We start from the raw sequence: 144179 nt of genomic DNA on the forward strand, positions 1-144179 counted from the left end.
AATTGGTGTGTTGACTCATTATAACGATTTCCTGCTGATAAGGGGCATTGCTAGGGGTCCAGGGAGTGGCACTTATTTACATACAGTTGAAAATATTCATGGGTTCTGGAGCTTACAGAAGCAATTCTTTGCAATATCATTGAACAAAGTGTTAGGATCTTCTGAGAGACATGATTTTGAAATCTTTTATATATAGTGCAGCACCAATATAATCCACAACAAAGGAGTATGCCTATTCCTGTAATCAAAGATAGAATTATTAGTAATTTTTTTCCACCAAGAGAGTATTGACTTGCAATAAGAAGATAACTATTGGTTTAGCAACATCAGGTTGGACATGGCATCAATTTGTTGCAAGTATCTTTAAAAATTTCTGTATTGTCTGGGATGTATGTAAGACCTTTGGTTTTGATTATGGCATAGGTTCCCCTTTGTGTAGCTGTGAGGACATTGAGGGTCATGCAGTTTTGCAAGACTGCCTTTCTAATCATGGTCATTTCAAAGGTCACTAAAGAGATGCCTCTGAAAGCATCCTTTAGCATATGTTGCATATATTTAGTTAGGGTCCTGGTATGCCAGATAACATTTTCTAAACTAACTTGGGAAACAGAAATGGATAGGAGATGGTAATAACAGTGGAAACCAACCTGGGCCATTGGTACAACGCATACTGGAAATCTGCAGGCTGTCTGTGTTTTCCAAATGAAACTGGACCCAGGGGAAACCCAAGGTGTGTCATTTTATCCATCCAATAAGGTAGTCAGGGCCAAAGATCAGTGTCACATAGCCATTTAGTTCCATTTGGGGCTAGTCATCGAATTCCTGGTTTATGTGTCCAATCAGTGGGGACCAGTCAGTTTGTTGTAGCACTAGATTATGCTGACATTGTTGTGGGGGCATCCAGCCTATATTCCTAGTAATATTTGGGCAATGATCATAAGAGTTATTTTTTCTTTTTCCTAACATAAGGTGTCAATTTGATTTAAGTAGCTGGTGGTGGGTGTCATCCAAAGGAAATCATTCCAAACTAAATAGAAACCGTCCTCAGTATAGTGACTGTTAATAGCCAAAACTTTGGAGGTAGCCAAGGGAATCTCATTCAGGACAGGAGCAGCATATTCAGAAGTTTGTCAAATAGTCTGATTTATAGTAAAAGGTTTCCTTTGACCTGGGTTTTGGAGGATTACATTAATGACAGGCCATAACCTTATATTTTCTTATGTTAGAACATCAGAGACCTCATTTTCTTGTAAATAGTTTTTCATTAAGCTTTGTAAATGTACTCAGTCATTTCCTTGTAGAGGTGAGACCCACCAAGGTAATCCAGAAATGCTAGATATGGGTAGCAGCCCACAAACCCCACAAGCTTCCTGTTGTAGGCTATCTGTATATGATGCTGCGCCCATTGTAGGAAAAGATTGGTTTCGGGAGACACTATAAGCCCATATTATTATTATGGGGATTAGCAAGAATCTTATAATCAAATAATAGAAGGCTTTACTTATTTGCAAAGTTTTTCTTAAATAGCAGCTTCAAGTTTTCAGTTGGTTCACAGGTCCATTTACGTTAATTGCCTCATAAATTGAGCTGGGGAGGGGCAATTTTTACCTGTGGGTGTAATGTACCCACAGTTTAACCCCAGCCAACTTGATAGACAAATGAGTGGCCAGTAGGACCTCATAGGGTCCTACCCATTGAGGAGCAGTTGATGATCCAGTCCAGTTGCCCTCCAAGTCTTGAGTAGGATTTGCTTTCTGTCCTGGAAAGGGTGAAGTGGCATGTCCATGGGGAAGGCCAACCTGTCAGAAGCTAATTCTTGAACAGAGGTTACTTTTTAATTTGGCAATTTAATTTCAAAAGAGCTCAATTGGAGCCTACTTTAGAGAGCAATCTGAATTCTCAGCAGGGCAGAGGGCAGTACCTTGTCCCAAGTTAGACTGGTTTCTTGGCACACCTTAGCAATTGTTCTTTTTATAGTATGATACATATTTTTTCAGTCTTTCCTGTGGATTGTGGCCGCCATGCTGTGTAAAGTTTCTATTCAATATCTAGAATCTGAGACACTTCCTGCACTACCTGAGAGATAATGTTGTGCTGTTGTCACTATGAATATCAAAGAGAGTCCATACCAGGGTATTATCTCTTTAAGAAAACTATAGGTCATTTCAGGTAGGGTATGCCTTCATCCATCCTGTAAATGTGTATACGAAAAATCAAAAAAATATCTATAGCCCTTGGGTACTCACAGCATTGTGGTGAAATCAACTTGCCAATCCTCATATGGAGAGTTTCCCCAAGAGTCCCCTCTTGAACAGGGTTAGGAGTCCAGTTTTAGGATGGTTTTGAGCACAGAGAACACACTAATGGATCATATTTTGGATTATCCATTGCATGTTGGGACTAATCAAGTACTAATGTAGCCATTAAAGGGTTGCATCTTTTCTGTAATGGGTGCTTTGATGAAACTTTATATATATATATATATATATATATATATATATATATATATATATATAAATGTATTATTTTTATTTGAGACAGAGTCTCATTCTGTCACCCAGGCTAGAGTGCAGTGGTGCAATCTCAGCTCACTGCAACCTCTGCCTCCCAGGTTCAAGTGATCCCACACCTGGCTTATCTTTTTTGTATTTTTTCAAGGGACAGAGTTTCACCATGATGGCCAGACTGGTCTTGAACTCCTGGCCTCAACTGATCCATCTGCATTGGCCTCCCAAAGTGCTGGGATTATAGGCGTGAGCCACTGCACCCAGCCAACTTACTATATCTTTAAGGAGGGCTCTAGGAACCAATACAATGCCTCCCAAATTACATATCCAGCCTGGATGGCCTGGGACTGGGGATGTAAATCTCCAATCCTTGGCCCACTTTAAATTTCCTTCAGTATAGCAAGGTTGGGACTTACTTGGCCTGCCACTGGGCCTTACTGGAAACTGAATACTTGACTGTGGGTCACCAAGTGACCATGTAACCTGAACTGCCTATCACGAACTGGGTGTTATCTGACCCACCAAGTTATAAAGTTGGGTGGGTACAGTAGCACTGCATCATAAATTGGAAGTGGTATATACGTAATCAAGTTGAAGGGACTCTGAAGGCATGTTACATGAAGAAGTGAACCAAATGCCCATGTTCCCTACTCCTGCTACACTGCCTTCTCGCTCCCAGCCTGCACCCATGGCCTCACAGTGAATTCCTCACAATTAGTTAACAGAGAAAAAGAAGACTAGGCTAGGTTTATAGATGATTCTGCACAATATGCAGGCACCACATCAAGCTGAACAGCTACAGATCTACAGCCCTTTCCTGGGATATTCCTGAAGGACATTCATGAAAAGAAATCCTCTTAGTCTGCAGAACTTCAAGCAATGCACCCATTTGTTCCCTTTGCTTAGAAGGAGAAATATCCAGATGTGATCATATACTGATTCATTCCCTGTGGCCAATGGTCTGCTTGGATGATCAGAGATGGAAAGGAACATGATTTGAAAATTGGTGACAAGAAAATATGGAAAAGAGGTTATATGGATAAGCCTCTCTGAATGGGCAAGAAATGTGAAGATATTTGTGTTACATGTGAATGTTCACCAATGATTATTCAGATCCTCAGCAGAGGATCTGAATAATCAAGCGGATAGGATGACCTTTTCTATGGATACCACTCAGCCTCTTCCCCTATCCGCCCCTGTCATTGCCCAGTGGGCTCATGAACAAAGTGGCCATAGTGGCAGAGATGCAAGTTATACATGAGCTCAGCAATGTGGACTTCCACTCATTAAGGCTGACCTGGCTATAGCCCCGACTGAGAGCCCAATCTCCCAGCAGCAAACACTGAGCCCCTGGTTTGAAGCCATTTGCCAAGGTGATCAGCCAGCTCCTTGGTGGCAGGTTGATTACACTGGACCACTTCCACCAAGGAAGGAACAACCTTTTGTTCTTACTGGAATAGCACTTACTTTAGATACAAATTTGCTTCCATCCGTGGACTTGCAGAATGCTTTACACACTGTCATGGTTCCACACAGCATTGCTTCTGCTTTAGAAATTCACTTTATAGCAAAAGAAGTGTGGCACTGGGCTAATCATGAAATTCACTCGTGTTACCATGTTCTCTACCATCCTAAAGCAGCTGATACAATGGTGAAATGGACTTTTGAAGACTTTCTTACAGTGTCAGCTAGTTGGCAATACCTTGCAGAGCTGAAGAAAGGTTTTCCAGAAGGCCTCTACTAAGTATCCAATAGATGCTGCTGTTTCTCTTATAGCCAAGATTCATGTCTCCATGAATCAAGTCATGGAAATGGGAGTGGCACCACTCACTATTGCCAATAGTGACCCACTAGCAACATTTTTGTTTCTCATTTCCACCAGCTTAACCTCTGCTGGCCTAGAGGTCTTAGTTCCAGAGGGAGAAATGCTTACATCTGGAGACACAACAATGATTTCATTGCACTGGAAATTACGACTGCCACCTGGCCACTTTGCACTACTCATTTTCTCTGAATCTACACACAAAGAAGGGAGTTACTGTGCTGGCTGAGGTGATTGATCTTGACTACCAAGGACAAATTGGACTACTACCCCACAATGGAAGTAAGGAAGAGTATGTCTGGAATACAGGAAATAAGGACAATAGCCCAATTCAAGCAGGACTCCTAATGGGCCAGACACTTCAGGAATGAAGATTTGGTTTACCTTAGCAGGCATAGTGTGGTAACCAGCAGTGGTGCTTGTTGAAGGCAAAGGGAAAACAGAATGGATAGTGGAAGAAGGTGATTATAAATATCATGCATGACCATGTGACCAGTTACAGGAATGATTCCAATTTTCATGAGTATTTCCTCCTTAGTTACAAATACATTTGTGTTTGTATTAATATCTTTGTTTTATTTCCTCTATTTCTTTATCGTGTAACATAAGATGTATTCACTTTTATCATAGTATTTAAGTATTGATAATTTTATATCTTAGTATTTAAATTATAGGATTATCAGGGAGAAGAATAAACATCATTCAAGGACTTTGCCTCCTCTTTTGGGGAGAGGTTTTATGCATTTTTGGTTGTACCCAGCAGAGGTGGATGTTAGATGGAATTATAACCTTGTTATTGTATAGAGATTAAATATGGTTTAAGGAGATGTTTATGAGTGACAAGCTGATAAGGGGTGAACTTGGTGATGATACAAATGATATAAACAAAGAATCATAACCATTAACATTCATGGTTCTCTCTTATATTTGCTTCCATCCATGGACTTAACAGAATGCTTTATACACATAATTATTATAGTGTGTGTTGGCAGCCAGTGTTCTGTGTTTGTGAGTTAGGAAGAACTGGATTAAAAAGAGTGTTTTGAACCCCAATCAGTATATTAGTGGAGGAGATTCTGAAGACTTTTTTGAAGTGGTTAAGATGAGGAACTATGAAATTGAATACCAATAGGAGATGTTATATTACAGTGGCTTTTCAATTATGTTCATCCAATTTTAAGGTTTGCAGAGACGACTTGGATTGATGAGAAAGGTCACAGGTGGTGGGATTCAAGCATCACACTTCTGTAGTCAACAACATTCCCATCTGTGTAATACATTAGAGTTCCATGAAAATAGTTTCAAAATTAGGTCTCATTGCTAAAGACTTATAAAAATCACAGCATAGACAAAGACGTAAGCACCATGAGACTTTAGGCAAGAAGAATCTCTGGGAACTTAAGGTTAAAGACCTGGTTAGAAGATACCAATTTCAGTTTGATTGAAAAATTTCCAGGGACAAAGGCTAATATAGACACTATTAATTTCTAATCTCCTCAGTGTTTCACACAAAGTCTCCATTTTATAAATATTTATCATCTGTACTATAGAAAGGAATAAGATTAGATAAACTCACGGGACCAAATTACAAAGAGTTTTGAAAGTTACAAGTTAACATAGAAGTAGATAAAGCTTTTTCCTTGTAAATCTGCTTCAGTTCTTTGTAGATTCTGTATATTAGTCCTTTGTCAGATGGGTAGATTGCAAAAATTTTTTCCCATTCTGTGGGTTGCTGGTTCACTCTGATGATTATTTCTTTTGCTGTGCAGAAACTCTTAAGTTTAATTAGATCCCATTTGTCTATTTTGGCTTTTGTTGCCATTGCTTTTGGTGTTTTAGTCATGAAGTCCTTGCCTACGCCTATGTCCTGAATTGTATTGCCTAGGTTTTCTTCTAGGCTTTTTATGGTGTTAGGTCTTAGGTTTAAATCTTTAATCCATCTGGAGTTAATTTTAGTGTAAGGTGTCAGGAAGGGGTCCAGTTTCTGCTTTCTGCACATGGCTAGCCAGTTTTCCCAACACCATTTATTAAACAGGGAATCCTTTCCCCATTGCTTGTTTTTGTCAGGTTTGTCAAAGATCAGATAGTTGTAGATGTGTGGCATTGCTTCTGAGGCCTCTGTTTTGTTCCACTGGTCTATATCTCTGTTTTGGTACCAGTACAATGCTGTTTTGGTTACTGTAGACTTGTAGTATAAGTCAGGTAGCGTGATGCTTCCAGCTTTGCTCTTTTTGCTTAGGATTGTCTTGGCTATGTGGGCTCTCTTTTGGTTCCATATGAACTTTAAAGTGGGCTTTTCCAGTTCTGTGAAGAAGGTCAATGGTAGCTTGATGTGAATAGCATTGAATCTATAAATTACTTTCGGCAGTATGGCCATTTTCACAGTATTGATTCTTCCTAACCATAAGCCAAGAAAACAACAACAACAACAACAAAAACAAAAAGCCATTCAAAAGTGGATGAAGGATATGAACAGAACACTTTTTCAAAGAAGACATTTATGAGGCCAACAAACATGAAACAATGCTTATCATCACTGGTCATTAGAGAAATGCAAATCAAAACCACATTGAGATACCATGTCACACCAGTTAGAATGGCGATCATTAAAAAATCTGGAGACAACAGATGCTGGAGAGGATGTGGAGAAAAAGGAACACTTTTACACTGTTGGTGGGAGTGTAAATTAGTTCAATCATTGTGGAAGACAGCATGGTAATGCCTCAAGGATCTAGAAATAGAAATGCCATTTGATCCAGGAATCCTGTTACTGGGTATATACCCAAAGGATTATAAATCATTCTATTATAAAAACGCATGCACACGTATGTTCGCTGCAACACTATTTACAATAGCAAAGACCTGGAACCAACCCAAATGCCTATCAAAGATAGACTGGACAAAGAAAATATGGCACATATACACTATGGAATATTATGCAGCCATAAAAAATGATGAGTTCATGTCCTTTGTAGGGACATGGATGAATCTGGAAACCATCTTTCTCAGCAAACTGACAAAAGAACAGAAAACCAAACACTGCATGTTCTCACTCATAGGTGGGTGCTGAACAATGAGAATACGTGGGCACAGGGAGGGGAGCATCACACACTGGGATCTTTTAGGGGATGGGGACTAGGGGAGGGGCAGCAGGGTGTGGGGAGGTTGGGGAGGCATAACACTGGGGAGAAATGCCTGATGTGGGTGATGGGGGGATGAAGACAGCAAACCACCATGGCATGTGTGTACCCATGCAACAATCCTGCAAGATCTGCACATGCATCTCAGAATTTAAAATACAATAAGAAAAAAAAGAAAGCCGGGCGCTGTGGTTCACACCTGTAATCCCAGCACTTTGGGAGGCCGAAGTGGGTGGATCACCTGTGGTTAGGAGTTCAAGACCAGCCTGACTAACAAGGGGAAATCCTTTCCCTACTAAAAAAATACAAAAAAATAGCCAGGCGTGGTGGTGGGCACCTATAATCCCAGCTACTTGGGAGGCTGAGGCAGCAGAATTGCTTGAACCCAGGAGGCAAAGGTTGCAGTGAGCCGAGATCATGCCATTGTACTCCCGCCTGGGCAACAAGACTGAAACTCCATCTCAAAAACAAAAAACAAACAAAAAATGGTAACTTTTTGTGCTTTGTGCTGTTGTTATTAGGGTTTAGGGAGCCTAAAAAAAAAAGTAGATAAAGTAAATAAAATTACTGAGAACAGAATGTACAACAGAATGATACAAAGTTTAAAGAAATGGCAGGTGATAAGAATTACAGCAGAAAGGCAAGCACTGAGGCCAGCCAGAAAGCTAATGGTGTTTTGGTCAACTCATAGCCAAAAAAACAGAAGACCCAAAACAGCCCTCACTTTTTGATGTATTTAGGGAAGGGAGTTAAAATGATTAAACACAGGTCTTGCCCTCAAAGAGCTTTAGGAATGTAGAAAAGTCTCAGAGAAAACAAGTAATTGAATTTAAGGAGGGCTTAGAGTGTGAAAGAGCAGCTTTGGATCCTCTAGCTTGAACTTTTCTGAAATATGTTAAAAGCATAAAAGAAAAAAGAAAAGTCACATCCATATGGCCACAGCCACGTATGAACTTTTAAAAAGTTTAAAAAGTTACCTATTATGACAGATGTTAGAATCATGGTATCTTTAAGGAAGGGGAATGAGGAAGTCTTCTGGAGTGCCAGGAATTTCTTGATCTAGGTTTTGGGTTTTATGATTGTAGTCATCAATGTGTAAGTTATATAACCTTTAGAAATTACTATACATTTTTAAAAGTACATTTTAAAGACTATTGGACAACTCTTTGGGGACTTATGCTTACAAAATGGACACTTAGACTTATAATTTATATTTAAAATTCATTCTTGAATATGGAGTAAATAATTTTAATTCTTTTTTAAATTTTTTATTGCATTTTAGGTTTTGGGGTACATGTGAAGAACATGCAAGATTGTTGCATAGGTACACACATGGCAGTGTGATTTGCTTTTTACCATATCAACTCATATTCACATGTACTTGGTTAGTGACATGACAAATCTGCTTTTAGTCTTTGAGGTAGCTCTACACATGAGAAAATGTCCTTTAGTCACAATGTTTTCATCTTGTGCATTCTTTTCAAATGAAAGCTGTTTTGCTAAGAAACAACCAGCTCCTTGGTGTCTATAGACAACACCACTCCCAGGACTGGACAAACTACACTATGCAGGGAGCTCAGTCTATTCCTTTGGAGCAATTGTTTCCATTTTGTATCATGCCAAAGTCTTTCAAAAGTAGTATAGAAAGTTCTTCCTCATGCTGAGAACACTCTCAGGTTTTGATCAGATGATTTCTGTTGTTTTTACTGAGCTATATTCCCTAAATTCACAAGAAAAAAAGAAACATAACCATTTTACCTTATTAAAAAGAACATAATTAATAAGAACATATGCAGCATATTTAACACCTAACCATAATATGATTAACATATGGCAGAAAAAAATCTCTTGGGTTTAAAAATAGCTTTATTTAGCATACCAAAAACACAGAAACATAAGAAAGACCCTACCTAGTATAAACATAAAAATAGTTAAATACCATAATTTAATGTAAACCAAGCATCTTAAACTGTGAAATATTATAATAAAATGCATACTATTTACACAGAGCCAAGTTAAAGCTACCTCCACAGTTACTGGATCAGATCATCAATCTTGAAGTCATGATGAGTAATGAAACAAAGACAACATCTTTATCTGTACTGGTCAATAGAAAAGAAGAAATCATTATATTTACTTTAAAGAAGTATAATTTATTATGACATTTAGAGCAGGGAGGCAGAAAGTGCCAGTTCTAGGATTCCAGACACAACTACTGCACATGGAGGCGTGTAAACCATTCCACAGGAAGATCATTGAGCCTGTTCTTTTATTTAAATGCAAACTGGTTGATTCAATTCAGTTACTCATTAAGAAAGGTACTAAATATATTCTGTAAAAATAAACTTTTTAAAAAACAATCAAAGGTGAATATAGTATCAATCAGGTAAGAAAGGCAAAAGCATAAAAAATATATGTTATTTCAAACAAACCCCTTAATTTTAATGAATGCTAAGAAACTCAGTTTATAAAACCAGATGGGGTAGCAAAAGGTATTTTAAAAAATATAAAAGCCAAATCAAACTCAAACAAAACAAACCCAAGTTAATGTTTCTTGAAGACAGTGGTATTTTGCTTATTATATCATTATCATGCAAAAGCCACCATCAGATCTGTGGCTGATAGAGCTATTACTGTGAAGTAGTATGTTATTTAACCAACAGTCTAAAATGCTATAGTCATTGGTCACTTTAAGCATTTGGCTTTTTAGCTTCAAACATCAACATTTATTCTGATACTGCAATTCAGGTGTCTCTAAAAGGCAGCATTAAATCCAATATCAGGAGTTTAAAGTATAAAATAAGGTTGCTAGAAATCATACTTAGTAACAAAATATCCTGCTCCAGTGTCTAATCTTGTACTTCTAAAACTTTTGGTCTCTGGACCCCTTTATACTCTCAAGATTTATTGAGGATCTCGATGCCAAAGTGCTTTTGTTCATGAGGTCTGTATCTATCAACATTTACCATACTAAAAAAATCCTGAAAAATTTTAAAGTATTAACTTATTTAAACATAATAAACCCATTACATGCTAACACAAATAACATTTTATGAAAAATAGCCATAGTTTCAAAAAGAGAAAGAGATTTGTGAGAAGATGGCATTGTTTTAGATTTGCAATACTCTTTTTGAGATAGAATGAAAAGACAACGTCTTCAACATTATTATAAAAATATTTTGATCTTACAGTCCCCCCGAAAGGCTCTCAAGGAACCCAGGGGTCCATGGGCCCATGGGCCATACTTTGAAAACTGCTGGTCTAATCTAAAGCCCGACATTAATGACAAAAAATGTCCACACAAAAGGTGTCTTAATTTTCATTTAAAAATAAACAAAAAACTCGCACATACATACACAATTCGCTTGATCAAACACTCCCTACTTTAGCTTTAAAGTAGGGAGTGTTTGATCTTTTAGAAGCCAAAGATTGATGTATACTCATGGCAAAACTAAAAATGTCATTTCTGAGACCAGGGTGAAGATATAATCAATCACTTTTAGTCCATGAAAGCTACTAAGCCTATTACCTAAGCACAAATGCCTTAGTTCCCTTTCCAACACTTGCTTAAACCTGTTTGTGCTGTGTGGGCTATCATCTTTCAGTTGGCACAGTTTCAGTATAGACCAGAGCATGGCAGGGGTTCTCTAACAGCTCATACACTCAGATTAGGAATATGTTACCCATTTATGGGGCAGCCTGCTCTGTTTCTCACTATGTGAAAGCTCTCATACAATTTAGGAAAACAGAGGGAAAAATTTTCCTTGAAGCACAATGACAACATTACGAATTTGATGTAGATAGCTCTTCACATTTTACAAACTTCTTATGTATACACCATCTCATTTGATCCTTGAAAAGCCCTTAGAGAAGTGCAGGACAAGTGATGTTATCTCCATTTTAGAGTTGAGGAGGTTGAGGGTCAGATATGGTTCTTGTTCAAGGTACAGTTGGTGGCAAGTATGTGATGGAGGGAGATCTGAATTCAGGTCATCTAACTCCTACTTCAGGATTTCCCTCAGTGTTCCTTCTTCCTTAGGTTCCAGGGCAGGATTGGGGGAGGGGTCCATAGGGATGGAGCTAGAAGCAGCAGGAAATGACACACCGGAAACCTGCATTCCTTCTGCCTGCCTCATCAATCATTTTATCCAACGCTGAGAAGGTTTGGAAGTGGTACAAATGTTTCCTTGAACTGACCTAATGAATTTGCCATCAGTGCATACAAAATGAAACTTTATGAAACAACTCTCTTGTTTTCTTTTATTTCTGAGCCAGCTTATGTTGGCAATCCATTTACAGCCTGTTCCCTCTGCTCCAAGAAAAGAGTAAGAACCCTGCAGTTAAAAAAATACCTGATGAAAATACAAAACGAAGTAGCAACAATGATGAGATCTGTGTGGGGCTATTACTAGATTTAGTGTGCACCTAGCATAACATGGACTTCATAATCTTCTAGCAATTGGAGGGCAATATAAAAATCACAGTCATCATCTAATGGAAAATTACCTCCTAACAATCTTGAGGCAAAGACATCAGCCTATATAAAAACATTAAGAAAATAATTTCAAAAATTTTATTTCAACGAAACTCATAGAAGGGCTTGAAAATTCTGTAGGAGAGAGTGTAGAATGTACAGTAAAAGGCAATAAAACAGTGAGAAGATTATTACCATCTATGAGTAAAGGAGTAATGGGTATCTATTCCCTGTCATTAATCCACACATATATCCATTTTAGAAGTTATTTCATTGCCAGGAAATCTGTCTCATCAAGATGTTAATATACACTGCAGGAGATATTCAACATGCTAAGAAAACACTGTTTAATTTTTGAAGTGAGAAGAATGGTCAAGCAAAAAATAAATCCCTATTACAAAACAAGCCGAATGGCACCAATGACCTTATTGCTATCTGCTGTAAGCAAGTTATTACTAGCTTATGCATTATTGCTCACACACACTCTTTCTCTTTCTGAGATATTTATAACATCGAGAATGACTATGTGTAATTTTTTTCTTTTTAAGGTAGATGGAGAAATGTCAAATTAACGAAAGCCAGGAACAATTAGAAAACATGCTAACTACATTCTGTTTGCAAAAATTTGCAGCATGTCACTGGCTATTACACAAATTCTTGGTACCCTTGTTTTGCAATTTTGGTGAGTAATGCTCTCTTTCCAGGTGATTTAGGTAGAAGTTAATGGATTTTTAAGACAGCTTTATATATTCTGTGTTGATACATACACATGTATATATGTTTATAAACATATACACTTCCATGTATGTCTCATCACATCACAGAAAGACCCCATTAGTATGTTTTCCCTATTCATATACTTCCCCTAGCAAAAATGAGTATGGATAATGATTCCATAACAAGAAGCAAAACTAAAGAAAATAAAACCAGAAAGTGTGAAGTGGTATGCTGTAAGAGTCCAATAAAATATGTCAATGAACATTTATGTAGTGGTAAAGTGCTAGAAATTTCTTTCATTAGTATTTTAAAAATGATTAGAGTAAAAAGAGGTTTGTAGCTTCATTTGACGGTGGTGACCACAGGCACCATAGGAATGGCACTGGCTGAGTTGGAGTTGACTATGTCCTCATACTCCGGGGGTGGGTCTAAATGAGGTTCTGTTTCACTCCTCCGCAGGTTCACCTGGCCAGTGGCTTCCTCATAGGTTGGTGGGGGATCACAATTGGACAGGCGAGTAGAGACGGAATCTGAGCGCCCAACTACGTATCCCAGAAAGCCTGGAGACAATCCACTGCTATCAAACACTTCATCTGGTGGGGGGCGTGGGGTGATATTAAGGTGCTGAGGGAAAGGAATGTGGCCTTCAGTCACTGTCTGTCTACGAGTTTTGTTTCTTAGGAAGCATCTCCAGATTAGGAAAATGACAAGGAGGATAATGAAGAGGCCAAAGATTAATGGAAAGGTAAGGTAAAATTGAAACCAGTCACTTCCTCGGTTACTCTCCCCTTGTTGCGCTTTTGTGTAGGTGCTCCAAAACTCCTTCTGAAAATACAATACAAAATAAATAGAAAATCAGTATGAATAAAAGATGGAAAATACCAGATGAATAAATGTCTGGGTTCAATGAACATAATGAACAAAACCCAAAACCAAATTTGTTGAATCAAAGGACCTACAGTCTATATTTTCCATGTGACAAGAAATTACAAATACACTATTGTGCTCATTCTGCATCCTCCCTAAAATGCTCAGTCACAATCCAAGAGTGTTTTTTACAACTTGGAGTTATTAATACTTTCAGCTATGACACTTTAGAGGGAAAAAATAATAAGGCTTTTCCCCTTTACTAATTATACCAACTAATTTACTGTTAAAATGTTAAATATCGTCAATTTGCATATTCAACTACAAGATTCTCATCACATGATCCCTATCATCATTAATAGTATGTACGAGTTTAGTCTGTTGTAGTCTTTCAGTGCTCAAACACTCCAGAAACACCTTGTTTTTCAATGGTTCTGTTTGGAGTTTCTTGCCACCAGACATTCCTCCTCAGCTCCCTCTCCACTCCCAAAGTTTAGCACACAGATGTTGACAAAAGGTCAAAATTACATATGGTTCCTAGGAGAGACCTCAGACTAGTGAGAAAACCGCACTAGGTTACTTCTAAACCTGGACCTTAATCCCAAATGAAAATTAGTCTAGTAGTTCAAGACTTTAATGAATGTAGGGGCAATTATTTAAAAGACAGAAAGGAAACCTGACCCAATTACTACTTATGAAACCTGGGCAAGTAACTCCTTAAGCCTCCATTTTCTCACATGTAAAATGGGATAATACAAACTACCTTATAGGCTGTCTGTGCATTAAGTGACATAACATTTTTAACATGTCTAATTAAGTCCCTGGCATATAAACACTCAATACACATTAGTGATTATAATTAATTGGATATATCATAATCAAATCTCTGCTTCAGAATGACTGATTACATATCCCTTACTTTGATACAAAGACCATCCTCAACTGCAATGCTACTGATTACATTTATCAAAGTGCTTTTCTCACAATCATATTTATTTGCAGGTATTACAGGTCACAGATAATATCTGAAATGCCTGCCATTTCATGTTATTCGATTATCTGGCATCAAGAGAGGGAACCCTTGGAATGCAAATTGGAAAAAGAAGAGTCAGGGAGAGGAGTTAGCTCACTGCACAAATGGACAAATAGAGGGAATTGGACTACATCTGGAATTCTGAACTCAGATGTCCTATGGGGGCATCGAATCTACATAAAACACCAAATCTGGTCCAAACTAATACTATGGGCACTAAAGCTTCTTGTTTTACAGTCATATATTTTACTTCACTTAATCATATAGCCTTTTAAAGTACCCTGTGGTCATAATAATGACTCCTGAAGGAGATCGCTGAGGTACATTATTGCTCTAACATTCGGTAATTCCAAGAGGAACTGGACATGTTGTAAGAAATATTATATGATTAAAGGCTGTACAGGTTTGCAATGAATTTCACCTAAAAATCCAGATGAAAATATGCAAGATTCAATACTAAAATAAGCCCAAAGTAGAAAAAGTAGAGTCTGGATACAGCATTCATCTCAGGATAATATCAAAAGCTGAAATTGTCAAAGGACTCATTTGCTTCACTAATATTGAAATATATTCACAGGTAAAAACTATTAAATATAGATGTATGAAGACTTTTTACACAATAAATTTGCTGCTAAAATTGCACATTATTAACTTTCTATATAACGGTCCCTTTTAGGATTGAAAAAACTTAATTATATAAAATTTTACTCATGTAAAAACAGCAAAAATGAAAATAAATCACTTGGAGTTCCATTATAAAGATATAAGCAGTATTCACATTTTGGTTTACATCATTTAAAAAATGTTTTACATCTCTTTCTCCCATACACTTGCCAATCACAGTTGTACTCCTAAAAAATAACAGTCTTACAAATTTGGAATCAAACTGCACTAAGTAGAATAAATGAGACTTATCAAGTATCTGATCCATAGTAAATTTTCCTTTATCTGCAGGTGAGACTTTACCCTCTCTCTGCAGTCTCTCAGATCACCACTTCCTCTTAATCTATTTCAATTATCCCAAAATACCAATAAATATATCTGAATTAAATAATTATATGATGCTAACCTTAAATAAATCCAATACAATGTGGCTCTTTTATATTGTTCACATTACTTTGGAATATCCAAACATTAATCTACATGAATCTTTTTTGCACGCCTACTTGGATAATCCAGTTTCTCCGTTTTTTTTGGAATTCTAGGAAGTAAAACATTTTTAGACTAATTTTTCCCCTTTGGTAAAAAGTTAAAGAAAAATAATTGCACATTTATTTTGAATGGATAAAAACACAGCTTAGGCAAAAACTGAATTAGTAAACCAGATTTTAATTATACACATAGTAACTTAATTAATCCTTAACACATCAAATACTATAGGCTCTGTTATCATCGCCACTTTGCAGATGAGGAAATGGAGGCTCAGAGAGGTTATATAATGATAAAGTCAAGGTCATCTAAACGTTGGAGCTGGGATTTCAACCCAAGAGGTCTGGCGCCAGTGCAAACCAACAAGCAATCTGCCCTGATGCAATTCGGAACCAGTTTGGCAACTTTCCTAAAATTCAATCTTCCATCATTTTCAATACGTAGTCAAAAGCGAGCTGCTTCATTTTATAGATTAAATACTTTCAATTAAGGAAACAATGATCTGAATAAAAACACAATGACAGATTTATTTATTTGGAAAAGAGACCGATATGTCCTTGAGGGTCAGAAGAAAATTCACTTGAAATCAGTTCTAATAATTATAATTTGAACAAATAACTTCAGATTATGTTTCTGTAAGCTATTTACGCAGTTCTTTTTATTTTGAAATCAGCAGTAAGGTATTTAGAATAAGCAAATGATTTCAAGACTTGGTAGAGCAGTGCTTTAGAAGCATTTAACATTAGTGGCTGGCAATAAAATGTGGCACAAACGTGTGTTCCTAAACAAGAATTACTATCATAATTGAATCATTTCATACTTTTATAGCACTCTTAAGCACAATGTAAAAGACTGAATGAAGAAAAGAGTCATTAAAGAAACTCCATAGTTTTCACTCAGGATAAAATTAAAGAAGTGATAAACACAATCTGGAGCTGCCACAGAGGTCTGACAACCATTTCAAAGGAAGAGCCTCAAGAGGTAGATGTTTCATCCTGTGAGCTGAGTGCTAGAACAAAATTAAGTAGGTGTAAGATTCTTACAAATAATATTTGTTTTACTTTTATTAAATATGCGCCTTTTTGTTTTGAATGTTCTCACTGCCATTTACAAACAGAATGTGAGTGACTTGAGGCCTTCATAATTGCAAAGACAAGTTTTACGATCTGATTAATCAGCTTAGAACCTACATAAGAAGTGAATTTGTATTGCTGAGGAGGGCCTAGCAGCATTTATATACACGCTGTCCTAGAGCTTCTCCCTATCCTTGAAGGAGAATGACATTAAAGGGAAGGAAGGACCTTAGGAGACGAGGGACTAAAAACAAATCCTAACTACAAAAGCTGCCTTGTTGAGAGTAGAAGGTAGAAATATCCCCCAAGTTGGGAGGGCCCCTTGAGCCCAAGAGTTAGAGAGAAGCCTGGGAAACAGGGAGACTCCAGCTCTTTAAAAAGTATCTTAAAAGATATATTTTGTATACTTTCTTCAAAAAGTAAGGTATTATCTTGAAAACTGTCAGTAGAAGATGGACAAGTTAACGGGAAACAACATAATGCTGAGCATGATAAGCATCAATTCAATTTACTACCAGTTGAAGATGATATGGCTGGGGGAAGACCAAAGGTTGGTGGCATGCTGTTTCATGCTGGGCACTATATTTTGCAAGGTGGCACACAAGTTACATAAAGGAAACTCATAATTTAGATGGAATTATTTAGAAACAGTTTTGGTTTGGATTCAGGACACTTGAATGGAACTGAGCAGAAGAATAGAGTCTGGAGACAGGGAGCTTTCACTTCAGCTTGTGATTGGTCACAGGCCAAGTCTTCATTTGCATAGGGTGTAACTCAACTTTAGCCTCCAGCTGGTTGCAGGCCAAGTCTTCATTTGCACAGGGTATAACTTCACTTCCTGGCCTCTGACTAGTTACAGGCCAGGTGTTCATTTACACAGGGTGTAACCAACAGGAAACCTCTATATGGTACTTAAACCCCAGAAGATTTTGTAACCAGGGCTCTTTAGTCACCTGCTTTTTCAGCTTTGTGGAGCATACTTTTGCTTCAATACATCTATGCTTTCATTGATTCGTTCTTTTGTTGCTTTGTTTGTGCATTTTGTCCAAATCTTTGCTCAGTATGTCAGGAACGTGGATGATTTGTCAAGACCCTTCACTGGTAACAGAACCAAAGTAGCTGGGGGATTGGTACCTGTCCTGATGTAATAACCAAAAGGAGGAATCCCAAGTTCCAGAATATCACTAGTGACCAGTATGTAAACTGACTGCTAAAAACTCATTCTTTCATATTATTAAGGAGAAAAACATAAGGTACAGGATCCTGTGGATTATGTTACTATTTGGTATATTTCCATGCATGCGTACTTCTCTATAAAACAAAAGTTTGTAAATGCTATGGTATGGATGAGGTTTCTTCTTGCTAAAACTCATGTTAGAAGTTAAATTACCAGTGTGGCAGTGTTGAGAGGTGGGCCGTAGTGGGAGGTGTTTGAATCTGGGGTGGCACATGAATGTCTTTGTGGCCTTCTCACTGTAGTCAGTGAATTTTTCCTCTGGAGAGACTAGCTTAGTTCTCACAGGTATGGATTAGTTTCCGAGAGAGTGGGTTGTTATAAAGGGAGGCTCTTCCTCAGGTTTGGTCCCTCTTCACATGTGCCTACTTCTATTTTGACCTTCTCTGCCATGTCACCACAGAGCACAAAAGCCCCCACCAGAATATGAGCTGATACCAGCCCCATGGCTCTTGAACTTCCCAGCCTGCAGAACTATGAGCTAAACAAATCTCTCTATAAATTAGTCTCAGGGAATCTGTTCTAGCAACATACAAAACAGAGGAAGAAAGAAAGGATATACAAAAAACTCCTAAGTAAGGTTACCTTTCAGGTTGACCTGGTATGGAAGACACTTGAGAGCCTGAAGACAGGGACATGAGGAAGGCTTCATCACGTATCATCTTATATGTTTTACTTCTGAACATTATGTAATGTATTACTTCTTCCAACACTTAAAGATATGTATTACTTCTGGGAAGTCAACAGGTACAGGTAACCCATTCTAGAATCCTGACTATGAATTACAGGTTGAGAAAGCAGCCAGTTAGAGATGCAGACGAAGTTTAGGGACCTGTGTAAATTTGATTTATTACTAGGAATAGGACACATTGTTATACACTGTCCCCCTCAAAAAAAAATTCAATGTTGCCTTAACAAGGATGAAGAAGTAAAATGGCTGTTGGCTAAGTAACCAAAAGTATTTTCTATACTTCTCTTACACGGATGTGCTATATTAAATCATTATCATCTTAGGTTAAATTAATACAGTACATTGCTTTTGTTTATGCTACATGTTGTATGTAAAAGGGAAATTATGCACCAAATTGCAATGAACATATTGGAGGTATAAAGACAATTGCACATTTAAAAATATTTGGTAGTATTAGGTAAAATCAGGGCTTGTGATAAGTTACTATACAATGGTATTGGTAAACATTTTTTCTGTTAAGAGCTCCAAAGTTTTTAGACTTTGTAGGACATACAGTCTTAGTCTTACATACTAACTGTACCTTTGCAGCATGAACCCAGCAACAGGCAATATGTAAATCAATGGCCATGCATCTGTTCTAATTAAACTTTATTTACAAGAACAGATGGTGGACTATATTTGGCTTCTAGGCCATATTTTTCCAACCTGTGTTTTGAAAAAACAAATGGATTGCCAATTTATAAAACAGAATGATTAAAAGTGTGCACATGCATTTATATGTATGTGGAACATAACGTGTATGTGTGTGGAACATAAACAGAAATGAGAAAAGGTTTCCAAGTCTTTTTGGATATTTGTCAGTTCAATAATTGTTGTTGAAGTTACAGTAAGTTTTTGGTGTTTTACGCAGTAAATACATGGGGGCATGATTGAGTAAGTTCATCAAGTTCAAGCATCAGTATTATTGTTCAGTATCCTAGGTTATCCTAAGGTACAGCTAGGATAGAAAACCAGGACGTTAAAGCAGTGTTTCAACAACTTCGGTGTGCGTACTCATCACCTGGGGTCCTTTTAAAATGCAGACTCTAATACTGTCGCTCTGGGGTGGAGCTTGAGATTTTGCATTGCTAACAAGCTCTCAGTTTACATTGTTGCTCTTGGTCCAGAGCAAACTTTGAGCAGCAAGATGCTAGTGCTGGTTTTCAATGTCTGGGATGACTAGGTCCTGCCCCAGAGACTTATGTATTTGATCTAGGCACTGAAATTTTTTAAAACCTCTGCAGGTGATTTGAATGAGCAGAAAAGTTTGAGAACCTCTATGCCAAGCATCATGATGATTTATTGATTTTAGTTATGATATCAGTGGCCCTAATGCGTTCCCTTTTTCTCATTTTCTTGCTAAGCCCCACCTAGCCATTTTTCTCCTTTTCAGCTCCAAATATCCACATGAAGGTGTGGATCTGGGTTAGGACTTCATCCTGTTGCTCTTATCCATATCTGAGGAGTAGGAGGAAGCTCTGAATGGAACTAGGAGGCTCAGGCAACCTGGGATTGGGAAGAACAAGCACAGTGTACTAGGGGTGAATTCAAGGGAAAGCTGGTTGAGACAGAATTGAGGGGGATTGCCACAAAAAGCTATCACAACAGAACCTGTCCCCAGTCTTCAGCCTGAATGTGGGACAGCAAAAACAGCCATGTACCCTCCTGAGTCCTGGTGGAACCTGACAACCAAACCATTTTCTAAGGGTTTTCCCATCTCTGTATGCAGTGTGACATGATGGGTAGAAATATAAGACAGACCCCCAGTGCTAACGTATACAACTGAAGCCTTTCCCCCAAAGGATACATAATACAAATGATCTTTGAAGTGAGTGGAGGATGACGGTGATGATGGTGAAAACTCACAGCTACCACATAATGTACTTAACACCATGCCAGGTATTGCTGTAAGTGATTTACATAGATTATTTAATCTCAGCAACGTAATGAGGTTGATGGTTTTATTATCTCTATTTTATATATGAAGAAACTGAGGCACAAAAATGTTTAATGACTTGTCCAAGTCGAGTGGCTAAGTTGGGATTTGAACCCAGGCAATCTGAAGTTAAGAAACCACTGTAGCAAACTCTCTCTCCAAAATATGAAAGCAAGAAGCATCCTCACTGACCAGATGGTTTTAAAAAGGTAAGCACTCACAAAGAGATGGTCCCCTTGTTCGTCCTCATATCTAGTAGAGAAAATGTATGTATGATCTGAGACAAAGTCACAGACAAAGTCATTTTGTCCAAGAGAGGAGAGAGATCCTCAAATCAGGCAGATAAAGAAATACAGTGAGAAGACCAAATTAGACTTAGAATAGTAAAGGGGCAAGAACAACTTCTGGAAGCTTAAATGATCATAATCCTCATTTTTAAGAAAGTGTTAAAATACAGTTATCAAATAAAGTAATGATCGTATAGCTAAACTTCTTCATATTTTACTACTGTTCAAACCAATCAGTGTTAGAAAAATCGAGCTACAGATGTAACTTTGAATACTGCATATAAAACCTGTAATTTTTATTTTTTATATAATAATCTACATGTAGCACTAAAGGAACATAACGTTTCAAGTAGTTTTTCAGAAACATGCAATCTAAGGTTTATATACAAATTTCATCTGTTTAGGTAGAGAACAGACTGAAAGATGTGGCAGGAGTTGTCAAAGGAGAAAGAAAAAAAAACGTAGGCTTACATCACTACCTGTTGTCTAAGGAATCTCTCTTACTGGGAAATAATTACATTCTATCCATAGTCATAAGACAAGATGAAAGAACTCTTCTCCACATCTAGAAAGGAGAAGCTAGAGGTCACACTGACATCAGCACAAGCTGATTTGAAAATACACTGGGAGCCATGGTCTGAACAAGGTAATGGGCAGGTGGGTCCAGAAACTCTCCGGGTGTTCACACATCTCAACTATCCCCTAAATGTTAGCTGCCCTGAGCTTGGGGATGGATTTGTCACACTCTCTTACACTCTTTTTCTGATGAGCTCATCCAATCACATGACCTCAGTATCATCTATACAATGTCTCCCATAGATACATTTCCAAATCTGACATTCATTTTTCCATCTACTTGACTGATGTTTCCACCTGGGTATCTAATAAGGATCCAATACTTAACATGACATATATTCCGTAGCCCTCTACCCTGGGTGTCCCCACTGCAAATGTCCTGAGGTTAGTAATAGCAACATCAACACAGATCCTCAAGATCAAACACCAGAACTTAGATTATTTTCCCTATCTCCCAGTCCTCGCCTCCTGTCCATGAGAAAAACTTGTCACTTTATCCAAAATCCATCTGGAACCAGTGAATCTCTCTTCATATCCTCAGCCACTAGCACAGTTCAAGCCACACTAGACCCTCACCTGGATCAGCTACAATTGCTCTACCTGGTCTGCACCTTCAACTCTCCCTCACCCCTCTACATTCTTCAAAACAGCCAGTCACTGGCTTAACAGTTGGGAGTATTTATTCTACTTTCTATTCTGAATCACAAATTGGACCTCCAACTTTGACCTGTTATTTTTCAGTACTTTTACTGAGGTATATTTTTTCCATATTAGTTTATTGGAAGAAATGGCACAATTGAAAGTTAAAAAAAAAAAAAAAACAGGAGTAGAGGATTTATAAGGGCAATATGCAAGAAATCACCCCCATATCTATGGGGAAGCCAACCTAAGGCTCAGTCCCATTATCTGTCACTCCGGGTGAGCTTGGCAAAGACATATTCTGCCTTGCTGTCACCCAGAGCCCCCATCATGCTGTCTAGAAACAAGAAAAGTTATCCTTTGCTTACTCAAACAAAAAAGTTTTCATGAAAAATTGATGACCCCCTTTATTTTAATCCCTGCCCAATCCCATTGCCTTCCCTTCTCCCCCAGAGGCAGCCACTAGTATGAATTCCATACCATGTTTTACACTGTATCATGCACATGCACCCACAGATACCATGGCCCAAGACTGCTCACCCCACCCAATCGCACCCACCTCACCCATCTCACCCCACCCTACCCCACCTCACCCAACCCTATCCCACATGCTCTCAAAGTTTCTAAGGGGAAGACAAATGTGTTTTCCAGGGGCGCATAGAATACTTTTCCCTCCACTCGCACAGATCCTGAGCTGCATGCAGATGGAGTGGAGCAGAGCTGGGTGGAGAGACTGCTGGATACCTACTTTAAACCTGTATGGAGATGTGCCCCGATTCCTAAAAGGTGAGAGTGTTGCAGGCACGCATCAACTGGACCCTTTCATTGCTTTGAGAACCAGTTAACTTTATTGCCAGCCATGGTAAAACTGAAAGGAAAAAACTGAAGAGAACGTTGTGAAAGGGTAACATGCATGCCCCTCCTGGTGGCCCGACCTGTGTAAGGCACACTATGGCTATAGGGCCCATCTGGGCTCAGGTCTCTTTCTTGCTGCTGGCCAGGGTAAGCTTGTCAAACAGGTACTCTGCCAGGCCAGGTTCCAGGGACCACATCTTACACAGGATGCTCAGGTAGCCACCTAGCTCTTTCATGGTCTTGGCCTGCTGGTTGAGGAAATGGCTCTCCATAAAGTCGCACAGCTGGGGGTCACCCTTCACAAGGGCCAGCTGGTGCAGTTCCGTGAGGCTCTGGTTGACGTTCTCTTCCAGGTGAAAGGTGCACTCCATGGCCTGGAGCCTGCTCTCCAGTCTTCACGCTCTGGCTTCCTAATGTTGTAAAGGCAGATGTGACCACTGTGCTGGTTTTGCAGCCTCATCAGCTCCTGGGCATGCTCCCTCTTCACGTGTGACTGGTGCAGGAAGTATCAGCCAAAGTGCTCCAGGGCTGCATCATCCTGGTCGAAGTAGAAGGCCATGGACAGGTACATGTAGGAGGCGTGGAGCTCCAGGTTGATGTGGATGTTAATGGTGGCCTCGCAGCTGGGGTGGTAGTTCTGGTATACCTGCAACACCGGGGTGGTGGCCATGACACGCAGCTTGGAGCATGGTAAGCAGGTGGTGGTAGTGGTTGGCTGAAAGTGGATGGCTAATGGTGGATAGGGGACCAGAAGTGGGTATCTGGGTCCCTTATTGGGGGAGGGGTACACTCCCTTTCAGGTAAGTGGGCTGGGAGTAGAGTGGGCACTATGTTTCATGTGCAACCCACTGAACTCTGCATTGTCTGACCTCTGTTCAATGTTTAGTTTTGCAGTAACATTTCTAATGTCCACGGACTTTCTCTTATCCTCTAATTGTTCCCCTCTGTAACAGCTTCATCTCATTTTATAAACCTACTGTTTCCTTAAATTCTGAGAATATCAATGTGATATTTTTGGTAATATTCTCTTCTGTTTCCCATATTATATCTTCTTCCAGAATTAGTTCTGTTTTGTCTAGAGCTTGCCTTGAGTTTAAATATTTTTAAATAGATGGCTGGGCATGGTGTCTCACACCTATAAATCCCAGTACTTTAGGAGGCCAAAGTAGGATGATCAAACTTGAGTCTAGGAGTTCGAGACCAGCCTGGGAAACATGATGGGAACTTGTCTGTACACACAATTTTTTTTTTAAATTAGTCAGGAATCATGGCATGCAACTGTGATCCTCAGCTACTCAGGAGGCTGAGATGGTAGGATCATTTGAGCACAGGAGGTTGAAGCTACAATGAGCCATGTTAACAGATGCACTCCAGCCTTGGTAACAGAGCAAGACCCTGTCTCAATTTTAAAACACTAATAAAATAAAATAGAAAACAGCAAAGTGTAACGCAACAGTTTTAATGAAAAACTAATATAAAACCTAGGTTAGCCGGGCGCGGTGGCTCAAGCCTGTAATCCCAGCACTTTGGGAGGCCGAGGCGGGTGGATCACAAGGTCGAGAGATCGAGACCAACCTGGTCAACATGGTGAAACCCCGTCTCTACTAAAAATACAAAAAATTAGCTGGGCATGGTGGCGCGTGCCTATAATCCCAGCTACTCAGGAGGCTGAGGCAGGAGAATTGCCTGAACCCAGGAGGCGGAGGTTGCGGTGAGCCGAGATCGTGCCATTGCACTCCAGCCTGGGTAACAAGAGCGAAACTCCGTCTCAAAAACAAAACAAAACAAAACAAAAAAAACCAAAACCAAAAACAAAAACAAAAACAACCTAGGTTAATAGGGAATTATAATTTTTTAAAATTTATCCCATTTTACTTATTAATATGCTCCTGTGTCTTTATAATCGGTCTTTCCAAGTAATAAAAATGAATCCCTGTAGCACTGAAAATTTTCAATACCTTTAGATAGAACTACTTCTTTGTTATCTCCTCTACCTTTTTAAACATTACTCTAGACTCATCAGTTTCTTTAACTTAAAGGTAGCTGCCCTGAACTTGATCTCAGTATCAAACCAAAAAGTTCAAAATTATCTGTCTAAAAGTTCAGATTGCCACTTCTCAGATAACAGGAAATCAGCCTACTCCTATACTCTTCCCAAACTGTCCCAATTATATTGTAGGTTCTATTAGGTTTCCTTCTCTTCAAGACATTATGCCTTAGGCTGCAAGTGTATCAGCTACATGGTATGATGCTGATGAGTACTGGCTTAAGATTCAAAAGCCACAAGTTCCAATTCCATTCAGAAGTCGGAAGTATTACCGGTTTTTTGGACACTTAAAATACTGCTCTAAAGATGGTAAGAATATTACCTGCTTTGTCTATCCCAAAGGACGTTGTTCTAAAGAATTTTAAATTAGTAGAGGTTGGGCACAGTGGCTCCCACCTGTAACCCCAGCATTTTGGGAAGTGGAGGTGGTTGGATCACTCTAGGTCAGGAGTTTGAGACCAGCCTGGCCAACATGGTGAAACCCCACCTCTACTAAGAATACAAAAATTAGCCGGGTGTGTGGTGGCAGGTGCCTACAGTCCCAGCTACTCAGGAGGCTGAGGCAGGAGAATGACTTAAATTCAGGAGGCACAGGCTGCAGTGAGCCAACATTGCACCACTGTACTCCAGCCTGGGTGACGGAGTGAGTGAGACTCCCTCTCAAAAAAAAAAAAAAAATTTTAACAGTAGAAATTAAGACAAAGGCTAAGGCTAAGAATAGGTATCAGCCACCACTTTTTCTGTTTCTATCATATCTGAGCTTACATAAGTATGATGTCATTTGTCTTTACTACTGGCCCAATAAGAACTGGCATAAGAAGCCTGAAGGTAAATTGTTTCATTGTAAAACCCCAGCATAACTGTCACTAATTAAATTAGGAGAGCATTGTGTTCAGTGAGGAGGAGAGGATGAAAGGAATGAGGAAGACAGAAACAGAAGACCTGGGACCTGGCTCCTATTTTGGGCTTCATCAGTATCTTGTAATGAGGAAATGGGCAAATCGACAGCCCTGGGGCTATTTCCTCATTTGTGAAATGAAGAGCTTGACTTATTTGGTTTTTGTGGGTGCTATGAAAAGATGATTAGAACCAATTCCATGAATCATTCTTCAACAATGAGCCATTAGCCTATTCATGATGATCACTGATTGGTATCAAATATTAGCTTTTGGAATTAAATATTATCTTAATATTGAAATAATAATGCCATTTTAAGTTATAGCATTAGTGTGACCCTCTAAAATATATAGTTCAAGGAAAACAAGAGCCTTCTTTGGATCTACTGGTTGTTGTAGTTCACTAGGGGACAGATTTCCTGTTTCAGCTTGATAGTACCCAAGACTTGGGCTAACAACATAGGGCTATGGCAAAGTTAGAAATTCTTTTGCAATTCCTTTTATTATACTTCGGAAATAGATAAACTGAATCTTATTTCTATAGTTACTGATATACCAACCATGAGAGCCATGGTAAAATGTCCTGCCCTAGGGGCTACTGTACCCTAACACTAAAAGAAAGAACTAGTGAAATGCCCATTATTAAGGAAATCAGCAGATACCCACTATAATAATAACTAAATTACAGTAGTCACCTCATCTAGATCAGTACCTCTGAGGAGTGGGTAGCAGTAGTGATTGATTGCTGCACTTTGTCAAATGTAACATAGTATGAATTGAAGAATATATCATTTTTGTTTATTAAACAAGAAAATAGGGCTGGGAATGGTGGCTCACATCTGTAATCCCAGCACTTTGAAAGGCCAAGGTGGGTGGATCACCTGAGGTCAGGAGTTTGAGACCAGGCTGGCCAACATGGTGAAACCCTGTCTCTACTAAAAATACAAAAATTAGCTCAGTGTAGCGGTGGGCACCTGTAATCCCAGCTACTCAGAAGGCTGAGGAAGGATAATCACTTGAATCTGGGAGGCGGAGGCTGCAGTGAGCCAAGATTGTGCCATAGCACCACAGCCTGGGCAGCAAGAGCAAAACGCTGTCTCAAAAAGAAAAAAAGAAAAGAAAAAGAAGAAAAATACTGCTTTCAACAAATCCATGACATGTCAAAGTATGTAAACTGCACCTCAATTTCAGAGAAGTTAAAATGTGAATAAATGATTGAAGACTCAATGAAATATGATGTTTAACTGGTGTGGTCATCTACTTACCTTGGATACATTTATCAAAGTAGCTGTATTTTTTCATTATCCATAATCATTTATACTTTTTAGTAATTTATTGATTTATTTTTTTGAGATGGAGTCTCGCTCTGTCACCCAGGCTGGAGTGCAGTGGCGCAATCTCAGCTCACTGCAGCCTCCGCCTCCTGGGTTCAAGTGATTCTACTGCTTCTCCCTCTTGAATCGCTGGGAATACAAGCACACACCACCATGCCTGGCTAATTTGTTTTTGTATTTTTAGTAGAGATGGGGTTTTGCCATGTTGGCCAGGCTGGTCTCGAACTCCTGACCTCAGGTGATCTGCCCAGAAACCAACAAAAAAGAAAAAAAAATGGCATTTTCTGCTGGCTATCATATCATTTCACAATACCTCAGTCTCATCATTGAGTGGTTTTTGCTTCTTTTTGTCCTTTTTGGAGGGAGAGGTTTAGTGTATTAGGCTAAAGAATACAATTCCTTAGGTAACAGCTAGCCCCTTAATCTCTGAATTCATAGCTAACTGCTTCCCAGTATGCTATGGGAGACATGTGACATCGTCTTTCAGATGGAATAATAGATGCCCTAGACATTTACCAAGCAAAGTTGCTGCCCTAGGGTTCTATTCAAATCCCAATTTGAATGTGAGTGTTTTATTGTCATCAATTCCATTGACTGGTTGCAGGTCTCTAATGGATAGATAAAACATTTTCTAACCATGACACTACCTATTAAGCAGTGAAGCAATCCAAAGCAGCAACATGAGAGGTGACAGGGCCACAAGTTATATTAAATCCATGAAGCAAATGATTCTACAAGTGACAACAAATAAATCTGTCAGGCTCACCGGTACCCAATCTCTGAGGATAGTTCTGAAAAAGGTTGGCACTAGCACTAGGAGAGGAAACTTGCCAAGGTAACTTTAGGTCAAGGTTAACATACTGCTGGCATGGGCAGGAGATCCCCCCACCAACTGAAGGAAGTCTACTACTTTATTAATAGCCTACAGGCTGAAATTCTCCTAATTCAGTTACTACCATAACTTGACATGAATAACTGACACTACACAGAATTTGTAATCTACAAATGGGCTCAACTGTCAGAGACTATAAAAACAATATCAACAATATAATCAATAAAAACTTACTTTAAATGAACCATATAAGGGACAACATGTTACTGACCTGCAACAGTTGGACCTTCCTCATCTTTTTAGAGGGTAGCTCAGAATACCAGTTGCAAAAAATGACATATTTTGGCCCTATTTAACTTATTTTTAAGAGGTTCCAAAAGTAGTGAGGAAGCCTTTGGGAGCTCCAGGAAACCATCTCCATGTGCCTAAAGGGAAACTTCATATTTGCTTCCCCAAGGAGGGTCTGGGATACATCTAGGGAAGGCAGGAGAAGGTTTGAATGGAAATACATTAGGTATGGCTAGAAGTCCACAGCAATGCCCCATGTTTGCCTCCTATATTTCTGTGCCCAGACTGGATTTCCACCTCCTTTCCTTCCTGAATTCCCTCCTCCCTCACAACTCTTTAGTCACTAGGGGTGGGGACAATATTCTGAATCTGGCTCTAGTGCCATCAGCAGATCATGAGAGGCTAATGAAATAAGAATTTCCTTAACAGTGCCAATGAATTGGACTTTCTGCCTGCGAGTACAATGACTGATCTGCAGGACCTAGTGATCAATTTTTAGATACCTCAGACACAGTACTTCTTGTAATCGCTAATCCCAACCCACAAATGTCTACATGCCACCTCCTGCCATGGGCTCTGAATTCAACAGTTTCTAATGTAGTTTTTGTAACATATCCTAGTATGTAGGCGGACTGTGTATCTCTTTCTTCACCAATAAGTTCTACATAAAACAAATTTAGCCGGGCGTGGTGGCTCACGCCTGTAATCCCAGTACTTTGGGAGGCCGAGGCGGGTGGATCACGAGGTCAAGAGATCGAGACTATCCTGGTCAACATGGTGAAACCCCGTCTCTACTAAAAATACAAAAAATTAGCTGGGCATGGTGGTGTGTGCCTGTAATCCCAGTTACTCAGGAGGCTGAGGCAGGAGAATTGCCTGAACCCAGGAGGTGGAGACTGCAGTGAGCCGAGATTGCGCCATTGCACTCCAGCCTGGGTAACAAGAGCGAAACTCCATCTCAAAAAAAAAAAAAATGTAAATGGTGACACTTTAGAATGAGAGGTATTATCTGAAAAGGGATTGCTGAACTTAGATCTCAGATCCTTGGATATTAATAACTCAGTTTCTAAAATGTAGCTGCAACTTGGGGATAGAATGGCATGGAGTGCACAAGAATGGGATAGAGTTGGGATGATGCACCCAGACACAAGAGTCATCCATACTCCTAGAAATACCACCCACTGCAGAGCTCCGAGTATTCGAAGTGGTTTTAGCTGAACTGCTTTCTTTAGAATCTAATGAAGTGTTACCAAATAAAGCAAGTTCTGTGGCCCCATGGAGACTTGTGAACCCTGGATTGTGCATTTTAAAAATGAACTTTCTTATTTTAAAATAATTTTAAATGTACCGAAAAGTTGCAAAGATAATACATAACATTCTCCTGTACTCCTCACCTAGTTTCCCTTAATGTGAGCTTCTTACATTAGGATGGTAAATTTGTTATAATTAATGAATCAATCCTAGTCCATTACTGTTAACTAAACACAAAACTTTATTTAGATTGTATTAGTTTTCTCATTAATGCCCTTTTGTTCCAGAATCGAATTGACATTTCATTTCATCATGTCTCTTTAGTTTCCGCTGGTCTGTGACTATTTCCCAGTCTTTTCTAATTTTTTTTTCCCATGAACTTGACAGTTTTGATAGTAGTCAGAAATTTTGGAGAATGTCTTTGGATTTGGATTTCTCTGTAACTTCCTCATAGTTAAGATTGGGGTTATGAGTTTGTGGGGATGGAAATAAATGAAGTCTCTCCTCAGTATATCATATGTGTGACTTAATAACTTTGATCTCACCAGTTCAAAGTAGTTTGACAGATTTCTCCACTGTAAAGTTACCCCACCTGCTCCCACCCCCTGACCCTTTCCATACTCTGTTCTTTGAAAACTGGTCTTTAAGTTCAAGCCAAACACAAGGGAAGAAGAAAATTAAGCTCCACCTTCTGAGGTGGAGTATTTACCTACATAATTTGAAATTCTATAGTGTAAATTTTTCTCTTTTCACCTATTCATTCATTCATTTATAACATTATATAATCATGTGTATTTTGTGCTTTGAGCTATAATTCAATACTACATTATTTTGTTGCTAAAATTATTCAGCTTTGGCCACTAAGAGCTTCTTTAGGTTAGTTCCTGTGTCCATTTAACATGCTCCCATTCTTTGGATTAGCGCTTCCTTACTTTCTGGCACTACAATGTGCTCCAGCTCATCTTGTATTCTTCATGCTACAGCCCAATAATGAGCCATGTCCCCCAAAATTCTATTTTATTTCATTGTGGAATGGAATTAGAAACCCAAATCTGGGTACTAGGTGGGACTACGCAGGTTTACAAAGCACCCAGCCTGTTCCTACACACTCTAAAGTTTGAAGACAAACACTGTGGAAAGTCAAGCAAAATAAACTAGAAATTATATATGATTAAAAGTTCTATAATAGTTGTTTTAAAGAATTACCACTGTTTTATCAATGTTAGTGCAAGATGAACAATTCCAAATGTAGAGAACCCTCATGGTCTCATAGAAAGAAGAGAGAAAAAGTGATAGTGGTTAAATAATGATTCCTAAATAAAGTGGCAAGAATTCAGCACCTAAAAACTAGAATAAAATATATTTATTGAAAGTTTTCTCTGTTCCAAGCACTATGCTAAGTGCACAGCCTCAAACCTAATGTTGTAGGTATAATATCCTCCTTTTAAAAGATATCAAAATTGAGGCCTAAAAGATGAAATGTTTGCTCAAAGCAATACAGTCAGTAGGTGGCAGAGCTCACACACCAAATCAAGGTCCATCTAATTCTCAAAGCAGAGGATTTTGGCATGACAACTCAGCTTTATTGAGGTATAAGCAACAAATAAAAATTGTGTATATTTAAGGTTTACAGCATGCTTATATAAGCCTTTGTGCATATGTCTGCTGCTTCTACCAGAGCAAATGCCATGAGGGAGGAGCAGCCTATTCATTGTTGTATATACTGTGTCTGTTACATAGTAAGCATTTAGCAGATAATGTCTGAATAAATCTGACCCATTTCCTACATGATGAAAATGAGAACTGTGAAATACAATATGTTTTCTCCCATTGTATAATTAGACATGTATTCCAAATTAGGTAAATAATTACACATAATAAACATTCTACTGAAAGCAGACATCTAAATTCACATACTTCGTCTCTGAACATGATGAAAACATATGAGTAAAAGTGTTCTGAGTGATACATTTTAGTAAATAAAAAGATAGTAAAGACAGTCTAAAAGTATAAAGCAAATCTCAAATCCAATCATTTTCTTCACTGCCAAGATGAAGATGAAAGTGTGCTGGCAATGCTAGATCCTCATTAACATATAACAAACATTATTCTGAAATACTTGTTCTGAAATAGATCAAGGATGAGAATGCCACTTCAATTACATTTGCTAGATCAAAAGCTGGCACACCTATCCTAAATGGGATTGTTTTAATGGCATCAACAAACTCAGATGACAGACTTTAAAGGATAAATACAGCCAACCTGGGAACAACTTTTAAATTGGTCCTTCCCATGAATTAAATGTACTTTGTGATTTGCCAATCCATTCCTTCATTCCTTCGTTCATTCATCAAATATTTATTTAGCCTCTATTATGTGTCAGCACTGCTTTATATGCTAGAGACCATAGCTATGAATAAAACAGATAAGAAATGTTGCTCTCATATAGCTAACAGTCCTGGAGAGGAGGGGAGAGTAACAGTTAACAAAATCAAATAGGTGTCAAATGATATCAAGGCTTGGAAAAAAAAAATCACAGAAGGGACAAGAGGTTGCAATTTAAGGTAGGATATTTCCTCACTGAAAAAGTGAACTTGAGCAAAGACTTGAGAGTAGCGAAGGAACTCAGACATATCCATCTAGAAGAGGAGAGAGCAAGTGCCAAAGCCATGAGGCAGGACATGTACTGTGTGTGTGTGTGTGTGTGAAGAGGCACAAGAAAGCCACAGCAAAGTGAATAAGGGGTGGAGTGTCATAGGAGATATGGTAAAGAAATAACTATATATGGAGTGAAGGTATGGGGTAGAGATACATGAGGACTGATTGTGTAGTACCTTTTGGGTGATTCTGAGCACTTTGGCCTTCACTGAGGGAGATGGGAAGCCCTTGCAAGTAAGAGACTTTAAAAGATCACTCCAACCTCCTGTTTTGAGAACTAACTATGGGGCAGGGGCCAAAAAATCATACAGATGAGAAGGTGATGGTGGCTTAGATGTAAAGTGGTAACAAGAAGAAAGGTGGCTAGATTCTGAGTATATTTTAATATTAGAACCAACCATTGCAGATGGGGGCATGCGATATGAAAAAGAGAGGAGTCAGAGATGGCAAAAAGCTTTGGAGATCAGCAAACATGATGAATGGAGTTACCACTTATTGATATCAGAGAGGCTGTATTGGTATTGTTACTATTGGGGGAAGGGGTGCAAATTTGTCTGTTTAGTTTGACAACCATATTTGATTCTAAGAGAACATGTTGAGCAGGCAGTTAGCCATACAAATCTGTAGTTCAGGGTTGCCCTCCATGAACTACAAATGTAAATTTGAAAGTTATTACTATTTGAAGTATGAGAAAAGGAAAGCTCACCAGGGGAGTAAATGTAGGCAGAACACAGAAGAGTTTCAAGTAATGAAGTGGTTGCTGGATGGGGATGTGTTAAGAGAGGGTTTTTTGTTTTTGTTTTTGTTTTTTTTTTTTGAGGTACATAGTCTAATGAGATGAGAATGATTCTATAGGAAGGAAAAGGTGATGCTGGAAGTACAGAAAATTTCTCAAGCAGTTCTCTCACAGTTAAAGGAATTTCTTCTACTTAGTTCAAAGATTGCTGACATGCAGCACCTTGTCTCGGTGAGTAGGAAAGGATATATAGAAGCACTGAGATGGATAAAAGACCAGAGAGGTAGGCAGTAAAAACATTGTTCACCCTGATGGCAAGGTACAGTGGCTCATGCCTGTAATCCTAGCATTTTGGGAGGCTGAGGTGGGTGGATTGCCTGAGCTCAGGATTTCAAGACCAGCCTAGGCAACATGGTGAGATCCCATCTCTTAAAAAAAAAAAAAAAAAAAATAGTTGGGCACGACGGCGTGTGCCTCTAGTCTAAGTTACTCGGGGGGCTGAGGCACAAGAATCGCTTGAACCTGGGAGGCAGAGGTTGCAGTGAGCTGAGATTGCACCACTTCACTCCAGCCTAGATGACAGGGTGAGAATCTGTCTCCAAAAACAAACAACAACAACAACAAAACATTTGTTCACTCTGAGAATCAATGATAAAACTTAAGCAATACAAGAGTAGTAGAATATACAATTCAATAGCCTACAAACCATATATCTGAAAACAGATCCAAACCTAGGACAAAAAAGAACTCTCAAAGCTCAACAGTAAAATAAAACAAAACATCCAATCAGAAAGTAAGCCAATGACATGAAGAGAGATTTCACCAAAGAAGATACATAAATAGAAAATAGGCACATAAAAAGATGTTCAATATCATGAGCCATGAAGGAAATGCAAATTAAAATCACAAGAAGTTATCACTACACACCTAACAGAATGGCTAAAATAAAATATAGTAACAATATCAAGTGCTCATGAGTATGGAAAGAAACTGAATTAGTTCAACCACTGTGGAAGACAGTGTGGCAATTTCTCAAGGATCTAGAAATAGAAATTCCATTTGACCCAGCAATCCCATTACTGGGTATATACCCAAAGAACTATAAATCGTTGTACTATAAAGACACATGCACACGTATGTTCATTGCAGCCCTGTGTACAATAGCAAAGACCTGGAACCAACCCAAATGCCCATCAATGATAGACTGGACAAAGAAAATGTGGTACATATACACCATGGAATACTATGCAGCCATAAAAAACGATGAGTTCATGTCCTTTGTAGGGACTTGGATTAATCTGGAAACCATCATTCTCAGCAAACTGACACAAGGGCAGAAAACGAAACACCGTATGTTTTCATTCATAGTTGGGTGTTGAACAACGAGAACACATGGACTCAGGGAGCGGAACATCACATACTGCGGGCAGTTGGGGGGATAGGGGAGAGACAGTGGGGGGTGGGGAAGGAGAGGAGGGTGGGGAGAGATAACATGGGGAGAAATGCCAGACATAGTATGCACCTAAAGTAAAATAAATAAATAAATAAATAAAAGAAACAATCTCTCAAATACTGTTGGTGGGAATGTAAGATGATAATTTATACAATGACAAATTCATTTGTCAGTGTCTTAAAAAAATACACATATACCTATCACACAACTCAAGAACTGTACTCCTAGGGACTTACCCCACAGAAATGAAAATTTATGTCAATAACAAAAACGTATGCAATATTCATAACAGCTTCATTTGTAAAAGCCAAAAACTAGAAACAACACATGTCTCTCAATAAGCACATGGTTCAACAAACCATGGTATAGCCATACCATGGAATACTACTCAGAAACAAAAATGAAATGAATTATTGATATACATAACTTGGATTAATCTCAAGAGTATTAGGCTGACTCTAAAAACCAATATCAAAAGGTTCCATATTATATTATTCCATTCATATAACATTCTGGCAATGGCAGAATTATAGAGATGGAAACAGATTAGTGATTGCTAAGGGTTAGGGATGGTTTTGGAAGATGGTGGGTGTGACTATTAAATGGTAGTATGAAAAACTTTGTGGTAATAGAATAGGTCTGCTACCTGATTGCAGTGATGGTTACACAAATCTATACAAGTGATAAAATGACACAGAACTACACATACAGATTGTACCAATGTCAGTTTCCTAGTTTTGATCTTACAGTTATGTAAGATATAACCATTGGGGGAAACTGAGTAAAGACTACATGGAACCTTACTGTATTATCTTTGCAATTTTCTGTGAATCTATAATTATTTTCAAATGAGAAGTTAAAAAAATGTGTGCATGCATGCATGCATGAATATAAAAGTTCTCCCTTTCCCCATTACAATATAGATACAATTCCAAAACCATTGTGTGTGTATGATACAACTAAGCAAATGAGTTATTAATAATATATTGATGTTATTGGGTGCTGGAATTTTCATTGTGGAAGAACATCTACAAATACAGAATGGCTGGAAGAGCCCTGAGGGGTTGTATTGGAATTGGAGAACAGCAGAATGAATTAGTTATTTTTCATATATGTCTACATGTATACATATGTCTATGTTTACATGTCTATAGACATATATGTCTACATATATAGAATTTATATGCATGTTTAGGTATGTGTGATTTTTTTTTTCCCTAGCTCTATTGCTAAAAGGTCCAGAAGTAATGAAATTCTGGTAGCAATGAACATATTCTAGCTCCTATATCTTGGTTTCTAAATATTACTCCTAACTAAAAGTAACCAAATGTCCACTGACAGATCATTGTATAAAGAAAATGTGATATATACACATGATATAGTTTGGCTGTGACCCCATCTGAATCTTGAATTATATCTCCCAGAATTCCCACATGTTGGGGGAGGGGCCCAGGGGAGTTCATTGAATCATGGGGGCAGTCTTTCCTGTGCTATTTTCATGATAGTGAATAAATCTCACAAGATCTAATGGGTTTATCAGGGGTTTCCGCTTTTGTGTCTTCTTCATTTTATCTTGCCACCACCATGTGAGAAGTGCCTTTTGCCTCCTGTCATGTTTCTAAGGCCTCACCAGCCATGTGGAACTGTAGGTCCAATTAAACCTTTTTTTCTTCTCAGTCTCAGGTATGTCTTTATCAGCAGCATGAAAACGGACTAACACAGTAACTTGGTATCAGTAGAGTGGGAAACTGCTAAAAAGATACCCCAAAACGTGGAAGCAACTTTGGAACTGGGGAACAGGCAAAGGCTGGAATTGTTCAGAGGTCTCAGAGACAGAAAAGTGTGGGAAAGTATGGAACTTCCTAGAGACTTGTTGAATGGCTTTGACAGAAATATCCATAGTGATATAAACAATAAGGTCCAGGTTGACGTGGTCTCAGAGGAAGAGGAGGAACTTGTTGGGAACTAAAGCAAAGGTGACTCTTGCTATGTTTTAGCAAAGAGATTGGCAGCACTTTGCCCCTGCCCTAGAGATTTGTGAAACTATGAACTTGAGAGAGATGATTTAGGGTATCTGGCAGAAGAAATTTCTAAGCAGCAAAACATCCAAAAGGTGATTTGGGATCTGTTAAAAGCATTCCATTTAGAAAGGAAAACAGAGCATAAGTTTAGAAAATTTGCAGCCTGATGATATAGTAAAAAAGAAAAACTCATTTTCTGAGGAGAAATTCAAGCTGGCTTCAGAAATTTGCATAAGTAACAAGGAGCTGAATGTTAATCCCCAAGACAATGAGGAAAACATATCCAGTGCATGTCATGGGTTTTCACGGCAGCCCTTACCCGGCCCCATCACAGACCTGGAAGCCCAGGTGTAGAAATGATTTCGTGGACTAGGCCCAGGTGTGTGCAGCCTAGGGACTTGGTGCCCTGTGTACCAGCCCCTCCAGCCATTGCTAAAAGGGGCCAAGTTACAGCTCGGCCCACGGTTTCAGAAGGTGCAAGCCCCAAACCTTGGTAACCTCCATGTGGTGTTGAGCCTGCAGGTGCACAGAAATCAAGAATTGAGGTTTGGGAACCTCCGCCTAGATTTTAGAGGATGCATGGAAACACCCAGATGTCCAGGAAGAAGTTTGCTGTAGGGGTGCTCTCATGGAGAACCTCTCTGCTAGGGCAGTGCAGAAGAGAAACGTGGGGTCCGAGCCCTCCCCCTCAAACAGAGTCCCTACTGGGGCACCACCTAGTGGAGCTGTGAGAAGACAGCCACCATCCTCCAGACCCCGGAATAGTAGATCCACTGACAGCTTGCATGGTAGGCCTGGAGAAGCCACTAGCACTCAATGCCAGCCTGTAAAAGCAGCCAGGAGGGAGGTTTTACCCTGCAAAGCCACACGGACAGAGCTACCCAAGAGCATGGGAACCCACCTCTTGCATCGGTGTGACCTGGACATGAGATATGGAGTCAAAGGAGATCATTTTTGAGTTTTAAGATTTGACTGCCCTGCTGGATTTCGGACTTGCAAGGGGCCTGTATACCCTTTGTTCTGGCCAATTTCTCCCATTTGGAAGGGCTGTATTTACCCTATAACTGTACCCTCTTTATATCTAGGAAGTAACTACCTTGCTTTTGATTTTACAGGCTCATAGGCAGAAGGGACTTGCCTTGACTTTGGACTGTGGACTTTAGGGTTAATGCTGAAATGAGTTAAGACTTTAGGGAACTGTTGGGAAGGCATGATTGGTTTTGAAATGTGAGGACATGAGATTTGGCAGAATGATATAGTTTGGCTGTGTTCCCATCCAAATCTCAACTTGAACTGTATCTCCCAGAATTCCCACGTGTTGTAGGAGGGGTCTACGGGAGGTAATTGAATCATGGGGCCAGTCTTTCGCATGCTATTCTCATAATAGTGAATAAGTCTCACGAGATCTGATGGATTTATCAAGGGTTTCCACTTTTGCTTTTTCCTCATTTTCTCTTGCCACCACCATGTAAGAAGTACTTTTCACCTCCCGCCATGATTCTGAGGCCTCCCCAGCCATGTGGAACTGTAAGTCCAATTAAACCTCTTTTTCTTCCCAGTCTTAGGTATGTCTTTATCAGCAGCATGAAAATGGACGAATATAACACACAATGAAATATTATTCAGCCTTATAAAAAAAAGGAAATCCTGTCATTTGTGAAAACATGAACAAACCTGGAAGACATTATATTAAGTGAAGTAAGCCAGGCATAGAAACACAAACACCATAGGATGTCACATATATGTGGAATCTAAAAAAGGTGACCTAATAGAAGCAAAGAGGACAATGGTGGTTGCTAGGAACCTGGGGAAAGAGAAATGAGAAGTAGCAAAGAATATAAAGTTTCAGTTATGCAAGATAAATGAATACTTCAGATCTGCTATACAGCATAGTGCCTACAGCTAACAATGTTGTATCATATACTTAAATTTTCCTAAGAAGGTACATCATATCTTAAATATTCTTACCATACTCACAAAATATAACTACAAGAATAATAAAGGGAGTGAGAGGAAACTCTGGGAGGTGATGGATATCTTTATAGCCTTGACGGTGATGATTGTTTCATAGGTGTATACCTATCCCTAAACTCAGAGAAGTATACATTAAATAAGTGCAGCTTTTTATATGTCAAACATAACTCAATAAAGTGGGTTTTTTATAACAAAAGAATGTTATTCACTTGTATAAAGTACTTTTAGAAAATAAATTCCAAACAAGTTATTACCATTTCTTTAAAGGAGAATGATAAAGTAGGGTAAAAAGCCATTAGCCTAATGAAAACCATAGTAGAATATTAAAATTTCTATTCTTTGATAAAACACAATATCAAAAACCAAGTTTTGTTTATAGTTGATAGTAACTTCAGGTAGTTTTAATTAAAAACTTTATGGTACAAAACACTATTTCTAATACAATTCTATTTTTCTTATTTATAAAGTATCTATGCAGTAAAAATAGGCCAGAGTGATATACACCCAAAATTATAAAACTGATGGTGCTAAAAATTCAAGTGATTTATGTTACTGTATTTTAAAATTTCTCTATAATAAATACATATTATTTTAAAAAAGTAACATATATAGAATAAAACCAACAAGGACTAAGCAGATGCAAAAGACAAAAGCTGGAAAGAAAATAAAAGGCCAACACTACTTTGTGATTGCATGACGGTATTATGGATGATATATTCTTTTCCTTGTTTCTAAGCCTGTGATTTGACTAAGATTTGGCTTCTTCCTCTTACCCCTTTCTTTAAAACTTTTACATCTGCTGCTCTTAAGGTATATTTGGTATCATTTTAGCATAAGTGACACCACTTCTTTAGCATCTAGGGTTATTTTCCTGCTGCCTAGGACTGGATGTTTATACAATGGCTACCTCTGGTAACATACTTTCCAGCTGTGGAGCAGTTCTACAGAATTTTTACCCCTGCCTTGTGCTTTCCCATCCCTGCTCTCCTTGAATAGCATGTAGTCTAGAGTAAAGAGAAGTAAAGAGGAGTATTCTCACGCAGTGGGAAGGGATGTCTGGATGTCTTTTCTTTTGTATGAAAAGTAAAACCTTTTAAAACACTATCATCATCAAAGTGATATTATCTATAACCCTCTAGTACAAAGCTTTGTGCAAATCAAATCCTTCCAACTTGCCAAGATGATAAATCCTAGCTCAGCAGAGTCCTATAGAAACGGGGCTCTCAAAGACAGTCAAGTACAAAGGGAACTGAACCTAGCACTCCAACCCACAGAATATTACTAGCTAGATGCCACTTTCAGAATTCCTAACAAAGGAATTTTTAGTTGCTAGCAATGTACATAATTCAGGGATGCAGATTTCAAATATAGATGAAAAAGACAGGCAAAACTGTGCAATTTTTTTAAAAATTTGCCAACATACTTACAGTTTTTTCATTATTTTCAAAAGCTTCCCTTGCTTCTTCAAATGTACAGAGTTCTTCTTTGCATTCACGCTCAATGTTGCCCTGTCTTATTTCTTCAAAAAACCCATTAGCTCTTCGGTAGCGTTTTAACACGGAATTGGCTTTTTCTCCCGTGAGGAAAACTAAAAAGAAATGTAATAATAAGTATAAAAATGTAATTTAAAACCTATGTGAGAAGTTGATAAACCAGATGAAAACTGCTAGATGCTCTTAAGAAAACACAGCCAACATCCTAAACCTCTTTCCATGATTCAGCAATGAAGTAATACTTAACTCCAAACCACTGTATCTGCTATCTTCCTCATCATGTGAGTATGTCCTTTCAATAGCAGTTGCCCTGAGCAGGGACAGTGACATATTAATTGTGTCATATTCAGACTTTAGCACATTCCTGCTAACCATGGGTGTTTAATATAGTAATAATGATAGTACTACTTACACTCATTACTGTAAGTAGATACCCCAAGGCATTCTGCTGATGGACAGCAGCAGCCAGATCAAAATCCAGTCTCTAGATTATCAGTCTTTGTCCTTCTACCTAAAAATAAATAAAACTTCAGTTGACCTACTAATATAAACCCAGAGAGCTCTTACTTGCATGAAAATAGGTGACAAAAAAGTATTGAGAAGTTAAATTTGGCCATGATTCATTCTAAGAAAATCCTAATAGTAATTTTGTTCTAAATGTACTTGAGTTAAATACAGTGTTATGCTTTAACACGTTCAACCCCATTTCACTGTCCTTCAGAAAAAGAAAACTCTTCTGCATGTTTTACAGAGGCATTTCATATAAACGTTCAAAATTCATTTATGAAAACAATGTAAAATACGATTATTTTTAATAAAATATTAAAAGTGAAAATAAAACAAATAAGATTCTTTTTATTTTTAAATACAAATACATTTTAAGTTCAATTTCAATTACATTTTTCTAAAAGAATGTTGCTTGTTTGGAGAGACAAATATAATGCCACCAGAATTTAATCTCTGTTAATGCAAAGAGATCAGAACATTTCCTAATTTTATAGAATTCTGACATGAGAAAAGGCAGGTTACAGATCTTTCAAGATGTCAAAAATGTCTGTATTTTCTGAAAAACATTTTGAAGGAAATGAAAAACTTTTCCCTTTATGACCTTGTATGAAGTACAGAAGGAAGAAAATTCAGAGAATAGATTATGATTATAGAATATGAGTTCACAGATTCATAGAATATCATTAGAAGGAACTGTTAAAAATACAAATTGTGGAAAGTCTAATGAAAGAAAGCAAAAAGTTACTGTTAAGTTGGAGAATAACAGTAAAATTTTCTAACGATGCTTCTTGCCTTTGAGCTGCATCAGAATCCCTGAAGGACTTACTATCACACAAACTGCTGGGCCCCACCCCAGAGTTTCTGATGCCATAGATCTGACGTAGGTCGTAAAATTGCATTTCTAATCAGTTTTCAGGAAATGCTACTGCTGCTGCTGCTGCTGGCTCCTATTACCACAGTTTGAGAATCACTACCCTAATGAGAGTTCCTTGGAAACATTCTGAGGGAAGTATTTACAGAATGCTAGGGTTAACAAATTAGAGATCTTTCACTGAACGACTTTTTGAAGCCTTTAATATATATTTAGTATAAACAGTCATGTATCACTTAACAATGTGGATCTATTCTGAGAAATATGTTGTTAGGCCATTTCATCATTGTGCAAACAGGATGGAGTGTACTTTCACAAACCTAGATGGCATAGCCTACTAGGCACCTAGGCTATATGATATAGCCTATTGCTCCTAGGCTACAAATTTGTTCAGCTTGTTACTATACTGAATACTATAGGCAATTATAACAATGGTAAGCATTTGTGTGTGTAAACATTGAAAAGGTACAGGAAAAATATGATATAAAAGATAAAAAATGAGTTGAACAAAGAACAAATGGACACAAGGAGGGGAACATTGCGGGGTCTATTGAGGGGTGGGCATCTAGGGGAGGGATAGCATTAAAAGAAATATCTAATGTAGATCATGGGTTGATGGGTGCAGCAAAACACCATGGCACATGTATACCTATATAACAAACCTGCATGTTCTGCACATGTACCCCAGAACTTAAAGTATAATTTTAAAAAAGGATGAAAAATGATATTATATAGGGCACTTACCCTAAATGGAGTTTGCAGGACGCTTAAAATAAATGGAGCTTACAGGACTGAAAGTTGTTCTGGGTGAGTCAGTGAGTGAGTGGTGAGTGAATGTGAAGGCCTAGGACATTACTGTACACTACTGGAGGCTTTATCAACACTGTCCACTAAGGGTACTTCCAATGTTTGCAAATATATTTCTTAAAACATATGTTTTGGCTGGGTACGGTGGCTCATGCCTATAATCCCAGCACTCTGGGAGGCTGAGGTGGGAGGATTGCTTGAGTGCAGGAGTTTGAGACCACCTTGTGCAACACATTGAGACCTCATCTCAAAAAAATTAAAATTAAATTTAAAAACTGGGGGGATCCCAAGATGGCCGAATAAGAGGCAGCTCCAGAAAGCAGCTCCCAGTGAGAGAGACACAAAAGCCGAGTGATCTCCATGATTCCAAACGAGGTACCAGGTTCATTTTTTGGGTCTGGTTGGACAGTGGGTATAAACCAAATAGGGCAAGTTGAGGCAAGGTGGGGCACTGCACTACCCAGGAGGTGCAAGGAACTGTCTGGAGGACCAGGGGATCTCCCCATCTGGGACTTTGGTTCGGATACAACATTCCACCCAAGCCCTCTACAACCCACAGAACAGGAGATCTTCACTGGACTGAAAAGCCTCAAAAAGCTGCCTGAACAAGGCAGAACAGCAACTTCAGCCAGTGCTGGGACTGTCAGCATAGATCTAGGCAGAAGCACTGCCTGATGCAAAAGCCAGAAAGCCGGCTGGACAGAGCTACCCACCCCGCAGAAAAAAAGGGAACTGAAAGCAGGGGAACAACCCATATGGCAGGACAGGTCCCCCCCTGCACAAAGCCTAGCAGGCTAAAAAATTCTCACTCACTCTAGAGTTTCGTATCCAGAAGATTAGTTAGAGAGCAACTAGGAATGATCAAGCTCGGCGGGTGGAAGGGCAGCCACCATTGCAGAAGCCAGCCTAATTTTCCTGACTAAATAAAAGATGCAGCAGCTCCACTGAATCTGTTGCAGCCCAGCAGTGTCTCTGCAGGCAGACAAAGGAAAGGCCACCTCCCAAAGCAGCTACCTGAGATCAAAACCATATAAATCCAACAAGATGGGAAGAAATCAGCACAAGAAGAATGAAACCGTCAAAAACCAGAATGCCTCTCTCTCATCACGAGATCACAACTCCTCACAAGCAAGGGAACAAAGGTGGACAGAGAATGAATTTGACGAACTGACAGAAGCAGACTTCAGAAGGTGGATAATAACAAACTTCTCTGAGTTAAAGGAACATGTTCTATCCTAAAGCAAAGAAACTAAAAACCTTGAAAATAGGTTAGACAAAATGCTAACTAGAATGAACAGCTTAGAGAAGAACATAAACAACTTGATGGAGCTGAAAAACACAGCACAAGAACTTTGTGAAGCATACACAAGTTTCAAGGGCTGAAAAACACAGCACAAGAACTTCGTGAAGCATACACAAGTTTCAATAGCCAAATACATCAAGCAGAAGAAAGGATATCAGAGATTGAAGATCAACTCAATGAAATAAAACGAGAAGCAAAAAAAGAGAACAGAGAGTGAAAAGAAATGAACAAAGCTTTCAAGAAATATGGGATTATGTGAAAAGACCTTAATCTACACTTGATCGCTGTACCGAAAGATGATGGGGAGAATGAATCCAAGCTGGAAAACACTCTTCAGGATATTATCCAGGAGAAATTCACCAATCTAGCAAGGCAGGCCAACACTCAAATACAGGAAATACAGAGAACACCACAAAGATACTCCTCTAGAAGAGCAACACCAAGGCACATAATCGTCAGATTCACCAGGGTTGAAACGAAGGAAAAAATACAAAGGGCAGCCAGAGAAAAAAGTCGGGTCACCCACAAAGCGAAGCACATCAGACTCATAGCGAGTCTCTCAGCAAAAACCCTACAAGCCAGAAGAGAGTAGGGGCCAATATTCAACCTCGTTAAAGAAAAGAACTTTCAACCCAGAATTTCCTATCTAGCCAAACTAAGCTTCATAAGTAATGGAGAAATGAAATCCTTTATGGACAAGCAATTGCTGAGAGATTTTGTCACTACCAGACCTGCCCTACAAGAGCTCCTGAAGGAAGCACTAAACACAGAAAGGAAAAACCAGTACCAGCCACTGCAAAAAAGAGCCAAATGGTAAAGACCAATGATGCAATGAAGAAATTATGCCAACCAAAGGGCAAACCAACCAACCAGTAATAAAATGGCAGGAACAAATTCACACATAACAATATTAACATTAAATGTAAACGGACTAAATGCCCCAATCAAAAGACACAGACTGGCAAATTGGATAAAAAGCCAAGAAGCATCGATGTGCTGTATTCAGGAGACCCATCTTATGTGCAAAGACACACATAGATTCAAAATAAACGGATGGAAGAAGATTTACCAAGCAAATGAAGAGCAAAAAAAAAAAAGCAGAGGTGGCAATCCTAGTCTTTTATAATACAGACTTTAAACCAACAAAAATCAAAAGAGACAAAGAAGGGCATTACATAATGGTTAAAGGATCAATACAACAAGAAGAGCTAACTATTCTAAATATATATGCACCCAATACAGGAGCACCCAGATACACAAAGCAAGTCCTTAACAAAGGACTTAGACTACAAAGACTTAGATTACTGCACGATAATAGTGGGAGACTTAAACACTCCATTGTCAATATTAGACAGATCAATGAGACAGAAAATCTAGGAAATCCAGGACTTGAACGCAGCTCTGCACCAAGTGAACTTAATAGATATTTACAGAACTCTCAACCCCAAATCCACAGAATATATATTCTTTTCAGGACCACATTGCACTTACTCTAAAATCGACCATGTAATTGGAAGAAAATCACTCCTCAGCAAATACAAAAGAACAGAAATCATAACAAACAGTCTCTCAGACCACAGTGCAATCAAATTAGAAATCATGATTAAGAAACTAACTCAAAACTGCACAACTTCATGGAAGATGAACAACTGGCTCCTGAATGTCAACTGGATAAACAATAAAATGAAGGCAGAAATAAAGATGTTCTTCGAAATCAACAAGAACGAAGGCACAGCATACCAGAATCTCTGGGACACATTTAAAGCAGTGTCTAGAGGGAAATTCATAGCAATAAATGCCCACATGAGGAGCAAGGAGAGATCTAAAATCAACACCCTATCATCAAAACTTAAAGAGTTAAGAGGAACAAGATAAAAAAAAAAAAAAAAAAAAAACTCAAAAGCTAGCAGAAGACAAGAAATAACTAAGATCAGAGCAGAACTGAAGGAGATAGAGACACAAAAACACTTCAAAAAAATCAACAAATGCAGCAGCTGATGTTTTGAAAAGATCAACAAAATAGATAGACCACAAGCCAGACTAATAAAAAAGAAAAGAGAGAATAATCAAATGGATGCAATAAAAAATGATAAAGGGGACATCACCACCAATTCCACAGAAATACAAACTATCATCAGAGATTACTACAAACAACTCTATGTAGACAAACCAGTAAATCTGGAAGAAATGGATAAATTCCTGGACACTTGTAATCTCCCAAGACTAAACCAGGAAGAAGAACCCTGAATAGACCAATAACAAGAGCTGAAGTTGAGGCAGCAATTAATAGCCTACCAACTGAAAAGAGTCCAGCTCCAGAAAGATTTACAGCCAAATTATACCAGAAGTACAAAGAGGAGCTGGTACCATTCTTTCTGAAACTATTCCAAACAATACAAAAAGGAATCCTCTGCAATGCATTTTATGAGACCAATATCATTCTAATACCAAAATCGGGCAGAGACACAATGAAAAAAGAAAACTTCAGGCCAATATCCATGATGAACATCGACAGAAAAATCTTCAATAAAATACTGGCAAACAGAATGCAGCAGCACATCAAAAAGCTTATTCATCACAATCAAATAGGCTTCATTCTGGGGATGCAATGCTGGTTCAACATTGACAAGTCTATAAACGTAATCCATCACATAAACAGAATCAAAGACAAAAACCACATGATTATCGCAATAGATGCAGAGAAGGACTTGGACAAAATTCAACAGCACTTTATGCTAAAATCTCTCAATAAACTAGGTATTGATGGAAGATATCACAAAATAATAAAAGCTATTTACAACAAACCCACAGCCAATATCATACTGAATGGGCAAAAACTGGAAGCATTCTCTTTGAAATCTGGCACAAGACAAAGATGCCCTCTCTCACCACTTCTATTCAATATAGTACTGGAAGTTCTAGCCAGAGCAATTAGGTAAGAAAAAGAAATAAATGGTATTCAATTAGGAAAAGAGGAAGCCAAATTGTCTCTATTTGCAGATGACATGACTGTATATTTAGAAGACCCCATTGTCTCAGCCCAAAATCTCCTGAAACTGATAAGCAACTTCAGCAAAGTCTCAGGATGCAAAATCAATAGGCAGAAGTCACAAGCATTCTCAAACACTAATAACAGACTTAAAGAGAGCCAAATTAAGAACGAACTGCCATTCACAATTGCTACAAAGAGAATAAAATACCTAGGAATACAACTAATAAAGGATATAAAGGACCTCTTCAAGGAGAACTACAAACCACTGCTTAAGGAAATAAGAGACAACACAGACAGATGGAAAAACATTCCATGCTTATGGTTGGAAATAATCAACATCATGAAAATGGCCATACTGCCCAAAGAAATTTATAGATTCAACTCTATCCCCATCAAGCTACCAATGGCCTTCTTCACAGAACTGGAAAAAAACATTTCAAACTTCATATGGAACCAAAAGAGAGCCCACATAGCCAAAACAATCCTAAGCAGAAAGAACAAAGCTGGAGGCATCACACTACCTGACTTCAAATTATACTACAAGGCTACAGTAATCAAAACAGCATGATACTGGTACCAAAACAGAGATATAGACCAATGGAACAGAAAAGAGGCCTCAGAGGCAACATCACACATCTACAATCATCTGATCTTTGACAAACCTGAGAAAAACAAGTAATGGGGAAAGGATTCCCTGTTTAATAAATGGGGTCGGGAAAACTGGCTAACAATGTGCAGAAAGCAGAAACTGGACATCTTCCTGACACCTTACACTAAAATTAACAGCAGATGGATTAAAGACCTAAACATAAGACCTAACGCCATAAAAACCCTAGAAGAAAACCTAGGCAAAACCATTCAGGACATAGGCATGGGCAAGGACTTCATGGCTAAAACACCAAAAGCCATGGCAACAAAAGCCAAAATAGACAAATGTGATCTAATTAAACTGAAGAGCTTCTGTACAGCAAAGGAAACAATCATTAGAGCAAACCAGCAATCAAAAATTTTTGCAGTCTACTCATCTGACAAAAGGCAAATATCCAGAATCTACAAAGAACTAAAGCAGATTTACAAGAACAAAACAAACAAACCCATTCAAAAGTGGGCAAAGGATGTGAACAGACATTTGCAAAAGAAGACATCCATGAGGTCAACAAATATATGAAAAAATGCTCATTGTTACTGGTCATTAGAGAAATGCAAATCAAAATCACATTGAGATACCATTTCACACCAGTTAGAATGGCAATCATTAAAAAATCTGGAGACATCAGATGCTGGAGAGGATGTGGAAAAATAGGAACATTTTTACACTGTAGGTGGGAGTGCAAATTTAGTCCAACCATTGTGGAAGACAGTGTGGTGATTCCTCAAGGACCCAGAAATAGAAATACCATTTGACCCAGCAATCCCATTACTGGGTATATACTCAAGGAATTATAAATTGTTCTGTTATAAAGACACATGCACATGTATGTTTATTGCAGCACTGTTTACAATAGTAAAGACCTGGAACCAACCCAAATGTCTATCAATGACAGACTGAATAAAGAAAATGTGGCACATATACACCATGGAATACTATGCAGCCATAAAAAACGATGAGTTTGTGTCCTTCACAGGGACATGGATGAATCTGGAAACCATCATTCTCAGCAAACTGATACAAGAACAGAAAACCAAACACACATCTTAAAAAATAATCTCTTCTATATCTCTCACAGCAACAGACAGCTCCTAAGTTTTTAATTGACTGATAGACTATTGATGAGTAGGACATTCAGAACATGGTTTCTTGGAAGAAAAAAAACTGGATGTGACATAAGAAGAATTCAACTTGCATTTTAGCTCTCCATTCGTAGTCTGTGGATTACAGATAAGACTTTTTCTTATGAGCCTCAGTTTTATAATACATAAAATGAGGATAATACCTATTTACATCATCGGGTTGTCTTACAACTCAAGATAATGTAGAGGAAATATCTGTGAGTTATCAACAGCTCTACAGAAATGTGTTAATAGCTGAGTAATTATAGATTCTTAAGAGTCTCAAATACTAAGCCTTGTTTAAGAATTCATATATACTGATTGGGATTTCAATGCCACACACAATGGACACTGATGGTAGTAGACTAATAAGAAATTAAATACATAAGTCTGTTCTTATCCTCCTCCTAAGATTTAAATTGTTTATAATCCTTCATGTCACATAAACGAATGATTCTTCGAATGCATATTTACAAATATTTCATCTAATATCAAAGAATGCGAATAGAAATTTACATATTTCTTCATCTAAAATCAAAGAATGCTAATAGAAATTCACTTCAGTTTCAATTTTTCCCCTAAACTGTACAGTTATCCAACTGTGTTTTTTGTTTTCACGCATCTTTAATTTACGTAATGAGGCCAGTGCCATATCTTTGTATTATTTTCCTCTGTGTCCCTCTGTATGATACACTGAGCTACGTTTGTGAGAATCTTTGCCAAATGCAGGAAAAATTTCATTGTACAGTGCCAGAAAAGAAAAAAATGAGCATACAGTAGCATCTTTTTCTCCCCAATAACAGTGTCAGCAATTAACAAATGTAATCAGGCAAACTAAGCAAAGCTTAGAGAGTAAATGATAGAGTCTCTTTGAGATTCAGGATATTACAAATGCTTTCAAAGTGGTCAACACAGTGAAAATGCTATCACAAGCTTCTGTATTTGTAAAAGCAGCATTCTTTGAAGCATTTCTCTTATCTCATCACCAGCTTGGAAACATGCCTATCTTTGCAGATTACATTACCAAGCCCTGTTCTTTAGAAGGAACTACAGTTGACTCTTGAACAACACATATTTGAATGGCTCATGTTAATTTATATACAAATTTTCTGCAGCCTCTACCACTCCTAAGACAGCAACACCAATTCCTCTTCTTCCTCCACTGACTCATCATGAAGATGACAAAAATGAAGCCTTTATGATGATCTACTTCTACTTAATAAATGGTAAATGTATTTTCTCTTCCTTATGATTTTCTTAATAATATTTTCTATTCTCTAGCTCAGGTATCCCCAAACTTTTTACACAGGGGGCCAGTTCACTGTCCCTCAGACCGTTGGAGAGCCGCCACATACTGTGCTCCTCTCACTGACCGCCAATGAAAGAGGTGCCCCTTCCTGAAGTGCAGTGGGGGGCCGGATAAATGGCCTCAGGTGGCTGCATGCGGCCCGCAGGCCGTAGTTTGGGGACACCTGCTCTAGCTTATTTTATTGTAAGAATATTGTGTATAATACACATAGTATATAAAGCATGTGTTAATCAATTGTTTGTTATTGGTAAGGCCTTCAGTCAACAGTAGGCTATTAGTGGTTAAGTTTTGGGGGCATCAAAAAAAATTATACATGGATTTTTGATTATGGAACAGAGTCAGCATCCTTATCCCCTATATTGTTAAAAGATCAACTATATATTAATTGCCTGACCATTTGAAGAAAAAGTTGCTGAGACATCTTCTAAACTAAGCACTGAATAGTCCCTTTGCTAGTGACCTGATAAGCAGTCTAAAAATGAATAGAGGAAATAAGAAAGAATGGGTTTCCTTGTCTCAGTGCAGCTCTCTCCTCCATATTGCTATGGCAGTATCCAGCAACCAGAACATTCTCCAAATCCACTTGAAGCTTTTGGAGTTGGGTGAGGATCAAACATGATGTGCTAATATTGTAGGAGTTACTAAGAAATTATTTTAGGCAGATAGAGAGGAAAGGGGATCCTTGGGAAGTTTTTGTTTCTTTTAAAGCAGCTCCAGAAAAGTTGTTACTTGTCTAGCAGGAAAGCCCACGCTCTTAGAGACTGGCTGGCAAGCTTTGATATGCAAATGTTGGCCATTAGAAACTGGGCCCACCCAAACATGGCGATTCCCACCATCTTCCCCTTGCCCTCACATGTTCCTGGCAATACGGCCACCCCCACATATTATCACTTGTGTAGAACATCATGGTGGCCTATATTTGCATGTTAAAAGACTAGGGTGGGAGGGTCAGTTTTCTAGCAGGCTATGTGAATGACATGCCTGGCCAAACCAATCCCCTGAGCCCTATGCAAATCAGATAGTGCCTCCTCCAGCCTCATCATATAACTGTTTTCCGCCATACTCAAAATTTCCTCTCTCAGCTTGGAGCCCCGCTCCCTCTGTCTCTGTACAGGGGAGCTTCTTCCTTCTTTCTTGCCTATTAAACTCTCAGTTCCTTAAAACCACTCTTCTTGTGTCTGTGTCATTTGATCTAAATCGGCACGAGACTCAGGACCCTGGTGTTCCCTCCAGTCATTGGAGCTGTATCACTACTCTGGAAGCTTCCATTGATAGCTGATTTGTGGGCAGGACATGGCACAGATTAGTCCCAGAATTCCAAATAGTTTTTAAAAAGTAAATTTAGTTATAAAATTTCCAAACCATCGGAGATTGGCATCTTTTGTGAAAACTTGGAAAGACCTAGAATAGCTAGGCCTAATCAATTTCCAAGGGAAGCTCTGGAGAAAACGGGAACAAGATTCAGGAAGATATTTTCCATGATTGATCCATAATCCTTGGAGCTTCCTACCAGGGCCCATACAAGGGTGGGGCAAGCAAAGTGCAACAAAAGGAGGAACTCCGTTGTTTGCATGACCCAAGTCCCAGTTCTGCTGCCTACAGAAGCATCTGGTCAATAACTTCATTTTTACCCATTAAAAAAACAATGAAGTTATAGTTAGTCAGTAAGGACAGTAATGGGCAGATACCACTGCTGTATTCCATTACACTTTAGAGTTCTCAAAACACTTTTACATGTATTATCACATTATGTCGACCATAACTTTCTGAGGCTAGAAGTACAGAATGTATTAATCCCATCTCAGGGATAAACAAACAAGTTTAGGGAGGTTCTAGGATTTGATCAAGGTAGTAGAGGTAGAATTTGAATTCAGGCCTTCTGTATGCAGTATTCTTCTCACTATACTATATTACACCACACACCAAATCTTCCTCTGAGATCCTTCATAGCATTCTGATTTGATGATTGTAAAAATTAATAAAATTTAAAAGCTGTTGGAACACCCCCAGAACACTTTAAGCCTAGGGAGAGATGTGACTGTGATTTCAGTCACATAACATATTTTACAATTCTGCTTCTTAGGTTATAGTTTAACAATCTTCCTCATTGCTATAGTTTTGTAAATGACTAGCGAAAAAACACAGGCCAGTCCTCCCCATTTCAGTCATCGATCTTTACTATTCCTCCTTTATTATCCTGTACCTAATTCAGACTAGATGGTGCCCCTAACAGGGACCCCAAGACAATTACATCTTCAATGTGGAATGTTAAATATACCTTTCGTGAGAGAAAGGGACCATAACTATGCAGTAAGGCTTACATAGAAAGATGTTAGAATTCTGTTAAAATATCCTAAACTTTGTCTATTCAAGTGATCACCAAACTTCTACACTCTGAAACACTGATTTCCATTCTTTAGAATCAGTGCTTTCCAGGTGAGTCTGTCCTCAACCTTTGCACTGGAATAAACTCTTTAAACTAGATTCTGATCCTTTTGATTATTTTAGGTTGACATGATCTTCATTAATTAGAATTGTTTACAAAGTCCCTATGGTGGCTGCTTAATACTAAAAATGAAATGAACTTAAATTTATCTGTTGTCCACTGCCCACAAATAGTCTTATGAGAAGGCAAAAATAAACAGAAGGAATTCATCTAATGGTTCTTAATGCTGGGCTTTAAAATTTCTTTTTTAATTGCAAATCAAGCTCACAGATAATTTTTTTTTACTACTGTCATTGGCTGCATAGTAGACTCTTTATATTACTATCAAGGAAACAGAAAACATAAAGAAGAGTTATAAGGAAGCTGGGTTTGGGGCAGGTCTGTATATATAGTATCAAGTTTGATTCATCTCTCCCTGTACTGGGGAGTCTCTGCAAAAGAAGAAAATCAAAGATCCAGTGAACAAATGCGGTTGATGGTCTTTCTCTGCAAAGCCCTGCTTCGGATAAAAACTTTCTAACATTAACAAGACATACAATTTAGGTATCCACAAATATACTATGAGTTAGAAGTTTAATTTCCTGACTATAATAGCTCTGGAGACAGTCTAAATTACTTAAAAGGGAAGAGAAACTTACCCCTCCCCATGTTTTCTTGTGGTTTCTGACAGGTCCCTGGATGATGATTCCCTGTACAAAACAGAACACATACACACAGTCAGACTGATAGAGGCTGAGTCACTACATCAGATAAGCTACAGTACAGCTGATGTTGTTAATGTGAGCATTTCATTTAAGTACATTCCAATCTTTCTCCCTTACCTAAGTGTTTTCTCCCTCACAAACAGATAATCTAACCTCAGAGGACAGAAACACAATATTCTGGAAGTAGGGGCTTTATATCAACTTACTATGACCTTCTTTATCTGGTACTAGTTTCTGCCCATGCCACATAACAATCCTCAAATTGGTCACAAACTTATCTCTTCAAAAAACAGCAATATCAACAAAAATGGCAGACAAAAATACCAAAAGGCCCAGTGCTAATAACCAAGCCAGCAAGTTACTAGCATTCCTGTCCCTGGCTTCCCTTCAATATCATTCTGTGACAAATCCAATACCCTTTACGGTGTAACATTTTCCTGAATGGTGTAAAACAGCAGCATCCCTAATCAAATTAGCCCTGAGGCAAAGCAGCCCACAGAATAAACAGTATCAATCAATGACCATAAACTACTGACAACAGAAACTTTGGAGAAATAAAAAAACATACACCGCAATTACAGAGAAAGGGTGTGCACAGGGGAGCAGCAATGCTGTTTCCAAAAGATGATTTAAAAAAAACCTCATACATATACAAAAACTAACTCATATCATAATGCTTCATTTTCTCACAGAGTTCAATCATAAAGCTATCGTGTATTTATTATTCACTTGTCATGTTCCCAATATGAAACTAAGCACCTTAAAGGTAAAGCTCTAAGACATAAACTATCAGTCCATTAAGGAATCTATATATAATCTACTTGAAGTTAAGCAGAGACCACTGAAGAATAATATTAGACTTAGACCTGATAACCAGCTGTGTTATACTGGATCAATCATTTTCCATGGCAAATTCTTTGCCAAAGGAGGAAGCTCAACTATATGAGCATTTCCCAAATTATCCTCCACAGCATGTTAAAAAGTGTGTTATTCAAAAACAGGGCTCTTTGATCTGGTAACAGGGCAGAAACTAGTACCAGATTAAGAAGGTCATAGTAAGCTGATATAAAGCCCATGCTTCCAATGTAGGAAATACTGACTTAAGGTTAGTCAGGTTTCTTTATTATAAGACTTCTCGGAGCCTAGAAAATGCTAATGAGCAATGGGACAAAAGTACAGTCTCAAAGTATTTGGCTACATAGTTCTTTATGTAAGCAATGGGCATTTCTCAGGAGTCTTGTTCTTTGGAGCTCATTTTGGAAAACTGGATAAGATAACTGCTAAAGTTTCTTGCAGCTCTGAAATTCTATTATTTTCTAACAAGGCATTAATCATATGGAACAAAATTAACATAAAGTAAATTAAGAAAGAAGTCAAGGAGGCTGGATTCTAAGATAATTTTGTAGTTGAAAGGAACTTTAGAAATCATCTAATGACTTCTCATCAACATATCGTTTTTGAAAGCAGCAGATAGCCCTCAAAAAATTTTATGCAGACCACCAATATATAAAAAATGGGTTAGGGTAAAACTCCTCAGGCAGAATTGGGGTGGAGGGTTGTAGTCTCACCCATTTGGATTTTTCCTGGAGGCGGCCAGGACATACCTCATCAGAAACCCAGCACTATAGGAAGCACAGTTGGAAATCCAGTGACTTCTGGCCCTTGAGATAAAGCTATTCTGGGAAACCTTTAGAAAAGTGTTAGAACCCATACCTTTTCACAGGAAGGTCCTCACCCTTCCCAAGTATCATCTCAATTTTAACTGTAACCCATTCAAATCAGATAAATGAAATAATCATTATGTCAATATAACTATAAAACCATTTTTACTCCAGGAAATACCAAAAGAAAGTTAATATACTAAAATGTAATCCATGAACAAACGAGAAGCCATGAGTTAAGCAGGGGAGTGATATAGTTAAATTGTGATTTTTAGAAGATACCTCTGGCAGCAGTAGGGAAAGGAGATTTGAGATGTGAGAGTGGCTTGACCGGGGACAGTGATATCAGAGATGCTAGGTAAATCTGGCAGTACTTCTCGTATTTTATTTCTTATTTATTCTTTAATATTTAATAAAGTCTTTTAGAAAAAAATCAACCAATTTCATTTGTGTTAGGAGAAATCACAAAGGAAAGAGCTGTCAGGCAAGGTCCAGGATTTTCAAAGAGGAATTGCCATTCCAGAGGTCAGCATGGTGGAGACAACCAGCATCATTGGAAGCAGCTATCTTCCCGAGGAAGATAAAACCAAGAAGGCAAAAATCAATACTACTTGTCAGCCCCCTCATCTAGCATTTCATTAATAAATCTCCAAAGATCAGCACCTTATTTTAAAGAAGACAGTTATTTTTATAGAGATAAAAGGCTCAAGGCCTATTACCCATATTGTCCCAAACCCCAAACTCTCCCAGGCCCAGGTTACCTCCCTGCTCCCTGCCTCTTCTGATGTCATGATCTTTCCGTTGTGATCCTCTGCTGTTCTAGTCTCTGGTCCCTTCTTTCAGTTTGTGTGTGTGTGCGTGTGTGTGTGTGTGCACATTTGTTACTTTTTATACTTCCCTAAGCAGCAGTACTTATTTGATTCTCAGTGAAGTCCCCATCCCAAACTAAACATTACTTCTAAAATAACGGTGATACACTTAACAATAATAACAACAAAGCAGCTTTTAGCCAGATATTAGAAAATCTAAATAAAAATAATCATTGTTCATGTCTTATAGTGTCTATCAGACTAATTCTCAAAGGGTAAGCAATTTGTCTTCTACACCTGTATCTATCCTGTGCAAGGCACTAGATCATTTCCAAAGAGGATTCTAGTGGCCCACACAAACCAGACTTATGGGAAGCTCATTTTTGCTTAAGTTTCCTTTAGTATAAATGAATGCTTCAAACTCCAGTAATTCACGTACTATCTTAATCAATTTAATGGGTTTTGCTTAATGCATCTGTTGTGTACATTTACTTAATGTCACTTTCAATTAAGTTACTTTTTAACCTCAGTATCCACTTTAGTGTCCTATAAAGTAGTATGAAAAAACATGGGTTTGTTGTGTTATATATTTTATAATGTATATAAAATATATAACTATTAAAATTACAGAAATTTTTCCAGGTCCTACCTAGATATTCAAAGCATATCACAAGTGGTACATTTTGTGAAACACTGTTCTTTCCTGTCTTGTCAATCAAAAAAATATTTGGTGAGTGTCTTTTATTTGCCATATGCTATTTTATTCTTCAGGGTAGGGGTTTCTCAACTGGAGGCAATTTTTCCCCGAGGAGGCATTTGGCAATATCTAGAGATATTTTTATTTGTCACAACTGGAGAGGGGTGCTGCTGACATCTAGCGGGTTGGGGCCAGGTACTGCTAAACTGCTAAACATCCTACAATACATGGAACAGCCCCTTACAAGAAAGAATTAACCAGTTCAAAATGTCAATAGTGTTAAAGTTAAAAAACCTTGCCTTAGAGAAACAATTGGCAAACAAGAGAGACAAATTCTGTTTTTTTTTGTTTTTTGGGTTTTTTTAGAGTTTACAAGCCAATAACAATGTTACACATGATACTCTCATTCACAATTTTATTAGTCTCTTCTCATGCTGCTGATAAAGTCATACCTGAGACTGCGTAATTTACAATAGAAAGAGGCTTAATGAACTTACAGTTGCATGTGGCTGGAGAAGCCTCATAATCAGGCATCCCCAAACTACGGCCCACGGGCCACATGTGGCCCCCTGAGGCCATTTATCCAGCCCCCCGCCGCACTTCGGGAAGGGGCACCTCTTACATTGGTGGTCAGTGAGAGGAGCACAGTGTGTAGCGGCCCTCCAACAGTCTGAGGGACAGTGAACTGGCCCCCTGTGTAAAAAGTCTGGGGACACCTGCTCATAATCATGGTGGAAGGCAAGGAGGAGCAAGTCACATCTTACATGGATAGCAGCAGGCAAAGAAAGAGAGCTTATGCCAGGAAACTCCCCCTTATAGAACCATCAGATCTCATGAGACTTATTCACTATCATGAGAACAGCAAGAGAAAGACCTGCCCCCACTCCTTGATTCAACTACCTCTCATGTATGGGGAGGTCCCTCCCATAACACATGGGAATTCAAGATGAGATTTGAGTGGGGACACAGCCAAACCATACCAAGTACATTCAAGTAAGAGTCATCAATCTACAGTTTTCAGGATTTTTTTTGCATGCATTTCTTGTACATGGAAGTCATATTGGCACTGAACAGATTTCCAGTACCATGGCTTTTAAAATTGTAAGTTAAGACTCTGTTGATCTTTATAGTGCTCATACAGTTTAGAAATGACAATAATGCAGAAATGTAGTATTCAGTACAGTATTTAGGCAGAGCAAACTTACATCCACATTGTTAGGATCCCAGCATCATAAAACTGTCAAAGAACTATAAACAGAAGCATGCATCCCCAAATACAGGCTGAAGGTTGCAAAGTGGACACTAGATTTTAGATGGAGATCCAGATTGACTTTATATCGATATCCTGGGAGCTGCTATCATTTCAGTTCAGAAAATACTAAACAAAATACCACTATATAATATGCAGTTGTTTGAATGTTGATTGAATAATTACTGTTATAATATACTAGGGAAAATATTAGGCTCTTTTATATATTACTTATATTAGATAAGCTAAAATGTCCCTAGTTTGGGACAATAATAGAACCTATATCACATTTTATCTACTTTTTGGAAAGTATACCTTTTTTGAGAACTGTATCAAGTTTGTTTCCTGTTTATTTTTCAGTCTGAATTTTTTTTTTTTACTATAGTTTTTAATTGTATATATTTAAGGTGTACAACTTGATGTTTTGATATTCTTTTTTTTTTTTTTTTTCAGATGGAGTCTCACTCTGCTGCCCAGGCTGGAGTATAGTGGCATGATCTCAGCTCACTGCAACTTCCGCTTCCTGGGTTCAAGCAATTTTCCTGTCTCAGCCTTCTGAGTAGCTGGGATTTCAGGCACCTGGCACTACGCCCTGCTAAGTTTTTGTATATATAGTAGAGATGGGGTTTCACCATGTTGGCCAGGCTGGTCTCAAACTCCTGACTTCATGATTCACCTGCCTCAGCCTCCCAAAATGCTAGGATTACAGGCGCGAGCCACTCTGCCTGGCCTTGATATACTTACCTTAATAGACACGTACACGCATGACATGTTATATATATATGCCAACAAAGAGTTTGAACAACAGGTCAGAGCATGAACTTTGCTATCACACATATGTGGACTTGAGGTCTGGCCTGCCAATTACCATCTATCTGACCTTGGGAAAGTCATTTAGCCTCTTTAAGACTTAGTTTCTCCAACCATAATGGGGTTATTAATAGTAGCTCTAATTTCACAAGCTTTGAGGGAGTATTAAATGATAACAGTTCTTTGTTTTTGTTTTTGTTTCGAGATGAAGTCTCACTCTGTTGCCAGGCTGTAGTGCAGTGGCACTATCTCGGCTCACTGCAACCTCCACCTCCTGGGTTTAAGTGATTCTCCTGCCTCAGCCTCCCAAGTAGCTGGGACTACAGGCACGTACCACCATGCCCAGGGAATTCCTGTATTTTTAGTAGAGACAGGGTTTCACCATGTTGGCCAGGATGTTCTCAATCTCTTGACCTCGTGATCCGCCCACCTTGGCCTCCCAAAGTGCTGGGATTACAGGTGTGAGCCACCGTGCCCACCTATAAGAGTTTTAATAATTCTTAATAACACTAAACAGGACCTATGAGGATACTAACAAAGACTGGTATTTTTCCCCTCAAAATATCTTGGTTCGATCTGGTTCTTGTGGTTTATTTTCTAGTTGGTCAATATGGTTCAATACACTAAGTGTAAGTATCACTAGTTCAGACAGAGTGATATAAGATATATTTTGTGAGCTGAATTTTTTAAGTTAAAATTTGATTTTGGCTTCAGCTGCTTTGATGTCTTAAATATGGAATGATTTAAATTTGGAACTCTGAGAGAACCTCCAGTTCTCTAAGAGTTCTTTTGCCATTTCTAATGTTCCTTAAATGTACTTGTCCCTCTTTTCCCAGCCTTCCTGTGACAATAGAGTGGAAACTCCTATTCTTAGTAGTTATTCTTCTTTCAGTAATTGTCTGAGATGTAATTATACCTAGCTCTTCATTAGTTTTGAAACACTTTAGGCTACATTTTAATTGCAGAGGAGGACTTCTATGTTAGCTTTATTTTTTAGCCACATGGCTCTCTCACGGTTGATTAGAACATGAGATCACTGTCTGTCCACCACCAATCGCTTCACTTGGATACACCATGACTATAATCTCTGGCTACTCTCCCCCATTCCCAACCTCTTGTTCTTCCCCAGACCCCAAGGCCCTTCTAATTTTTAAGGGTAAAAGGGTCTAAGGGCCCTGTGGCATACTCTAGAGATCAAGTGCTCCCTGGAGTTCATTCTCTCCTTATGGTGTCTTGTCTCAACTCTCTTTGGCTATCTAAGTGCTCTTCTATAGGTAAAAGTTTCATCCTATTTGGCCTCTGAGAGCTTCACTTCTGCATCTTTTTGCTTCTACATCCTTCAAAGAATAGAAATTCAACTCGTATTTATTGTACATCTATTGTGATAAAGCAGTTTCATTTATGTCATCTTATCAGTGCTTGCAACAGCTCTATGAGACAGGTACAAAAAGAATTCTTGATAAATGATAAAACTAAATTTCAGAGGAATGGAGTTACTCATGTTAGCACAGTAAATAAGAGGATCTTAGGATTAGGTTTTTTAAAACTTATCCACACATTTAAATGGAAAATGCCAACATTAAAACCTGATGACTTTTTGCAAACACAGTTGTGTAATTGGCACCTAAATCAAGATTCAGAATGTATTCCCAAGATTTTAACCTGAGGTTTCTGACATCAAGCCCAGTGTTCTTTTAATCACATATGTAGTTGTTCAACAAATATTTACTTACTGCTCATTACATTTCATTTATTTTGCTAAACATTGGGTTGTTAATGGTGAGTAAGACATCTGTGATCCCTGCCCTCATAGAGCTTAGAGTCTATGGGAGAGTCATAATATTTTGTTTAACTATAAAGGACCTTAAGGAAATAGAATAACTTAAAGAATTTCGGTTTGATTTTAGCATAACAAGCAAGGGAGAAGGTGGGAGACAAAGACAAATGGTCAAGTTATACAAGGCTTTACTGGCTAGTAAACCATTTGAATTTCACTGTAAATGCAGTGGGAAACCACTAAGCAATACCTCTGTCTTCATAAAATAACCTATTAGCAGAGAGTTTGCTTAATTCTTCAATTACTTTAATCATTAGGTGTTTACTATGTGCCATTCACTTCACAAAGCCTATTGTTTCAAATGTATAAAAACAATAACTGATACAAAAGCTTGAGGTATAGATATATCATATGTAAATTTTATATTAATATTATGTATAACATTAAATGTTAATATAAAATTATATGATATAGTAACATATAAAACACATTATAAAAGTATATTATTAAATACTTTTTTAAATGAATGTATCTAATATGTATATTTATACATTGGGAACAGCATCAAAATGCTGTTAGATATTGTTGAAATTCAGAGATACCTCCTACAATCTCTAGAGCAAAGCTAGGCAAGCTATGCAGATGAAGAAAGATGACTTTGTTTCTGTCACCCAGTCATCCTCAGAGTTGGAAATAGTAATATATAGCAAATCAAATTCAGCAGTTGGTTTCTCAATTCAGATAAATATTATGTGAATACTCAAATATACATTGTGCGTCTACTACATGCACAGTAAGCAATACAGACACAAAACCCTGCCATCACAAAAGTTACAATCTAGAGGGAAGAAACAGTTAACCTGTATCTGTTTATTTAAACAAGCAAAAGTATAGTATGTAAAGCAGTAATAAATAAATAGTGGTACCTATCAAGGAGAAAAATAAGGCAGGAAAAGATGTTATTTAAATAATTATTTTCTGTGTAAGAGAAGTATATCTGTGGGTTTATTTATTTTTTGGGATGCCTGTCTTTACTAGTTTTCTTTTTTTTTTTTTTTTTTTGAGACAGAGTCTTGCTCTGTCACCCTGGCTGGAGTGTAGTGGCATGATCACGGCTCATTGCAGCCTCTGCCTCCTGGGATCAAGTAATCCTCCCACCTAAGCCTCCTTTAATTTTTGTATTTTTTTGTATAGACAGGGTTTCACCATGTTTCCCAGGCTGGTCTCAAACTCCTGGGCTCAAGTGATCTACTCACCTGAGCCTCCCAAAGTGGTGGGATTACAGGTGTGAGCCACCACACCTAACACTAGTTTTCTAATGATACAACAGTTGGTGTATATCAGGGGTCAGTTGACTTTTTCTGTAAAAAGTTAGAAAATAAATACTTTAGGCTGTGAGGGTCATATGGTCTCTGTTGCAACTACTCACCTTTACTGCTATAGCATGAAAGCAGCCACAGAAACAAATTTGTGTGTGGCTATATTTTAACAAAAACTTTATTTATGGACACTGAAATGTGAATTTTATATAGTTTTCACATTTAATAAAATATTCTTTTTTAATTTTTATTTTTTGGTACAGAGTCTCTCTCTGTTGCCCAGGCTAGAGTGCAATGGTGTGATCTCAGTTCACCGCAACCTCTGCCTCCCGCGTTCAAGTGATTCTCCTGCCTCAGCCTCCTGAATAGCTGGGATTACAGGCATGCACCACCATGCCTGGCTAATTTTCATCTGTATTTTTAGTAGAGACAAGGTTTCTCCATGTTGGTCAGATTGGTCTCGAACTCTCGACCTCAGGTGATCCACCCGTCTCAGCCTCCCAAAGTGCTGGGATTACAGGCATGAACCACTGCGCTTGGCAATTTTTTTTAAGCATTTAAAAATGTAAAACCATTCTCAGTTCATGGCCACACAGAAACTGGCAGTCAGCCATTATTTGACAATCCCTGGTGTATGCAATGAAATGGCTTACTGAATTTTCATAAGTCAACAAGTCAAAGAAATAACAAAGCAGCCCAGTGAAATATCATTGAAACACGAAGTCCAGCACCATCAATAACAACAGTAAGATAATTCTCTACCTTCCAAGTGAAAGATATTAATTTTATATGATGGTGGGACTTATATTTCTAGGGCACAATAAAATATTAAAGATAACAGTACAACCATCTAAATAAATTATGCTAAAACAATAGAAATACCTCAGTGAATAAAAAAGTCATTGTATACCAGATCAAACAATTTAGATGCCCTATAAATCACTTCATAAAGTCAATTGTATTCTCTAACAGAAAAAGTTTATTTCATCCACAATGATGTTTGAATTTTCCCTTCCATTCCAATAAATCTATATATTCAGCTTTGACCCTTTCCTTCAGTTCCACAATTCTGAATGCATCAGAGAAATCTACACCTGGATATCTTGCCACCACCTGACATACCATGAATCTAAAAACAAATATTTCAAATATTTTCTCCACCATACATACACATTTAGTAGAGATAGGGTTTCTCTATGTTGGTCAGGTTGGTCTGGAAGTCTTGACCTCAGGTGATCCACCCACCTCAGCCTCCCAAAGTGCTGGGATTACAGACATGAACCACTGAGCCTGGCAATTTTTTTTAAGCATTTAAAAATGTAAAACCATTTTTACATTTAAATTCTGTAATATTAACAATACTTTTACTGTCTAATTCAACCCAAGTCCTATGGAATGACATTTTAAGATGTTAACTAAAGTTCTGTTTCTCCCAAGAGTTGATTTCTTTTTTTACTTCTTTCTCTACTGTGTGCTTACCATCTGCCCTACAAGTAGCTAAGCCATTTTAGGTTCATTGCTTCAAATGAAAGACAAGCAGCATGGGTCAGAAAAAGAGAAAAAATAAGTTTTTCTGTCTTTTAAGATACTTAGAGAAACCAAGAAGTCTTCTCATCGATGAAATGATTGAATAAAATAACGAAAGCCAAAGTTCCTCCTTCAATCCTAGCCACCCACCCAAACCTACCTCCCAGGCTAGAAAGGCTCCTCTGGATTCAAGGAAAGAGAGAAATCAGTGGGGCCTAGGTTGGAAGGGTCAGATCTGAAAGGAATCCAAGAGATTCAAAATGAAGGAACATTTTTTGTGAGGGCCATTTCTTGTATGCTCAGGAACCCCTTGGGGCCGAGTTCAGCATCTATAGACCATAAGAGCAAGCACATGGTCAGAATCTTCCCTGGGGCCATATGCTGATGGCTTCCCTTGGGCAGTAGCCATGCCCTTGCTGATCACCTCCCTACTGCAAGGATGCCTATCCATGCCTGAAGCTTTAGCCAGTTCCCATCCAATTTTTATCCATATCTGAGGCTTTAGCCAGTTCCCATTCAATTTTTCCATGTAGATAGCCATCCTTGTATCTTCCCTGGACTTTAAGATGATGACCCTGGACACTCTGTGACAGTAAGAGTGGTGGTGGTGGTTACAGTGATGAGGACAAGCTCTGTTCTTGAAATTAGCAGAGTGAGGAAAGGAGTGGCAGGCACTAGGAATCACTAGCCCGATTTCTTATACCATAAATGAGTTTTATGTTTTTGATCTTCATATAAATGAAATCTTTAGTGTATGCTTTTAGATCTTTTTGACTTCTGCTTAGCATCTTGTTTGTGAGATTCATCCATACTGTTGCTTGTAATTGTAGTAGACTCATTCTTAACACTGGCTCTATATATTATATAATATGCAATATTATACATGCACGCAGAAACGCATGTACACACACCCGTATTCATTTTTTCATTCTACCACTGATAGACATTTGGATTGTGCTATGGTCTCAATGTTGGTATCTCTCCAATATTCACATGTTGGAAATTAATACCTAATATGTCAGTATTAAGGGGTGAAGTCTTTGGGAACAGATTAAGTCATGAGGGCTCCATTCTCATGAATGGGATTACTATCCTTACAAAAGAGGCTTGAGGGAGCTTTCCATCCCCTTTTGCCAAGTGAGGATGCAGCAATAAGGTACCAGTTTTAAAGCAGAGTGTAAGCCCTTACTAGACACTAAATCTGCTGTCATCTTGATTTTGGACTTACAGCTTCCAGAACTGTGAGCAATAAATTTTTGTTTTCCAAAAATTACCTATTTTGTTATAGCAGTCTGAATCAACTAAGACAGGTTGTTTTCAGTTTAAGAAAAACAGCAAAACAAACTTCCATTACACAGGTTTAAAACAATGGCAATATCCATGACTCAATCTCACATTACCAATCAGTAAGACCTATTCACTTCCTTTGCTCTAACACCAGATCCCAGTCTTTCTATTCTCACTTCTACAAATCCTAGCCATATCTCTTTAAATTGATAGTATGTGATATGGTTTGGACCTCTGTCCCTACAGAAATATCATGTTTAACTGTAATTCCCAACATAGAAAGTGGGGTCTGATGGGAGGTGACTGGATCATGACAGCAGTTTCTCATGAATGGTTTAGCACCATCCCCTTGATACTGTTCTTGTGAGAGTGAGTGAGTGAGTTATTGCAAGATCTGGTTGTTTAAAAGTGTGTTGCATCTCTCCTGTCTACCTATTCCTCCTGCTCCAGCCATGTGAAATGTTGGCTCCCCTTCACCTTACATCATGATTGCAAGTTTCCTGAGGCCTTCCTGGAAGCCGAGCAGATGCCAGCATCATGCTTCCTATACAGCCTGTGGAACTATGATCCAATTGAACCTTGTTTCTTTATAAATTACCCAGTCTCAGGTATTTCTTTACAGCACTGCAAGAATGAATAAACAAAACTGGTACCAGTGTGCGGTGTTGCTATAAAGATACCTGAATGTGGAAGCGACTGTGGAACCAGGTAACGGGCAGAATAGGAAGAGTTTGGAGGGCTCAGAAAGAGATAGGAAAATATAAGAAATTTTGGAACTTCCTAGAGACTGGTTGAATGGTTTAAAATAGTGATATGGGGAGTGAAGGTCAGGCTGAAGAGGTTTCAGATGGACAAGAGGAACTAATTGGGAAATGGAGCAAAGGCTGCTATTGTTATGCCCAAAGAATTTGACTGAATTGTACCCTTGCCCTAGGGATCTGTGGAACTTTGAACTTGACAGTATGATTTAGGATATCTGGCAGAAGAAATGTCTTAGTAGCAAAGCATTCAAGATGTGGCATGGCTGCTTCTGACCGCCTATTCTAATGTGTGTAGGCAAAGAAATGACATAAAACTGGAACATATTTACAAGGAAAGCAGAGCATAGAAGCTTGGAAAATTTGCAACCTGGCCATGTGGCAGGAAAGAAAAGTCTATTTTCAGGAGAATTCAAGAAGGCTGCAGAAATTTGCATAAACCAAATGCTAATAGCCAAGGTGATGGTAAAAACTCCTCAAAGGAATTTCAGAGATCTTCATGGCAGCCCTTCCCATCACAGGCCCAGAGGGCTAAGAGGGAGGAACTGTTTCATGGGCTAGGCCCAGGGCCCTATTCCCTACATTGCAGTTGCTCCAGCTTCAGCCATGGCCCAAAGGAGCCCAGGTACAGTTCAGACCACTGCTTCAGAAGATGGAAACCACAAGCCTTGGCAGGTTCCATGTAGTGTTACGCCTGTAGGTGCACAGGAAACAAGGTTTAAGACTTGAGAGCCTCCACCTAGACTTCAGAGGATGTATGGAAAAGCTTGGATGTCCAGGCAGAACCCTGCTCCAGTGGCAGAGCCCACATGGGGAACCTCTACTAGGGCAGTAAGAGTTGGGGCCCCTACAGAGAGTCTGCACTGGGGCATTGCCTAGTGGAGTTGTGAGAAGAGGGTCACCATTCTCCAGACTTCAGAATGGTAGATCTACTGTCAGCTTGTACCCTCAGCCTGGAAAAGCAGAAAATGCTCAACATCAGCCCTTGAAAGCAGCCATGGGTGCTGAACCCTGCAAAGCTACAGGGCTGGAGCTCACCAAGGCCTTGGGAGCCCACACCTTGTATCAGTGGGCCATGGATTTGGGACATGGAGCCAAAGGCGATTATTTTGGACCTTTAGGACTTAATGACTGCCTTGCTGGATTTCAGATTCACATGGGGCCTATAGCCCCTTTCTTTTGACTGATTTCTCCCTTTTGGAAGGGGATTAATTACCCAATGCCTATACCCCCATTGTATTTTGGAAATAATTAATTTGTTTTTTATTTTACAGGCTCATCAGTGGGAGGGGCTAGGCTTGTTTCAGATAAGACTTTTAACTTTGGACTTTAGAATTAATGCTGAAATGACTTAAGATTTGAGGGGAGTATTGGTAAGTCATGATTGTATTTTGCAATATGAGAGGGACATGTGATTTGTGGGGGGCTAGGGCCAGAATGATATGGTTTGGATCTCATGATCAAGGAGGTGGGGCCTGGTGGGAGGTGACTGGATCAGAGGTCGCTTTCTCATGAATGGTTTAAGCATCATCCCTTTGGTGCTTTTCTTGTGAAGTGAGTTCTCCCAAGATCTGATTGTTTAAAAGTATGTAGCACCTCCCTCCTCTCTTCCTCCTGTTCCATCCATGTGAAGTGCTGGCTCCCTCTTCGCCTTCTGCCATGATTATAAGTTTTCTGAGGTCTCCCTAGAAGCTGAGTAGATACCAGTATCATGCTTCCTGTATAGCCTGTAAAAATGAGAGCCAATTAAACCTCTTTTCTTTATAAATTACCCAGTATTGGTTATTTCTTTATAGCTATGTGAGAACAGACTAATAAAGTATGCTTCATAAAGACAATAAATATCTTAATTCTTTGGATCTTTCCTAGAATATACACTTAGTATGTACTCAAGGAATAGTTATTGTACATGTGTAACCAATACCATCAAAGTGATCACTAACAGTTTTTAATGAAGAAATGCAATTGGTATTTTGACATCTTGGTTGATAAGGTCTTAGAATTGTTTTGAGTATTCTATTTTAGGTATCTTTCACCTTATGAAATGTCCCTAAAGCCAAACTCTCCAATACTAAAACAGTCTATGATTAGCTGTTTTACTAAACTTCTCCTCACCTTGATCAAGATGCTCAGAGGGAGGTGATATGGAATTAGGAATAAAAAAGAGGAGATAAGTTCTGATAGGTCATTTGAATGCAAGCTACTGGCAACTCATAGCTTTAATATCATCAGAAGAAACTGAAAAGAGGCTTTTAGCATAACAAACCACAAGAATAATAACAGCAGCAGATAACATATTGTTATCAGATTATTGTGTTAATTCCTTTAATCTTTGCTATTTTATGAGTTAAGTATAAAACTATTATTATCCCCACTTTACGGATAAGGAATTTGATACAGAGTGGTTAAGAAATTTGCCCAAGATCATAATGGCTGTAAAGCCACAAAGCTAAGATTCTTACCTAGGTAATCTGGTTCAATGATGATATATAATAGCAGGTTCTTCATTCGGGTTGGGGGATAGATTTCTTTCTCTAAATGGGGTGTGAGTTCTACAATTTAAACAAACTATTAGGTTGAGCTATGTGTGAGCAAATGTAAGTATGGATTTTAAAGACAATTTATATATTCAAATAAAGCTTTTCAGCCATTAAAAGGTATGAGAAGAAGATTACAAAGGGACAGGAGAAAACTTTTGCAGGTAACTGCTTGCCCATTATCTTGATTGTGATGATAAATTCACGAGTGTACACATACATAAAAAATCTCCAACTGTACACTTTAAATGTGTGTATGTATGCCAATTATATGACAATTATACCTCAATGGAGCTGTATGAAAAAAAAAAAGGATGAAATAGAACTATACATAAGTCAATCAAAAAATAAAAAAGAATGTCCACAATGTATTGAGAAAAAATTATAAAACAGTATTCATGAAATCATTTGTTATATATGTATGAACACATATGTAAGAGCATATTATATATATGTAATGTTATCTGTGGGGTTATTTTGTAGCCTCTGGTAATACAAAGAGCTTTCACTGAGGCATCCCTCAACAGGTACATGAAGAAGCCATCTTGGGCTGGGGTCCAGTAGCTCATGCCTGTAATCCCAGCACTTGGTGGGAGGCTGAGGCCGGTGGATCACCTGAGGTCAGGAGTTCAAGACCAGCTTGGCTAACATGGCAAAACCCCATCTCTACTAAAAATACAAAAATTAGCCTGGCATGGTGGCAGGCACCTGCAATCCCAGCTTCTTGGGAGGCTGAGGCAGGTGAATCACTTGAGCCTGGTAGGCAGAGGTTTCAGTGAGCCTAGATCACGCCATTACACTCCAGCCTGGGTGACAGAGGGGACTCCATTCTCAAAAAAAGAAACGAAGAAGAAAAGAAGAAGAAGAAGAAGAAAGGAAGAAGAAAAGAAGAAAGGAGGAAGAGGAGGAGGAGGAGGAGAAGGAAGAAGAAGGGGGGGAGGAGGAGGAGGAGGAGGAGGAGGAGGAGGGGGAGGGGGAGGGGGAGGGAGATGGGGGAGATGGGGAGGGGGAGGGGGAATGGGAGGGGGGAGGGGGAGAGGGGGGGAGAGGGGGGGAGAGGGAGGGGGAGAGGGAGGGGGGAGGGGGAGGGGGTGGAGAGGGGAGGGGGAGGAGGGGGAGGGGAGAGGGAGGGGGAGGGGGTGGAGAGGGGAGGGGGAGGAGGGGGAGGGGGAGAGGGGAAGAGGAGGAGGAAGAGGAGGAGGAGGTGGCGGCGGCAGCCACCATCTTGGAAGCAGATGCTCCAGGCCCAGTGAAGCCTTTGGATTACTGTGGCCCCAGCCTACATCTTGTTAGCAATCTCATGAGACACCCTATGCCAAAACAACCCAGCTGAGCTGCTCCTAGATTGCTTTCAGAAACTGTGTGAGATAATGAATGTTTGTTACATGAAGCACATGAAGCTGCCAAGTTTTGGCGTAATTTGTTATGCAGTGGTAGATAAATTATACAGCATATGGTATTGCTGTTTTGTGAAATTTTATACATAAGCAGAATAGTACCAGCACCCCAGAAACCCTCCTTCTGCTTCCTGTCCAGTTACTACTTCCCAATAAGGGTAACTACTGCCCTGGCTGATTACACATTTTGCGTGTTTTTGGATTTCACATAAATGGAATCATAGTATGCACTCATTTGGATCAAGCTTCTTTTGCTCAACATCATGTTTGTAAGATTCATCCATATTGTTGTATATAGTTGTAGTTCATTCATTTGCACTATGGATTCCATGTTAGGTATACATCCCCATTTATTTATTCATTCTATTGATAGAAATTTGTTTCAAGCTTAGGTTTATTACAAATAGTGCTGTAAACATTCTTGTACATGTCTTTTGATGAAACTATATACCTATTTCTGCTGGATGTACACCTATATTTCCATTTCTGTTGGGTATAGAAGTAGATTACTGGGTCGCATGCTGCCTATATTCAGCTTTACTCATTACTACTAAACAGTTTTCCAATGTGGTTGTACCAATTCACACTCCCAGCAGAGTTCCAATTATTCTACATTTCTATATTCTAACAGACTCTTGGTATTGTCTTTTTCATCTTTGCTACTCTTGTGGGGGCAGTGGTTTCACATTGTGCATTTTCCTGATAAGTGATGAAGATGAATACTTTTTACATTGGCCCTTTGAATATCTTTTGTGAAGTGCCTGTTTCAAGTCTTTTGTCCATTAAACATACATCACTTTTTGGATCAGCTAAAGGCCATAATTTTCTAACTTTATGCGTTCTGTATGGTGTTGTGAAAATAAGAGTCTTTGTGCAACAGAGCAGTCATCAAAATAAAAGAAAGATAAAACTAATAGTAGGAATATAATTAGGTATCTCTTCTAGAAATATAAAAGACATAAGAACAGCAGGAAGGCAGACGGAATCCTTAAGGCAGAAATGAGACAAAAAAGACAGAAGCCATTATGAAGACAATGTATCTGAACAGGATTTGCTTCTTTTTGGTGTGTGGGAAGTAAGCCACACATAGTAGATAGCTCAAGAATCTTATGTTAGCCTTAGTCACTGTCTAGAAAGGCTTTTCCATAGAAAGGAAGAAACAAAGATAAGTTTTAACCCTATTACATAGTGGTATATTACTGAGGCCAGTTTAGTGATAGTAGGCAAAACAGTAAATATTCTGCAAATGGGACAGTATATCACCTGTAAGTGTGGTTGCATTATATCACACTTCACAAAAGAGGAAAAATGGTCATTTATATATACCCTTGAATAGCCAATAAGTACACACTAACCTTCCTTTAACCTCACAAGCCTACATTATGCTTTACTTCTTTTTTTTTCTTTTATGAGTTACCAGAATGCACTATGGCATTAGATGCTTATTTTTAGTTTACTGATTAAATTTTAATAAGACTCTTCAGATAGCAGAACAATCAGTTAAACAAAGTTAATTTTGCTGGACAAAATCAATGCATAATGGACACCATGTATAAATGAAAAAGTAGAAGAATAAACAGTGTGGCTTTGGTTATATTATCTTAGGCATACCACAGCACAGAATTTTAGCTTCAAAAGTAACAATCTGGTGTTTTAAATGTGATCATATAAGAAAGTTATTTTAATTTTTAAATAAATAAGGTCAGATATATTAAATTACTTCAAGAGGTCAATACAGACAATTCAACCAGAAAGAAATAGGTTCTCACATTTAAAATTCTCATATTGTCATACTGTATAAGCATGTCACAAAAAATGACATTTAGAAATCATTGCAAATAGCATATGGGACAAATTTGATATGCCTTTGAGGCCTTAGAAGGAAACAGTGACATGTAATATTGTTGCATCACTAGCTACTAAATCATTCCACTGTAGTGAATGTTTAAGAATAGCACATTAAAACTACCAGGAGAACCAAAATGTAATGACTTGACACAGATAATTAAAACATTAGCCTGAGTTCTCAAGAATATATATTTTGCAGGATGAATTCTTAAATAAGATTTACATGTCCAGTAAAGACTTCCTAAGTAAAGATCCATGGCCTATAAATATCATTAAAATTTTCTGAAAGAAAATTTGTCTCAACAAAAAATTAAGTTGATAAAGCTATATAAGAAGTACAGCCCATAAAACAGTGAGTGTGGGCTTGTTTGTAAGATAAAATTAAAAGGCATATGCAGAAGCACTTTTTCCCACTGCAAACTAATACCTTTTTCCCGCAGAAGTAGCCCAGACAAAATTACAAGGATGGATTTCTAGGAGAAGGTGATATTGTTAGGCTACACTAACTACATAGGTAAAGATAATCTAAAAATAATGTGGAAATCTAGGCTTGAATTATCCATTTCTTATATTTTTAAACCCTTCAAGTCAATCTAACTGAACTGGAGCACTGTGAATTCTCAGACAAAAAACAGAAGAGAAATGAAACGGGGGTCCTGGGAAGTTCACAAACTACAAAAGGAGCTTAATCACATTTGATTAAAAATCACCAATCCCCAACAGGAGATTTGATTTTGTAATGATGTCCTATGTTAGTTAATGCTTTCACAAATCATGTATATTTTCTTTGATGCTATTTTCTCATATGTATCACTATACTTGACATACTAGACATGCAAAATTTATTTAAAAAGATATTTTAATGAGTTCAGCTCATGTTACTACAGTTTGTATCCTACGTTTTTATTCATACAAGATCTTCCTATAAATATGATTCTCAATAGTTGCATTATATTCATGTACCATAATTTAACCATTTCCTAAATGTTTTACCATTCAGAAATAAACTTTGTCATGTCAATACATTGGAAAATTATGCAGCCTTTAAGATTTGATTATATTTTTGTAGTTATAAATAACATAGCTTTGTATATCTTGGTACACCGCCACATTATTTCCTTGGGGTAGATGAGTGTGAGAACCTGGATCAAGACATATGGAGACAGAGCTATCTTATCCTTTGGGGCAAATATGTGTATACTACTGGGAAATTAAACAGGGGGTTATCAGCTCTTCACACATGTAGATTAATTTAGCCAGCTTGCCTCTTAGTGCTTAACTGAAACAAACTACAAAAATTAAAGTTTTCCTATAGTGAAGTGGAGATGGTAGAGCAGTGAGACAGATCACAAAGGGTGAGTGTGGAATAATTGATTCTGACCAGGCAATGTACAATAGACAAGTCCATTCTATTCCTTAACCAACTGTGAGATATTTTTGGAAGTGTATTTTCTCTCCTATAAAAGACTTCCAGGTGAAATGTATGAAGACTCAGGGAAGCCTGAGAAGGAAGGGCCAAGATATAATCTGCGCACACTTTGTTAGTTCATTGAAGGAGTTATTATACACGTGTAATCAATTGTTGCTTTACCTCACAAACTATCTTATCTAAAATTTCAGTTGTTATATATTTCTCAATACACTTAATTGGTATCCTAGATTATCACCAAATCATGATAAACAAAAAAGGAAATATATACACCAATTCAACAAATTAAACTTAATATTTCTGTATCAAATTAACTTTATTTATTCACACTAGGTAGGCCACTTCTGGAAAGAATTAAGTATTATTTATATAAAATCATGTAAAAAAAGAAGATAAAATAAAAGCTTAAAACCATAAGCATTTGAGAAAAACATGACAAAGGGAAAGATCAATAATAAGAGAGATAAGACAAAGTCAGGATTCACGATTGTATACCAAAAACAAACAAACAAAAATGTTACAGAAGGTTCTGTAATTTTGATAAAAGAAGAGGTAAACCTCCTAGTAGCCAATGCCAAAATATAGTTTGTTACATGAACTATGGTATCTCTAAGATAAAAATAAACCAGCTGCCCAGAAACTTTATTACTTATAATTTTGAGATTTGACAGAAAAATTATCCAGTGTCCTCAAAAGAAATGTAATGAACGATGTCTTCAGCATCCATATAGTATATACAATAACACATTTAATGGCATAATTTCTTATAGCTTCTTTAAGTTCGCCAAGGGCAAGATAGCATAGAAGCAATGTACTCTGTATTTGTATAATATATTTATAAATTGGCCCACTCAAATGGCTTCTTAAAATAACTTAGACACAACCAAAAGCATACGTAGTGGAATAACCATGCCAAAGGAAACTCATTGCACCTGGGTGGTTCAGACCAAAGTCTGATGGCCACTCTATAAACAAAACCTAAAAGATCTGACTCACTCTGCTGGCCCTTCTCCAAAAAAGAACAGCAGTCCTGAGAGAACTGCTGATAAGGTAACACCATGGGCCAAGATAATCTTGATATAGTTCCACCCTAAATAATTAAGGGCAAGATATTATAGTTCATTTAGGGGTAGCCTTGGGTCCCTAAGAATTACTACTCCCCAGAAGCAGTTTATGGAAATCTTGCCAAGTTGGTTTACAGAATCAGTACAGCCCTGGGATCAATCGGCCAAAACAAAAGGATGTTTGTTATTACATGGTTATAGCTTAAAAGTAACCCCAAAACCTTATACTAGATTCTAACTGTCTGGAGACAGTGTACTAAAGGATCTGGTACTAGGTGGAGGGAACATTTTCTGGACAATTACCACTTTAGTACCCCATTTTCAGGTGGATTCAAATCTCTCTGTAAATCTCTTCTTTCCCCTAGTCAGATATTTTCAACAGAGTTGAGGTACAGGAACAGAGGTACAGAGGGAGTTCTGTCTGAAGATTTTTCTTGCTCCCCAGCTCTGCACCAAGAACATTTATACCATTTTACTTGATCTACTCATTGAGAACCCCATGAGTCCAGAAAGGTGAATAATCATATCTGTTTTACAGATGAGGAAACCAAGGCTTAGTCTGGTTACATAGCTACTACTTATTATAACTCGTAGTACCACATTCCAGGTCTGATTCTTAATCTAATGCTGTCCTCACTAAAGTACTGAACACAGAACAGAAGATTTTTAGCTCTGAATTTTGTATGTCCTACAGTAGATTCTCTAATATTAAAATGGCCATTTTTGCAACTTGCAAATTAAAAGCAACAAATATAAATACATGCAAATGTGAATCAGAGGTTCTAAGACAGCCTCTCAGAGTTCTGGCCCCTTTTATTTGCTTTTCCACTACAAGAAGAATCTTAAAATTTGAGTCAAGCTAGTTCTCTACAACTGCTGTCTACTTTCCCATTTCCATGCCTTTGTTCAAACCATTCCCCTTCTTTTAAATATGATATTCCTTCCTTTTTTGTTTATTTAAATCCTAAAGCCATTGTTAATGACAGTACAATTCTTCTCCTCAGAAATGTATCTTCATCAGCCCAGGAGGATGTAATCACTCTGTCCTCTGAATTTCTATAGCATTCAAATCTGTAGTACTCATTTTTTTCATTCAAATCTTCTGCATGTGTATTATTCTCCCCAGATTGCAAGCTCTTTCAGGGATAAGGCCATGACTTGGCCTATCTGTATTTGTCATAGCATCCGACACTTAGCTGGCACAGAAAATCACTCGAAAATGGATGACTAAGATACCAAATCCATTGGAGTGTCTAAACAAACCAGTTGCCTACTTCACTACCTTTTATTTCACTGTAAATTTGAACAATCTTTTAATTTCCCATTTTCCTCTTTACTGCTTCTTTTCTACTTTATAACACAAAGCCAACACTAGGTTGAATACAGATTATTGTATGACACAGGTGAAGAGTATTTTCTATTCACCAAACTGATGTATACTTAAGGTAGGCAATTTGGAAAATTCTTAAATTTTAATTGTTACTTCATAGTTCCTTATATAAATATTTATCATTTATTTAATCAGTACTCTATTGGTATTAATTTAAGATGGTTCTATTTTTTCATTGTAAATAGCACTAAAAATATACCTACCTATATTTTATACACATTTCTTACTATTTTCTGAGATTAATTTCCTGGGTCGATAATTATTGCTAACTGTTACTTCAGTGGAATACTCTTCTACTAATATATATATGCCAGGAATAGACAAATGAATAATAATTGAACTTTCTATTGTGGTAGAAAGAAGCAGATAATGATAAAAACATAATAAACACATCACAGATGCTATAAAGTAAGTAAATGACACATTATAGGAAGACTCATCAGATCAATTGCACCTAGAAAAGACAAGAAGTCTTCACAAACAAGGTGACACTCGAGAGTCTTGAAAAATGAAGAGTTGCCTGCCATGAGCAGAAGGGAAAGAACACTCTATCTAGCCTCTAGTCTGAAACTGCTACCTCTAATCCCATGCTAAAAAATAAAAATAAATAACAAAAAGACATGGCAATTCAATATACCTCCCATTCTTCCAACAAAAATTAATAAGGACTTATCACAGTCAACTATTACGCTACGACTCAATGATTACTAAAATGACATAAAATCTGCCCTCATGTTGCTGACAGACTAATGATTTTGAAGGATACCTTAACGAACCAAGCAATTACAACTCAATGGCTGTATAACTATGTCTCAGATATACCACTGTATCTGGTCTAAAAGAAGTCTGATTCTTCAAGCCTTTCAAACTAAAAACGAATTTCGTTTCTTCTGTAGAAATTACCTAATTCCCAGAATAAAGAGGCGGCCATCATGTTGTCATTTGTGATCATTAAAAATCTCAGTGCAATTACAAATCTGGCAAAGATCCTAGGAGATCAAATCAGTCTATTGTGTAACTAACAGCTTCAAAGCCTCTGGAGACAATCAGAATCCAAGTACTTAAGAAAATTACCTCACAATCCATTCACTTCCTCAGAAACTGCTTCTGAAATGTCTTGCTGCAATTTTAGCTACCAAGGAAAGTCACTAAGGAAAGGCTCCTCCTACATATCAATTTAGTTTCTAGTTTGAGGAGAAAATTCTCTTTGGCTATTTCACCAAACTTCAATATAAGCGTTATAGGATTTTAATATCTCATGCTGCTAATTTTAAAACAGACTTTCTCCCTGTCCTTCTGATCACACAGATACAATGAAACATAAGAAAAGTCCTATGAAAATATAACACCTTACCTCCTATTCAATTGAAGCATTCATCTACCTCAAAGATATGAGAGTAAGACAAAAGATAGTAACGTGGTCTGCTACAGAATCAACAGGATTTCAACTGGGTCCTCAAAAGAATAAAACAAATATCCATTAAATTATAAATTAACCTTTTAGAATTGTCTGGAAAAAATACAGAATTCTGTGGGTGACATTCATGAATATCCATAAGATAGATTCTTTGGCCTTACTCACCTTGCTATTCTGGTCTAAAATTGTTTTTCACATTTTCAGTGCTCATTCATGCAATTAAAGCCTCAGAGCAGCTTGGAGCACTAGTTTTCAACCCAGTTTATCTAAAGGAGAAAAAGGCTACATATAGCTTGATCTGTAGTTACAGGTCACTAGAGCCAACAACAGCAAGATGGCTACCTACAGCCCCATAATGAACTCAGAAGTCTCAAGCCTTCTTAAGGTTTCCAAGTTTGCCTATATTACTGAGTAAATGGAGACGCAGGGCAGATAACTGAAGAGAGTTTCTAAATTATGATATTGAATACTTAGATTAATCTCAGGAAACAGTTCTATACTACATCTCTTTTACAATAATCATACTGATAAGTCAATGCCAAATCCCTAGATTTAGTGAAAAATCAACAAAGCTACTTTGAACTCATTCCTATTCAATACTGAATAGCATGAATAGTACAGCCTATAATTTGCCATAATGACATAAAGACCCCACATAATCTTTTACATGGGCATTACCAAGAGGATAATGAGCCAAAAGTCAAGTCTTTCAAGTTATATTTTGAAGAATTATATAATTCATACTCTATTGAACATCTTAACCCCAATATTAGAAAAACTGTCATTCTTTGCTATGCTATACTCTTATTTACTTGAGAATTTCTGTAAGCCGCCTATATTTGATACACATCTTTAAAGTGTTCATGTTAATAACTTCACTTACTTTGACTATCATATGAGGCAGAAACTACAGAATGAACTTTATTTAATTACCTGGTCCACTATTTCCTACAGTTTTTCAACAAATGAGTTAAATAGAAAAAGTAGAAAATACAACTAAAGGATTTATCCAAAAACTACTCATTTAGATAGCTTTATATAACAAAGTATATCATGGACAGATTAATCTTTTAAATAAAATGACTTGAAATATGTTGGCTGTTTATCAACATGAATGCAAGATGAAAAATATGCAAATATTTTATTTAATCATCTTATTTCTGAGATAAAACATTCACATTTAGTGAATAATTTAAAGTGAACCCTAATTAATAGATTCAACTATTATTAACTGAATACCTAACTTTGTGACAGGCATTGTATTAAGAACAGTAGAAATGAGCATTCATCTCAAAAAAGTCCTAACTAGGTTAATTAAAAATTTCCAGATTCTGTGAAAAGTTATTCAAATTTCAGTATAACTGAGGGAGGTGGGATTATATAGGTTGCTCATGGCCTCCAAAGTGTTCTGATTGTCTCTACAATATCTCCCTCCCCTACTCCCTGGTGTATGGAAATCAAGAGGCTGGGATATCACAAGATTCTACCTTACCAAAAATCACTGACGGACCACATGGTCCTCGTTTCTAAGAGACATTATTCAGTAAAGCAGAGGAGATTTTTTTGTCCTCAAGGAAATATTCTTGAAAACTTTCCATTTCTGGGCATGATGAGCTCAGAACCTATAGGATCCTCTCCCTCCTCAGCATGCATATATATATATACACACACACACACAGAGAGAGAGAGAGAGAGAGAGAGAGAGAGAGAGAGAGAGAGAAAATAACTATAAAACATGGATATAATAGAAACAGAAATGAACTTAAGGTACCAGACAATGAACAGAAACACACAGATTCAGATGAGGAACCCACAACTGCTAGGAGGAATGGAGACTTAAATCTGGGCTAAGGGCAGCCCTTGTGGTGAAGAACAGCTCGTGGAAAAGGGGGTACACATAGAAAAAAAATCCTTTTTTTTTTTTTTTTTTTTTGTCCTAGAAAATCAGAAAAGTTGAAAAATGCTGATGAGTGTGGGGAATACTAGAAGGTAGAGAGCCAGGGAGGGAATTCCTAAACTCTGTTCACACACATTGAACCTTGAACCATGTTCCTGTGTAACAGATACAAAGCAAAAGAACAGTTCTAAACTGAGACTAAAGCTGCCACCCTGAGAGTACTGGTGAGTGAAGAGAAAAAGATACAGACTGGTAAAGTTGGTATACTCACTTGCAAGAGAGTATACGGTGTTAGTCTAGGACTAGGTACAAAATATGCACAACAGAAGTGGGTAACTGTACAAAAAAAAAAAAAAATCCAATCACTTAGGCCTAAAAAACAAAAACAAAAAACCCAAACAGATTCCAGAAATCATGATCACTGACGACAAAGAGCTAAAGAGTGGATCCTTAAGCTCTGCCTACTCACATTTCTGACTAAACACTGAACCATGCTTATACAATCCAGACTTTCAGCAGCCCATCCAAAAACAAAAGATCTGAATGAAGATAAGAGCTGTTGCAAAAGAAATAGAGTTTGCTGTTCAAGCCCAGCCAACAAAACTGGATGCTAAAACAAAGGAAACAATACTTTTTCGGTGAAAACAACATAATCCAGAATCTCCTCAATTTAAAATTCATAATATCTAAGATATAACCCAAAATTACCCAGAATACAAAGAATCAAGAAAATAGAACACATTATAAACAGAAAAAAAAAAAAAATCAATGTAGTCCAACTCTATGATGAACCAGATGCTGGAAGTTACATGAAGATTTTAAACTGGTAATCATCAGTGAAATACAAATAGACATATTTCTAATTCATGAAAACCTGACTTTCATTTTCTGGTCCAGAATGTAAGGAGCCTGGAAGTTATCACTCTTATCCTCACAAGAAAAATGCTAAATAAACTCAAAATTAACAACTGTTCCTAGATCCATTATAAGTTGTAATTGCAGGGCAAGCTACTGCCCCCAAAACTATAGAGACAGACAGGCAGATACAGAAAATCGAACTTTCTGAAGCAGAAGCCCAGGAGAAAACTCCAGAACCAGTACCAGGGTAAGAAAACATAAACTGTAGTTTGAGAGTTAGAAACCCCAGGGAGGCCCAATCTTAGCCCTATATCCACTTTTGTGAGTTTTCGCTCCAGGAGCCGTATCAGGTTCTTACAGTAAAGATTAAAGAAAGATTATCTCCGGCTTCAGGCAGGGAGAGTGAAAAGGCAGCTATTTTATGAAACACTCAAGAACATTCTCTTTCTTAACAAGGTGTACCCTCAAGGGAAACTATAGTGGTTCTTGAGTATCCACGGATATCTAAATCCAGAGATACTCAAGTCCCTTATATACAATGGTGTTGCATTTGCACATAACCTATGAACACCCTCCCATATACTTAGAATCATCTCTAGATTGCTTATAATACCTCATACAATATAAATGCTACGTAAATAGTTCCTATACTGTAATTTTTATTTGTGTTATTTTGTATTATTGCATTGTTATTCTTTATTGATTTTTTCCCAAACATTTTCCATCCATCATTGGTTGAATCTATGCAAGCGAAACTCATGGATCCAGAGGGCCAACTGTATTACTAGAACATAACCAACTGGGGATTTAGCAGACCCTAACTGACCTGAAAGAAGGAAATGCCCAATTCCTTTCCCCATTTACCCTTCCTATTTAACCTAAGGTGGGAAAAACAAACCAAAACTGAGAAGTACTTGCAAAGGTTGGTCTAGGGCAGAGGCTCATTAAAAGACTGAGACCCAATCATAGGACTATAGAACACTTCTCTCCCTACACCTTACTACATCGATAGGGATCCTGTATTACAAGGGGATACAACAGAAATAATTGCATATCTCGTATCTTAAGAAAAAGTTGCTAGAGGAACTCAAAGACAACAGGGAAGTTAAAAAAAATGCAAAGCAAATTTTATTTCCTGACACTTACAGCTACAGAAAACACTAAACACAGCCAAATCCCTAACCAAATAAACCTAAAACATTACACTAAACATCTGCTCACCTTAATTTCTTTTACCCAATACATCATTTCCAGTTTTTGACAAAAAAACAAAAATCACAAGGCATCCTAAAACGTAAAAAGACATGGTTTGATGAGGCAGAACATCAGAACCAACCTCATTTATGACAGAGACCTTGGATTTATCAATTCATGAAAACCTCAGTAGAGAAACAGGAAGCCTCAGCAGAGAAATAAAGGCAATTAAAAAAGGAAATTTTAAAGTACAAAATATGATTTATGGAAAAAACCACTAGATGGATTTAACAGCCAAACAGACATGACAGGAATAAGTGAACTCAAAGACAGATCAACAGAAATTACACAAGTTGAAGAACAGAGAAAAAAATGAAACAAATTGAACAGAAGCTCAAAAACTTCATAGATGATATCTGTCATACATAAGTAAATTTAGTATACCAGTAGAACAGATAGAATGGGACATAAAATATATTTGAAGAAACAATAAATGAAAATTTCCCAAACTTGATGAAAAATAGCAATGAAATGAATAGATAGAAAATGATTTTGAAGTAGAATAAATACAGAGAAGTCCATTCTGAGGTAAAAAAAAAAAAAACCACTGTAAATCAAAGAGGAATAGCCTTGAAAGCAGCAAAAGAAAAATGATATATCACAGTCAAAAACACAATTCAATTAATGCTTAACTTCTCATCAGAAACTATGGATCATGGACACTAAAAAAAATAAAATTACAGATCAATATCCCTGATGAACACAAATGCAAAAATACTCAACAAAATAGTAGCAAACTGAATTCAACAGCATATTTAAAAGATTATTCACCAGAACAAATGGAATATATTCCTGAAACACAAGGACAATTCAACATATGGAAAGCTATAAATATGACACACTACATTAACATAATGATAGACAAAAACTATATGAACATCTCAATATATATAGAAAAGCATTTGATAAAATTTAACATCATTTCCTGATAAACTCTCAACAAATTAGATACAGAGGAATGCATCTCAACACAAAAAAGGCCATATATGACAAGCCCACAGCTAATAGCATACTCAGTGATAAAAAGTTGAAAGCTTTTCCTCTAAGATCAGGAACAAAGATGCCCAATCTCAAAAATTCTATTCAAAACAGAACTGTAAATCCTAGCCAGAGCAATTAGGCAAGAGAAAAAAACAAAAGGTATGAAAATCAGAAAATAAAAAACCATCTGCAGATAAAATGATCTTATATAGAGAAAACCTGAGGAATTCTACCAAAAAACTGTTATAAGTAATAAACAAATTTGGTTAAAACTAATAGCTGCAGGATACAAAACCAGCATATCAAAGTAAGTAGTATTGCTATACAGTAATAATGAACTGCCCACAAAATAAATCAGGGAAACAATTCAATTTCCAGTTGCTAAAAAACAACAACAAAAACAAATAAACAAACAAAAAAAGCCCCACTTAGGAATAGTTTCCATGACATTTTTCACAAAAATAGAGAAAATGATCCTAAAATTCATGTTGAACTACAAAAGACCCACACTAGCCAAAGCAACCTTGGCGGTGGGGGAGCTTGACGCATCACAGTACCTGACTTCAAAATATCCTACAAAGCTAAAGTAATAAAAACTCTATTGTACTGACATAAAAACAGACACATGGACAAATGGAACAGGATGGAGAGCCTAGACACAGAGTCATACATTTAATGGTCAATTGATTTTGCAAAAAGGGACCAAGAACACATAATGGGAAAAGGAGAGTCTCTTAAAAAAATGGTGATAGGAAAACTGATATCCACATGCAAATGAGTGAAATTGGACCATTATCTCACACCATATATAATAATCAACTCAAAATGGATTAAAGACCTAAAGGCAAGACCTGAAACTATAAATCTACTTGTAGAAAACGTAAACAGAAAGTTCCACGGCATTAGTCTGGGCAATGATTTTTTGCATATGACACCAAAAGCACAGGCAACATAGACAAATTAGATTTCATCAAACTAAAAAGCTTCTAGACAGCCAAGGGAACAATAAACAGAATGAAGAGATAGCCCATGGAATGGGAGAAAATACTGGCACACTATACATCTGATAAGGAGTTAATAGCCAGAATGCCTAAGGAACTCAAACAACTCAATAGCAAGAAAACAAATAGTCCAATTTAAAAATGGGCAAAGTTAGCTGGGCACAGTGGCTCAAGCCTGTAAACCCAGCACTTTGGGTGCCTGAGGCAAGTGGATCACTTAAGGTCAGGAGTTCAAGACCAGCCTGGTTAACAAGGTGAAACTGTCTCTACTAAAAATACAAAAAAAAAAAAAAATAGCTGGGCGTGGTGGTGGGCACCTGTAATCCCAACTACTTAGGAGGCTGAAGCAGAAGAATTACTTGAACCTGGGATGCAAAGGTTGCAGTGAGCTGAGATTGTGCCACTGCACTCCAGCCTGGGCAAGAGGTCAAGACTCCATCTCAAAAATACATAAATTAAATTATAAATGGGCAAAGTACCTGACAGACATTTCTCAAAGACATACAAATGGTCTACAAGTATATAAAAATGCTCAGCATCACTAAGGGAAATGCAAGTTGAAACCACAACTAGACATACCCCACACTTATTAGCACATATCAAAAAGGTAAAAGACAACAAGTGTTGGTAAAGATGTGAAGAAAAGGGAAACCTTCAACACTATTGGTGAAAATGTAAATTAGTATAGCCATTTTGGAAAACAGAATGGAGGTTTCTCAAAAAATTTAAAAAGTACTACCATATGATCCAGCAGTTTTTTCACAGGATTCTTGCAGCATTGCTTCACCAGCCAGAAACCTCTGTGGCCAGTGGCATGTTTGCCTGAGTTTTGCTAGGGCCTGCTGAGCTCATTCTACCCACTCAGCCTGGCAGGCTGCACTCAGCTCATGCTACCAGCCAGGCTCCCATGCTTGCCAAGGGCAAGCCAGGCATGGAGTGGCGAGGGGTGTGTGAACAAATGTAGGGTCCAGCCACTGTGCATACCTAGGCATGCTGGCTGTAGTGGGGCTGGAAGCTCCAGGAGCTGGCATGGGCACTGGCTCCCTGCAAGGCTACAGCTGGACCAGGCAAACTGCAAGCAGCTTCCACGGTTGGCATCAGGGAATGCAGTAGCACCCACAAGCTTGGAAATGCCAGGAACCACAGAGCCCCAAACAGGGTGTCACAGCCCTGGCTCAGGGAACTTTTAGATCTGGGCTTCCTGAAGGGAAGCAACTCTTCTCTCCTCTCTTCTCTCCTCCTTGTTGCCTACAACATGTTGAGCAAGGGGTGTGTTTCAGCCCTGTTTGTGTTACAGCTCTTTTTGTCCTGCCATTGGTGGGTCTCAAGTTCTTCTCCTGCATCTAAGAAGAATGAGGTACATGGACAAGTGGAGAGTGAGCAAGGCAAAAAGGAGCTTTATTGAGCAACAGAACAGCTCAGAGGAGACCTACATTGAGTAGCTCCTCTCCACAGGCAGGGTGTCTTGATTAGTGTTCAGCTCTCAGCAGAGAGGAGACCCTGGAGTGGGCAGCTCCTCTCCATAGCTGGACATCCCATCCTTTCCTCAAGTCTGGCTGAGTCCAGGGTTTTCATATGCTTCAAAGGGTAGGAAGTACAAGCTGACTGGTACATGAGTGGCCAAGGGTAGGCTGGAAAAGGCACCATTAGTTCCACTCCAGTCTGTGAGACTGACAGCCTGGCCCCCTGGTTTCGGGCCTTCCCTGGCTTGAAAGTGGGGCTTCACCAGTGATCTGACCCTTTCTACCCAGAAGTCTGTCTGCCTCCTGCCGTTGTTCATGGCACCCAGGCTGTTTGTCCTGAGAGGTGCCTGCAGGCCAGCACCAAGCTGCCCTTAGCTCTCCCTTGGCCACCCTCCCATGTTTGTTGGTATCCACCTGGTCAGTTGCAACAGTGCCTGGGCTCAGCCTCAACTTTGCTCCGAGATCAGAGTGGGCACCAGGAGCAGGCAAAGCCAGGCAGCGGGAGCAGGTACTTCTAAGCCTGCAGAGGCATGGTGGAGCGGGGGGGCTTCCCAGACCACCAAGAGTACAGAGATTCCTGGGTCCCTAACCATGGCTGGGCAACTACAGCTGGGCCTGGGAGAATAGGGCTCCTGTCTGCTCCCAGCCCCAAGGGCACAGGGAGGCCTGAGTCCACAGCCGTGACTTGGGTGGCTATAGCTGTGTTGGGAGGGCAGGGCTCCTGCCTACTCCCAGCCCCTGCTGGCTCCATGGAGTGAGCAGCCCTAGCTGTACCTCCCCTACTGCAGCTGGTGTCACAGCAATGGCTACTCTAGGTGGGCCACTGCTGCCGTCAATTCCACCATGGGATATATATCCAAAAATAAATAAATCAGAATGTCAAAGAGATATCCTAACTCCCATATTCATTGCAGCATTGTTCACAATAGCCAAGATATGGAATCAATCTAAGTGTCCTTCAGCAGATAAACAGATAAAGAAAACGTGTATGTACTCACAATGGAATACTATTCAGCCTTTAAAATGAAAGGATTTCCTGTCATTTGCAACAACATGGATAAACCTGAAGGGTATTAAGTGAAATAAGCCAAGCACAGAAAGTTAAATATCACATAATCTCACTTATATGAAATCTAAAAAAGTTGAACTCATAGAAACAGAGTAAACGGTGGTATATTAGTCTGTTCTTTTGCTATTAATAAAAACATACCTGAGACTGGGTAATTCATAAAGAAAAAGAGGTTTAATGGACTCACAATTCCACATGGTTAGGGAGGCCTCAAAATCATGACAGAAGGCAAAGGAGGAGCAAAGGCACGTCTTACATGGTGGCAAGCAAGAGAGCATGTGCAGGGGAAGTTTCCTTTATAAAACCATTGGATCTCGTGAAACTAATTCACTATCAGGAGAACAGCATCAGAAAGACCCACCCCCTGATTCAATTGCCTCCTGCCAGGTCCCTCCCATGATACATGGGGATTATGGTAGCTACAATTCAAGATGAGATTTCAGTGGGGACACAGCCAAACCATATCAGGTGGTTATCAGGAACTGGGTGGGGGAAGATCAAAGAGATGTTGGTCACATGATACAAAATTTCAGTTAGACAGTAGGAATAAATTCAAGAGGTGTACTGTACAACATGGTGACTATAGTTAATAACAATGTACTTGAAAAATGCTGAGGAAGTAGATATTAAGTGATTTTACCACAAAAATGATATGTGAGGTAATACATATATGTTAATTAGCTCAATTTAGCAATCTTACAATGTACACATATTTAAAAACATCTCTTATCACATATCTATGAAATTTTCATCAATTAAATTTTAAATTAAAAAAAAAGTGGAGGGCTGAAAAACTGTTAAAACATCTTTAAAGCCTTAAAAAAAAACAAAATGTTAACCCAAAATTTTACATTCAGCAAAATATCACTGGAGCATGAAAGTGAAATAAAAATATTTTCACATAAAACTAAAAGCATTCCTCATTGGCCAACCTGCACTATAAGAAATGCTAGAAGTTATTTAAATAGAAGAGAAATGATACCAGATGGAATTGGGATACTCAAAAATTAATGAAGAGAATCAGAAAAGGTAAATCGTGGAGTAAATGCAAAATACTATTTTATCCTTTTTTTCCTATTTATAAACTAAATAACTGTTTAAAAGTAAAATGATAACAGTGTTTTGTGGGCTGCATGAGTAGAGGGGAGTTTGTTTTACATATAATCACTATAATCAAAAGAATAGGGATGTGGGCCTATAAATTTGTAAGATTTCCATATTCTACTTGAAATAGTACATTATTAAGTGGACTATGAAAGTTATGGCTATATCTTATAATCTCTAGGGCAGCCACTATAAAAAAATAGTGCAAAGAAAAAAAATAGCTAAAGTATTAATGGGAAAAAATAAAATAGAATTGTGAAAACATTTTCAGATACCAAAAAAAGCTCAAAAAGAGGAAATAAAAGACAGAAGAGGCAAGTAGAAAATAAAAACAAAAACATATGTTAGGTCTAAACCTAACTACATTGGCAGTTATATTAAAAATTACTGAAGTAGATTTCCGTTAAAAAGGCAGAGATTGTCAGAAGGTAAAAACTAAAAAAAAATCAAAGTAACTATATACTGTTGATAATACATTTATTTTAAATATAAATGTACAGATGGGTCAAGAGTGCATGTTGGATGGAAGAGATACATCTTGCAAAGAGTTAAGTAAAAGGCTAGAATGGCCATTAATATCAGAAGGCAAATATAAAAACCAAATGTATTATGAGAGATAAAGAAGGACAATTCATAATGATAAAAGGGTCAATTCAATAGAAAAGCATCATACCAAATGCATATGGATCCCATAAAAGCATTTTAAAATACATGAAACAAGAACTGTCAGAATTGAATGCAGAAATCTATAATTCCACAATCATAATTAGAGATTTTAACAATCTTGTGTTGGCAATTAATTGAACTAGAAAAACAAAATCAGCAAGACATAGAAGACCTGAACACTAGCAGCTACTTTTATCTAATTGGTATTTATAGAACAATGCATCCAGTAATGGCAAAATACACATTCTTTTCAGGGAACATGATACCTTTACCAGAAAAGATCATATTCTAGGCCATAAAACAAGTCTCAACACACAAAAAAAGAAATCATATGGAGTATGTTCTTTGACCACAATAAAATTAAATTAGAATACAGTTTTGGGGAACCCAGGACCACCCACAAGTTCGAGGTTCATCAGGACTCAATATCAGCTTATACTCAAGGCTAAAATGTATTACAACAAAAAGAACAACGTAAAAGCAGCAGGAAAATGATATGCATTGGGTAAAACCTAGAGAGGTCAGACATAGGCTTTTTATACATGCTTTCTCTCTAGTAGTACAATATAGGTACATATATAGAATATCTCTGAAGAAGAACATAAGAGCATTTAAGTCTCAGCATTCACGGCTTTTATAGAGGGCTGGTCATATAGGCATATCCAGCTATATGACCAGCCATAATAACCAAGACTTAGAAACCAGGTATACCTTATCAATCTTGATGTTAGTACAAAGCAATTTTAACAAAAAGGTACCTACAACATAGTCCATTGCTCCAGGTGTAGAAAAAAAAAAATCCACCATTTACATAAAAGATTTCCAAAGGGCCACATTCCCAGTGGCTGATCAAGAGTCAATCATGTTTCCAAGTTCCCTTGAAGATACAAAGGAGAACTGCTGAATGTTAACACAGATCTGCTGTGTTAACATTTTCCTCTCAAATTTACCTACATGAAAACCAGGAAAACCCTACATATTTGGACAGTAAAAACACAACTGTAAATTAATCATTGGATTAAAGAATAAATTACAAGAGAAAATAGACAAAATTTTGAACTAAATTATAATAAAAATACATATGAAAATCTACTAATACAGTTAAAATAGTGCTTAGAAGGCAACAATGCCTTAAATGCCGATATTAGAAAAGAATATAACGCAAAATCAATAAGTATTGGAGATTTTTTTACAAAAATGTATAATTTAGAGATTGCGCTCCATGTTGCCTTCTATTTTTTCCACTTATTATGCCAAAATAGAAATGTTCTACAGATGCTTATATGGCGAAACATTTGGTTTCTTTGAAATACAAAACACCGTAGACTAGAGACCACAGGATTGATGAGCAGGAGGCAACCACATACTCAAAGTGCAACATTCTGAGTAGGCCCAAACAATATCATTATGCTTCCTTTCTTACCACACTCAGGTAGTTATGTGTCTAAGAGAAGCTTCAGAATTGGTATGGCCCTTCTAGTTGTGTAAATAAGACATTCCAATGAGTGGGTCTTGCTATCTTCCTTGGACTGACAATGAGAGAAAAGCAATTCAGAGTAATTCTGACATACAGCCCTGGCCTCTGTCCCCCTGCCAAACTGGTGACCCCATTCCACCCAGAGACAAGTACAAGGCTCAAGGAATATCCCGTAATACATACACTAGCTGGGTGTTTGGTCAATAAGAGTCCCACTGCGTTACACAGTGAAACATTCCCAAAGCAGCAAAGTGGTGGCTAACAGGGCCGCAAGTATTACTAACACAGCTGTTAGATTGGCTTACCATACTTCCATTGATTTGGCTGGTAAAGGAAATTGGGCCCAGATGAATTCAGACAACTGATTATTTACATAGACATCAAAAGCTAAATTAGCATGGTACCAGTTCCCCAAGTCCCCAGTCTCACATCATGACAACAAACTAGAAGATACATATGACAGATGGGCCAAGCAATGGATCATGCTGCTGCTGAAAAGCCATCTCTAAACTAAATCCAAAAAAATTCATAGGCTTATATAGAACCCTGCAGTTGTATCCCACACAGGGTATAAGATGGAAGGTTCTGCATTCAACTGAAACCAGAAAATGGGTGAGAAATGGTGTTATGACAGTTTTCCTACATGATAGGGATGAGAAACTCTCTCATGGCAGTGCCTCGCCAGGCTTCTTATCTTCCTTGCTCTAGCCAGAACTGCAGGGCATTTCACTAAGACTTGGGTCAGACTACAGTCAAACATTGCCCCCATATCCTATGTTAAGTTGTGCAAAGTTACCAGAGTGCTGCCCAGCAAGGCTGTTCTGTAATATGCTGAACTTACCTGATTTTCCGTGAACCAGAAGTACTAGAATAATTTTTAATTTCAAAAATTTTGAAGTCCCCACTGAGACTTGAATTAGTTAAAGGAAAGTGGTAGTAGGGTAGGGAAAGCATGAAGTTTTTAACAGAATATCCTGTCACCTACCATAAAGACTAATGCAATTAATCACCCAAATTACAGGGACCCCTGAAGTAGGGGACCTATTTGTGGAAGAATATTGCTATGCACAGTGAAGGAAGCACTTGTACTACCTAACCACACACTCTTGGTCCCACAGAAGGATACCCTTAAGGTCTGGTAATACTCTCTGAAAATAATGCTGTTGCTTCTGGTCAAATCAAAGGCAATGGTTCTAAAACAACAGGGGCACTACAATGAGAAACATCTACCCAAGAAAGTGCTAGAACCTAAGCTATAAAATAAGATCAAGTCAGAGCTCTCTGAGATACTCTGCTTTAACCCTGGCTGGCTGGAGAATCTCCAACAAAATGAGTTTTAATCACATTTCCTCAAATGCAGATATGGACGTACAGATAATAGGTTATTATATAGTAACTAAGATTTACCTACACCAAAAAGGAGGCTAGAAGTTCATTAACTTTTGGCCATCTTAATACGATTCATAGTTTCTGCCGATATTACATATAGAGCTATACTAAACATTTTTAGAATAAAAAGAATGCAATGCCTCTTACAAAGTTCTATTTTAAATGACTATATGTAGGAAGGGAATGCTGAAGATTTATTTCCAACGATTTACAGACATCTGACTTAATTAAGACTGTTTGGAGAAAACACATATACTGTTTCAGACAAAATGGTTCTGCCAAGTGTGTGATGATAGAAAAAAAAGAGAAGCAAAATCACATGCCATTGTAGCAATGTAACAGGAAAAAACATTAATACCATCAGTTGAAGTCCAGTAGCTACAGCACAAGAAGGATTAAACTATGGATACACCCAGAGAGGGAGGTGAGAGTTAACTCTACAGTGTCACTGGGCAGGTCCTCTGTGAAGATGAGAAGAAATAGGAAAAAGAATTCATAAAATAATTTATGGCCTATTATTCAGCTAAGAAAGAAATGGAGAATGGGGAAAAAATCCACACAAACCTTGAGAGAGTTCTGTGGACATGAAACCACAATAAAAATTCAAGAGAATATTATTGCCTTCACCAATATGGGCTACACTGGGATATGCTAAACCTACAGTGCAGTATAAACTCTCAAAGTAATCTACTAATCACATGATTATTGCAGTCAATCCAATGTTAGATAAAAGGTAAAATGGTTTTAATCTCAAGACTTGCATTTAAAATAAGTTTGGGATGTGAACCTGTAAATGATAATCAGATTGCATTCTCTCACATATGCTCGAGAAAAGGAGGTAATGACAAAGAGGGCTCACTTTCTTACCTTCCCTGCTTGTATCAGCAAGGAGGAGTAGATGGTTAACAGAAAAGCAATAAAAAGCAGAAACTTTTTCAGAGGGGGTGATATAAACTACCATTAGCTCCTTAATATAGGGGCCTTAACTCTAGCATCAGGACTGTGATTTCTCCAAAGGAGTGGCAAAGGAAAATCCATGTGGTCACATTCCTGTTTATACGCAGGATCCAGAAGTCTTTATCCTGAACACAGAACCTTCTTCCTATTTAACAATATGAGAATAAAAGGAGAAAAAGTAGACATATAGGTGGGGTGTTAAGCAGGGAGGAGCAGTTCTGTTTTACAGTTTAGTTTAACATAGGCAATCATGTACATGCCTCTGGATCTTCAGGGAAAATTTTTGACTGGGTAGAGATGTGAGAATTTTCAGTGTGAAGAATGAGGCTGAGGTTGAGGTTGTGGGAATTAATGGCATTATCCAAGGAAGGAGAAAAAGTCAAGAAAGAAGTTTTGGGGGTGAATGAGTCAGAAGTCAAGTAAGATGAAGCAGGTAAGTGACAGCCTTCTATTGGAAGTAGAATTCATCATACGATATCAAGTACACTTTCAGGCATCCAAAGAAAAAAAGCATCCATTTAAACTGATCTTTTCCTTTACTAGACAACTGGATCAATGACTCAACTACTTAAATTCACTGCCATCTCTTTTAATTGAAAGGTATAGTGGATAACATTAATTCAACAATGTTTGAGTAGGTGATCTCATCAATTCAACAAACATTTTTTAGCACCTATCATATACCTGCCACTGTGTTAAACACAGGGAGAGTACCCTTTCTAACAAATTTAGTCTCCTCTCATTCCTTTAGTTAATGTTCATTAATCACTAATCCACGTTAGATCATAATGCTAGATGCACGAAATGCATGCATAGTAAGTGCTCAATATATATTTTATCTCCGTAAACACAAAGTCTTACTGTGTGAAACTGAGAATGAGAAGAGACAGCCCAAAACTATGCTTCATGCAATGGGTCTCCTAAAAAAAAGCTCCATGCTTTAATGTCAGAGAAACTTGATTTGATATTTCAGTTCTATTATATACCTCCAAAGTGAGCTTGGGCATTTACCCTTTGAACTGCAGTGTACTTATTAGTGAGGATAAATACCATATACCTAACGGAGAAATAAAAATAATAAAAATTAAATATCTGATGTAACATAGAATGGTTATTATTGTTGTCATTCATATTATTACTAAGGAAGATAATCCATATGGCCAGGAATTACTCAACAGATGAGAGGAAAAAAATAATTTGAGCAATCTTCTGAATAATGAAAAATCACTATACTCTCATGTAAAGAACAGAACTGTCAAGAGTGGGTTTGGGTCCCAGAAGAAAAACGAAATCCCATTTTAACACAAGATTTGCTCCAGGCCCCCTCCTAGTCTGCTCAGGATTCTAACATCCTTTTCCTCTTGACAGCCCAGTTGAAGTAGACTAGGGTCCACTCACTCCAGTGGCATGGATTCTAGGGATATTCAGCATCCCGATTCCTGTTAATGGGAACCAACCAAACACCAAGTAGACAAAGACAACATGGATACTCTGGCCCCTGGTTAATGGGGCTGAGATTCTGGCAGAAAACTAGCCTCAGCTAGAAAGTAAAGAACTGAAATGCAAATGAGGAACACAAAAAGAAAAAAAAATAGAAGAAAGGTTAGGCATAAACAACCTTTGAAAGTGAACAGTTTGGCCAGGCACTGTGGCTCAAACCTGTAATCCCAGCACTGTGAGAGGCAGAGGTAGATGGATCACAAGGTCAGGAGTTTGAGACCAGCCTGGCCAATATGGTGAAACCTATCTCTACTAAAAATACAAAAATTAGCCAGGTGTGATGGCGGGTGCCTGTAGTCCCAGCTACTCGGCAGGCTGAGGCAGGAGAATCACTTGAACCCACCAGGCGGAGGTTGCGGTGAGCCAAGATGGTGCCACTGCACTCTAGCCTGGGCCACAGAGTGAGACTCTGTCTCAAAAAAAAAGAAAAAGTAATGTGAGGTGTGGTTCCTGAAGGTTGGAAGCTTTCAATATCTGTAGATGGCCAGATTTGGGTTAATGCCAGGCAAGAAATGACTAGAGAGAAAAGTTAAAAAAAAATATGACTACTGTATTAGGAAAGAAATAATGCTACAACAACAGCAGTAGGAGTGGACTATTCAAAATTTTGCAAAGGTCAAGTCTATAAACTGTAAACAGTCATAGTTTAGAGAATAAAATATTTAAAAAGTAAATATTAACATCTACTATGTTATAGCAATCCCATTACTGGGTATATATCCAAAGGATTATAAATCATTCTACTATAAGGACACATGCACACGAAATGTTAATTGCAGCACAGTTTACAACAGCAAAGACCTAGAACCAACCCAAATGTCCATCTATGATAGACTGGACAGGGAAAATGTGGCACATATACAGCATGGAATATTACGCAGCCATCAAAAACGATGAGTTCGTGTCCTTTGTAGGGACATGGATGAACCTGGAAACCATCATTCTCAGCAAACTGACACAAGAGCAGAAAATCAAACACCGCATGTTCTCACTCATAGGTGGGTGTTGAACAATGAGAACACATGGTCACAGGGAGGGGAGCATCACACACTGGAGTCTGTTAGAGGGAAATAGCGGACGGACCGCGGAGGGTAGGGAGTTGGGCAGAGATAGCATGGGGAGAAATGTCAGATATAGGTGATGGGGAGGAAGGCAGCAAATCACACTGCCATGTGTGTACCTATGCAACAATCTTGCATGTTTTTCACATGTACCCCAAAACCTAAAATGCAATAAAAAATAAAATAAAATTCAAAGAAAACATTTTAATACAATAGTTCATATTTAATACAACAAAAATATTTGTATTTTTAGACTGTTTATAAACCTAAATAAATTTCCTCTTTTTACTTCTATAATGTTTTTGATAAACCCAAGGAAAAATGACTAAGATAATGAAGCAGGATAACATTATACAAGAAAGTAAATATATCCTTGCCAAAATAATTATTCTGGTCCCATAGGTAATACTAAGACAGAAAAAGAAACTTGGAATATATTCTATTCAGTTTTTTGCAGTGACAGCAAATTTTAAAACTAGGCTTATGTTTCTGACTTGTCCTGCTTTTTCCCTGAAGCAAACGTGTCAGAGAGGATTACTGTGGCAAGTTACTCATATAGATTTTTTTTTTTTTTACAAAGTTGGAATGCATAATATTAGAAACCAAACCACAGAGAACAAGCACACTGGAGACAGATTGGAAGAGATTCACAGAACATAAAGTGATTTCAATAACAAGGCTTTGTCAACGAAAAAGGAGGTGTTTGCTTAACTAGGATTCCAGAAAACACACATCTAAGACACAATTTTGAAAGGAGGGAAGAAATAGACCATAGACGACTTACACCAATTCAAAAATTAAAATATAACATGTTCTCCTAAAGAAATTATAGGTTCCAAATTCTGAGGCACTGAAAAAATGTGCCTAAAAGTTCAAATTGTTATTTCAATTGTAGTGCATTTAATTGTCAAGGCTTTCAAGAATATAACAAGTGCTATCAAAAATTCATCATCGGTATATGAATGAGGTTGAAAATAACTATACCAATTATTACCATACAATAATGGAGAAAGCAAAGCAATTATTGAGCATTTTTAAGAGCTATGATTACCCCAGCCCTCTGGCACTTGGATTCTCATTTCATTATGCCCAATGATATCTTGAGAAGAAATTATGTCACTAATTTACAAAAGGTAAAGCTAGCACACACACTCCTTACATACCAAAGGTATTCAGTAAATGCTGTAAGGTTTGACATATACAGTTATTTCCTTAGGAAATTCTAAAAGTCAATTTGCAATGACAACATTATTTCTGTGGTCCCTCAGGTTTTCAGGACAACCAAGTAACTTTGCCATTGTAGGAAAGGCGTTACAATACACAGAGGTTGTACCCATGAAGGGGTATAGTGTTATTTGAAGACAATCAGTAAGGAAACAGCTAAACTCAACAGCTTTGATAGTACCATCAATTAACTGGATATTACTGACATATATAAACTACTTCATCCAACAACAGCAAATTACACATTTTTCTCTAGCTCACATGGAACATTAACCAAAACAGATCATATTCTGGGACATAAGACACATCTTAACAAATTTAAAAGAATAGAAATCACGCAATGTCAGCTCTCAGACTACAGTGGAATTAAACTAGAAAACCATAACAGAAGGATAGCTGGAACTCCCCCCATATATGTAGAGATTAAACTACATAACTCTAAATAACACATGGATTATTAGAGAAAAAAATCCCAAGAGAAATTAAAAACTTATTTTCAACTGAGTGAAAATTAAAATACAACTTGTCACACATAATTTGTAGGATGAAGTAAAAGTTGTGCTTAGAGGGAAATGTATAGCTTGAATGCCTACATTAGAAAACAAGAAAGATCTGAAATCAATAATCTAAGTTTCCATCTTGGGAAATTAGAGAAAGAAGAGCAAATTAAACCCAAAGTAAGTAGAAGAAAAGAAATAATACAATTAAAGCAAAAATCAGTGAAACTGAAAACAGAAAACCAATAGGGAAAAATAAACGAAAACAAAAGCTGTTATTCTTTTTAAAAGACCAATGAATTCAATAAATTTCTTGCCAGAGTAATTAAGAAAAAAAAAGAGAAGACACAAAGTACTATCACAAATGAAAGAAATGACATCACTACAGATTCCATGGACATTAAAAGGATAATAAAGGAATATTATAAACAATTTTATGCCCACAAATTTGGTAAGCTAGATGAAATGGACCAATTCCTTGAAAGATACAATCTGCCAGCCGGGCATGGTGGCTGACGTTTGTAATCCCAACATTTTTGGAGGCCAAGGCAGGCAAATCACCTGAGGTCAGGAGTTCAAAACCAGCCTGCCCAACATGGCAAAATCCCATCTCTACTAAAAATACAAAAATTAGCCAGGTGCAGTGGTGGGCTCCTGTGATCCCAGCTACTCAGGAGGCTGAGACAGAAGAATGGCTTAAACCTGGGAGGTGGAGGTTGCAGTGAGCCAAGATTGTGCCATTGCACTCCAGCCTGGGTGATAAAGTGAGACTCTGCCTTGGAGAAAACAAAAAAAGAAAGAAACAATCTGCTAAACCTCACACAAGAAATAGACTATGTGAATAGGACTATATTTCTTTAAAAAATTGAAACAATAATTAATAACCTGCAAAACAGAAAGCACCACACTCAAATGGGTTTACTGCTGAATTCTACCAAACTATAGCAATTATCTATTATATAGGAATAAACTATAGCAATTATCTACCATCTATCCAGAAGTTAGAAGCCAAGGCGTACAGTGAAGCCAGAATTACCCTAAAACTGAAACCAGACAAAGACATTACTAGCAAAGAAAACTACAGACCAATATTTCCCATAAACATAGCTTGAAAAATCCTCAACAAAATATTAGCAATTGTATCCACCAACCATATGTTAAGAATTATACACTATGGCCTTTTGGCTCTCTGAGCAGCACCATGGCGGTTGGCAAGAACAAGCGCCTTACAAAAGGCGGCAAAAAGGGAGCCAAGAAGAAAGTGGTTGATCCATTTTCTAAGAAAGATTGGTATGATGTGAAAGCGCCCGCTATGTTCAACATAAGAAATATTGGAAAGACGCTAGTCACCAGGACCCAAGGAACCAAAATTGCATCCGATGACCTCAAGGGCCGAGTATTTGAAGTTAGTCTTGCTGATTTGCAGAATGATGAAGTTGCATTTAGGAAATTCAAGCTCATTACTGAAGATGTTCAGGGCAAAAACTGCCTGACTAACTTCCATGGCATGGATCTTACCCGTGACAAAATGTGTTCCATGGTCAAAAAATGGCAGACAATGATTGAAGCTCATGTTGATGTCAAGACTACCGATGGTTACTTGCTTCGTCTGTTCTGTGTTGGTTTTACTAAAAAACGCAACAATCAGATACGGAAGACCTCTTATGCTCAGCACCAACAGGTCCGCCAAATCCGGAAGAAGATGATGGAAATCATGACCCGAGAGGTGCAGACAAATGACTTGAAAGAAGTGGTCAATAAATTGATTCCAGACAGCAATGGAAAAGACATAGAAAAGGCTTGCCAATCTATTTATCCTCTCCATGATGTCTTCGTTAGAAAAGTAAAAATGCTGAAGAAGCCCAAGTTTGAATTGGGAAAACTCATGGAGCTTCATGGTGAAGGCAGTAGTTCTGGAAAAGCCGCTGGAGATGAGACAGGTGCTAAAGTTGAACGAGCTGATGGATATGAACCACCAGTCCAAGAATCTGTTTAAAGTTCAGACTTACAGTAGTGGCAAATAAAAAGTTATTTGTGAAAAAAAAAAAAAAAAAAAAAAAGAATTATACACTATGATCAAGTGAGATATAAAAAAAGTTATACACTATGATCAAATGAGATATATGACAAGTATGCAAGGCTAGCTCAATATTCAAAAACCAATTAATATACTCCATCATATCAACAGGCCAAAAGGGAAAATTTACATGATGATATCCATATGTGCAGAAAAACCACCTGACAAAAATCCAACACTGATTCATGACAAAAAAAAAACTCAGCAAACTAGTAATAGATGGGAACTTACTCAAATGGGAAAGGACATCTATAAAAACACTACAGCTGACATCATTTTTAATGGTACAAGACATGAAGCATTCCCTCCAAGCTCACAAAAAAGGCAAGGATGTCTCCTCTTACCACTCATTTTCAAAATCATACTGGAAATCCCATCTAATGTGATCATACAAGGAAAAGAAACAAAAGGTATACAGATTGGAAAGGAAGAAGTAAAACTGTTTTTGTTCACACATGACATGATTGTCTATGTAGAAAAATAGCAAAGAATTGATTGTTTTAAAGAAAACTTCCTGGAACTAATAAGTGATAATAGCAAGGTTGCAGCATACAACATTAATAAATAAAAGTCAATTCTCTTCCTATTTATCAGCAATGAGCAAGATCTCCACTGTGAAACTTACAAAACTCTGATGAAAAAAATCAAGACTAAATAAATGGAAAGATATCCCATGTTCATGGATAGGAATATTCAATAGTGTCAAGATAGCAATTCTTTCCAACTTGATCTATAAATTCAATGCAATCCCAATCAAAATTCCAGCAAGTGGTTTTGTGAATTAAAACAAACAAACAAACAAAAAAAGACTGATTCTAAAGCTTATATAGAGAGGCAGGAGATACAGAATAGCCAAGGCAATATTGTAGAACAACAAAGTTGGTGGACTGACACTACCCAATTTCAAGAATTTCTATAAAACTACAGTAACAAAGACAGTGGCAAAAGAATAGACAAACAAATCAATGTAACAGAATAGAGATACATTCACATAGTTAACTCATCTTTTACAAAGGAGCAAAGGCAAAACAATGAAGATAATTTCAACAAATGATGCTGGAACAACTGCACATCCACAAGCAAAAAAACATGAATCTAGATATGGACCTCACACCCTTCATAAAAAATATCAAAATGGATCATAGACTTAAATGTAAAATACAGAACTATAAACCTCTTAGAACATAAGAAAAAATCTGCATGACCCCTGATATAATAATGATTTTTTAGTTATAACACCAAAGGTATAATTCATGAAAGGATTGATAAGCTTGATTTTATTAAAATTATAAACTTCTACTCAGCAAAATACACTGTCAAGAATATGAGAAGTTAAGCCACAGACTGTGAGAAAATGTCTGCAGAAGGCACATCATATAAAGGACTATTATCCAAAGCATACAAACAACTCTTAAAACTCAGCAATGAGGAAAAATACAAACCTGATTTTAAAATGGACTGAATATCTGGACACCTCACCAGAGAAGATATACAGATGGATACAGATAGCAAATAAACATACAGAAAGCTCAACATCACACGTCATTAGGGAACTGCAAGTTAAAACAAGAATGAGCTAGCACTACACAGCTATTAAAATGGCCAAAATACAGAACATGGACAACACCAAATGCTGACAAGAATGTGGAGCAACAGAAATTCATCCATTGCTGTTGGGACTAAAAGTGGTAAGTTACTTTGGAAGACACTTTGTCAATTTCTTGCAAAACTAAACATAAAGTAGTCCTCCTTTATCCATTGGCAATACATTCCAAGACCCCAAAGGATAACTGAAATCTTGGATAGTATCAATTCCTATACATGCCATGTTTTTTTGATCTGACAACCTAGATGGATACTAAGTAACTAATGAGTGAAAGGCATACACAGCATGAATACTGTGGACAAAGGGATGATTCATGTCTTGGGCAGAATGTGGTAGGATGGTGCAAGATTTCATCATGTCAAAATGGCACACAATTGAAAACTTATGACATTTATTTCTGGAATTTTCCACTGAAAATTTTCAGATCATAGTTGACCTTAGTTAACTGAAAATGTAGAAAATGAAACCATGGATGGGGAGGGGGACTACTATACTCTTACCATATGATCCAGCAATTGAACTCCTTCGTATTCAAATGAGTTGAAAATCTACATCCACATAAAATTACTGCATACAGATATTTATAACAGCTTTTTTTATAATTACTAAAATTTAGAAGCAACCAAGATATTTTTTAGTAGGTGAATAAACTGTGGTACATGCAGACAATGGAGTATTACTAAGCACTAAAAATAAGCAAGCTATTAAACCATGAAAAAACATGGAGGAAGCTTATGTAATATTACTAGGTGAAATAAACCAATATGAAAAGGCTACATCCTTTATAATTCCAACTATATAACATTTTGAAAAAGGAAAAACTATGGAGATAGTAGAAGGATCAGTGGCTTCCAGGGGCTGGAAGGAAGGGTAGTTAAAAAGGAAGAACACAGAGAATTTTTAGGGCAGTGAAACTATATCATATCATAATATTAATACAATAGTGGATATGTTGTTATATATTCATCCAAATCCATAAAATGTACAATACTAACGGTGAGCCCTAATATAAACAATTATCTTTAGGTGATAATGATATGTCAATGGAGGTTCATAAACTGCAACAAACACACCACTGTGGTACAGGCCGTCCTGATAATGCAGGTGGTTGTATATGTGAGGAGGGGGTATATGGGAACTCTCTGTACTTTCCTTGTAATTTTTCCATGAACCTAACACTGCTCTAAAAACTAAAGTTTTTTAATTTAAGAAAAAAGCAAAGGAATGACCATTTCTCTTCCCTTACAATGATGTGATCCATTCCTTGAGTTTCCTGTTTACCCATACCTATCCCTGGAATTCTACTTGAATTACCAAAGAATCATCTCAATCTCAACATGGCCAGTATGTAGTTCTTGATCTTCCCACTCGGAAACTTTCTCTTCTTGCAGTCTTCCCACCATTCCCACACTCCTTCTTGCTTGTCTGACTCTATGCTTTATTATTCACTCCTCATTCAGGCTACTCCCTCCAGCCACAAAAACTATTTTGCTATTTTTAGCTAAAAGGTCTCAGAAATAATCCACCTCAAGATTTTTACAATTGCTCTTCCCTGTGCTTAGAAAGCTCTTCCTCCAAATAAATGGTTTTCTGATCTCCTGCAATACTTTGCTGACAGTGAAGTCTTCCCTGATCACCTCCCTCGAATATGCTCTGTTCACCTATAGATGAATACCTATAGGTCCTCCCCTATTCACCTTCTCTTCTTTGTATTTCTCCAAAGAATGTGGCACCATTTCACTTAACATATATGTATATATGCATATATGTATACAAAATTATATATATATATATCTTATATTTCTTAACTTTTACTCATTTATTATCTGCCTTCCTCAAATAAGATGCGAGCTCCTAAAGGCAGAAATTTATAATAAAATACAACTGTTTTATACACCGTTGTATCCTCACTGTTTAGAAGACTGCCTGGACATTGACAGTCATACAAATATTAGTTGAATAACTGAATGAAAATCATGAAACTTATGACAGTCATATGGCAAGGACTAGGGCAATAGCATTACAACACAGCATGTCTAGACTTAATTTTAAAAAATATTCTAAATAAACTGAAGAAAAATACAATTGTAGCCATTAGTGGTAGCTGGCATAGCTGAAATTATTATTTGCTAGCATTATTAAACTTGAAAAAATCCACTCCACTTAAGAGTTCAATACTACTTAAGTTCTACTTAACAGTAGTGTGCAAACAAACTTCCCTTAAAAAGAGTTGTTTCAGCCTCTCCCATTTCCATCTTTACTTTTTTCACTCTTTTCTCCTCTATTTTTATGGTACCCACTAATTCGATTCTCTCCTGCTCCAGTACTGTATTCTATCAATTATATCTTCTTAACATTACCCGCTCAATCGCTACTCAGCTCCAGCAGGCTTTTCACCTCTCTACATATTCCCATTTTCTTGAAATCTTCAAACTCCAGTCTTTTTCTTCTATTCTCCTTTCACCAACAATTTATCAGCAAAAGTAGTTTCTTTTCACTGCTTCGATATTCTGCCCACCATTGCTGAAGAAATGTCTCTTAACCAGGGAATTTTTTCATGCCTCAATCCCATGCTCTGAAATCCAGATTTTATGAGTCAATATTGTGGGGAGGGGCACTAAACTTAAGTGTATTGTTTGAAACAGCTCCCTATGACACTCTGATGCACACACCAGATTAAGAACCATTACCTCTATGTCTAAGCATGGTGGCTTACTCCTGTCATCTCACCACTTTGGGAGACTGAGGTGGGAGGATCATGTGAGCCCAGGAGTTTCAAACCAACCTGGGCAACATAGTGAGACCTCATCTCAAAAAAAAAATTTTTAATTTAGAAATTAGCTGGGCATAGTGGCACACACTTGTGGACCCAGCTACTCGGGAAGCTGAGGTGTGAGGACTGCTTGAGCCCAGGAGGTTAAGGCTGCAGTGAGCCATGTTTACACCACTACACTCCAGTCTGGGCAGGAGCAAGGCCCTGTCTCAAAAAAAAATCCATTACCTCAAATACCTGTGATACGTTTTCCTCCTCGTAATAATGATAATGTAATACCAGCTGAGAAGTATAATTAAACCAACAATCTGCACCTGAAACACACCAAAAACAAAAGAAAACCTTGTGGTCATCAAATGCAAGTATCTTCTGTCAGTCCTATCCTCTCCACATTTTAGAGGACATTCTAAACTCCAGGTGGAAAAGCACTACCAGCTCACAGTGCCCTCTTCTTTTTTGAGATGGAGTCTCACTCTTATTACCCAGGATGGAGTACAATGGCACAATCTCGGCTCATCACAACCTCTGCCTCCCAGGTTCAAGTGATTCTCCTGCTTCAGCCTCCTGAATAGCTGGGATTACAGGCACCTGCTACGACGCCCAACTAATTTTTTGTATTTTTAGTAGAGACGGGTTTCATTATGTTGATCAGGCTAGTCTCGAACTCCTGACCTCAGGCAATCCACCCACCTCTGACTCCCAAAGTGCTCGGATTACAGGTGTGAGCCACCGCGCCTGGCCTTCTACTCTAAATGTTTATAAATTTTTGGTCTTTTGGTCTCCTCTACACCAACTTGTCCGAATGCCATACAGATAAAAGCCACTCAGTGTTTTCCCAAGGACAGCAGAATCACCATCATTTATGAACCTACTAGAAATGGAAATTCTTAGACTCTATCCTAGGCATCACAAACTTTGGGTATGGGGTCCAGAAATCTGTGCACCTTGTGATTACTGTACATACTAAAGTTTGAGAACCACTGTGCCAAGCAACCTGTTGGAGATACATGAGAGTAATCTACAAACACAGAACTGGAGCTCAAACAGGGTGGGAAATATCAATACAGCCACATTCTAAAATTAATTGTTATTGAAATAATGGGAGTTCACAAGAAACAGCAGACATAAATAACAACAGCTAACATTTTTAGAGCATTACTATGTGCAAGACATTATGATAAGCCATTAACACTCATGCATCACTTAACGACTGGGATATGGTCTCAGAAATGCCTCTTTAGGCGATTTTGTCATTGTGTCAACATCACAGAGTGTAATTACATGTACCTGGATGGTATAGCTTACTATACACCTAGGCAATATGGTATACCGTATTATTTCTAGGCAATAATCCTGTACAGCATGTTACTGTACTGAATGGGCAATTGTAACACAATTTTGTGTATCTAAACACAGAAAAGGTAAGGTAAAAATAGGTATAAAAGATAAAAAATGGTACACCTGTATAGAGCACTTAGCATGAATAGAGCTTGCCGGACAGCAAGCTGCTCTGGGTAAGTCAGTGAGTGAGTGGTAAGTGGATGTGAACGCATAGGACATTCACTTTACACTACTGTAATCTTTATAAACATTCTCCCCTTAGGCTACACCAAATAAAAAATATAATTCTTCAATAATAAATTAACCTTAGCTTATTGTAACTTTTTTACTCCATAAACTTTTTAATATTTTAAACTTTTTGACTCTTTTGTAATAACACTGAGCTTAAAACATACACTGGATAGTTGTACAAAAACATTTTCTTTCTTTATATCCTTTTTCTATAAGTATTTATCTATTTAATTTTTCTCACCTTTTAACATTTTTATTAAAAACTAAGACACAAACATACACATTAGCCTAGACCTACACAGGGTCATGATCATCAACATAACTCTTCCACCTTCTCATCTTGTTCCACTGGAAGGTTTTCAGGGGCAGTAACATGGGTGGAGATATCTATGATAATGCCTTCTTCTTGCCTTCCTGAAGGACCTCCCCGAGGCTGTTTTACAGTTAACTTTAAAATATATATAAGTAGAAGGAATACACTCTAAAATAATGATAAATAGTATAGTAAATAGCCGGGCGCGGTGGCTCAAGCCTGTAATCCCAGCACTTTGGGAGGCCGAGGCGGGTGGATCACAAGGTCGAGAGATCGAGACCAACCTGGTCAACATGGTGAAACCCCGTCTCTACTAAAAATACAAAATATTAGCTGGGCATGGTGGCGCGTGCCTATAATCCCAGCTACTCAGGAGGCTGAGGCAGGAGAATTGCCTGAACCCAGGAGGCGGAGGTTGCGGTGAGCCGAGATCGTGCCATTGCACTCCAGCCTGGGTAACAAGAGCGAAACTCCGTCTCAAAAAAAAAAAAAAAAAAAAAAAATAGTATAGTAAATAAGCCATTAGCATCATTATTTAGTATCATTATCAAGTGTTATATGCTGTAATGCATTGCACTGTGATATTACAAAGGCCACAAAGTCACCAGGCAATAGGAAATTTTCAGCTCCATTATAATCTTATGAGACCACTGTCATGCATGTTGTCCATCATTGACCAAAATGTCATTATGCATCACATCACTGTATACATGATATTAATGATCAGGTATTATAATTATCATTTTTACAAGTGAGGAAATTAATGCTCAGAGAGAAAAGTTTAAATTCTTGTCTTGCCTCCAATTTTTGATTCCTCCAACTTCCATGCCCTTGACTCTTGTGCATATAGTAAGAAAAAGAGTTTTGGACAGAACCCTAAGAAGACTGTGGACATGACTGAGGTTAACTGGTCAAAGAATGAGAGAGAAAAAAAATCAGAAATATGAGAAGGAAGTCTACGTGAGGAAAGTTTTAAGAAGGAAGGTATAATCACAATAGTTGATTTGGAATATTTTTTCAGTCCGTAGGTCCACAGATGATGTAGAACTTTAAAAAAAGTTTTATGGATGCTACTCTTCCTCCCTGAGGCTTGAGTTTTAGTGAAAAAAAAAAAAAAAAAAAAAAAAAAAAAAAAAAAAAACAGAGACTAAATTGAAGTGTTTTTGGAACAATGATTAATGATATTTTTTAAAGTGAAATAAAAAAAAGTTCTTTTACATTTAGATGGATAAGGGAGAAATTAAGTGAGGGTAGAAAAATAAGGGCTGCTAATGGTCATAGTTCTCTGTCTGCTTCGCAGGCACTAAAGGCTAGACTAAGCAAGTAGCCAATCCTGACTTATTTTTAAACTAAAGAACCAATTCCATTATTTTATAAAATAAGTGATCACTTGCTCATGGTATTTTCTCAAATACGTAAATCCATTCAGGAGAAGAAGGCTGGAGGTGAGGAGCAGGGGGAAGATAATTCCTGTTAGGAGCCAGAGGTATCTGGAAGGCCAGTGATCCTGGTGGAGTTAAGAGAGATGTCAAAGCCAGGTTGGCAGAAATGGTTAGACCAAGCCTATTAGGGAACTGTAACATGAAGAGACCTGTTAGCTAAAGGCTGAAAATACTTTAAGGTTTAATAGGAATATAATACAACTGGTTAGGTTACAGCTTTCTTTAGTTATATCACCCTTCAAAGAATACCACCTGGCAACTTGATTCATTTGTAGTACTTCCTAAATTTCAGCAGCAACCTATTTGTGTCTTTCTACAAACAGTTAATTTCACTAGTCTCAGTATCAGAAATTGGCCTTTTTAAAAACTTCACCTTCTTCTGATCCCTACTTTCCCTTCATCTGTAGTTTTGCACCTCTTTTTAGAAGGATGAACTGTAACTAATATGTGAGGACATATTTCCACACTTAGTGCTTATCCATATTACAAATAATGCTGCTCAAATATCAATTTTAGCATTCTAAATTTCTTGTATTATCCCATGAACTTTATGCAATATAAATTACTATCTTTCTAACAGCATTTGTTAATATCTATCTGCAAGTTAGTTTATTAGGTGCTTACCACATGCCAGGCAGCTCTAGGTATCAGGGTAACAGAAGACTGAGGTTCTAGTAGCAATGGGATGCGAAGGTGTGCAAGTCAGGTAAGTGAAAAGTTGGTTAGGCTGTTGATTGTTTCAATCAAGAGTGGATTATTGGGAGAAATAAGGCAAGTGATATCAATTTAACAGAAAAAGGTGCTATTAATTCACTCTGAAGGAGACAGCAAAATTTTTCAAGAAGTTAAGGGCTAAGTCTGGAAGGATGAATAGGAGTTCATCCGGCACTAGAAAAGAGAAAAGGCATCCCTAATAATCCCTGCCCCCTCGCCTGCCCCAAATTTGGGAAAACAGAAAAAGAAAGAATAACATAACAACAAAACCAGAAGAAATCCTGTTCACTTCATGCCTAGGGTTGGTGCGAGGGTGGGGATTTAGCGGGTAATTGTGTCTTGAAGCATACTTCAGATCGGAAAGTAAATGTTTATAAAACAGGATTCACAATCAAGGGAAAGGGGTGGAGGAGGAAGTTCAGTTTATTGTGTTGTATTAACTTAAAACAAATGAGTGAAAATATCAACATCTATGCTTGGGAACACATATACTATCTTTCATAAAAGTCCCTAAGTTTGAAAATGAAAACATATGGAGCTTTATCCAATATTACAATATTTGCCCTACTGTTTTGTATCCTTAATATTATTTTCAAAGGTTCTAAAGTGAATCGGCCCAAGAGCTTAACAGCACATCCACACACATGCCCAATAATCAACTCTTGATTGTAACGATCAACAGTAGCCTAACCAACTTTTCACTTACCCTGACTTGCACACCTTCGCATCCTTCAAAGTCTAGCTTTATAGTATGACCATCAACAGGCAAATAAATAAGCTCTAAGTTTTGTCACTCCAGCTCTTCATCCTTTCATTCAATTATTTTCTGTCAAATCCCATTAGTTTCGTTTTTCTCCTAAAGGGAGTCATAGAAAATACATGCACAGCACAATCACAAAAACTAATGTCTGCAGCCAGAGTCCAAACGCGCACACATTAATTTCCAGTCACATCCCTCCAGGGGCTGTTCCTACCAGTGATCAAATTCAGCGGACCAGGAAGAAGGAAAAAGCTGAAGCACGAAGATTGTTTTCTTCCTTCCATTTCCCCCATGCCGCCTCCCCCTCCCCCACCTCCCATCCCCCAGGGCCGCACCGCGAACGACCTCGCACGCACCCCCTCCCACTGTTACCCGCCACTGCCTACAAAACAGTCATAGCCTTTGTTAAAATGTCCACGGCACAATGGACCAGAAGAGAGATACATTCCCGAGGGTGGGTAAAGGAAAGTCACACGAACGCCACGCCCTCCTTGGCACTAGCCCGGACCGACAGCCCACCGCTTCCAAATCCTTTCCCTTCCAAAGGGGAATGTTTCTAGCAACTCTGCACCAGAGAAAGCTGCGCTAGAGAAAGGGATGAGCCTGGGACGTCTCTCAGGGGCACCAAGCAGGGGACTAAACTTGAAGCTGGGTCAGCCTCCAGCACCCTTGGCAAGCCTCGCGGTCCTGCCCAGCCCTTGTGCGGAGTTCCAGCCTCTGAACCCCATTTCTTCAATTTCTTCTCGTCATTCCCACCCTCACCCACTCCCGCCACCACGCACTTCGCTCCCCACGCGGCCCTGGCAGGACACCCGCAGGCAGCGCCGCTACCAACGCTACCGCACGTCTGACGGGTTTCTTTTCGCAGAACCGAAGCCACACACACACACCCCAATCCCTCCTGGGGCGCTTCCCCTGGATCACGTTCCCCAGCGCGGCCGCCACACTCACAGCGGGTCCCGCTCCGCTACTCGGCGCTCCACGAGCCTCACGTTGCGCCTGCGCGCTCCTATTTCTGCCGAGCCTAGCAGGAGCCAGGAACCGGGATCGGACGGGAAGGGAGGTGGAAAGAGGCGGGTGCTCGGCTGGGGCGGGATTAGGAGAGAAGGGGCGGGAACAGACGGTAGGCGGAGGGTGGGAAACCAGGGGCGGATCCTCCACTGCTACTGCTGGGAAGACCCAGCGCTCAGGGCATCCTGCTGGAGCTTTCCATTCTTCGGGTTTATTTATATAACACATACAAAAAAGCCGTCGAGGCCCCTACGTGCACTCCCACACTCACCGTGGAGAAAGCCTGGCTCCGCGCGGGTAGGCAGCCATTGGGCCGCCAAGTCTCTCCTTCTAGCCATCGAGTCCCCGCCAGCCTTTTTCTCTTTTGCATATGCATCTCACCACACATTATTCTTTTCCTAGTCGTTTCTCCTCCTCGCTTACTCCTCAGCCCTGGTGAAGTGAGAAGCATAGGGATTTCTCATCCACAGACCACCCGTGTAGGGCATCCTAGTTAATATACTTCTTTGCTATGTGTGAGTCCAGATCGTGTTTGGTGACTATTCGACCACTGCCCTCTTTCACAGCTCAGATAATCGCCCTTTCCTTGAGGAATTTCCCTTTCCACTATTTCTGTACAACTCTTGGTGACAACTGTTTTCTTAAAAATAAAAAATTAAAAAGTCTTGTAAAAATTTACCCAAATATCTTGAGAAGAAAACCCATCTTTGACCCCACTTTTTAGGTAAAGCTATCTTAGAATTTTAACCTCAGAATTCTACACTATGCAGCCTTAAAAAAAAAAAAAAAAACGATGAGTTCGTGTCCTTTGTAGGGACATGGATGAACCTGGAAACCATCGTTCTCAGCAAACTGACACAAGAACAGAAAATCAAACACCGCACGTTCTCACTCACAGGTGGGTGTTGAACAATGAGAACACATGGACACAGGGAGGGGGCCGTCACACACTGGGGTCTGTCGGAGGGGGGAGAAGTAGGGGAGGGACAGCAGGTGGTGGGGAGTTGGGGAAAGATAGCATGGGGAAAAATGCCAGATATAGTTGATGGTGAGGAAGGCAGCAAACCACCTTGCCATATGTGTACCTATGCAACAATCTTGCATGCAAAACGTAAAACGCAATAATATATATATATATTTTTTTTAAGAAGAAACAGAATAAAAGGCTTGTGCTGTTGTGTAAACTTTGACCTAATGCTTGGAGGTTTTCTGGCATTTTGCATCATAAGGAGCCTAGCTTGATTATTATTCCATGCTGCATGCGTGCTTAGTTTTAAGTTGTGTGCTTTTCTGTTTACAGTCTGGTCAGCTGTGGCATCTCACATGCCTTCAGATCAGCTATTAAAATAAACACACACCTGAGTGAATCCAAATTGCGCTGTGGGCCTGAAGTGATTTATTCCATACTAACTTCCCCTTCTTTTTACTTTAACTATGGTGGAATTAAGAAATATTTGTCTTATTAAGAATAAAAGAATTGCCACAGGACAACACCAATAGTCTTTCCCAGCAAGTATTTTAACTGTGGTGGGAGCATTTTACATGAGTTTGTAATTGCCCTTAAAGATCTGAACATCCTGAAATTCTTCCACTTAACCATTCTTGTTTTTCATTCATATATTTTACAAATCGGATTTTCTAGAACTCATTTCTGTCTTGCAATTGTCAAATAAGCCTAGGGAGGATGTAGAGCGATACATTGCTAATGTAGACACAAATTTTGTAGGATGAATAAATCTGTAAGTGCTTGGAAGCAGGACTTTGTCCTATTCATTTCACTATTAATATATTTCACATGCAGATTCTTAAAAAATTTATTGGGTTAATAAAAGATTTGCATCTTTAATAGATGTGCATGTGTGGATTTTTTAAACTTTTTACTTGATTATCTTTTTCTTTTTTGTCTAAATTTTTCAGGATATTTTGGTTGAAATGACAAAAACTAGATTAAAGAAGCTTAGGCAAAAAGAGAAAGTTATTGTGTAACCCAAGTTGTGAAAGGGTAGGTCTATGATTGGCCATAGGATTAAATGGAACCAGCAACAGGAATGCTTGAAATTCCAGCTCAGGCTTTCAATCCAGACAGGGTCATTCTAACAGAACATCTCAAAGTCATGTTCTGCTGGTTTGGAACCATAGCCTCTTACAAGTTGCTCACACCTACCAAGTTGCTATCAGACAGGAAGTATCTCTTCTCTCACTTCCAGTTTTTAAAGCAACAGATAAAGCATCTAATTGGGTAAGATTGAGTATCATAACCACACCTGAAGAGAAAATGCATATGTGACACAGGAATGAGACCCCAGTAGAACCACATGGTTAAAGAAAAAAAAAATAAAGAGAAAAATTTCTAAATGAAAACAAACAGTAACAGAGAGATGCCATTTTCAGAAGAGACAGGCATTGGACAGACCAAAAAAAAAAAAAAAGATGTACACCATAGAACAGCTGTATTTAAGGAATACAGGCTTGAAATTATCTTTGACCACTCGTTCTCTCCTCCTCCCTGCCTTCCCAAATATTCAAGTATTAACAAAGCTGGTTAACAGTGTCTATGTATTAGTTTTCTGTGGCTGCTGTATAAAAATTACTACCAACTTCATGGCTTAAAACAACACGAATTTATCTTATGATCCTGAAGGAAGTCTGACAAGAGTCACACTGCACTAAAATTAAGGTGTCAGCAGAGTTGAGTTCCTTTATGGAACCTTTTTAGGAGAATCTTTTTTCTTGCCTTTTCCACATTCTAGAGACTTCCCACATTCCTTCATTTATGGCCCTATTCCATTTTCAAAGCCAACAATAATATTACTCTGACACACTGACACTTCTGCCTACCTCTTCCACATGTAAGGACCTTTCTGATTATATGGGGCACATTAAGGTAATATGAAATAGTCTCCCTATCTGAATGTCAAATGATTAGCAACCTTAATTATGTCTGTAACTTTAATTCCCTTTTGCCATATAACATATTTTCACAGGTTTTGGGTATTGGCACGTGGATATAATTGGGAAGCATTAATATCCCTACTACAGTCTTACTTTTCATAAAAGTAAAAAAGCCTAAGCCACTGGTTTTCAAACTGAAACACTTGTAAAACAAATACTGATATCTGGATTCTACCCTCAAATATTATTAATTGGCCTGGAGTCCCTTGGTCCCTCTAAACACATATAGGATTAATTGGATCAGGATGGAGCATCTCACCCATTCTGGGCCAGAGAACTTCCCTGGAGATTTACAATAGTGGCAGGGAATTGGTAATACTGGGTGTCTGATGCTATAATGTATCAATTTAGGGACTATAACATCAGGAGAACCTCAGAAAAACAAATCTAGAGTGTATGGAAGAGAGGAGAGAGACAGAAAGAAAGAGGTAGAAACAGTGGAGCTGAGCCTGGATCCTCAATGGTTGTCTGCCTCATAGTTACAATGGCATTCTTACCATTGGCTTTTATGGGGAACCACTGAACCCTCATAAGAAGATATCTTGGCCAGGCACGGTGGCTCATGTCTGTAATCCCAGCGCTTTGGGAGACTGAGGCAGGTGAATCATGAGGTCAAGAGATCGAGGCCATCCTGGTTAACATGGTGAAACCCCGTCTCTACTAAAAATACAGAAAAATCAGCTGGGCATAGTGGCAAGTGCCTGTAGTCCCATTTACTCAGGAGGCTGAGGCAGGAGAATTGCTTGAACCCAGGAGGCAGAGGTTGCAGTGAGACAAGATCGCACCATTGCACTCCAGCCTGGGTAACAAAAGCGAAACTCCATCTCAAAAAAAAAAAAAAAGATCATATTTTGCTGAAGTTAGCTCAAGTTACTTTCTCTTGCATAAACCCTAAAATATTCTAATTAGCATAGGATGAGAGCTTAACTTTCCCTGTTTCTGGTTTCTGTCTGGGTGATCCTGGGCAAACGGCAAGCTAGGTCTCAGAATAGCTCTAAAACCATCTATTTCAATATGGTTCTGTAAGATATGATAACAACAGATTCAACAACATTGAAACATTTGAAAGCAGATACAAAGGGAATCCTTTTGGGCCAGCTATAGAAGGCAATTTCAGCTTGAAAGGGCTTTGGCCCTTGTATAAGATGAGTGGTACATTGAGGCAGAAGAGAAGAGTCAGTGTAGGATGGGGTGTTAGGGGCTGCAGGCATATTGTTTTATTGTTTTAGACTATTAGTCTTAAAAACAAGGATGAGAAGAAAAGATTGGGTGGAGTGATGCTTATATGTCACAGAAGCCTTGAATTTTCATAAAATCTGTGTCTTATATATGTGTTTTTAAGCTAATAATTTACAGAAACATAACCAATCTGTAAGAAAACTCTTCATCAGAATTGATTAGGATTGGAACTGGTTTGTTAATAGTAAAGTTAGATAAAGAAGAGAATTGAAAAATGTATTTTAGCATAAAGATAACATATGCATTTATCAGGTTTTTTTTTTTTGACATAAAGCCCAAGCTTCTTTGAGTATGTCTCCACCAATAAATGTTCCAGTTAGTCATTCTTAAATTAACCACATAATAGTAGCAGTAATAATATTAATAATAATATTTGAACACTTAGTATTCACCAGCTATTCTTAATCCTTCCAGTATCTCTTGGATGTAGCAACTATTATTATCCTCATTTTTCATATGAGGGTAAGAAACTTGCCTAAGATTTATGATTAGTAAATGGTAGAGATAAAATTAAAGCACAGGATGTCTGGCTCTTAAGTTGTACTCTTAAGACAACGTCATCTCTGATTACCATTTTTGGATATCTTTAGAGGAGGAATTTTAAGAAACTAAAGACAGTTGGGAAGCAATCTGGGAATGGAACCCTTCCAGATTCTTTATTATTGCTTTCAGAACTTTTAAGTTGTCTCCCCAATACATATTTTGCAATAATTTTTATTAGCTATTCATTAGCATTACATCTTTACAAATCACTTTTAAGGAAACAAGAAGTTTCCTTTTAATTTATATCTTATCATTTTAGTCAAATTATGTCATTAAAACTGTGTATAAAGGATCATAATGTTTTTTATCAAATTACAGATATACAATTAAAGTAAATAGTTTGAGAATGAGATACAACTGTTTTTAGAGCAGAATACTTAAGTAGAGGGATCAGAAGTAAGCAGAAGTATTATTGTTCAAGAATATTTGAGGTGCTGTGGACATAAGTTTTATTGTTAGATAATATATTTGCAATTTCCAAAGACTAAGACATGTATACTTTAGTGGTTATCATTTGGCCTGCTACAATTGGCTTAATTAGAGACCAATTTCCAAAAGTAAACCAAAAAGTGAATCGCATTGATATTTTAGGCAGAAATACCTAGAATGCCTAAACTGTGAGAAAACAAACAGTAATCTCTTTTGAAAGCAAATTAAGAACTTTCATAATGGAGATTTTCAGATTGAATTTGTGAACTTGTAGCATACATGGTACATTTCTTTTAAAAACAACATCTACGTATTTGAATTGTAAAGAAAAATCCTCCCTACTTCTTACATGCCTTCCCTCTTTCCCTGCTTTGCTTTCATCTTATTTCCTATCTTCCTCCTTGCCTTTTCTCAGTTATGCTCCCCTGCATATTATTTAATGACTCTATGTAATTTCTTGAGCTTTTACAGCCATTTCTTATTCAATTTTGAACTCAATAATAAGTAAAAACTAGCCTGAGTGCTCATTTTTCTCTGTTATCAATCCTAAATGAAAGTACTTGTTTGAAAAAAGATGCTAGACATACGTATAAAATATATAACCAAGATAAATATAAACAGAATTACTTATTTTTCTTGCATCCAGTGAAGAAATTGCCAGATTGCTCTTTCCCCAACTTGGACCATAAAATTAGATTTATTAGTTTTACCTCATGCTGTTTATTTCACTTGAGAAAAAACTCTGCCTCATTTTGGCTACTCTGAACTCCCAGTGGGCTCTTAGGGGCAAGTTACTTCGTTTAGGGGTGACATCATTTTTTGCTAAATTGAAAGCTAATAAGTGCTCTCTAATCTTTTCCATCAAAGAACTAGCAAGAGGATTTTTCTTGATTTAAGGAATTTTGCTTGTGGTTTACTACTTCCTTTTCCATCCCTTTTAAATATTTTAAACCCATGCCTTTATAACATTTTCACTCTGTTTCAATCATTTAGTTGCTTTATGCTTTTCTATTGTCAATGTCTCAAATCTCCCACTCTATTTCTATGGACCACATAATCAGCTAACCAGATGTTCATGATTTTATACCAGATTTGCTCTCTATCCATTTATAAACATCATTAAATTTTCAGCACCAAAGTTTTCTAAATTTTAAATAGTGATTGAATGATGGGATTATGCATTATGTTTGTTTTTCTTTTGACTTTTTGGGATTATTTTTCATATACTTTATATTATATCAATTCTATAGTAGAAAATACTATAGACTATACTTAATAGAATTTTTTTGCCAAAATTATCTATTGTAGAAGAGATGTTGCCTTTTTTGGAAAAATCATTTTTGATGCTTTCTCTACAAAAAGACCATATTGCACATATCTTTCATTTTCTCTCTCTCTCTTTCTCTCTCTCTCTCTCTGTATGTGTATTTGAAAGGAGTTTTAAAAATAAAACAAAATATGTTAAGCATTAACTAAATAAAATTGAAAAAAGAGTTTAAATTAGCCAGTTAAAGCAAAGAAACCCACCAGATAAACCTCTATGGAAGTCAGCTAAGATCTTCTAAATAAAATAATAATAATAATAAAGTCAACAGTAACAATAAAACAATGGATACATAGCAATTCCAAAATCTAATGCAGGGAATGCTTTAAGGAGAGATCCAATAATCTAATCAATGGAGAACCCTGCAGGCCCTGGGGTTTCTGAATGGATTACATGTAGGTCTATCTCACATGCCAAGACAGAGAGCCCTAAGAAAGATCAAAGCAGGCCGCCAGCCTCCTTGGGGATAACGGCCAATCTGTATGAATATAGCCCCAGCTGCACCAACTCTCAGTGACAGGTCTCCAGTGCTCCTACCCTCCACATAGGCTATAGATCACCTTTTTAAAAACACAGAAACCACAAACCCTTTATCTCTTATTATACAACAACCACACATTCTATATTGCTGTTGTAACATAGAGCAGGTTGCTGAGAAGGTTGATACTAAGAGGGAGCAGCAGTGATATTTAAAACACTAGAAACTCCCAAAATATTATTCTGTCTATAAATATATTATTCTTCATTCCTCTGCTCCCTTTAAATAAACTCCATAAATACTTTTTCTGAGATAATCTTTTTTCTCTCACTGTTCTTGGTAATATTGCACAATGAGTAGCAAGTTCCTTTCTGTGGAAAAAAAGTACTATCTCTACTTTTATTGAAAAGAGAAACGTGGAGTAAAAATAATGCCTTTTTACTTCTGCTGCTAGACTTGATTAAAAGGAAAATGTGGCATAGACATGCTATGTGTTCACCAAACTACCTTCTTTTCCTAGTCACACAAAAGAACATCATTTTCAGCCTCTCTTGCAGATGCAGATGCATTAGAGCCATTTCACAGAGTTCTAACCAATGAGAGATCTGGCCGTAAAATGACTGTATGCAATTCTCTGGCACTCTTTTCCCCTGTAGCAAAGGTTATGGGGGCTTCATGTCTGCATATCACTGTCACAAGATGGTGAGAAGCTAGATTCCTGAGTCACCAACTGGAGCAAAGCCCTTGCCAACGCACATCAGACTTTGAGGGAGAAAATGTGCATTGAGTTCCAATGTCTTTATCTCTAATGACTGATAATCAAGGTCACAGTCTTTTTATTTGCTTCTCACCTTATGGCTTCTGTAATGTCACTTATTCGTCTCTCAAATATCCTTAATTTATAATGTGAATTGCCAAGTAATTATTTTTCCATTTACTTCCTATTTTTATCTTATGATTTTCTGAAAAATTCTACTTTACAATTTTAAGCAGCTTATAGAAGGTCTATATTTGGTAGGTCCACCTTTATTAGCTATATTGATGATTTAAATTATTTTATTATAACATCTGACTAGCAACTAGCAAAAACAGCATAGAAACTTTTACATTCACAAAGCTTATTTTATAGCTGAAATATCTGAAATCACACAGAGCTGTAGAGTTTGGCTATTATTAACAGTATAGCTGAGTAGCTCTACCAGATCCAACCCTGCCACAGAAAACAAAACAAAACAAAATTCTGGAAAAAAAAAAAAAAAAAACATCCAAAAGGAGACTTGAAACTTGAAAGAAGGAACAGAGGATAGAGTTAGTTTTTCATCTTTTAGCATTAGGACAGAATAAAGGTGGCTCTACATGGAGTGGTTAAAACTCTGATAGAAAACCTGTATTATTTCTGGCCTGAAGACCCAGAGGACAGAGTTCAGGGAAACCACAGGAAAGGGAAAGTGAGGGGGTGACACTGAAAAGGAGACAGAGGTGGAGTGTGCCACGTTTTCTCTATAAACTTTCTTCATTTCTGTGGCTGAACCACAAATGTGCCAGGTAGGCTTAAGTTAACACAGCTAAATCTAAATAAACTGAAATTTGAACTGTTGCCACCTCAGAAAATTCAGACCATGCACTTTGGGACCAACCAAGTTTTGTGCCTGATTAAAAAGCAAACAAACAAAACCATATCAAAATCAACTCCTCAGGAGTGTATAACAGAATCTAAAGTCTCCACAACATAACATTCACAATATCCCAGGTAAAATCCAAAATTATTCAATAAAACAAACCAAAAAAGTGACTCATTTTATTTTTAGGAGAAAAGGCAATCAATGGTGATGAATGCTGACATGATGCAGTTGTCTAAACTGTTAGGCAAGGATATTAAAGGAACTATTTTAACTATGCCCAGGAAAGTAAATAAAAATACTCATTTATAATGAGTATAAGGACAGGGAATCTCAGCAGAGAAATCGAACTATAAAAAAGAACTCAATGGAAATTCTAGAATTGAAATCATTACAGTTGTAGTTCTCCTGTCAATTATGATTTAGGGAAAAATAATTTTTATAACATAGCAACAAAAGGAGTGAAGTATCCCTATAACCCCCTACCTTTTTCCCTTTCAAATTCCTATTATGGAGTAAGCATTGAGAAGAGTCTGAGAATGTACAGATAAAAGTACAAGCAAAGAGTGATGAAATATTTCCCTTTCTTTTTTTTTTTTTTTTTTTTTGAGATGGAATTTTGCTCTTGTTACCCAGGCTGGAGTGCAATGGCGTGATCTCGGCTCACCACAACCTCCGCCTCCTGGGTTCAGGCAATTCTCCTGTCTCAGCCTCCTGAGTAGTTGGGATTACAGGCATGCGCCACCATGCCCAGCTAATGTTTTGTATTTTTAGTAGAGACGGGGTTTCACCATGTTGACCAGGATGGTCTCGATCTCTTGACCTCGTGATCCACCCACCTCGGCCTCCCAAAGTGCTGGGATTACAGGCTTGAGCCACCGCGCCCGGCTATTTCCCTTTCTTAAAGGAGTTTAAAGTCAAAATTTTGTGAAGCCAAATCTATACAACTTTATTAAGAAGCGTGTAACAGAAACAAAAATGTCTTTGCTACAAATGATTTATATATTCTAACTGGGCTGAGAGCATTGAAACTGTATCATTTTAGGACAATATTAAAACTATTTGATAGACAAAATTATTTGCCACAACACTGCAATTTTAATGACAGATCATTTTAATAGGCTTAACATTACAATTAGAGTAACTTTATGCTAATGACAAAAATCTACACTCCTCAAACTGTTCATCATTCTCACTGCCTTTCTTCATTGAATTATATCCTCTTGCATTTCCCCTTAAGGCCAATATGTTAACTTCTTCTCTATTAAGAAGTCATTAATTTGTGGGAAAAAATTAAGGTGACATAAAGTAGTAAGTGGATGGAAATGGGAAAAACAAAGAGGGCAGATGCCAAGGATGCATAAATGTTACAGGAACCTTAAAGAATAGGAAAATAATGTGGAACCGCATTCTCAATAGATTAAACCTCTGTCTTAAATTGCTACTCATTTTCTGGAAATGTTGGGTGAAACTACATGTTTAACACTGTCATAACACTACATTTCATGCATTCTAAAAAGAATCACATTGGTTTAAAGGATGAAAAAAGAATTACAGTGATGCTTAAAAGACGTACATGGAGTTATTGGTTCCAACATGTTATATTGTTTTACAGTAGCTCTTTGTGACATATTTATTATGAAATTGGCATTTTAATTTAATCTGAGAGCAGGAATAATTTTTTGATGTGATGATGATCTGTATGAACACTCTGCTTTCTTCCTTTCTATTTTCAATTCAATTTCAAAATATAGAGTAGGAATACTTTTGCTTCCTTTGTTCACAAATATTCAACAGCTGTCCTACATCTAAAAACAAAAAATAAAGAGGAGACAGAACACACTAATGAAGCAAATGTAGTTTCTGTAATTTTGAAAGACAGCATTCATTAATAACATGATTCCATTCTATCTCTGCCTACTTTCTTCCTCAGCTGATATTTTTGGAAGTCCACAAGAGATCTTTACATGGCTCCTTAGATTTTTTTCTCTCACATTTCTCAGAACAAAGAATAATTGTGCTCTAAGGGTAAAAGAACAATGACACTTGTGCTTATTTTTCTTTAAAAGTGCCCTATTGTTTCTGCTGTGTGCATCCACTGCTTTCCTGGTTTCCTTCCATTTCTTACTATGTAAAATGCCCACTGCAAAGTGGTGTATTGAAATCACATATTGTAAATATATTTGGAGTTTATTTATATTATCAGCACAGTCACCAAATGCCAAGTCTCTCCACAAATTTCTGACAGAACACATTAACCCTGTACTGCTTTTTAAAGTCTATGGAAGTAAAATGCCTACAGAAAGTGGCTGTGTCAAGGGACTCTGAGACCACCCCACATTTGGAGATTCATTAGAAAAACTTGTAGGACTCAGCAAATAGTCGTACATATGTGGAAGATTTACTAGAGAAATAGTGCAATTACACAGCCTGATCATAAAGGGAAAAGACTCAGGCAGAATGTGGACAAATCTATGTGCTGGCTTTTTTGTGTTCTCTTTCTCTCATGAGGAGTCACTCAGAGAACACTCTTCTCCCAGCAAAAAAAAAAAAAAAAAAAAAAAAAAAAAAAAAAATGCAGCAACATGTATGTGATGTTTCTGCACAGGGAAGTCCACTAGCAACTCAGTACCCAGGATTTTGGCTGGAGGCTGGTCATGTAGGTATCATGTACCAAATTTCCAGATAAGCAGAAGGAAAGCAGAGGCTCAGTATAAACCACATTGGTTGTACAAACAGTTTTGGCACAACGAACCACTTTTATCAGTTCTGGGAATGGTAGGAACTCTCTTGAAATCCAAGTTATCAGATGCCAGCCAAGGCCCAAAGTTACAAGCAGACCTTTCTTAGGATAAAACGCTAAGGCATGGTATCTCAACTCTTTTCTGCACAGTGGCTAACCAAGGTATCATTTGCCAATAGGAAATTCTTGAACACCTACAGTTTACCTAGAAATAAAGGCCCTTTATACTGTAGGCTACCTGCCTCAGCCAAGTTATTAGATTAGCAGTTTGTTTTCTGGTTATGAATATAGAGTTTTCCCATATAATTTATCAGCTTATTTTTATGAAGGGAATAGAAATTGAAGAGCTTCAATAAAAACAATTGATCTTACATTCTTTTGTAAATGGTCTCATTAACTAGATTGTCAAAGTATGCAATTAACAAGATGTTGGAATTAATCAGAGTTAAAATGTCATTTCTCTCTGATCCTACTAAAAATAAAAATCCCATTATGACGCTCTGGCTACTGTAAGTTTTATGGCATAGTGAAGGTCACTTTTTGATAGGGAAGTTGAAGCTACTATGCATTCTTTGCTGCTCATCTCAATTTTGGTTATCAAGTTTTTAATACATGTATCAGTTTAACTTAATTTTTATCATTTATCCTTTAACATTAAGAATTCGCCTGCTTATAATTAACCACATTTGTTTGTTTTTCTTTTAACCTGTGAAAGCCTTCCACTTACTACTTAAATACTTTAAATGCAGACCATTATATCAGGCTCATTCATACCAACTCTTACTTCTTGGATCTATTTTGTCTGGCCCTAAGTAACTCCTTTTTAAATTTTATTTATTCAAGAATCCAAGTTCGACTGGATAATCAAAATTGTCCTATTTCAGTTCGTGAGACTTGGTGGACACAAAGGGAATTTGGTCCTGAAAATAGGATGGGATTTACCAATACCAATTCTGGTGCCAGGGAGATGGGAATTTAGGTGCTCTGTATGTCACTTTCTAACTGTGTGTGACCCTGGATAAGTCCTTTAACCTATCCTCAATCTCCACATTCGTAAAATGGGGGTGGGGGGGAATAACAGCTCTTCCTTCTGAACATTGAAAAGATTAAATTTTAAAAATATATAAAGCACATAGTATAATCTCTGCTTAGTAAATTTTAGAAATTATTATTGTAATGCTCATTATTTTTTATGACCATGGATAAATCAGAGTTGGCTTTAAATATAAACATTGCATAGTATAGCTGGTACTATCCATATTAATTAAAATAAAATCTATAATCCATGCTTTTAACCTAGTAAACTTTATAGACTTTCTCAAAAACACACATTCTAGTCAAGGTACATTTTTGAGGAGTTACTTTGAATTAAAGTAATATGAATACATGTACGCAAACATTGAATACCTGGAACAAAAGACATTATAGAAAAATGTACTTTAGGAATTATATACTTATGAATTTCAGATGATACAAACAACTCAGGAAAAAAAATTCTACTTATCGATTGTCCTGAAGTGGGAATGAAGCTGACCTTTTTATGCAGTTCTTTCATAGACAACTGAAATGTCTGAAAATTAGGACACTCTGATTATGATTATGGTTTTGGAAAACTGTACTAGTCATGTAAATATTAAAGACTAAAAAAAGTTGAATTTGTATCATTTGCAGCCAGGGTTGAAATGATTCATTTCAGGTTTATTTCTGCTTTTTATGCTGCTAAATATCAAATATGTGTGTGTGTGTGTGTGTGTGTGTGTGTGTGTGTGTGTGTGTGTGGAGTTGTGCATATTTTTAGCGTTCATATGATATTTGGAAACCTGTATACAATGAGTAATAATCAAATCATGGTAATTTGAATAACCATTATACCTCAAACATTTACCTTTTGTTTGTGTTGGGAATATTACAAATCTTCTAGCTATTGTGAAATATACAATAAATTATCATAAAGTATGATTTTCATGCTATAATATCAAATACTAGCACTTATTTCTTCTAACTATATTTTATACCCCTTCACTAACTTCTTTTTATCCTCCTCCCTTCCTCCTTCTTTTCCTAGCCTCTGGTAATCAACATTTCACCCTCTGCTTGGATGAGATACACTTTTTTAGCTCTCACAAGTGAGAGAGAATATGCAATATTTTTCTCTCTGTGCCTGGTTTATTTCACTTAACATAATGACCTCCAGTTCCACCCATGTTGCTGCATATGACAGGATTTCATTCTTTAATTTTATGGCTGAATAATATTCCATTGTGTATATATCAAATACTTAATTGTTTCTTTTGAAGCAACAGTTTATAAATGTTTACGAATTTTGGAGTATGGCTTCAAAGATTTAATGTACCCATTAGAGTGTCTGTGAGAGGACTTTTATTCAGTATTTCAAACTACACTTATTAATGTCAAGTCAAATTAACGTCAAAATCAAAAAGGAAAAAATAAAAAAAAAATTCAGAATATCTACTTTACTAACTGGAGTTAAGACTGGATCCAAATATTATTATTGACTATTACAGACTGTTCTTGAATAAGTGCACTGCAGTTTAACTACATCTTATATTTAAACTTGGTTTTATCCAAAATATAAATTACATAGATTATGTATTGCAGTAGTAAAATATTTTTATTAGATTTTTTAAAACGCAAACTTATTAAATGAAAATATAATTCCATTTACAAAAAGACTGGTTTTTAAAGCAAATGGTGAGATTAGTCTAATACATATTCCATAACAATCTTGAAATCTCAGTGGTGTATAAGAAAGGTATTTTACTGTTTGTGTTAAATATGATCTCTTCAAGAAGACTGTGTTTTACTCCCCTTTGTCTATACAGTAGGACCCAAGCTGCAGATGCAGCCTATATCTGGTATAACGCAGGCAAAACACCACAGAACCAAGATCTTAACTTTCATAATGAATTTTCTCTATCACAGAAACACATATAAAATCAAGTTAGACAAATAATGAAAATAGCATTGGTACAGTTTATTTACCCTGATTATTTCAACATGTAACAGTTTAAATTAATGGCATGAAACAACGTTTATCAACTAAATCAATATATAACCAAACATTATGGGATATTTATGCATAGGAAAAAGGCCATTGAAAAATTTAATAAAATACCATTCTTCGGAATGTAAGGTGTATAAATATCCTATAAAAGGTTCTGAATGAGGCCAGGCGCGGTGGCTCAAGCCTGTAATCCCAGCACTTTGGGAGGCCGAGGTGGGTGGATCACGAGGTCAAGAGATCGAGACCATCCTGGTCAACATGGTGAAACCCCGTCTCTACTAAAAATACAAAAAATTAGCTGGGCATGGTGGCGTGTGCCTGTAATCCCAGCTACTCAGGAGGCTGAGGCAGGAGAATTGCCTGAACCTAGGAGGCGGAGGTTGCGGTGAGCCGAGATCGCGCCATTGCACTCCAGCCTGGGTAACGAGAGCAAAACTCTGTCTCAAAAAAAAAAAAAAAAAAAAAAAAAGGTTCTGAGTGTACTCCTCATCTACTTGTCTTCTTTTCACCCCTCTCCACTTTAATGTAAAACAATCTAGCAGGACCAGCAGCAACATTACAACAATACAAACATGTGCATAGCACCACTCAAAAAGAAATGACAAATTTGTGATGTGGCACTTATCAGAAAAAGAAAAGAAATCACCATATAAGCTTTCAAACAAATCACCATTATGTTCCTCCTGTGCTAGTTTTCACTTCCTTACCTCCATACCTACAAGTAGTTAGCTGAGTAAGGGGAGATAAATAGCTGAGAGAATTATTTTAGATAAATATTATTTCAAATAAATATAAAATTTATGGCATCTTCTCGTATCCATTCCAGGAATGTACACAGGGAAATGATCTGGTCTATCCTTAGACTTGTGTTCACATAAGAACAAACTCTGATCAGAAAACTACAATTACATAGAAAAAAGGCACTGTCTGTATATGGATACCTATATCTATATATTAATATAGATATAAATAAAATTATTTTGTCTGCAATTTCTGCTTTATAGATGACAATTTTATGTTATGTTATACCAGTGACTGACTTTGATTAAAAATGAGGTCAGAGACATGTTCTGGTGAGCATAATTCTAGATTTCTGAAGAGAATGCCAGAGAGTTTTTGGCTTCAATCTTCTTAATTGTTATTGGTGTGTTTTTTTCTTTTTTATTTCTCCATGGTTTAATCTTGGTATGCTGTATCTGTCTAGGAATTTGTCTATTTCTTCTAGGTATTCTAATTCATTGGCACATAGTTGCTCATGATAGCCACTAACGATACTTTGAATTTCTGTGGTATCATTTGTAATGTCTCCTTTTTCATATCTGATTTTATTTATTGGGATATTCTCTCTGTTTTTCTTAGTTTTTCTGTCTAACAGTTTGTCAATTTTATTTAGTTTTTTTTTAAAAACAACTTTTTGTTTACGTCATCTTTTGTATTGATTTCATTTCAAGTTCATTTATTTCTGATCTAATTTTTCTTATTTCTTTTTTTCTAATTTTGGGTTTGGTTTGCTCTTGTTTTTCTAGTTCTTTAAGATGCATCACTCAGTCTTTTCTTGGAAATCTTTCTTCTTGTTTGATATAGGCACTTTTAGCTATAAACTTCCCTCTTTGTATTGCTTTTGCTGTATCCAATAAGTTTTGTTATATTGTATTTCCATTATAATGTGTTTCAGGACAATTTTCAATTCCCTTCTTAATTTCTTCATTGACCCACTGGTCATTCAAGAGCATATTGTTTACTTTCCATGTATGTGTATAGTGTCCAAAATTCCTCGTTATGATTTTGAGATTTTTTCCCATTGTGATCAGATGCTTCGTATTATTTCGATTTCTTGAATACTTTTTAAATTTATTTTTATTTATATATTTTATTATACTGTAAGTCCTGTGAAATATGTGCAGAATGTGCAGGTTTGTTACATAGGTATACATATGCTATGGTGGTTTGCTGCACTCACTAACCTGTCACCTACATTAGGTATTTCTCCTAATGCTATCCCTCTCCCAGCCCCAGTGTATGATGTTCCCTTCCCTGTGCCCATATATTCTCCTTGTTCAACTCCCACTTATGAGTGAGAACATGCAGTGTTTGGTTTTCTGTTCCTGTGTTAGTGTGCTGAGAATGATGGTTTCCAGCTTCATCCATGTCCCTGTAAAGAACATGAACTCATTCTTTATAATGGCTGCATAGTATTCAATGACGTATATGTGCCACATTTTCTTTATCCAGTCTATTATTGATGGGCATTTGACTTGGTTCCAAGTCTTTGCTATTGTGAATAGTGCTGCAATAAACATACGTGTGCAGGTGTCTTTATAGTAGACTGATTTATAATCCTTTGGCTGTGTACCCAATAATGGGATTGCTGGGTCAAATGATGTTTCTAGTTCAATAGTCTTGAGGAATTGCCATACTGTCTTCCACAATGGTTGAAGTCATTTACATTCCCACCAACAGTGTAAAAGCGTTCCTATTTCTCCACATCCTCTCCAGCATCTATTGTTTCTTGACTTGCTAATGATCATCATTCTAACTGGCATGAGACATTATCTCATTGTGATTTTGATTTGCATTTCTCTAATGACGAGTAATGATGAACTTTTCTTTATATGTTTTTTGGCCACATAAATGCCTTTTTTTTGAAAAGTGTCTGTTCATATACTTCACCCACTTATTGATTTTTTTTCTCAATTTGTTTAAGTTCCTTGTAGATTCTGGATATTAGTCCTTTGTCAGAGGGATAGGTTGCAAAAATTTTCTCCCACTCTATAGATTGCCTGTTCACTCTGATGATAGTTTTTTTGCTATATAGAACCTCTTTAGTTTAATTAGATCTCATCTGTCGATTTTGGCTTTTGTTGCAATTGCTTTTAGTGTTTTAGTCATGAAGTCTTTCTCCATGCCTATGTCATGAATGGTATTGCCTAGGTTTCTTTTCTAGGGTTTTTATGGTTTTAGGTCTTATGTTTAAATCTTTAATCCATCTTGATTTAATTTTTGTATAAGGTGTAAGGAAGGGATCCAGATTCAGTTTTCTACACATGGGCAGCCAGTTTTCCCAGTAACAATGATTAAATAGGGAATCCTTTCCCTATGGCTTGTTTTTGTCAGGTTTGTCAAAAATCAGATGGTTGTAGATGTGTGGCATTATTTCTGAGGCCTCTGTTCTGTTCTGTGTATATATCTGCATATATATATATACAGAAAAGAACAGAGGCCCCAGAAATAATGCCACTGTGTATATATATATATATATATATATATATATATATATATATATAGTTGCATTATATATATATTATTTATGTATTATATATATAAATAATATATATATCTGTTTTGGTACCAGTACCATGCTATTTTGGTTACTGTAGCCTTGTAGTATAGTTTGAAGTCAGGTAGCACGATGCCTCCTGCTTTATTCTTTTTGCTTAAGATTGTCTTGGCTATGCAGGCTCTTTTTTGATTCCATATAAAATTTAAAGTAGTTTTTTCTAATTCTCTGAAGAAAGGCAATGGTAGCTTGATGGAGATAGCATTGACTCTATAAATAACTTTGGGCAGTATGGCCATTTTCTCAATATTGATTTTTCCTATCCATGAGCATGGAATGCTTTTTCATTTGTTTGTGTCCTCTGTTATTTCCTAGAGCAGTGGTTTGTAGTTCTTGAAGAGTTCCTTCACATCCCTTGTAAGTTGTATTTCTAGGTATTTTATTCTCTTTGTAGCAATTGTGAATGGAGTTTTTTCATGATTTGGCTTTCTGTTTTATGTTATTGGTGTATAGGAATGCTTGTGATTTTTGTACATTGATTTTGTATCCTGAGACTTTGCTGAAGTGACTTAACAGCTTAAAAATTTTGGGGCTGAGACAATGGGGTTTTCTAAATATAAAATCATGTCATTTGCAAACAGAGATAATTTGACTTCCTCTCTCCCTATTTGAATATCTTTTATTTCTTTCTCTTGCCTGATTGCCCTGGCCAGAAGTTCCAACATGATGTTGAATAGGAGTGGTGAGAGAGGGCATCCTCGTCTTGTGCCAGTTTTCAAAGGGAATGCTTCCAGGTTTTGTCCATTCAGTATGATACTGGCTGTGGGTTTGTCATAAATAGCTTTATTATTTTGAGATACATTCTATCAATACCTAGTTTATTGAGTGTTTTTAGCATGAAGGGGTGTTGAATTTTATTGAAAGACTTTACTGCATTTATTGAGATAATCACGTGGCTTTTGTCATTGTTTCTGTTTATATGATGGATTATGTCTACTGATTTGTGCATATTAAACCAGCCTGGCATCCCAGGGATGAAGTCACTTTGATCATGGTGGATAAGCTTTTTGATGTGCTGCTGGATTCGGTTTGCTGGTATTTTATTGAGGATACTTGCGTCAAATTTTATCAAGTGATATTGGCCTGAAATTTTCTTTTTTTGTTGTGTCTCTGCCAGGTATTGGTATCAGGATGATTCTGGCCTCATAAAATGAATTAGAAAGGAGTCTGTCTTTTTCTATTGTTTGGAATAGTTTCAGAGTAAAGGGTACCAACTCCTCTTTGTACCTCTTGTAAAATTTTGCTGTGAATCTGTCTGGCCTGGGCTCTTCTTTTGGGTGGGTGGGGGGGGGGGGTTGGTAGGCTATTAACTACTGCCTCAATTTCAGAACTCGTTGTTGGTCTATTCAGGGATTCAACTTCACCCTGGTTTAGTCTTGGGAGGTTGTATGTGTCCAGGAATTTATTTACTTATTTCACATTTTCTAGTTTGTGTAGATGTGGTTATAGTATTCTCTGATGATAGTTTGTATTTCCATGGGATCAGTGGTGTCTCCCCTTTATCATTTTTTATTGTGTCTATTTGATTCTTCTCTCTTTTCTTCATTATTAGTCTGGCTAATGGTCATCTATTTTGTTAATCTTTTCGGAAAAAAAAACAGCTCCTGGATTCACTGAGTTTTTGAAAGGTTTTTTATGTCCTATAGTTCTGTTCTGATCTTAGTTATTTCTTGTCTTCTGCTAGTTTTTGAATTTGTTTCCTCTTGCTTCTCTAGTTCTTTTAATTGTGATTTTAGGGTGCTGATTTTAGATTTTGCTCACTTTCTCCTGTGGGCATTTAGTACTATAAATTTCCCTCTGCACATTGCTTTAGCTGTGTTCCAGAGATTCTTGTACATTGTGTCTTTGTTCTCATTGGTTTCAAGGAACTTACTTATTTCTGCCTTAATTTCATTATTTACACAGTAGTCAGTCAGGGACAGGTTGTTCAGTTTCCATGAAGCTGTGTGTTTTTGAATGACTTTCTTAATCCTGAGTTTTAATTTTATTGCACTGTAGTCTGAGAAACTGTCATAATTTCCATTCTTTTGCATTTCCTGAGGAGTGTTTTACTTCCAATTACGTGGTCAGTTTTAGAATAAGTGCTATGTGGTGCTGAGATGAATGTATATTCTGTTGATTTGGGGTGGAGAGTTCCGTAGATGTCTATGAGGTCTGCTTGGCCCAGAGCTGAATTCAAGTCCTGGATATCCTTGTTGATTTTCTGGCTCATTGATCTAATATTGACAGTGGGGTGTTAAAGTCTCCCACTATTATTGTGTGGGAGCCTAAGTCACTTTGAAGATCTCTAAGAACTTGTTTTGTGAATCTGAGTGCTCCTGTATTGAGTGTACATATATTTAGAATAGTTAGCTCTTCTTGTTCATTAATCCCTTTGCCATTATGTAATGCCCTTTGTCTTTTTTGATCTTTGCTAATTTAGTCTGTTTCATCAGAGACTAGGATTGCAACCCCTGCTTTTTTTTCTACTTTCTGTTTTCCATTTGCTTTGTAAATATTCCCCCATCCCTTTATTTTGAGCCTATGTGTGTCTTTGCATGAGAGACGGGTCTCCTGAATACAGCACAATGATGGATCTTGACTCTTTATCCTATTTGCCAATCTGTGCCTTTTAATTGGGGCATATAGCCCATTTACATTTAAGGTTAATATTGTTATGTGTTAATTTGATCTTGTCATTATGATGCTGGCTGGTTATTTTGTCCATTAGTTGATGCAGTTTCTTCATAGTGTTGATGTTCTTTACAGTTTGTTTTGTTTTTGCAGTGACTGGTACTGGTTTTTTCTTTCCATGTTTAGTGCTTCCTTCAGGAGCTCTTGTAAGGCAGGCCTGGTGATGACAAAATCCCTCAGCATTTGCTTGTCTGTAAAGGATTTTATTTCTCCTTCACTTATGAAGCTTAGTTTGGATGGATATGAAATACTCTGTTGAAAATTCTTTAAGAATGTTGAATTTTGTACTACACTCTTTTCTGTCTTGTAGGGTTTCCGCAGAGATCCGCTGTTAGTTTGATGGTCTTCCTTTCGTGGGTAACCCAACCTTTCTCTCTGTCTGCCCTTAACTTTTTTTCTTCATTTCAACCTTGCTGAATCTGATGATTATATTTATTGTAGTTGCTCTTCCCGAGGAGTATCTTTGTAGCATTCTCTGTATTGCTAAATTTGAATGTTGGCCTGTCTTGCTATATTGGGGAGGTTCTCCTGGAAAATATCCTGAAGTGTATTTTCCAACTTGGTTCTATTCTCCTTGTCATATTCAGATATACCAATTATATAGTAGGTTTGGTCTTTTCACATAGTCCTATGTTTCTTGGAGGCTTTGCTCATTCCTTTTCATTATTTTTTCTCTAATCTTGTCTTCACACTTTATTTTATTAAGTTGATCTACAATCTCTGATGTCCTTTTTTCTGCTTGATTGATTCAGGTATTAATACTTGTGTATACTTCACGAAGTTCTTGTGCTGTGTTTTTCAGCTCCATCAGGTCATTTATGTTCTTCTATAAACTGGCTATTCTAATTAGCAATTCCTGTAACCTTTTATCAAGGTTCTTAGCTTCCTTGCATTGGGCTAGAAACACGCTCCTTTAGCTTGGAGAAATTTGTTGTTACCCAACTCCTGAAGTCTATTTCTGTCAACTCGTCAAACTCATTTTCTGTCCAGTTTTGTTCCCTTGCTAACAAGGAGTTGTGATCCTTTGGAGGGAAGAGACATTTTGGTTTTTGAAATTTTCAACCTTTTTGTGTGTTTTTTCCTAATCTTCATGGATTTATCTACCTTTGGTCTTTGATGTTAGTGACCTTTGGATGGAGTGTGTGGTCGTCCTTTTTGTTGATGTTGATGCTATTGCTTCCTGTTTGTTGGTTTTCCTTCTAACAGTCAGGCCCTTCTTCTGCAGGTCTGCTGGAGTTTGCTGGAGGTCCACTCCAGGCCCTGTTTGCCTGGGTATCACCAGTAGAGGCTGAAGAACAGCAAAGACTGCTGTTTCTTCCTCTGGAAGCTTCATCCCAGAGGGACACACCCGCCAAATGCCTGACCAAGATTTCCTGTATGAGGTGTCTGTTGACTCCCGCTGGGAAGTGTCTTCCAGTCAGTAGGCGTGAGGATCAGGGACCCACATGAGGAGGCAGTCTGTCCCTTAGCAGAGTTGGACTGCTGTGCTGGGAGATCTGCTACTCCCTTTAGAGCTGGCAGGCAGGAATGTTTAAGTGTACTGAAGTTGTGCCCGTAGCTGCTCCTTCCTCCATGTGCTCTGTCCCAGGGAGATGGGAGTTTTATCTAAGGCCCCTGACTAGGACTGCTGCCTTTCTTTCAAATATGCCATGCCCAGAGAGGAGGAATCTAGAGAGGCAATCTGGCTACAGAGACTTTGTAGTGCTGTGGTGGGCTCTGCCCTGTCCAAACTTTCCTGGGGCTTTGTTTACACTGTGAGAGGAAAACTGCCTACTCAAGCCTCAGTAATGGTAGACACCCCTCCCCCCATAAAGCTTGAGCATTCCAAGCTGACTTCAGACTGCAAGAATTTCATGCCAGTGGGTCTTAACTTGTTGGGCTCTGTGGGGTGGGACCTGTTGAGCAAGACCACTTGGCTCCCTGGCTTCAGTCCCCCTTCCAGAGGAGTGAATGGTTGTCTTACTGGCATTCCAAACACCACTGGGGTACAAAGAAAACCTCCTACAGCTAGCTCAGTGTCTGCCCAAAGTATTGCTCAGTTTTGTGCTTGAAACCCAGGGTCTTGGTGGTATAGGCTCCCACAGGAAATATCCTGGTCTGTGGGTTGTGAAGACCTTGGGGAAAGTGTAGTATATGGGCCAGATAGCACTGTCCCTCACGGCAGGGTCCCTCACAGCTTTCCTTAGCTAGACGAGAGAGTCCTCTGAACCCTTGCACTTCCTGGGTGAGGCGATGATCTGCCCTGGCTCTGCTCACCCTTCCTGGGCTGCACCTACTGTCTAACCATTCCCAGTGACATGAATCGAGTACCTCAATTGGTAAGGCAGAAATCACCCACCTTCTGCATTGGTCTCTCTGGGCTCTGCAGTGGGGAGCTATTCCTATTCGGCCATCTTGCCCAGGAGTCCCAATTTCTTGAATTTTTATTTATTTATTTGAGACCATGTCATGCTCTGCCACCCAGGCTGGAGTGCAGTGGTGTGATTTCAGCTCACTGCAACCTCCACCTTCCAGGTTCAAGTGGTTCTCTTGCCTCAGCCTCCTGAGTAGCTGGGATAATATATGTGTGCCACCATGCTCAGCTAATTTTTGTATTTTTAGTAGAAGCAGGATTTCACCATGTTGGCCAGGCTGGTCTTCAACTGCTGACCTCAAAGGATCCACCCATCTTGGTCTCCCAAAGTGTTGGGAGTAGAGGTGTGAGCCACCATGCCCAGGTCTAGAAGGTTTTAAGACTTGTTTTGTGACCTAACATATGGTCTATCCTTGCAAATGATTCATGTGCTGAGGAGAGGAATGTGTATTTTGCGGCTCTTGGATGAAATGTTCTGTAAATACGTATTAGGTCTATTTGATCTATGCTGCAGATTAAGTCTAATATTTCTTTAATTTTCTTCTGGCTGAGATATCTCTCCATTGTGGAAAGTTGGGTGTTTGTTGAAATGTCCAGAAATTATGGTACTGGAGTCCATCTCTCTCTTTAGCTTTATTAATATTTTATATATATATATACACACACACACATTATATATATATACACATTATATATATATATACATTATATATATATGTGTATATATATATATATATATATATATATATATACATATATATATATGTGTGTGTGTGTGCTCCAGTGTTGGGTGTATGTATATTTAAAATTGTTGTATCCTCTTGCTGAGTTGACCCCTTTATCACTGTATTGTGGCCTTCTTTGTCTCTTTCTATAGTTTTTTGTCTTGAAATTTATTTTGTCTGATATAAGTTTGATATAAGTTTAAGTACTTTTTCTCTTTTTTGGTTTCCATTGCCATGGTATAACATTTGTGAATCTTATTTTTAGTCTACGTATGTCTTTATAGGTGAAGTGTACTTCCTGTAGGCAATCAATCAATGGGCCTTGTTTTTTTCAATCCATTCAGTCACTCTATGTCTTTCTATTGGAGAGTTTAGTCCACTGACATGCAGTGTTATTATTGATAAGTAAGGACTTATGCCATTTTGTTATTTGTTTTCTGCTTGTTTTGTGATCTTGTCTTCCTCCTTTTTTTTTTCCTCCCTGTATTCCTTTTAGTGAAGGTGATTTCCTCTGGTGGTATGACTTGGTTTCCTGCTTTTTATTTTTGTGTTTCTGTTTCAAGTTATTTAGATTGAAATTGCCATGCGGCTTCCAAATACTGTATTACAACTCATTACGTTAGCTGATAACAACACTGTCTGTATAAACAAAGAAGCAAAAGAGAATTAATGAAGACTCTCTGCCTTAACTTTGCCCCTCCACTCTTTAACTTGTTGTTTCTATTTATATCTTATTGTGCTGTCTGTGTCTTGAAAAGTTTTGTAGTTACTATTTTTGATTGGTTCATCATTTAGTCTTTCTACTTAAGAGTAGTTTACACACTAAGGTTTCAGTGTTGTATTAATTTGTGTTCTTTAGTGTGCTTACTAGTACCAGTAAGTTTTGTACCTTCAGATGATTTCTTCTTGCTCATTAACATCCTTTTTTTTTTTGATTGGAGTACTCGCTTTAGCATTTCTTGATAGACAGATCTGGTGTTGATGAGATCCCTCAGCTTTTGTTTGTCTGGGAAAGTCTTTATTTCTCCTTCATGTTTGAAGGATATTTTCAGCAGATATACTATTCTAAGGTAAACTTTTTTTTGTTTTTTTTTTCTTCAGTACTTTAAATATGCTATGCTACTCTCTCCTAGCCTGTAAGGTATCCACTGAAAAGTGTGCTGCCAGATGTATTGGAGCTCCATTATATCTTATTTGTTTCTTTTCCCTTGCTACTTTTAGGAGTCTTTCTTTATCCTTGACATTTTGGAGTTTGATTGTTAAATGCATTGAGGTAGTAATTTTATTTCTTTCTTTCTTTTCTTTTTCTTTTTTTTTTTTTTTTTTTTTTAGGTAAATCTGCTTGGTGTTCTATCATCTTCTTGTTCATAGATACTGATATCTTTCTCTAGGTTTGGGAAGTTCTCTATTATCTCTTTGAATGAACCATCTACCCCTGTCTTTTTCTCTATCTCTTCTTTATGATCAATAAATTTTAAGTTTGCTCATTTGAGGCTATTTACTAGATGTTGTAGCCATGCTTCATTGCTTTTTATTTTTTATTTTTCTTATGTCTCCTCTGACCATAACCATATTTTCAAATAGCCTTTTTTTTTTTTTTGAGATGGAGTTTCGCTCTTGTTACCCAGGTTGGAGTGCAATGGCACAGTCTTGGCTCACCACAACCTCTGCCTCCTGGGTTCAGGCAATTCTCCTGCCTCAGCCTCCTGAGTAGCTGGGACTACAGGCGTGCGCCACCAAGCCCAGCTAATTTTTGTATCTTTAGTAGAGATGGGGTTTCACCTTGTTGACCAGGATGGTCTTGATCTCTTGACCTCGTGATCCACCCACCTCGGCCTCCCAAAGTGCTGGGATTACAGGCTTGAGCCACCGCGCCCGGCCCAAATTAGCCTTTCTTTAAGATCACTAATTATTTCTTTGGTTTAATCAATTCTTCTTTTAAAAGACTCAGATTCTTCAGTAGGCCAATTGCATTTTTTAGCTCCAGAATTTCTGCTTAATTCTTTTTACTTATTTCAAACTTTTTGTTAAATTTGTCTTTTAGTACGTTGAATTCCTTCTCTTTGTTACCTTGAATTTGTTTGAGTTTCTTGAGAATAACTACTCTGACTTCTCTGAATTAAAGGTTATATATCTCTGTTTTTTGAGGATTGGTCCTTGGGCCTTATTTAAATGATTTGGTGAGAATATGTTTTCCTGCACGATGCTGATACTTGTAGATGATCTTCTTTGTCTGGGTATTGAAGAGTTAGGTATTTATTGTAGATGTTCTAGTTTGGACTTGTTTGTATTTTTCCTTCTTTGGAAGGCCTTCTAGATATTCATAAGGACTTAGGTATTGTGATCTAAGCTGTATCTGCTTTAGGGGGCACTCCATGTCCTGTAATGCTGTGTTTCTCACAGACTTATTAAGGTACTGCCTTGATTATTTTAGATAAGATCTGGACGAATTCTCTGGATTACCTGGAAAAGATTTTTGTTCTCTTCCCTTGCTTTCTTTCAAACAAATAGCCTCTCTCTCTCTCTCTCTCTCTCTCTCTCTCTCTCTCTCTCTCTCTCTGTTCTGAGCCACCTGGAGCTGTGAGTGGAGTGACACAAGCACACAAGCACCCCTGTAGCCAACACCATTTACACTGCACTGGGTCAGACAGCACAGTACTGGGTCTTGCCGAAGACCTTGTGTAACCACTCCCTGGCTACTTCCTATGTTTGCTCAAGGCCCTGGGGCTCTACAATCAGCAGATGTCCCAGCCAGCTAGACCTGTGTCCTTCCTTTCAGGGTAGCTAGCTCCCTCAGGACCCAGGCAGGTCCAGAGGTGATGTCTTAAAGCCAGGGACTAGTCAAAAACCTTAGGTGTTTACCTGGTGATCTATTGTGCTGCAGCTGAGATGGCACTCAAACCACAAGATGCAGTCCTTCCCACTCTTCCTTCCCCTTTCCAAAGGCAGTAGAGCCTCACCTTGAGATCACCAAAACCACAGGCCCACAGGAAGTACTGCCAGACTACTGCCAATGTTTGTTCCTTTAGGGCCCAAGAGCTCTTCAGTCTGCTTGTGGTGAATGCTGCCTGGCCTGGGACTCAACCTTCAGGAAAGTGGGCTCCTATCTGGGCCAGCGCATGTGCAGAAATGCCATCCAAGAGCCAAATCCTGGAATCGGGGCCCCCAAATCATGTTTAGTACTCTACCCACCTTGTGGCTGAGCTGGTAACTAAGATGCAAGACAAAGTACCCTTTACTTTTCCATCCATTTTTCTTAGGCAGAAGTAGTCTCACCACATAGCCATCATAGCTGGGAATGTGCTGAGTATCACCTGAAGCCAACAAGTCTCACAGTCTCACCAGAGGCCTTCAAACTGGTATCTGGGTATTGCGGCTGGCTATTCAGGGTTCAAGAGCTCTTCGGTTAACATGGTGAATCTCCCAGGACTGGGTCTTTCCCTTCAAGACATTTCTAGACACACCTGAGCCAGAAGGGGTATCCAGGAGCTAGGACCTGAAACAGGGACCTTACAACTCTGCCCAGTGCCTTATTCTTCTATGGTTGGGCTGGTATAGAAGATGCAAGACTAGATCCTTCTCTCCTCAAACACAGGGCAAAGTTCTCTTTTAGAGCCATGAATTGTAAAACCTGGATAGATGCCAACACTTTCTTAGCCACCCTGATTGGTGTCTCTGTAGGTTCTGTGCCCCCTCTCCAATCCACTGGCTCTGAGCCCAGTTCAATACTAGGACTCACCTAGGAGTTGCAGTCCTTGTGGTCTAGAGTGCCTTCAGGCTTATTTAGGGACCCAGGGCACTTTAGCCTGTGGTCAGGAGGCCTGTAGGAACTCATGTTTTGACCACTAGGATCAGTGATTCCCCTCTAGCTAAGTCTGATTTAAATGTTTCTTTAAATGCCAGACATCAGCTGAGTTTGGTCTAGTTTTGTTTTCTACTATAACAGGGCATCGCTTAGTTCAATGCCTCAGAATTGCTAAGCTCTCTCTCTCCCCAGCACACAGAAATGCTTTCTGCACCATGCTGTCAATGCTATGGGATGGGGGAAAGGTGGCATAGGCAGTTTAAGACAGGTTTTCCTACCTCTTCAGTGCCTCTTTCAATGATATGAGGATAAAACCAGGTACTGTGAGTGCTCACCCAGTTTTCGGTTCTTATGACGGTGCTTTTTCTCATGTAGTAGTTGTTAAATTGGTGTTCTTGCAGTGGGGGTGATTGGTGGAAACTTTTATTCCACCATCTTCCTCCACCCCAAGTCTCCAAGTCCTTTATTTAATCAAACTTATTCTTATTGAAGGAAACATAATATAGTAACAAGAAGATGCTCATCTGGGGATGTTTAATAAAATATTTTTCAATCTAATCACATGTTCATGAATAATCACCCTGCCACAATGAATGCAAGCTTAGCATTTAAGGATGGGGACTCAGCATGTGTCAATTTTTAATAACACAATTTACAGAAAGAGCAGAGATAGTATGACTCTAAAGGAGTTCATTCTTTTTTAGAGGCCAGGCAGATGCATGAGTTCAACCATGTCCTTGATCCCTTTCTCTCCCTCTGCCTTCCACACTCACTCACAATAAATTTATTCACTCTCTGATTGGTTGGACAGATTGAAAGCCTCACATCCAAATTCAGCCGAAGGAGAGGCTCACTGTGTAGAGAGGGCTCACCATTGCTGTCTATACTCTTAATTTTGTTCTGCAATTTCTATTTCATAGACAAATCAGTAATAGCACCTTCCACATCCTGGGCCATGAATGAAACATTGATTGATCTCCCAGAGCCTCCAGAGAAGTGTCCAAGTTGACCATAATCTTGATTTCAGCCTTCTGGGACCCAAAGCATAGAAATCTGCTGATCCAACCCATACTTTTGACCTATGTAACTGGAATAGCAAATCTGTATACTTTAAAGCTGATAAATTTGTGGGAACTTGTTACGTTAGTCACAGAAAACTAATACAGAGAATAACAGAAATTAAAGTGAAATATATATTTAAAAAGATATTTATAATATGTTTTGGAAAAAAAAGAGTAATGAGTAAATTGAAGAGAAGTACAGGGGGAAAAAAATTTCTTTCCCTACCCATTGCAAGGTTCATAGCTCAGATTAACAAAAGAAAAGCATACACATTTATTTAATATAAGTTTTATGTAACATGGGAGGCTTCAGAAATGAAGACTCAAAGACCCAGAGAAAACTGTATATTTTATGCTAAATGTGATGAAAAAGTGAATAGTTGTGGAGAAACATGACTGGCCAAAATGAGGGTATGGAGCCAGATATGGTGGCTCATGCCTGTAATACCAGCACTTTGGGAGACCGAGGTGGGCAGATCACTTGAGGTAAGGAGTTTGAGACCAACCTAGCCAACATGGCGAAACCCCATCTCTACTAAAACTACAAAAATTAGCCAGGTATGGTCGTGCATGCCTGTAATCCCAGCTACTCGTGAAGGTGAGGTAGGAGAATTGCTTGAATCCAGGCAGGGGGTGGGGTAGGCGGAGGTTGCAGTGAGCCAAGACCATGCCACTGCACTCCAGCCTGGGTGACAGAGCAAGACTCCGCCTCAAAAAAAAAAAAATAAATAAATAAAACAAAACAAAACAAAAAAAAAAAAGAAAAAGAAAATTAAAAAGGGTATGACCTAATGGTAATAAACTTCAGAGGTAGGGGGTGGAAATTTAGCATGGCTTGTTTGTTCAGATTCTTCTTGGCATCCTTGTGTGACATTCCTTTCCTCCGGCATAGGGCAGGACCCCTCTGGAATGAGAGTCTTATGACCTATTTTCAAGGAAAACTCAGCTATGTTTTATGGCCTGATTTAGGGGCAAGGAACAAGGAGAATTCTTTCTAGTTTTTATTACTTTCTTCTGCTATTTTCTCAAATGCCTGGGTGCCATATTTTGGAGTAGCATGTCCTGAACCCTATCAGGAGCCACAGGATTCATTAAGAACAGAATGATTTGAATATATGTAATGGATTCAAAATTTTTATTCAAGAGAGTAAAGTGTTAAGAATCCTGAGATTCTTAACAATTAGCTGGGCAATTAGCTGAGACTTTAGCTGAATTTGTGATTATCTGGCTGTTTCCCTCTTTAGCCCCAGTTTAAAAAGTTCTGCCTTGGATGCTATTCTACATTTCTGCTCCAGTCAACCTTCTAGTCCCTAAGTCTTTTTGCAAGAGCAGCAACTCTACTGTGCTCTTTCTTGAGGATTGGAACTCTGCTCCTGAATATCAGAGACTGATGGCCTACAGTCCAAATGCTCACCTTTTAAATGCCAACTGCTTTTCTCTACTATCATTTCTGAGCCTTAACTGCTTCACAGCAGCAGGAATTTTATTTCTCACCCAATACTGACTCTTTGCCTGAACAGCAGTCTCTCAATCGAAAAATATTTACTCTTTCTTCTGTGTAGGGTGACTATAAATTAAGCAGAAACACTTGGGACAGTGAAGAGACTGTCATTAATAATCCTGCCAGGACAATAGGCATAATGGGAACTGTCCTGGCAAATTTGTATGAATGCTCACCTTGGCCATATTCCAACTGATAATCCAGGGGCCTGGATTAGAATAGTGAAAAGCACACACCAGGCAAAAATTAGTGCTCTCTTGGAGCTTACATATTCCTAGAGAAGACAGACAATAAACAAACTAAAGAAAAAGGTACTATAAAATGTTAGATAATGATAAAGGACTATGGGACAAATAAGGCATAGAAGGAAGAATTGAACTTTGTGTATAACTGTGTGGAGGTGCAAAATTAAATGTTCTGGCCAGGGTAAGCCTCAGTGAGAATCTGACTTTGGAGCAGAGACCTGTTAAGGATGAGGGAAAGCACCATAAGGAAATCTGTGGGAAAACAGTTCCAGGCAGTGGGGAGAGCAAATGAAAAACACCTGAGGAAGAAGTGTGCCAGGTGGGTTCTAGGTAAGAGCAGGGAATGGGTCAGATCAAGGAGGGCTTTGCAAGCTATTTTGAAGAATTTTCCTTTACTTGGAGTGAAATGAGGACCCAAGGGAGGGTGTGAATCAGTGGAGTGATTATGATCTAATTCCAGTTTCAACAGGATTCTTTTGGCTGCTGTGTTGAGAGTAGTCTGTGAGAGCTAGGGGTAGAAGGAGCAAGAAACGTGTCGCATTCACTTGAATGAAAGGAAGAACAAACCTAACAGGACCAGCTTCACAAGCCCTAACACATGTGGTCCCTCCCTTTGCCCCACAACCCATCAGGTGGGCCTGTGCCCATCAGAGCCCCTCTTTGCCAGTTCACTAAGCTGTGACTAGACAGCTATAGCTCACTGACAATTGCCATGGGTCAGGATGAGACATGAATCAAAGCTACAGATCTACATTTGTATTATAAATGAACACCCACATTTTATTTTTCAGCTGATCTTTGCCGAAGATTATGATATTGCGATATAATAAGAAATATATATTTCATTTATGTCCCCAGTTCCTGGAATAGAGCCCCCAAACTCCCTTAATTTCCTGACTAATAGGAGTGCTAGGTACATTGTTTGTTCTGATATTTGGCCTTTGACCTTGGTTCCGGACAGAGAGTTTCTAATCGCTTGGAACTTCCAGGATGATAGGAATATCTTTTGTTCTAATAAAATGAGTCATGGTGGACTCCTGGATAGGAACTGGTCACCAGAAAAACCAAGCTGTAATTAAAGGGTTAGTTCAGATTCAACCCCCATCTCCCAGGAAGGAGACAGGGGCTAGGAGCTGACTTAATAATTGATCATATGTATGTGATAACGCCTCTAAAAATCCCTAAACTATGGAGTTTGGAGAGCTTCTGGGTTTCTGAACACATGGAAGTGCTGAGAGGGTGACATGGGGAAGAGGGCATAGAAGCTTTGCACCCCATCACTCATGCCTTACCTATGTATCAGTTTATTTGGCTGTTCATCTATATTCTTTATATTGTGAATCAGTAAACATAAGTAAGGTGTTTCCCTGAGCTCTGTGAGCCACTCTAGCAAATGATTGAACCCAAGAAGGGAGTTGTGGAAATCTCCAGTGTGTATCCAGGTTGGCCAGAAATTGTGAATAACCTGAGAATTCACTACTTGCAAGTGGTGAATGAAGTGGGGAGCAAAATTGTGGGACAGAACCTTTAACCTGTAGAATCTGAATTCTATCTCTAGGTAGATAGTGCCAGAATGGAGTCAAACTTTAGGAGCACCCAGCTGGTGTTGAAGAATTGCTTAGTATGAGAAAAAACTCATGCATTTGGTTAACAGAAATGTTCTGTGTTGAGTGTGGTGTCAGAACTGAAGTGTGCTGAAAGTATTGAGTGTGGAGAGTATAGTAAGAGAAAAGTTAGTTGGGTTTTTCCTATTACACATAGATGCTTGCTCTTGAAAATAAAGTTTCCACAGAATATCTATGTGAAACATGTAGGCGCACTTGGTGTATATGCTAAGCCAAGGTGAAAGCATTGTGCCTGAATCTTTCTTTTGTTTCAACAAAAAGAGAAACATGGCCTCTCATCCAGCTTTTTGCACAGTGGCAGAATTTGCTTGAAGCAGCAGGCAGCCAAGTGCCAACAAAAGAGATACAGCCATTAACTGTAACTTTGCTGAAGACAATGAAGAAGGCTTTTCCTAAAGTGTGAACATCTGAGACTTAAGCCAAATGAACACCTGTGAGAGTCCTGTTGCCATCCCCTCCCACACTGAGGTAGAAAGGTAGCCCTTGATGCAACTGTGTCATGAAGATGTAGAAAAGTGATCCCACTTCTCAGTCAGGAAAAATAAAAACCCTAAAACTTCAAAAAAGAGACACGTTAATAAACAATCATTTCAAATGCCTGGCTTAATGCTCATAGCATTCTGCATTTTCTGCTCTACACATTTTCCTCCTTGCTATAAATAAGGACCAAGATAGTATGGATTCTGTGGTTTCCTGAAGTCAGAGCTATGCTTCTGAAAAGTTCCCTGTAAAACGCAGCTTGTGCCTATTTTCATGCAGTCATTCAACTGTAAAAATCCTGCTGCCATTTTCTGGCGGTAGGAATCTGCAACCACTGCAACCACTGACTACAAGTGAACACTGCAATATTTTCCTGGAGCTTTTTAATTGAAGAGTCACATTTTCTTCACACTTGCACAACCCTGGGTTCAGATTATCATTGACCTTAAATTTCTTCAAAGCATAGTGAAGGGTTCCCTTTAGGAACAAGACAAAATTGTTTTCACTTTAGTTTGGAAGAGTAAATAGCTCTATGTTACTTAAGTGATTAATTTACAGATTTTGATATGAAGAGAGTTTCAGTCACTTAATAAGTATTTATTGCATACCTTCTAGTGGAGAGACAGGCAATAAACTCTAAGCATAATAGCATGGTTATATATTGATGATATCTATCAATCAGTTTACCTACCTACCTTACGATATAAAAAATGCCATAGTAAAGAGAAAATTAAAACAGAGTAAGACGTTTCAGAAGTGTGTATAGAAATAAACTTCATATTTAATAGGAATGCACAAGGAGGCCCTTATGAAGAAGGTGAATTCTGGGAAAAGTCTTTCCAAAGGGGAAGAAGCAAGCAATGTATATGTCTGGATAACGAGGGCTCCAGACAAATGGAATCACCAGTGCAGAGGCCAGAGTATGTTAAAATTTCACCCTCTGGATTAAAACCTTTCAACACCTTTTCCCAAATTACAGAACAAAGGGTCAGCTTCTCCCTCTGCTGCACAAGCAAGACCTTCATTACAGGCTCACAACCACGTAGAGATAGCTCTCTAGCTACCATCTCTACCAACTTCTTTATATATCTCAAGTTCCAGTGAAAATTGCCTGGGGAACAGTAGGGAGGCCATGTGGCTGGAGCTAAGGGCATGTGTGTCGGGGAGCAGGGTGGAGTCGGGGGAGGTAGGGCCATGGTACAAATATCAGAGCAGAGCTGATTCAAGTTTTGGAGGGCCTGAGGCTTATACAATTTCAAGCTTCTCTTTAAGAGAAATAATTAAAGTATACAAATACAAAATTAGGTGCATATTTAAGTAGAATGACAAAAGAAATCACGACAAATTACAAACTTCACAAAGCTGAAAAAAATCAAAAACATGAAAAGTCCTGAAGTATGGTGCAGTGTTTAATTGCATGTGTTGTCTTTCCTGTGTGTTTCTTATAGGACAGAACTTCTGTTTAGACAAGCGTTGATGTGGACCAACCACTCTGTTCATGATTATATATATCTGGTGATTAGAAAATATTCCCAGAGTCTGGTTCCTGGCCCTATACACTTCAGTGACTGCTTCCCTCCCTATAACTATCTACATACTTCCAGGTGCAAGAGCCATAGAACATGTTCTTTTCATCAAACACTGTAGGCCTTGCATTCTCACATCAGCAGAGTGGGCAAGAGGAGAGTTTCTGGAAGCTATCTCTTACACTGGAAAAGCTGGAACTAGTTTAACTCTGTGTCGAGTGGGGAGGCACATGAATACATCTCAGAAATCTAAACAAGATAGATGCTCTTGACTAGATTTAAAATACTCCCTGGTGATTCAGATGACAAAACCCCTCTGTAACAAAGGCATAATTTCTGGGGGTGGGGGCAGGGAGTGAATATTCCACTTTGTAGGACGAAAAGGGCTCTGGCAAGTTCAATAGGGAGCCCTGGAGGGTGTGTAGTACAGATGTGACATGACCTGACTTATTGACTTTTACCTCTTGCAAGACACAATTTTTCTAAACTTTGCACATCTTAGATTGGGGTTGCTGGTATTATCTTCCTGGAAACTGTCTTAGAATAGTTGTTTGCCATGTGTTAGTTTAGACATAGCTGTCATTGCCTGGACACAGAGGAACTTGTTCAGGGAGATTCTTATTTCTTACCTTCAGTCAAATTCTGTGCATAATAAGGACTACACCTGTTGATTTTATTTGCCTTATGAAATGTCATTCAAAAGATTATACAACAATTTGGTATTAAAATGAAAGTTAATGTGAAATAGAAAGTCAGTGAAAAAGAGCAGTAGGGTATAAATCTGATACTAGGAAAGGGAATGTTCCTAGTTGGAGGTATGATTAAAAACCCATAATTTCATGCAAAGCAACAAGCAAGTATGTGCTTTAAAAGTTTAAAGAATATATATCCACAAGTAGATGGACTTGAGTTTTCTTTTGTTCCTGATATATGTGTGCAAAGATTGCCTATCAATGAATCAAGCAAGGAATCTAGACACAGTAAAAAACAAAAATCCTGGTATTGATGAAAACATTTTCAAAGTAGACAGAATCTGGTGGGATTAATTGATGCTTTGCATAAGATTACTATTAAGGCACAGTGTTGTCATTTATTTCATGACAATGTCACTTACACATACAATAAGTCTGCATCATACAAATAAAGGTATCATACACTCAATAGTATATGGCATAACAACCAATATTGCTCTCATGCTGGTTGAAAATAGACCTTAAGAGGACAAGGAGAGGAGCAGGGAGGCTACTTAGCAGGTAATTTTGGTCATACAGGTGACTTGGAGCAGGTAGTAACAGTGGAATTGGTGAGAAGTGGTCAGATTGTGGATATATGTTGAAGGTAAAGGTAAGATGTTCAATACAGGGCATGAAGAAAGAAACATGAAGAGGATTTTCTCAAGGCTTTTTACTTGAGTGACTGGAAGAATGACAGTGCCATCCACTGAAATGGGCACAAATAGATCAGGAAAGAACAGTCTCATGGACCAGCTACATGAAGAACCCATCTGAGGTTTGCAGCAGGAATTTAAAGAGAGACCCATCTATATGGTTATGGATTTTTCTCCAGTCAAATGCAGTAGCAGGGCACAGCTGCAGAGTAGGCAGAGAGCTCAAATGACTAGAGTTGTAATTGTTTTAAGTAGGTACGTTTTAATAAGAAAGAGTCAAGAGAGTTGTGAATATATGTAAATAAATGTATAGATACTAGGGTTACACACTCAAATACATATGTGTGTATATGTGTGTGTGTGTATATATGTGTGTGTGTGTGTGTGTATATATATATATATATATATATATATATATATATATATATATGCTGATAATGTATGTGATACAAGAAGTTTAGAAATACCTGGTGTACATCATATTCTATGAAGCATTACCTCCCCTACACTTTTTTTTCAGTAAGGACTTCTGAAAGTAAACTTCTTTCCAAATTGCACAAGAAAAATTTTTGGTGGTTTTATCCAAAAAGTTCTGGTCAATTGGTACTAAGTAACTTGCTGGTGTCCTCTGAAATCACGCCTAAAATTTAACAGTGACTTTCCTTGATGAACTATTTTTTTATTACATTTTATGTTTTGGGGTACATGTGAAGAACATGCAAGATTGTTGCATAGGTACACACATGGCAGTGTGATTTGCTGCCTTCCTCTCCCTCACCTATATCTGACATTTCTCCCCATGCTATCTCTCCCCACCTCCCCACTCCCCCGTCCATCCCCCACTTCCCCCCAACAGACCCCAGTGTGTAGTGCTCCCCTCCCCATGTCCATGTGTTCTCATTTTTCAACACCTGCCTGTGAGTGAGAATATGCGGTGTTTGATTTTCTGCTCTTGTGTCAGTTTGCTGAGAACGATGGTTTCCAGGTCCATCCATGTCCCTACAAAGGACACGAACTCATCATTTTTGATGGCTGCATAATCATGGTGTATATGTACCACATTTTCCCTGTCCAGTCTATCATCGATGGGCATTTGGGTTGGTTCCAGGTCTTTGCTATTGAAAACAGTGCTGCTATGAACACTCGTGTGCATGTGTCCTTATAGTAGAGCAATTTATAATCCTTTGGATATATACCCAGTAATGGGACTGCTGGATCAAATGGAATTTCTATTTTTAGGTCCTTAAGGAATCGCCACACTGTCTTCCACAATGGTTGAACTAATTTACACTCCCACCAACAGTGTAAAAGTGTTCCTATTTCTCCACATCCTCTCCAGCATATGTTGTCTCCAGATTTTTTAATGATCGCCATTCAAACTGGCGTGAGATGATATCTCAATGTAGTTTTGATTTGCATTTCTCTAATGACCAGTGATAATGAGCAATTTTTCATATGTTTGTTGGCCTCCTGTATGTCTTCTTTTGTAAAGTGTCTGATTATCTCAATTGATGCAGAGAAGGCCTTTGACAAAATTCAACAGCCCTTTATGCTAAAAACCCTCAATAAACTAGGTATTGGCGGAACATATCTCAAAATAATAAAAGCTATTTACGACAAACCAACAGCCAATATCAAACTGAATGGGCAAAAACTGGAAGCATTCCCTTTGAAATCTGGAACTAGACAAGGATGCCCTCTCTCACCACTCCTATTCAATATAGTACTGGAAGTTCTAGCCAGAGCAATCAGGAAAGAAAAAGAAATAAAGGGTGTTCAAATAGGAAAGGAGGAAATCAAATTGTCTCTATTTACAGATGACATGATTGTATATCTAGAAGACCCCATGGTCTCAGCCCAAAATCTCCTGAAACTGATAAGCAACTTCAGCAAAGTCTCAGGATACAAAATCAATGTGCAAAAATCACAAGCATTCCTATACACCAGTAATAGACTTAAAGAGAGCCAAATTAAGAATGAACTGCCATTCACAATTGCTACAAAGAGAATAAAATACCTAGGAATACAACTAACAAGGAATGTAAAGGACCTCTTCAAGGAAAACTACAAGCCACTGCTCAACAAAACAAGAGAGGACACAAACAGATGGAGAAACATTCCATGTTCATGGCTAGGAAGAATCAATATCATGAAAATGGCCATACTGCCCAAAGTAATTTACAGAATCAATGCTATTCCCATCAAGTTACCAATGACCTTCTTCACAGAACTAGAAAAAAAAAAAACACCTTAAACTTCATATGGAACCAAAAGAGAGCTCGCATAGCCAAGTCAATTCTAAGCAAAAAGAACAAAGCGGGAGGCATCACACTACCGGACTTCAAACTATACTACAAGGCTACAGTAATCAAAACAGCATGGTAGTGGTACCAAAACAGAGATATAGACCAATGGAACAGAACAGAGGCCTCGGAGGGAACACAACATATCTACAACCATCCGATCTTTGACAAATCTGACAAAAACAAGCAATGGGGAAAGGATTCCCTGTTTAATAAATGGTGTTGGGAAAACTGGCTAGCCATGTGAAGAAAGCAGAAACTGGACCCCTTCCTGACACCTTACACTAAAATTAACTCCAGATGGATTAAAGACTTAAACATAAGACCTAACACCATAAAAACCCTAGAAGAAAATCTAGGCAAAACCATTCAGGACATAGGCATAGGCAAGGACTTCATGACCAAAACACCAAAAGCATTGGCAACAAAAGCC

At 38.0% G+C, this 144179-nt stretch overlaps 2 protein-coding genes across 5 annotated transcripts; one reads left to right on the forward strand and one right to left on the reverse strand.

Annotated features, from left to right (window-relative positions):
* Window positions 1-12028: 12028 nt before the first annotated feature.
* Window positions 12029-106421, reverse strand: PRRG1 (proline rich and Gla domain 1). Of its 4 annotated transcripts, none has more exons than XM_074391830.1 (5): window positions 106314-106421; window positions 105309-105458; window positions 52666-52716; window positions 39957-40117; window positions 12029-13485 (listed from the first exon to the last, which is right to left on the reverse strand). In XM_074391830.1, the coding sequence occupies exons 2-5, from the start codon at window positions 105328-105330 to the stop codon at window positions 13003-13005; spliced, it is 717 nt and encodes a 238-aa protein (XP_074247931.1). In that variant the 5' UTR covers window positions 105331-105458; window positions 106314-106421; the 3' UTR covers window positions 12029-13002. The 4 variants fall into 4 exon arrangements, with proteins under 4 accessions (XP_074247931.1, XP_074247932.1, XP_010333133.1 ...); XM_074391831.1 differs by lacking the exon at window positions 106314-106421 and adding an exon at window positions 105577-105595; XM_010334831.3 differs by lacking the exon at window positions 105309-105458.
* Window positions 95291-96168, forward strand: LOC104650732 (small ribosomal subunit protein eS1-like). The gene has a single exon (XM_039475400.2). The coding sequence runs from the start codon at window positions 95307-95309 to the stop codon at window positions 96099-96101; it is 795 nt and encodes a 264-aa protein (XP_039331334.1). The 5' UTR covers window positions 95291-95306; the 3' UTR covers window positions 96102-96168.
* Window positions 106422-144179: the final 37758 nt, after the last annotated feature.

This window comes from Saimiri boliviensis, chromosome X (assembly GCF_048565385.1).
Source record: "Saimiri boliviensis isolate mSaiBol1 chromosome X, mSaiBol1.pri, whole genome shotgun sequence".
Taxonomy (NCBI): Eukaryota; Metazoa; Chordata; class Mammalia; order Primates; family Cebidae; genus Saimiri; species Saimiri boliviensis.

Excerpts from the sequence above, each read along its gene's own strand:
- PRRG1 (XM_074391830.1), bottom strand. The coding sequence starts at position 105,330 with ATGCGAAGGTGTGCAAGTCAGG. Across the intron at positions 40,118-52,665 it reads ACAAGAAAACATGGGGAGGG|TTTTCCTCACGGGAGAAAAA; the intron begins GTAAGTTTCTCT and ends ATTTCTTTTTAG. Across the intron at positions 13,486-39,956 it reads TTGAAAATAATGAAAAAACT|AAGGAGTTTTGGAGCACCTA; the intron begins GTAAGTATGTTG and ends TTGTATTTTCAG.
- LOC104650732 (XM_039475400.2), top strand. The coding sequence starts at position 95,307 with ATGGCGGTTGGCAAGAACAAGCGCCTTACAAAAGGCGGCAAAAAGGGA.